The sequence below is a fragment of the Orbicella faveolata genome, unplaced genomic scaffold (assembly GCF_042242905.1).
Source record: "Orbicella faveolata isolate gen_17 unplaced genomic scaffold, um_ofav_v1 contig_25, whole genome shotgun sequence".
Lineage (NCBI taxonomy): Eukaryota > Metazoa > Cnidaria > Anthozoa > Scleractinia > Merulinidae > Orbicella > Orbicella faveolata.
Window position 1 is genome coordinate 30418697 of NW_028301553.1, and position 118896 is coordinate 30537592.

The following is a 118896-nucleotide window of genomic DNA, read 5'->3' on the forward strand; positions in this document are numbered from 1 at the left end:
ATTACATGCCACATCGCGCGGTCATCAAGGACAGTGCTGAGACTACTAAGCTCTGCGTGGTATAAGACTGCTCTGCGCGGGGCGGGAAAGGATTACCTTCTCTAAACTATTGCCTTGAACCTGGACCAGCCCTTCAGAACAAACACTGGGACATCTTAGTCCGAGGGCGTTTCCAATCCTTTGCTCTCGCTGGAGACGTGCGCAAGACCCTTTTACAAGTGCGGATCAGAGAAGGAGAGCGTGACACACTTCGATTTTACTGGTTAAGGGACTTACACTCCACTGAGATCCAAACTCTGAGGTTCCCGAAGGCGCTTTTTGGCCTTGTACCCTCTCCGTTTCTGCTAGGAGGGGTGGTGGAACAACACCTGGAGAGCTGGAGAGATAGACTTCCAGAAAGCGTGGCCGAGATTCTACGAAGTCTCTAAGTGGATGACCTTATTTCTGGGGGGCACACAGTATCGAAGGCTAAGGAGTTAAAGGACGACGCAATATCTATATTCGCATACAGTGGTGGCACTCTAACGCACCCGAGCTGGAACGCGACTCTCAAGAACAACCTGCAGAGAGCGAGGGTACTTACGCCAAGCTCCAACCGGGCTCTGCCTCGGTGGAGGGGAGCAAACTACTCGGACTTGGTTGGGACAAAGCTGAAGACACCCTAAGTGTTTCGTTTCCTAAAGAGAACGCCGAGCTGACAAAGAGGGGAATTAGCTCGAATCTACTACCCCCTCGATCTCGTTTCTCCCACTTCATTGCAAGGAAAGCTTCTTTATCAAGAGGCTTATGAGCCTAAGCAAGCTTGGGACGCTCCACTACATGACAAGCTTGCAACAAAGTGGAGAAAATGGGAAAGCAATCTTCCCTCCAAAGTCTCGACCAGAAGAACATTAGCACTCCATCGCGAGTCCATCGAAGCAGTGTAGTTCCACAGTTTCGGTGACGGTAGCGGTCATGGAGTCTCCGCCGCCTTGTACTCTGTAGTGCGACAGGCATCTGGTACAAGGCAAGGGCTTGTAGCAGCGAAAGCACGTCTAGCCAAGCAATGGTTCACGATCCCAAGGCTTGAACTTGTAGCGGGGAATATGGCAGTCAACTTAGTGGACAACGTACGTAGAGCCTTGACTGGCTTCTTCGTGACATCGGTTTGCTGTTGGCTTGGTAGTACTGTCGCGCTAAACTGGATTCGAGGCAGTGGAGAATATCGCCAGTTCGTAGCAAGTCGAGTTCGGAAAATCGGAGAACACGCTGTCAACGAGTGGAGGCACGTGCCGACCGCTCAGAATCTGGCAGATCTCGAGAGTCGCGGTGGGTCGCCACTGTGGTGGCACGGACCGCCCTAGCTTGAAGATCGAGACGCGAGGCCGGAAAATCCAGTGACAGCTGCCTGAGCATATTCTGATGCTGAATCCAAAGTCGTAAAAGAAGTGCTAGCTGCTACCACGATTGAAGTAAAGACAGACAGGTTTGACCAGCAACTAGGCCACCATGACTTCCAAACAAACCCTACGCGAATTCACGTGGATTGCAAGGTTCGTACCCAACTGCCGCCGAAATGTTCCCAAATTTGAAGGACCAATCACAGCAGCAGAGCAGGAGTCGCGAACTGATTGGTGGATCCGGAGAGTCCAAGCTCGTGCTATGAGCTCCCCTGAGTTCGCTGCTGATAAAATGCAACTAAATCTACAGACTAACATGTGAGGGAATCTTGGAGTGTCGTGGGAGGATTCAAGGTCGCTACCCAGTCTACTTGCCAGATGACTGCCCGTTCACCGAGAAGTTCGTACCACGATCACAACGTCGCACTCTAGACGGGGGCGTGGCTCTTACAATGGCCGACATCCGGGAGCTTCATTGGGTACCGCACTTTCCCCAAGTCGTGAAGAAGACCATCAAGAGCTGAGATGGGGGTATTTAGCTGAGAAGGATTTTATCCAAAATACCGACCGTCTAAAAAAACCGTACTGATGACTTTTCCCTGACTACAAATAGATTTTCAATGAACACCAAAGGCAAATCCTTTGGTAATGAAGTTTGTTTCCTTGATACTACCTGATGTGCTATTTTTTGTAAAAGCAAAAAGGTCTTTTTAAATAAACTAAAATGATTGAAGGAACAAAGAAAATACTAACATTTAATTTGTATGGTACTACACATATAAATTATGTATTTACACATACATGTGCTTCTTAAATTTGTAAACCTCACTTATGTGCATTTAGTCAACATCGGATAGCCCGTCTTTAAGGGGATATTCAGTGGGTCTCATTGCATACTTTTATGTATCCATTATTGCTTGCTTGTACTAGTGACTGTTATTGGCTGTGGAAAGCTTTCTTAACTTACATAAAAATCTGTTATACATTAATCCAGCACGCAAAAGCATGGACAATAAGGCTTCACTGTGGAAGCTATTTTATGCTTCATTTAGGCTTAACTTATTGCAGTTTGCATAACGGCAAAAATTGGGTGGAAAGTGAATGTCATAGCAACGAGAAGTGGCATTCTCTGTTAGCATGCATAAGGTATGAGAAGGAAATCACTATTATGGGGTAAACTTCAAAGGACTTTAAAACACGTACAGTATATATAATTGTGTAGATGCACAACAGCTTGGCTTGAAGGAAATTGCTTGTACTGTAGGTCACATTTTATCTATAGGTCAGAGGTTTCAATAACTTATAGGAGTAGTAAATAGGCGCCTGTGACCCCGAAAGGGGCCATAGGGCCCTTACGGGGTAAAGGAGCATGGTCCCCCAGAAAAAAAAAAAATGGAAATGTAGAAGCTCGGAAATGCAATTTTGATTTTTTTTTTTTTTTTCATCAGGCAATTTGAACAGCTTGCCTAACTGATGATCATCGGGTATGGACAAATACACAAAAATACACTGTGTTATCCACTCTTAAAAAGCGGGAGTAAGTTAAGACATGCATAGTGTAAGAGAAATCAGTCCATAATGCCAATGAGATCTTTTTATGTTATACTGGATCAGGGTTGCATGCGGTAGAACATTAATTCTAAATGCATGTTGCAGAGTGTTCTTAAAAGGTTTTACTTTTCTTTGGATCTTGAGCATAATGTAGTCTGCTAGACTGAACAGTCATGTAATTATTCAGACTGAAAATTTAAAACAAAAAATGAATGTGAAGGCCAAGAATACAGTTAAGAAACCAGAATGAAAATAAGAGCCTAAATATTGAAATACAGGTAAACATTAATGCAAAAAAAAGCAACATTGGCCAGGCTGAAAGACTCAACTCTTGAGTCCAGGAGGAGAATAGCTGCCATGATCCCTCAAACAGTACTGTTAGATGTTCTTATTGTTCGGAGAAAGAATATTGGCAAGCCCGAAATTACATTTTTGTAAAGTTCAGTGTTTTAATGTAAATCTCCAATTTGCCTGAAATCTTCACAAGCTTAGCTATTACACTGCTAGCCTGCGTAACAATCTTTTCCGTTTCCTTTCAGGCAAACAGGAGTCGCGCGAGGGCACGGGGACAGAGGTAACAGAAAAATTAGTGGCAGGGGGGAGGGGCAGGGAAATAATTCACAATTCGCTAATTCAAACCAATTGATCTTGCTTCTGCTATCTGGTCTTCCAAGCTTCGAAGAGGACAGATAACTAAAATACAGGCCGAGTCTTTCGACATATACTCTTTGACACGAACGAAGAATTGAAATATGGCACTTTTGCCAAAACCAGTTGGTAAAACCGCCAGAACGTCTTTTCCGTTGAAGAGGTTCTTAACGGCAGCCACTTGCTCTGGTTTTAGATTAATTGATTTCCCGCTCTGCGAGAAAACTTAAACAGTTTCCAGAAGAACAAATTCGAAAGAATTATCTTCGACTACAGCCATATTTGGTCTGATCTGAGCTCTACAATTGTCGTGATCGATCTATTGCGCTGGATCTATTGACAAGCTGTTGACATTGATCGTTTTGATTGACGCGCGATTGACCAATCGTTATGCCTAATTGCCTCCCGTTCGTGGACGAACGGCGTTCGGTAAATGTATGGGCTCAGCAGCAGGCTTTTCCTTTCCTCCCCACCCCCTCACCCTGTTTCTAACTTTTTGAGCTCGCCCCATCCGTTCGCGCGACTTCCCCTTGGCTCTCGCTTTCTCCCGCTTAGAGGAAACGGAAAAGACTGCTACGCAGGCTATTACACTGCAATTCTGACTTGATTCTTCAACCTGCTTAACAGAATTTCAAGACTCTCTTAAGGCAGCAAGTAGGGTTAGGGTATGGCAGTATTAGCAATGATGAGATATTTTTGCAAGCTGCTCACACAAAAGCCTTGTTTTGATAGGTTTTTACGAAAGAAGGAAATTCATAATAATTTTTAAGTGTTGCAAGCCATGATTGCAGACCTGAAGACAGTCCTTTTATTTCGTATGCTCGAGCATGTTAACACTGTGTCTTTACCTTCTCATTAACATGTATTATTGCGGTTTGCAGGGATGATGCAAACATTAAAGGATTGGTGTTTATGCTGAAATGGCATATGCATGCATGGTTGGGGTGCATGAGGAATTTGGGCTTATGTCATGAGCATGAAGCCACCTTGAATGTTATTCTTTATTACACACAACAACTACAGTGTAGACAGTCATAGGTAAGATGAACAACCCAGTAGTAATGAAATTTCAGAAATGCAGGAGAATGGCATGATTGCACACAAAGACTTTTCTCCTTATAAGTCATAAGCTAAGGCTTATTAAAGGACTTATTAGGTCTTGTAAAAGTAAACAAAAAGTAGCAGTAAAAACCTACACATGTTATGTGAAAGCCAGAATACACTAGGGCTTACAGATGTATCTGTGTTAGCCATGGTATACTAACTTGTATTACTTGATAACTGTTTCCATTATTGCATTGTAAGTCTTCACTACAATCAACCGCTGAACTTAATCCTCCCAAACTAGTTAGTTATTTTGTGTTATTAATTTTCAAAATCCTTATTCTACGCGTCTCGAAGAATCGTTGAAACGGGCACCAAAACCTCGAATAGCCTACCGGGAATGAACTAGGCCTTGGCGGATTGTGCTAGCATAATTTTTGGCATAATTGGAGCAAAAAAGCATAATCTTTTAAACGAGCACTGCCACGGCATAATTAGCAAATTTTAGCAGTTTTTGGAGCATAAATTCATAAAATTTAGTAAATATGGTGTATTTTCTACATGAATAAATTAAAGTTAGGTAGTATGTTCTTGCAATGCGTGTTTTAGCTACGCTAACAGTAGTATTGACTTTGCACTGACATGCTTAGTTACTGGGCCTCTTTTGGCGAATTCTGGCGAATTTAGCGATCAGCAGAACAGCGTTCTTGCAGGCCAGCGTAATTTTGCAGTACAATAAGCGCTGATGTTGACTTGTGTATACTATTCTTATCCCTGTTTATTCAAGAAATTATTGGTGCTGAAAGAATTCACAGCTGTCAAGACAAGTTGATTTACTTAGTGGCTTGATACTTTCAACGTTATAGTTCGCTATAGTTTGAGTTAGTTTAGATCAAGAGAGTACTATATTCTTTTGGTTCAATCAGTATATATAAGTGTGATCGTTAAGTTGTTGAAGGCATTTTACATTTTGTGAGCATAATTTCGGAAATCAGGAGCATAGTTTGGATGGTAATTCTGGCATAATTTTGGCATAATTTGGCAAAATTTCGAGCACTGCTAGTAGCATAATATGCCACTTTTAGGAGCACAATCCGCCAAGGCCTAGAATGAACTCGTTCGTGCATGCTCACGTCTCACCCAACTCCCTCTCGGTTAAACAGCCAATGATTATGGCGCCAGAAATAAAAGGGAAATCAGCCCAGTCGCCGGGATGTTACTAAAAGTGGGAACGGGAAACGGAGAACGGGGAATAGGGAACGGAGAACAGGGAACAGGGAACAGGGAACAAGGAACCGGCAACCGGCAACCGTAAACGGGAGTCTGGGAACCAGTGTAAAGCGGTAATCCGCAAAATAATTCAAAATTGCGGACGGGAACGGTCTCGGAACCAGTTTTGAGCACTCGATAGCATGGACTAGGGCTTGCCACAAGTTGCTTGGCAACGTTTTGGCAACTTTTCGTATTTCGAACAACTCTTTTTTTTTGTTGTTTCGAGCAAGTTTTTGCATTCTGAACAATTTCTAGTTTTCCGAGATATCGAAGCAGCTATTAGTGCTTTAACTAGCCATGCTTCCATATTTTACAATGTTTCAGTAGACAATTTATGAATTTCTTTAATTTTTTTTACATTTTTTTTTTAAAGTTTTAAAAAATATATAAAAAAATTTTAAAAAATTTTTTGAAAATTCTGATATTGATGCGTAGTATTTACTCATACGTATTGTGAACAAATTTATTTAGCGGCGCTGGTTACAACACAAAATTGCACAGAAATGCTTAGAAATGTTACTTTTGTTGTACAGATTGCATGTTTTTGCATCAGACCAAATAAAAGCAGAGAGGAACAAAAAAAAGATTTTGCTTTTTAGCAACTTTTGAGCAACTTTCGTTACAAAAAAGCAACTTATGACTTTTTTTGGAGCGACTAAATTTTGTTGCTAACTACGATGTTCTGAATTGTACCACTCAATCATCAAATCTGCATGACTTGGCTTGAATTTCTTTGTAATTCTCAATAAAATTATGACCAGATTCAATGCAACATACGCTACATATCCTCCTTAGTTAAACATTGCTATTTCGGTATTATAGTATTAAATTTTATCAGCCATTAACTTCACTGGTCTAAAGTTTAAAACTAAAATCTAACTATGAGACAACCATCACAGAAGACGATGTCATCTGAGTAGACCTACAACTCTTCATCACTATGTAAAACACCTTGTGTGTAGCACTCGAATTTCCTTCCACATTTTGGACACATTTATTTATTTGTAATTTATCCTTGGCCATATTTTTGCTTTAATTCCTCGGGAATGGCTAGTTGAGTATTCTAAGAAGTCAATAGTTCCAAGCTATAGTTATGAAGTTCAACATTAGGACCAGACAAGGCCATATCTCCAGTGGCTTGCGCGTCGTTTTGACAATTAGCTGCATGGATAGATGACATTAACTCCCGTTTCACCTATGTTTGATACTATCGCCACCGAGGACGTTTACCATTATGTCAGTTTCTCTAAGCCAATACCCTTCGAAGAAAAAAATAACAGCTGTGGAGTATTTCTTGTAAAATGATAAAACATGCTTGTTGCTTTGTAATTTTTATATATGTTTTCACCTTCCTCTGATATAAATCCATGCCATTTCTTATTTTTGGTCGGATCATTTGCGGTCCAATATGGGGATCATTTCCGGTCCGGGATCGTTTGCGGTTCAATTTCGGGATCACTTGCAAACCCCTTTAAACAACAGCATGTATATGAATAGTTAAGAGTGGTTTTCTGAGAGTGTCGAGAATGGCAAGACAGTCACGAAAAATCGATTTTTCTGTTATTTCGCCAAAACATACCTTTGGGTGAACTTATTCAAGGAAAAATGGTCAAAATATCTACACTTTAGGAAATCTTGGTTATTGTTTCTTTCACCCGAAAAGTTATAGCTCTGGGAATTAAAACGTTCCCCTTCAGTGAAATAAAATGTCACGGCATGTAAGCGAGTTCAATTTTATGCAAATCACAAGGTTATTCTTTGGAAGTCAACGGTGTAAAACAGGAAACAACAACTCACCGTTAGTTACCTTCCTTCTGCTGCTATAGAAACGATTTTAACTTCCCAGCGTCCTTGTGAGCTGTTCTGTAAAATATTTCCAGTAAAACAGCGAGTATAAACGGTCATAAAATTCGACAAGGTCGTCAATGTTTATATCTGAGATGAGACACTGAGTGCCACACACAGTCCTGGCTGTTTTCATCGTCTTTAGTTACTCAGTCGAGAGTTCTTTAAAACCATGATAGAATATACGCTTCAAACCGAAGCAAATCAGTTTCTCATATCCATATACTTCATTTCGACTCATAAGTAAATAAATCGGACCCCGTACCCTGAATAAACAACTCGAATGACCGGGTAGCCCAAAAACACTGACCCCCTGTCCGCGGACTACCTATGGACCGGTCCACGGACTACCCCTACGGACCCCCTCTACGGACCACCCCCCCCCCCCCCAAAAATAGAATAAAAATAGGAAACAAATATTTCACTTACGGGCTGTCTAATAGATTACTCGTGTCGGCAAAATTTCGTAGTAGTCCGTGCACCGGTCCATGGGTAGTCCACGGACCCGGTCTATAGTAGGGGTCCGCGGACTGGGGGTCAATATTTTCAGGTTACCTGAAAAAAAGCAATAACCAAGGTTTCCTAAAGTGTAGATACAAAACTTCAAGAAACTTATTACACGATTTGAAAGTATAAGAATGAAATAATATTTGTGCCAAGTTTTGTTTGCATAGCATTGTTTTTACGCCCCCGCTGTTTTCGTAAAGAAGCGTGAAATTCTGAACATTTTAAGCCGCGAAAACCGCCATTCAGTATGCAAATTTCGAACTTTCTTAAATTTTGGCCGTAAAATAAATTGTTGGAACTGTAAACTATTTTTCCTTGAATAAGTTCACCCAAAGGTATGTTTTGGCGAAATAAAAAAAAAATCGATTTTTCGTGACTGTCTTGCGATTCTCGACACTGAGAAAATCACTTTTAACGGCCCTCTAAAATTAAATGAAGTCAGTTTTAGATTTGTCTGTCATCTTTCAGTTTTGAAATGAATCAGTTTCGGAGATGTTTGCCATTCGAAAGAGAGATGGAAAGGTATATAATGCGATGTGAAGAGACACGCAAACTTATCTGTTGATAGCTTAGAGGACTGCGTAGTCTCGTCTCTTCGAGTCATTTTCAATGGCGAAGAAATGGCTGTTTACAGGGCTTCTTATGCTTGCTTTGTACATGTCAACGAATGAATTAGGTAAGCTCAAACGTAACAAATTTAAAGACACTATGTAAATTTTCACTCTTTACAACAGGAATCTTCGAACAGAATTTGAGTAGTATGTCTAGGGTCAAAAAGATACCGGCAAATCTGAACAGCCTTTTTGCGGAATATCAGCGCTGATACACACAAACACCCTTAGATTGGCCAGTATCTTTTTGACCCCAGACATACTACCCTGTGCTGCTCGTGGAATTTTGTATTTGAACGAATGCCTTAAATGCGGTAAAATGTTACACAAAACGTCAGTGCAAACAAAAAAAAGATACCCAAAACAAAACAAAAAAGAAATGGAAATTTCATGATATACCTGCATGTATAAACATGGGACGCAGGCGGAAAATAGTTGTTGAATAAAGCGGTAAAAAACCGAAACGGTGGGAGCAATTGCGTACTTCAGATAGGTTCATGACGGTTGGTTATTCATCGTGTAAACCGACCTATGCCGATATACCAAACGATATTGTTGACGTCATGAAACGAGTGGAGCCACAACAGGTTGCCAATATTTTCTTCTCAAAAGAAATGTAAACACAGGCCCTGTGCTGCTCGCGAGGAGCAACAGAAAATTATATCTGCCACAAATATAAGAATGGAGAAACGCCAGACCAACGAAACCTTATTTAAAGAAGCGGGTAGCTCGTGTATTAACTTCCTATAGACCGCAGTCGTAAGGAGTTAATTGAGCAGAGTCTCAAAAAAGAGAAGAAGAGGCAGACAGACTATTTTATATCAAGCAAGGTAGTGTCGCCGCGGTCAAGAAATATCGATTAAGCACAGTTTAGCTTGCTGGATTGGTTGAGCTGGTGGTAGTGCTTTCTATTAGAACAAGTGTCAAACACTTGGTATAACACGATGGACCGCGGACAAACTTAGGACGTAGTTGACACGCCACCACAAGACAGGCGCTTTTAGCCAGCTCTTGAAGACTTTGAAGAACGTGAAACAATCGGCAAATGGCGCGACATTCAGCAGGGTATGTACAAGGTGCTTGTAGTCCAAGACCAAGGGTACAACAAACACGAGCCGTCGGTCGTGTTGAAACTTGAACACGAGAACGGCCCGATCATTTTCGTGTGGTAGCCGTCTTCGCTGGCGTATGCGATGCAAAAAAAAAAAAAAAAAAAAAAAACGGAGCGCCGAGTACATCCTGAATCTTGGAATGAAAAGATCGAAAGAAGCAAGCAATAATTATTTTGATTTTAAATTAGCATAAACAATAACCAAAAAATCATTTTTTTTTTTCAGCCAAGTAAGCGTGTTTGTTCGATGAAACGGCCAGCAGCTTGCTGAATTTTTTCTCAAAAAATAAATTGAAAGCGCTGAAATAATGCTGCCGGCGCCGCGATAACACACAACAGGGTGGATATGCAAATTCGTGTTAGTTTTAATTTTGTTCGACCGAGCATGATAAACGCAGAACTTTCGATAGATCAACGTCATGTTTAAATATAGTATATGACAATGGACTACAAAAGGTACATTATGTCACGGTGCCTATAAAAGTTTCGACAAGCAGTGGTTACGCCGTTTATCAACATAATGGCGTTAGAGTGGGGTAACTCGTTCGGTTTTGAATTTTCTGAAATAGAAAAGACAGAACATCTACTCAGACATCAGCTATCTCTGAAGAGCATGCAACTATTCCGACACAACACATCAAATACCACAAAACGAATAGCGGTTGAGGGGAATAAGAGATAAAAAATATCTTACTTCTGAATTTAAAGTTGGTTTGCCAAAATTTGACTGAGTTTCATCATTGCATCTGATGTATTTGTTGGCGCCATGCTGGGTGTTGTCTTTGACTGCCGTTCCAGCATTTTTGGCCTCCTTTTTCGTAGTATTTGTTGAATTTTATCGGACCCCTTTTCCACCCTGCTTCACCAAGTTTTTTGCCCTTTTCTCAGCCGCCCCTTTTGCGGCTGTTTCGCCACCTTGATCGCGCCTTTTTTGGAAGCTTTCCGTATGGCCATAAGGGTGTCTCGGACCACACCCGACCCTTTGTGCTTGTAGCGATAGCGGCCAGCGCGTTCGTCAAAGAATTTTTCCTATTCGCAAGGTTGATTTATCTTCGAAAACATCAAGGAGAAATTTATTGTTCCTCGATCGCCCGTCTGTGACCCAAATCCTGATGGATCCGATCTGAGCTGATTTGATCACAGGACGCCAGTCGAGTCGATATGGTTCGAGATGAATGTTTTTGCTTTCATGTTACCTGGAGATGACTTGTTTCTTTATTATGGAAAAAGGGTTTTATTTTAATCATGACTTGATGTTGCTGAAAGGTTCGAAACAACTGAAATTTAAAAACGAAAAAATGAAAAAGATGGTATTAGCGTCTTGCTGCTTTTCGTTGTATCAAAAACGTTTTCCTTTAGAAAATGAAAATATCGAACTGCAATTTGCACATGATGACCTAGGGTGTATTTTCGTAAACATCTTTGTAAATGTCTGTTAAATCGTAGACATCAACTTTAATGGACACGCCGCGACGTTAAGGAGGCTCGCATCAGTTTTTTTGACCTTGGGGTGTACCAGTTAAAATCAAAATTTTCTAGAGAATTGATTACAACGTCTTTACTTTTCGACCTATGAACAAAATATTTCTCGAAGCTTTACAACGAAATGTTAAACTATAACGCTTTTCTTATCTGTTCAAGAAATTATCATGGTAGCAAAGCATTTTCAATTGACATTGAGCCTCCTACGTGGCTGTGATGTAATATATTTAAGAACGAAAACGACTACATTAATGCAAATTACGAGCTATGTGAATTGTCCGTAATTTCAATTAGCCATTTCCAGATTTAATTTGACCTTTTCAAAATCAGCGGCAACGCGTTACCGTCGCTATGGTAATAGGTGCTGCTTGGAAAACTATGAGAAAACAAACTACGTCATAAGTCGAAAAGATGTTGTGGTGTCAGGGAAATCAAAGATTGTCTTTTAAAGGTAATTTCGATTTCAACAGTACACCCCAGAGCAGAAACAGCTGCTGCGACCCTCTTTAATTTCGCGATTAATTTGGCCGACGGCTCAGCATTGTCAGCTCGGGTGTAACCAACGTGTAACAGCCCGGTGGAGGTACGTGGGTTAATTTTTGCTGGATATTTGCCGCTGGCCTCTCAGAGCCCCTTCCCCATTATAGTCTTTTCTGTGGCCAATTATAGACTTCATCTTGGTCACTTTGGGCAAATATGAAATTTTCGCGATCCCAACTTAGTTACTTTCTATTTAAGTATGTACCTTTTATTGAATAAAGGACATTTTACTTTTCACCTACAGTACAAACATTTTGGTATATTTGCTAACCGTGAACAAATATGAACAACTGCCTTACCCCGAAAATCAGAAAATGTGCGACCTCATTCTAGTAACTCTATTGAAAATGCGACCCCATGATAGTCAATCCAGTTGTGAAAATGCGACCCCATCCAGCGGCACATTCCCATTAGCCTCTTATACGGAAGTACCGCTCGGGGTATCAGCTAAAATCTACCGAGGAGATCAATTCATGTGACAGTCTGTTCAATTGGCTAGTTCAATTTAAGCCTGCCCGTCAGTCAGTCAGTCAGTCTGTCAATCAGTCAGTCAGTGAGTCAGCTAGTCAATTAGTCGATCAGTGACTCAGTCAATCAATGAGCCCGTCAGTCAGTGAGTCAGTCAGTCACTGAATTAATCAATCAATCAGTCAATCGATCAATCAGATAATCCATCCATCCATCTCTCTGTCATTCAGTTAGTCAGTCAGTCAGTCGGTCGGTCGGTCAGTAAGTCAGTCAATCGGTCAGTCCGTCCGTTCGTGCTCCACCCATCCAAGCTTCAGTCCTTGTTAGGCTATTCACAGAGGGTCTAGAAGGGGGGAAAGGGGGTCCTTATCCCGCATTCCCGCTCCTTTTTCACAAGAATCACGCACCCCGCACTTTCTTCATCACTATCCCTAATCCCGTTTTTCTTTCCCAGAAAAATACATTAAAAAGTCTAATTTCCACAAAAGCTAATAAATGTAAGATGTAGATTGCCCTTTCGATTGATATTTTGAATTTACGCGTGTTTTTAAAGACTTCTGCTAAAAAGAAATAGTTTTTTGTACCTCAGTATGATGAAAGAGCATGCTATGACGATATCACCATATGATATGGCTGTAAGATAAAATGAGACCAAAACTCAACTGTAGCAGAGCTGTTGAAAAATCCCCATAAATGTGAACCTGTGAGGAGACTGAAGAGCTTGAGCAACTGAGTCAATTGAGTATCGAGTAAATAACTGCTATGCTATTACAGTACGTGCACTTTTCTGGCATCTGGTTGGAACAAAATACTCGCTGGCATTTTCAATTGGATTACTATTAACCAGGCACACGCTATAGTTTGATTTGAAAGCAGACACCACTTAGCGCTCGCGTGGTTGATTCTCTTTGGCCGCTGGAACGTTTTTTTTTTCGAGTCGTGACAATTTCCCAAATTCCCGACAGACAGGCGAAAAAAATCTCGCATCCCGTAACCAAATTTTAGCGAGTCCCGCTTCCCGGGAAGCAGTCAAATCCCGGGTCCCGTCAAGCTATTTAACGTTTTCCCGATTCCCACACCATATTTTGGTCAAATCCCGGATCCCGAGAATACCCTTCCAGACCCTCTTCACAATACTGTGCAGGGTGTTTCAAAAGTTCGTGGACATTTTAAAAGTCTATACATCATCCAGATTTTTCATTGTTCTCTCCATTTTCTTACAGACATCAACAAATCTTATTGTTTATTGATTATCAGAACTATTATATGAGAAAAACAGAAAGAATCGTTTCCTTAAATATTTCCTCACGAAAAGGGGCAAATATGTGTCCTGTTTGTTTCTGTACTTTCCCTCCACCTTTGTCTGTTTTCTGTTCCTACTAGATTTTCATCGTTTTGATATAATTTGCATTATGAACTCTAAAAAAAGCAGTGTATTTAAGAACACAGGCAGCAATTTTACGATCACCTGGAGTATCTGTGCGAGGAACGGCTAAAATATTCCAAAAAAGCAGGAGCTTGGTAGCAAAGTGGTCAAGTTCTCAAGAGTCTTACGACAAGCCAAGAAGTGGTAGACCAACAGTCCTTGACAGACTAGCAAAGAAAATTAAAGAAAAAGCAAAGTATGAAAAGGGCATTTCTACCGAAAAAATCAGCAAACAACTGAAGAACAAAGATCTGCTTGGATCAACAACAACCGTATGGAGATATATGTCCAAAAAAGGATGCAAACCTTTGAGAAAAAAATAAAACGACCACTACTGAGCAACAAACAACGGAAAAACTCGCTTAGCATTCGCTCGCAAATATCGTTGCAGCAGCTGCAGGAGATGAATGGAAAAAGTTATTCTTTAGCGATGAGTGCCCTAAATACCTTTTCCATGTCCCCCAACCCTAAAAACGATGTGGTATGAGGCACACAGGAAAGCCAGGTTCCGCCATCGTACCCAGTTAAAGGAAGCGCCAAATGGATAGCTTGTGGTGGCAATACTTACTTCCTTACATTTTATTCCGCAAGGCCAAACTGTAACGGCAGAGTATTATATTACAAAAATCCTTGAGAAAGAAGTGAAGCCTCTTTTCTTCTGACGATGTGCAACAGAATAGCCGATAAAACGAAAGCTTTTCACGAACAAAAGCAACGTGACCTTCGTAAAAGATGGCGCACCAGCTCATACGGCGAAAGCAAACCAGCAGTGGTGCAAGAGGAACCTCCCGAGTTTTACTCTAAAAGATGAGTGGCCAGCAAGTTCACCTGATCTTAACCCCATCGAGAACCTATGGAGCATCATTGACGAAGCTGCATATAGACATCCGATCCCTAAGACGATGGAAGGACTAAAATCAAGGTTACGGCAAGCCTGGCGAAACTTATCACTAGCAAGCTAAGGGCGCTAGCTCGTTCTATGCCACAACTTTTCAAAAACCTTTTTTATACGATAACTGTGTAATTTCTAGCTCGCCGATTGGCTCATTTTTATCATCAATGAGAGTACCGAAAGATAAAATTTTAATTTATGCAAACTTTCAACAGTTCAACCTTCAGCCGTCTAGCTGTCAACTTTTTAACCAATGGGATTTTATTAACTTTCCTAAGTAGCGAATCAAAAAGCGAGAAGAGCTATTGACAATATTCGCGTCACTTTGAATAAAATTTACTTGGCTTTGTCTACGGTAAGTTTACGGCATCTTTAACCTTCATTTATTCCCGACGTTTGACCACTTTGGGGTCTTGTTATTGTAAAAATCAAATAGACGTCAGTTTTTTATGCGTCTGTCCTCTTATTGAAGATAAATTTGGTCATAACATTGTCAAAGTTTACTGCAGAATCATTCGCCTGAGACTCGTGGTTCCACAGTCACTTTGACAACGTTATAACGCAATTTATCATCAATTAGAGGACAGATGCATAAAAAACTGAAGTCAATTTGTTAAATACACAACAATGGGGAACACTCTCGGAAATTGATAAAGGAAACAATGTACATAAAACTTTCAGTAACATGGGAATCCTCTAACTATCATTTATTTGTATAGAAAAGTGTCCACGAATTTTTGAAACACCCTGTAGGGTAGCTCTGCCTGAAAGCAGCAAAAGTGAATGGGAGCAACTAGAGCTACATTACTGTTCATGACCGTCACTGAATGGTCGTTGCCATAGCGACGAGCCGCTTCTAGTAACACCCATTTGTTTGGTTATTCGTCGTCGTCTGTCATTCGCCCCAACCCCTGGTTCTCGCTCGGCCAAGGAGTTTCGCAAAGTTTTTTTCCGAATCGCCTAATAGGGTATCCTCATGAAAACATCATAGTTCAGATTACGCAAATTTTTCGTTTTCCTTGAATCTGTCAAACAAATCGGACCCCCCGTCATTCAATGTACATGTGACCAAATTTTAACACTCTTAAGGCGGGGGTACAAATGAATTTAAGTGAAATTTTAGGAAGTTTAAAGAGGGATTAAAAGGATAAAAAGGGGTTTGTAACACCACCAGGCAGTTGATTGCCCCCAAAAGGGAACCCCGGGTTGGTGGGCAACTGTTTGGTGTACGTCTACCAATTTCTAACTTCAAATTCTAATTTTAAAACAACATCAAATCTTAAAATTTCCTATTTCCATAAATTTTACTAATCTTTTGAGAAAAACTATTTATCCCCAAATATACCCAAAAATCACCAAAAAATTTACAAAACAGCCCAAAACGTAGCTATGTGAAATGAGCAGAGAGTTTTTTCACTACTTGAAACGTGAACGAGATATTTGCATTCAAGCCATAATACCCAGCAAAGATATGGCCTTCATGTTAACCCCCGTCTTAATTGTTGAGGGCGCGCATCATCTAAACCTTTTGAACATTCAAGCTAACTAAAAGCCTCTTGTACAGAATTGATCACTCAAGTTACAATCGACTTGAACTACATTGTAAGCATTAACGCGGTCCGAATGGCCATAAAGGTGAATTTCTAATTCATAGCGAGTTTCTTGTTACATTAAAGTTGACTCACGATTTCTTTTTTCCTTTTGATTAAAATGCTCTAGATGCACAAGAGCTTAATTTACCGACAGTTTATGTGTCGCCCCTTGGACATGACACCAACAACTGTGGCGCCAGAGATCAACCTTGTCAGTCCATTGTTAAGGCCGTTCACCAAGTGGACTGTGGCGGAAAAATCTACCTCGAAGGGACTGGTACAAAAAGAACCTTCTACAACTGCAGCGTTTCTGAAAGTCATCAAGGTATTTATATCAACAAAAGCTTGAGCATAAAGGGCTCAATATCTCATGTTTTCTGTGATGGAGGAATTCATTTCAAGAAAGCAAATGGCCCACAGAGGATGGAGTTCGAGTTATCAGGGATCGTTTTTTGGCAAACGCCCTTAACTTTTCATGACTGCAGTTTAGTAAAAATTGTTAACTGCTCGTTCCATCATTCGCCTTCAGCTTTGAGTATTCAGATCGGGAGCATTAGAACTTTTCAACTTGAAGTCCAAGGCTTTTCGTATTTCCACGAAAATTTGCAATGTGTCGAAGTTCTTCTGGTTAACAACTCAGTAAACGGAAACCAAGTGCTTAATATTAACGTCAGTGATACATATTTCTCAGAAAATGGTGGCCCAGGTACTCACAAAGGGGGTGTGAGGATTGCCACCAGCAAAAAGTACCCAGAAAAATCAGTAGCGGTACAGATTATTGTATCATGCACCAGTGTCAGCTATGTCGGAAGTCGTGGACCTTTTATGGATCTTTTTGTTCCTAATGGGGTGACAAATGAGGAGTACAAAAATGTGGAGCTAAAATGCAATAGAGTCGAGAGAGAGCGTTTGTATTTCTCAAATGTGAGAGAAGCACACGTAAAGTTCATGGCTTTTCAGTGCATTAACAATCGTTCTCCTTGCATTGGGATTCGGTCTGGCAAAGCAGATGTGGAAATCCAGAATTCCTCTTTCAACAAGCAGAAAGGAAAATCTAAAGGAGCAGGCTTGTTCCTTGAGGCCAGTATCAGTGCGTTTTTAAAGATTTTCAATTCAACATTCAAAAACAACAGAGCTTTGGCTGGTGGATCGCTGTTTGCAAACACCCCACGAGGGTTATTAACAATTAGTCTCACCAACGTTTTATTCAGTTACAGTGGTGCAAGAAAATTCGGATGCGCAATAGCAATAGGAATACCCCCCGTAAAAAAACACCATAGATTGTATGACGGGTCATTTCCAAATGAACTAGATCTCACCCTGAGAAATGTAACAGTTCAAAACTGGCACGGGGACGGATCAAAATGCACTGCTATCGAAGTTTTATTGAGAGGAGGAAAAGTGACACTATACAATTCCAGTTTCTATAAGAGGTTAAAAACATCAGTGGACGGCGCTTTACGTTTGAAGACTTCGGGAGGCAAAACGAACGTAACAATTTCGAGGTGCTCACTGATAGACCACGCTCCAAATAAAAGGAAAGCAATTGCTTTCTGTATAGTGGCATCAAACGGTAATGCAGGAAGCGTAACAGTAACAAACAGCCTGATGATCAGCAACGGAACAAAACAAAACGCATTCTTCGTAAGTCCCAAATACCGAATTAAGCTGGTCAACGTTACAGTCACTTCCTTTCGCTATGGTTTCCAAGTGGTATCAACGTCCCCCAAAAATGACTCATTTTCGGTCAAAGTCTACTTTGATAATTGCACATTTGCAAATAATCAGTATGACCTTATGTTAACTCTTCTCGATCCAACCTCAGTTGAAGTTATCATCAAAAACACTCTCTTTACATGCAATGAAACAATCCAGAAAAGCTATGCTATTCTTCTAAATATCGCGCCATTGAAAAACATTAATTCCTCAAACGCAGTAATCAGACTCGAGAATGACACATTTGAGTCCAAGCCCTCCAGTAATTTTGCCCTTTTCTTCGAAGGGAAGAAGAACTTGACAATACGACGCTCCAAATTCATTAACTGCACTTATCCCTATCCTGAGGTTCAGAAATGGAACATTACAGATAAGAAGTCGGTTGTTGGTTTTTACGAGACTGCTACAGGAGGTATTTCGATTTTAACCAACCCTGACAAACCTCTGGAAATGGGTTGTCTTCGATGGGATACTAAGATGAACACTCACCCGCTCTGGCAGTACGAAAGTCACGTGACATTTGAAGACACCGTCTTTGAAAATAACGTCGGACTGATTACTGGAGGAGTGCACCTAAGTAACGGATTTACCAAATTTCAAAGATGTACTTTTCAAGATAATTTTGGCATCAAACAGACTGGGCATGTTTATTCCGCTTATGGCACTGGTCAGGTAGAGTTTGAAAACTGTTCTTTCTTGAGAACAAAAAAAAGGAGGTCGTATAAGAAATCCACCTTCTTGTATTCCGAAAGTGGAGGACCTTTAAATCTTAAAAACACTTCTATGAAATCGCTAGTCCCGGAGAAAAACAATTTCCCGGTGCTAGCCACCTCCAGTGGGGGATACGTTGATATAGATGAGAAATCGGAGATTCACTGCAGCGAAGGAAGCAAGCTTCTGTTGGAAAACGCAACACATATTGTCTATACGGAGAAAGACAACATATCTTGCCGAATAAATGTCACTGTTTTAAAGTATTCTTGTCGGTCTTGCATACCAGGTTATTACAGCCTCCAAAAGGGGATTTCTCGAGGTTTGCTTGTTAATTCTACAGTTGACTGCATACCTTGTCCATTTGGTGGAAATTGCACTGAAACTAACATAGCTGCGAAACCAAATTTCTGGGGCTATCCATTACCTGGCCATCCACCATCACTGCAATTTATTAGCTGCCCGGAACATTACTGCCAAAGTCCGTTGCCCCATTCAAAAGACTACAACCGATGTCGTGGCAACAGAGATGGTACTTTGTGTGGAAAATGCGCAAAGGGATTCACAGAAACACTGTTTTCAGCTGATTGCACCAAAATAGCGAAATGTAACCAACACTGGCTGTGGATTGCAACGATGATATTCACAACTGGATTGGCGCTCTATCTTTTGATAAAACCACCCATTCTTGGTTTTCTTGCAGATCAGATCTTATGGTACAAAAGAAAGGACGGCCAGTTAGAAGATGATTCGGGCGAACTTGGTGACCGCCACCACTCCGATAGTGGCTACATTAAAATTACATTCTATTTCTATCAAGTCGCCGAGATTCTCATTGATGGCACAACAAAGAGCTTTTTTGAAAAGGTACCTTTCGCCTATCTCGTGGTGTCCGCTTTCAATTTCCAGATTAGAACAGTAAATGACAGAATCGGGTGTCCCTTTTCTGGGCTAACAGCAGTGACAAAGGAGTTGTTTTTTTCTGCAACCGTCCCTGTGACAATGGCCGACGTTTTATTGATTTATTGTGTGCATAGCTTCATCAACATCTGCAGGCGAAAAGAAAAACCAAAACTAAGTCACTATGTGGCGGTTCTTGTTGAAGTTCTACTACTGGGTTACGAACGGCTGGCGGAAACATCCTTGAAGCTTATGCATTGCGTGTCTATTGGATCAAAACAATGCCTATTTATTGACGGAAATGTACAATGCTTCCAATGGTGGCAGTACATTTTTCTCGCTTACATTGTAGTGTTTTTGATGCCCTTTATCTTAGTTCTTTACTTTGGCTCCTTCAAACTTTATAAGTCATCCATAAGCGCAAATGAGTTCCTTGCGGCTTGCATTTTTCCATTGCCATTTATCCTGTGCTGGTCTCTCAAAGAAATTCGAAAACGAAGAGTGAGCGATTCTACGAATGCACAGGAAGAGAGCGACGACGTTTTGGAAGTTCTTCATGGTCCATTTCGCCCACCAAGCTCTAATGACGGAGGAACATTGTACTGGGAAAGTGTTCTGATTGGACGACGGTTTGTCCTTCTCGCATGCCATACGTTTATTCACAATGCAATGTTGCGTATGGTTTGCATGACTTTCGCTTGCCTCCTGATGACCCTTCATCACATGTTGAAGAATCCATATCGAGACCCACTGGCTAACAAAGCAGAGACTTTGTCCCTTTCTGCTTTGACAATGATTGCAGCAATCGACCTACCAAGGGCAACCTTGCTTTTTATTGGCTTAGACATGGGGCCGGCGAAATCTTACCTGGATTACCTAGAGTGGATTAAAGTAGGAGCCTTGGCTTTTATTCCGGTGTTAGTTTCGCTCTTGGTCACTTTTGCATTTCTCTCCCAGATAGCAAGATTCGTAGCCTTCCTCATCAAACACATACGACGTTGGTGGCAACTCTGTACGTCTGCTTCGTTCACGGACGAAAGGAGACTTCTGCTGGATGTCGGCGAACTTGATGGTGATTCAGAACCTTAACATTATTTACGCCTTGTTTATCAGTTTTGTCTTTTTGGTTTAGGTGTGTGGAATCTGTTATGTTCCCCTACTTCTTCCCTCCTTTCCCCAAGAGTTGTGAGTACCAGGGCTTGTATGCTTTGTACAGTTAATTTCTTTAAAACTAAATGGTTGCTATTATCCTGTACACAATAGGAAGACCGTTATAAAATTAATGTTAAGAGAAATCTCAGGGTGGTCAATGTTGTCTAACATGGAAAGATTTAACTGGACCGTTTGAAAATTTGATAATTTGTAAGACTTGCACAAAAAAAGGATTGGAGTTTGACTTGTTGGTAAAGATTGTAATTCCAGCAGACATCTTTGAACTTTACAGAATTTTTGATGAAAAAGGATTGGTAAGGATTGTAATTCTTGTAGACATCCTTGAAAAGTTACAGAATTTCTGGTGAAAAAGGATTGGAGTGTGTCTTGATGGTAAGGATCGTAATAACTGTAAAAATCCTTGTCACCCAAAAACCATAGAAATCCGCCCTTTTGAGATATAAGCCTGGAAATTTCCTTTCTAACTTTTTTGTGGTTTTTCTATCACTCATAAAATTGTATGTTTTATTGATTTGAAACACAACTAAAATGTTAAGAACAAGCTCTAAGAATTTCACACCACGCTATTCTGGTGGAATCGCAAAATAGGCACCCACATAATTAATGTTCAACAAGAGTGACAGAGGTTATGCTCTTGAAGAGCAAATTTACATTTTGATAATCAGAGTTAACGAGTTTTTTTCTTTTTTTTTCATCGCGGTGTTTTCTGAAAGATATAGAAAACATGTTTTCCGTGTATCTATCGAGTTATAGAAATACTCGTGAAAGTTTGGGAGAACTCGAAAAAGCTGTGGACACACTTGCCTGCGGCTCGTGTTCCCACGGCATTTCTCGTTCTCCCAAACTTCCACTCGTATTTCTATAACTCGATAGAAACACGGTACATGTTTTCTATTTCTTAAATACAATACACTGATACAATATAATATAATACAATACAATAATATACAATACAATACAATATATACAATGAATACAATGCAATGCAATGCAACGCAACGCAACGCAATGCAGTGCAATACAGTACAGTACAAGATATGGTGCGAATGAATGTAAGTTTATCTTTTTCGGACAAAAGTTCAAACAAAGTAGGAGGATCAGTTCGGTTGAAATGTTTATTCGAAATAAGGTTTGCTAGTTGGAAATTACAAGTAATTTTAAAACAGTCCTTTATTCGTCTCTTGATGGGCCTGATGTAGTGATTACAGATCATTTATTTTATATCACGTGCAGAACAGCTTTTATATCACGGGTTATACAGAAGTTGTTTTTGTCGGTTTCAATTTCATTTTCAATTGAGTACCCTTTTATTTCTTCTTCACCTAAAACATTGTCCGCAACTGTACTTTAAGAGAGTTGATACAATTTTTTATTTGCCTTACTGCTGTACTTTCCTGTACTTTTCCTTGGATGTGGTTTTATTAGAAAGCAACTATGTAATTCACAAATGGCACTTACTGTTCCGAGCCAAAAAAAAAAAAAGAGAGAGGAATAAAAATAAAAGTGGGTCAATTTTGGGGTCGCCAAAATGATAATACATGAATTGCTGGGTTTCATGTGACTTTGTCATATTGCGAAATTAAAAAAATAGAAATACCTATCTCTCTGAGTTTTTAATTGTAATTAAATAACACCCTCAGCTCTAAGAACTTGATGTTTTACAGAGTTGTAGCTCGACAGGGTTCATAAAATAGCGGCAGGAGAAGGCTGTCGCGTAGGTCAAAAGATCTCTTATATTTTGGGTATTTGCTAACTGAACATTCCTTGAATTAGACCAAGTATTAATTTCAAAGTATCCCGAGCTCTAGAGTAACGGACCATCCTTAAGGCATTTCTCTTTTGTTTTGTATTCTTTTAATTTGCCATTAAATTGAGAAAAACAAACAACCATTAAAAAAAAAACAATTAATCATTTTCAAAAGAGTTGGGAAAGAAAATGTCAACTACAAACCTGCAATCAAAGAAAGGGCATCTCAGACAGCTGAGAAACCGTGGGGCTTTCTCTCTTTTCACCAAACTGTGAAAACGTGTGGTTCCACATTGTCCTCTTCTTTTGACGAAGGGGCCGGGAAGTACTAAGAGCGCTGAACACAAGCAGTTTTACATGACGATGCCGAAGGCCGTCCAAGAATCATTCCGGTGGTGCAAACGCCAGTGCGAGCCATGAAAAAGAGGCCAGAATGTACAAGACCGGAGACCATAATGATGGCTGTATAAGGCTTTGAAAGTCTATCTTGACAACGTAATTCCAAATTGCACAGCATTATTGCAGTACCATCGAATGCGAAGGCAGAAGACGATGTTTGGTGCGAAGCAAGGCTTCTTGGGGTCAACAGTCCCGCAAATACGACGAAAAGAATCAGCGAAGCAGCCGGGCTGTCGAAAATATATACAAACCACAACATTAGAGCGACAGCAGTCAAATAATGTCGTAGTCGTCATATAATGTCCATTTCACCGAAATGAGCAATCCCTCGCTCATTACAACTCGCGTCCTTCTTTTTCCCAGCTACACAACTGCAGTGATGTGTTCAGGGCACTTTCCGCGGAAAGCAGACCTGTCATCCTTCGGGTCAGCAGATTGACAAAAAATCTACAAGTTATCATCAGCAGGCAAGTCCGTCGCAGGCAGCAACGGCAGTCCGATCTTCAAAGAATGAGCAATTCATAATGTGCAAGTTGTTTTCAGCTCCTCGGAAACCCGGTCACTCTTTTTCTTTACGTAAGAGTTTTTCTTTGGCAGTTCGAGCTCAATTTTGTCGTCTTCCAAACTTCAATGACAACTCGAACTTTGTTACGTTGTCAGTTGGATAGCCTACGTGAAGCCGTGCCCACCCCCGAGGAAAAACGGGAGGGAGGGAACGTCTACGAAGAGCTGGCGCGAATCGTGTTATGTGACGTCACGCTTTTGCATGGAAATATATAATGGTTTCTTATTGGATAAAGACCGCCAGCAATACTTTCGAGAATACTGATTGGCTAAAATAGATTTGTGCCAAGCCGCAAAATGTCTCATTCTCACATCTGTACGAGTTGCGTTAGTGGCAACTACAAACGTACAGAGCAGTTTCAAATACCGGCATCTGATGAGATCCACATGGAGGATCGAAACCATGGTCTTACCTGAACTAAGCCAAACAATGGCAGATAAAACACGCAAAACAGTCGACAGACTTGTACGTAAACAGCTACATTTGAATCATGTGGTTCCAGAATGACCAACAACAAATATGATATCCGTGATAAGGATCTACCTACTGTTCTTGCAAACAGCTCTAATCACAGCCGGGCCCGACGTTACAATATAGAATGCAAGTATAAAGCAACATGTTCACGGTATGTTTCATGTTTTGTCCCCCAAAAGCAAATTCGTGGAGACTTGAGAGTATATCTTGCAAAAGAATGAGCCTAAACAATGCAAAAACACATGGCAAATTACAGAGGTGTCAAACTCTACTGAGCGACATGCAGATAACAGCGGAAACCATGCAGACCTATGACCTACAAAAATTTGCCATAGCACGATCTAACGGCTAACTTCCTCCTTATTACACAACATGAAGTGCCCTTCATAAACACGAGTGAAGCGACAAAAAAGGTCGAGTGACCGAACAGAAAACGGCAAATGTACAAATGTCACGAACCGTCGAAGTCTTGTAGGATAGTCAACCTCTTCGAACTTAAATTCGCGCCTTCTAGAGAATTTTTCGGCTGGAAAACAAGGCCAAACTTGTGGCGTAGTTGATTCTCATAGATTTTTGTAATTCTTCCAGGTTCTGCTGCAAATTATTTCTCTTCTTGAGGAGACCATGACACTGCCTACAAACGTACACTGATGCAGCGTATACATGGAACTCCAAATTTGCGAGCGCGACGTATACATCAAAGATTGTCTTCTTCTTGTTTTGGACCAAAAACCGCTCGGACTCGTTTTCAATCTCTTTAAAACACAATATACATTTGAAAAGGGACATTGACTTGCAAATAAGCTCGAAAGAATAAATATTTACGAGGCATTTGTCTGCGCGAGGACACGAGTACAGACGGAAAATATAATTTATTTACATAACTTACATAAATTACTGTGACGTCACATAACACGATTCGTGCCAGCTCTTCGTAGACGTTCCCTCCCTCCCGTTTTCCTCGGGGGGTGGGTACGGCTACACGTAGGCTATCAGTTGGAATACACAAAACGAACTGGGAATAACTCAGCAGGTTTCGAAGTGTCAACATGTCCGTTTCCCGCGCTTGGGCGTAATTTCACTTTCACGTAAGCTTGTTGAAAAACTGTTCCAATAAAAGTGAAATATTGATCATGAAATTATGAATTTACCTGAAAATGACGCGGGCATACTCAGAAAAAGATCCGTGTGCTCCAAACAGGAGGCGAACCTATGACCTTCCGATTACTCAGGATGCTCTACCGCTGAGCTACAGGAGACTCGTGTTTTTCTAGGTCAATACCCTTCGAAAAACAAAAAAAACAAAGCTGTGGAATGATAAAACATGCTTGTTATTTTGTAATTTTTATATATGTTTTCACCTTCCTCTGATATAAATCCATGTCATTCCTTATTTTTGGTCGGGATCATTTCCGTCCGGGATCGTTTGCGGTTCAATTTGGGGATCATTTGCTGTCCGGGATCATTTGCGGTCCTGGGATCATTTGCAAACCCCTCTAGACAATAGCATGAATACTTAACGGCCCTCTAAAATTAAATGATGTCAGTTTTAGATTTAAGTCTGTCATCTTTCAGTTTAGAAATTAATCAGTTTCGGAGATGTTTCTCATTCGAATGAGAGATAGAAAGGTATATGCGATGTGAAGAGACACGCAAACATATCTGTTGATAGCTTAGAGGATTGTGCGGTCTCGTCTCTTCGAGTCATTTTCAATGGCGAAGAAATGGCTTTTTAAAGGGCTTCTTATGCTTGCTTTGTACATGTCAACGAAGGAATTAGGTAAGCTCAAACATTGTAACAAATTTAAAGACACTACGTAAATTTTAACTTTTTACAACAGGCATCTTCGCACAGAATTTGAGTAATATGTCTGAGGTCAAAAAGATAGCGGCAAATCTGAACAGCCTTTTTGCGGAATATCAGCACTTCGGAAGCCCTCAGCGCTGATACACACAAACACCCTTAGATCGGTCAGTATCTTTTTGACCCCAGACATACTACCCTGTGCTGCTCGTGGAATTTTTTATTTGAACGAATGCCTTAAATGCGGTAAAATGTTACACAGTCAGTGCAAGCAAAAAAAAGAGGATACCCAAAACAAACACACAAAAAAAAAAGAAATGGAAAATTCATGGTATAAACATGGGACGCGGGCGGAAAGGAGTTGTTGAACAAAGCGGTAAAAAACCGAAACGGTGGGAGCAAACGGCGTGCTTCAGATAGGTTCATGAAGGTTGGCTATTCATCGTGTAAACCGACGTATACCGATATACCAAACGATATTGCTGACGCCATGAGACGAGTGGAGCCACAAGAGGTTGCCAATATTTTCTTCTCAAAAGAAATGTAAACACAGGCCCTGTGCTGCTCCCGAGGAACAACAGAAAATTATTTCTGCCACAAATATAAGAATGGAGAAATGGCAGACCAACGAAACCTTATTTAAAGAAGCGAGCAGCTCGTGTATTAACTTCCCATAGACCGCAGTCCGGCGTAAGAAGTTAATTGAGCAGTCTCATGATCAAAAAAGAGAAGAAGAGGCGGACAGACTCTCATATTAAGCAAGGTAGTGTCGCCGCGGTCAAGAAATATCGATAAAGCACAGCTTAGCTTGCTGAATTGGTTGAGCTGGCGGCGGTGCTTTCTATTTGAACAAGTGACAAACCCTTGGTATAACACGATGGAGCGCGGACAAACTTAGGACGTAGTTGACACGCCACCACAAGACAGGCGTTTTTAGCCAGCTGTTGAAGACTTTGAAGAAAGTGAAACAATCAGCAAATGGCGCGACATTCAGCAGGGTTTGTACAAGGTGCTTGAAGTCCAAGACCAAGCGTACAACAAATACGGACCGTCGGTCCTGTTGAAACTTGAACACGAGAACGCGGCCCAATGATTTTCGTGTGGTCGCCGTCTTCGCTGGCGTATGCGATGAAAAAGAAAAAAAGGAGCGCCGAGTACATCCTGAACCTTGGAATGAAAAGATCGAAAGAAACAGGCAATAATTATTTTGATTTTAAATTAGCATAAACAATAACCGAAATAACTTTTTTTTTTTCAGCCAAGTAAGCGTGTTTGTTCGATGAAACGGCCAGCAGCTTGCTGAATTTTTCTCAAAAAATAAATTGAAAGCGCTGAAATAATGCTGCCCGCGCCGCGATAATACACAACAGGGTGGATATGCAAATTCGTGTTAGTTTTAATTTTGTTCGACCGAGCATGATAAACGCAGAACTTTCGAGAGATCAACGTCATGTTTAAATATAGTATATGACAATGGACTACAAAAGGTACATTATGTCACGGTGCCTATAAAAGTTTCGATAAGCAGTGGTTACCCCGTTTATCAACATAATGGCGTTAGAGTGGGATAACTCGTTCGATTTTGAATTTTCTGGAATAGAAAAGACAGAACATCTACTCAGACATCAGCTATCTCTGAAGAGCATGCAACTATTCCGACACAACACATCAAATACCCCAAAACGAATAGCGGTTGAGGGGAATAAGAAATAAAAAATATTTTACTTCTGAATTTAAAGTTGGTTTGCCAAAATTTGACTGAGTTTCATCATTGCATCTGATGTATTTGTCGGCGCCATGCTGGGTGTTGTCTTTGAGTGCTGTTCCAGCGTTTTTGGCCTCCTTTTTCGTAGTGTCGAATTTTATCGGACCCCTTTTCCACCCTGCTTCACCAAGTTTTTTGCCCTTTTCTCAGCCGCCCCTTTTGCGGCTGTTTTCGCCACCTTGATCGCGCCTTTTTTGAAAGCTTTCCGTATGGCCATAAGGGTGTCTCGGACCACACCCGACCCTTTGTGCTTGTAGCGATAGCGGCCAGCGCGTTCGTCAAAGAATTTTTCCCATTCGCAAGGGTGACTCATCTTCGAAAACATCAAGAAGAAATTTATTGTTCCTCGATCGCCCGTCTGTGACCCAAATCCTGACGGATCCGATCTGAGCTGATTTGTTCACAGGACGCCACTCGAGTCGATATGGTTTGAGATGAATGTTTTTGCTTTCATGTCACCTGGAGATGACTTGTTTCTTTATTATGGAAAAAGGGTTTTATTTTAATCATGACTTGATGTTGCTGAAAGGTTCGAAACAACTGAAATTTAAAAACGAAAAAATGAAAAAGATGGTATTAGCGTCTTGCTGCTTTTCGTTGTATCAAAAACGTTTTCCTTTAGAAAATGAAAATATCGAACTGCAATTTGCACATGATGACCTAGGGTGTATTCTCGTAAACATCTTTGTAAATGTCTGTTAAATCGTAGACATCAATTTTAATGGGCACGCCGCGACGTTAAGGAGGCTCGCATCAGTTTTTTTGACCTTGGGGTGTACCAGTTAAAATCAAAGTTTTCTAGAGAATTGATTACAACGTCTTTACTTTTCGACCTATGAACAAAATATTTCTCGAAGCTTTACAACGAAATGTTAAACTATAACGCTTTTCTTATCTGTTCAAGAAATTATCATGGTAGCAAAGCATTTTCAATTGACATTGAGCCTCCTACGTGGCTGTGATGTAATATATTTAAGAACGAAAACGACTACATTAATGCAAATTACGAGCTATGTGAATTGTCCGTAATTTCAATTAGCCATTTCCAGATTTAATTTGACCTTTTTCAAAATCAGCGGCAACGCGTTACCGTCGCTATGGTAATAGGTGCTGCTTGGAAAACTATGAGAAAACAAACTACGTCATAAGTCGAAAAGATGTTGTGGTGTCAGGGAAATCAAAGATTGTCTTTTAAAGGTAATTTCGATTTCAACAGTACACCCCAGAGCAGAAACCGCTGCTGCGACCCTCTTTAATTTCGCGATTAATTTGGCCGACGACTCAGCATTGTCAGCTCGGGTGTAACCAACGTGTAACAGCCCCGGGGGAAGTACGTGGGTTAATTTTTGCTGGATATTTGCCGCTGGCCTCTCAGAGCCCCTTCCCCATTATAGTCTTTTCTGTGGCCAATTATAGACTTCATCTTGGTCACTTTAGGCAAATATGTAATTTTCGCGATCCCAACTTAGTTACTTTCTATTTAAGTATGTACCTTTTATTGAATAAAGAACATTTTACTTTTCACCTACAGTACAAACATTTTGGTACATTTGCTAACCGTGAACAAATATGAACAACTGCCTTACCCCGAAAATCAGAAAATGTGCGACCTCATTCTAGTAACTCTATTGAAAATGTGACCCCATGATAGTCAATCCAGTTGTGAAAATGCGACCCCATCCAGCGGCACATTCCCATTAGCCTCTTATACGGAAGTACCGCTCGGGGTATCAGCTAAAATCTACCGAGGAGATTAATTCATGTGACAGTCTGTTCAATTGGCTAGTTCAATTTAAGCCTGCCTGTCAGTCAGTCAGTCAGTCTGTCAATCAGTCAGTCAGTGAATTAATCAATCAATTAGTCAATCAATCAATCAGATAATCCATCCATCCATCTCTCTGTCATTCAGTTAGTCAGTCAGTCAGTCGGCTGGTCGGTCGGTCAGTAAGTCAGTCAATCAGTCAGTCCATCCATTCGTGCCTCACCCATCCAAGTTTCAGTCCTTGTTAGGCTATTCACAGAGGGTCTGGAAGGGGAGAAAGGGGGTCCTTATCCCGCATTCCCGCTCCTTTTTCACAAGAATCACGCACCCCGCACTTTCTTCATCACTATCCCTAATCCCGTTTTTCTTTCCCAGAAAAATACATTAAAAAGTCTAATTTCCACAAAAGCTAATAAATGTAAGATGTAGATTGCCCTTTCGATTGATATTTTGAATTTACACGTGTTTTTAAAGACTTCTGCTAAAAAGAAATAGTTTTTTGTACCTCAGTATGATGAAAGAGCATGCTATGACGATACCACGATATGATATGGCTGTACGATAAAATGAGACCAAAACTCTAACTATAGCAGAGCTGTTGAAAAATCCCTATAAATGTGAACCTGTGAAGAGACTGAAGAGCTTGAGCAACTGAGTCAATTGAGCATCGAGTAAATAACTGCTATGCTATTACAGTACGTGCACTTTTCTGGCATCTGGTTGAACAAAATACTCGCTGGCATTTTCAATTGGATTACTATTAACCAAGCACACGCTATAGTTTGATTTGAAAGCAGACACCACTTAGCGCTCGCGTGGTTGATTCTCTTTGGCCGCTGGAACGTTTATTTGGGTCGTGACAATTTCTCAAATTCCTGACAGACAGGCGAAAAAAATCTCGCATCCCGTGACCAAATTTTAGCGAGTCCCGCTTCCCGGGAAGCAGTCAAATCCCGGGTCCCGTCAAGCTATTTAACGTTTCCCCGACTCCCGCACCATATTTTGGCCAAATCCCGGATCCCGAGAATACCCTTCCAGACCCTCTTCACAATACTGTGCAGGGTGTTTCAAAAGTTCGTGGACATTTTAAAAGTCTATACATCATCCAGATTTTTCATTGTTCTCTCCATTTTCTTACAGACATTAAGAAATCTTATTGTTTATTGATTATCAGAACTATTATAGAAGAAAAATAAAAAGAATCGTTGAATTAAGTACTTCCTCACCAAAAGGTGCAAATATATGCCGTGTTTGTTTCTGTACTTTCCCGCCATCTTTGTCTGTTTTTTGTTCCTACTAGATTTTCATCGTTTTGAGATAATTTGCATTATGAACCCTAAAAAAAGCAGTGTATTTAAGAACACAGGCAGCAATTTTACGATCATTTGGAGTATCTACGCGAGGAACGGCTAAACTATTCCAAAAAAGCAGGAGCTTGGTAGCAAAATGGTCAAGTTCTCAAGAGTCTCACGACAAGCCAAGAAGTGGTAGACCAACAGTCCTTGACAGACTAGCAAAGAAAATTAAAGAAAAAGCAAAGTATAAAAAGGGCAGTTCTATCAAAAAAAATCAGCAAACAACTGAAGAACAAAGATCTGCTTGGAACAACAACAACCGTGTGGAGATATATGTCCAGAAAAGGATGCAAACCTTGAGAGAAAAAAAAAAAACGACCACTTCTGAGCAACAAACAGCGGAAACCTCGCTTAGCATTCGCTCGCAAATAACTTTGCAGCAGTTGCAGGAGATGAATGGAAAAAGTTTCTCTTTAGCGATAAGTGCCCTAATACCTTTTCCATCTCCCCAACCCTACAAACGATATGGTATGAGGCGCACAGGAAAGCCAGGTTTCGCCATCGTACCAAGTTAAAGGAAGCGCCAAATGGATAGCTTGTGGTGGCAATACTTACTTCCTTACATTTTATTCCGCAAGGCCAAACTGTAACGGCAGAGTATTATATTACAAAAATCCTTGAGAAAGAAGTGAAGCCTCTTTTCCTCTGACGACGTGCAACAGAATAGCCTGTAAAACGAAAGCTTTTCACGAACAAAAGCAGCGCGACCTTCGTAAAAGATGGCGCACCAGCTCATACGGCGAAAGCAAACCAGCAGTGGTGCAAGAGGAACCTCCCGAGTTTTACTCTAAAAGATGAGTGGCCAGCAAGTTCACCTAGTCTTAACCCCATCGAGAACCTATGGAGCATCATTGACGAAGCTGCATATAGACATCCGATCCCTAAGACGATGGAAGGACTAAAATCAAGGTTACGGCAAGCCTGGCGAAACTTATCACTAGCAAGCTAAGGGCGGTAGCTCGTTCTATGCCACAAAAACCTTTTTTATACGATAACTGTGTAATTTCTAGCTCGCCGATTGGCTCATTTTTATCATCAATGAGAGTACAGACGGATAAAATTTTAATTTATGCAAACTTTCAACAGTTCAACCTTCAGCCGTCAAGCTGTCAACTTTTTAACCAATGGGATTTTATTAACTTTCCTAAGTAGCGAATCAAAAAGCGAGAAGAGCTATTGACAATATTCGCGTCACTTTGAATAAAATTTACTTGGCTTTGTCTACGGTAAGTTTACGGCATCTTTAACCTTCATTTATTCCCGACGTTTGACCACTTTGGGGTCTTGTTATTGTAAAAAACAAATTGACGTCAGTTTTTTATGCGTCTGTCCTCTTATTGAAGATAAATTTGGTCATAACATTGTCAAAGTTTACTGCAGAATCATTCGCCTGAGACTCGTGGTTCCACAGTCACTTTGACAACGTTATAACGCAATTTGTCATCAATTAGAGGACAGATGCATAAAAAACTGAAGTCAATTTGTTAAATACACAATATTCGTTAAATACACTCTCGGAAATTGATAAAGGAAACAATGTACATAAAACTTTCAGTAACATGGGAATCCTCTAACTATCATTTATTTGTATAGAAAAGTGTCCACGAATTTTTGAAACACCCTGTAGGGTAGCTCTGCCTGAAAGCAGCAAAAGTGAATGGGAGCAACTAGAGCTACATTACTGTTCATGACCGTCACTGAATGGTCGTTGCCATAGCGACGAGCCGCTTCTAGTAACACCCATTTGTTTGGTTATTCGTCGTCGTCTGTCATTCGCCCCAAGCCCCTGGTTCTCGCTCGGCCAAGGAGTTTCGCAAAGTTTTTTTTCCGAATCGCCTAATAGGGTATCCTCATGAAAACATCATAGTTCAGATCAGACAAATTTTTCGTTTTCCTTGAATCTGTCAAACAAATCGGACCCCCCGTCATTTGGTGTTGACAAGGCTACTGACGCGATCATTCAATGTACGTGTGACCAAATTTTAACACTCTTAAGGCGGGGGGTGCAAATGAATTTAAGTGAAATTTTAGGAAGTTTAAAGAGGGATTAAAAGGATAAAAAGGGGTTTGTAACACCACCAGACAGTTGATTGCCCCCAAAAGGGAACCCCGGGTTGGTGGGCAACTGTTTGGTGTACGTCTACCAATTTCTAACTTCAAATTCTAATTTTAAAACAACATCAAATCTTCAAAATTTCCTATTTCCATAAATTTTACTAATCCTTTGAGGAAAACAATTTATCCCCAAATATACCCCAAAATCACCAAAAAATTTACAAAACAGCCCAAAACGTAGCTATGTGGAATGAGCAGAGAGATTTTTCACTGCTTGACACGTGAACGAGATATTTGCATTCAAGCCATAATACCCAGCAAAAATATGGCCTTCATGTTAACCCCCGCCTTAATTGTTGGGGGCGCGCATCATCTAAACCTTTTGAACATTTAAGCTAACTAAAAGCCTCTTGTACAGAATTGATCACTCAAGTTACAATTGAACTACATTGTAAGCATTAACGAGGTCCGAATGGCCATAAAGGTGAATTTCTAATTCATAGCGAGTTTCTTGTTACATTAAAGTTGACTCACGATTTCTTTTTTCCTTTTGATTAAAATGCTCTAGATGCACAAGAGCTTAATTTACCGACAGTTTATGTGTCGCCCCTTGGACATGACACCAACAACTGTGGCGCCAGAGATCAACCTTGTCAGTCCATTGTTAAGGCCGTTCACCAAGTGGACTGTGGCGGAAAAATCTACCTCGAAGGGACTGGTACAAAAAGAACCTTCTACAACTGCAGCGTTTCTGAAAGCCATCAAGGTATTTATATCAACAAAAGCTTGAGCATAAAGGGCTCAATATCTCATGTTTTCTGTGATGGAGGAATTCATTTCAAGAAACCACATTGCCCACAGCGGATGGAGTTCGAGTTATCAGGGATCGTTTTTTGGCAAACGCCCTTAACTTTTCATGACTGCAGTTTAGTAAAAATTGTTAACTGCTCGTTCCATCATTCGCCTTCAGCTTTGAGTATTCAGATCGGGAGCATTAGAACTTTTCAACTTGAAGTCCAAGGCTTTTCGTATTTCCACGAAAATTTGCAATGTGTCGAAGTTCTTCTGGTTAACAACTCAGTAAACGGAAACCAAGTGCTTAATATTAACGTCAGTGATACATATTTCTCAGAAAATGGTGGCCCAGGTACTCACAAAGGGGGTGTGAGGATTGCAACCAGCAAAAAGTACCCAGAAAAATCAGTAGCGGTACAGATTATTGTATCATGCACCAGCGTCAGCTATGTCGGAAATCATGGACCTTTTATGGAACTTTTTGTTCCTAATGGGGTGACAAATGAGGAGTACAAAAATGTGGAACTAAAATGCAATAGAGTCGAGAGAGAGCGTTTGTATTTCTCAAATGTGAGAGAAGCACACGTAAAGTTCATGGCTTTTCAGTGCATTAACAATCGTTCTCCTTGCATTGGGATTCAGTCTGGCAAAGCAGATGTGGAAATCCAGAATTCCTCTTTCAACAAGCAGAAAGGAAAATCTAAAGGAGCAGGCTTGTTCCTTGAGGCCAGTATCAGTGCGTTTTTAAAGATTTTCAATTCAACATTCAAAAACAACAGAGCTTTGGCTGGTGGATCGCTGTTTGCAAACACCCCACGAGGGTTATTAACAATTAGTCTCACCAACGTTTTATTCAGTTACAGTGGTGCAAGAAAATTCGGATGCGCAATAGCAATAGGAGTACCCCCCGTAAGAAAACACCATAGATTGTATAACGGGTCATTTCCAAATGAACTAGATCTCACCCTGAGAAATGTAACAGTTCAAAACTGGCACGGGGACGGATCAAAATGCACTGCTATCGAAGTTTTATTGAGAGGAGGAAAAGTGACACTATACAATTCCAGTTTCTATAAGAGGTTAAAAACATCAGTGGACGGCTCTTTAAGTTTGAAGACTTTGGGAGGCAAAACGAACGTAACAATTTCGAGGTGCTCACTGATAGACCATGCTCCAAATAAAAGGAAAGCAATTGCTTTCCGTATAGTGGCATCAAACGGTAATGCGGGAAGCGTAACAGTAACAAACAGCCTGATGATCAGCAACGGAACAAAACAAAACGCATTCTTCGTAAGTCCCAAATACCGAATTAAGCTGGTCAACGTTACAGTCACTTCCTTTCGCTATGGTTTCCAAGTGGTATCAACGCCTCCGAAAAATGACTCATTTTCGGTCAAAGTCTACGTTGATAATTGCACATTTGTAAAAAATCATTATGACCTTATGTTAACTCTTCTCGATCCAACCTCAGTTGAAGTTATCATCAAAAACACTCTCTTTACATGCAATGAAACAATCCAGAAAAGCTATGCTATTCGTCTGAATATCGCGCCATTAAAAAACATTAATTCCTCAAACGCAGTAATCAGACTCGAGAATGACACATTTGACTCCAAGCCCTCCAGTAATTTTGCCCTTTTCTTCGAAGGGAAGAAGAACTTGACAATACGACGCTCCAGATTCATCAACTGTACTTACCCCTATCCTGAGGTTCAGAAATGGATCATTCCAGGAAATAAGTCGGGTGATGGTTTTTACGAGACTGCTACAGGAGGCATTTCAATTTTAACCAAGCCAGACAAACCTCTGAAAATGGGTTGTCTTCGATCGGATACCAAGGTGAACACTCACCCGCTCTGGCAGTACGAAACTCACGTGACATTTGAAGACACCGTCTTTGAAAATAATGTCGGGTTGATTGCTGGAGGAGTGCACCTAAGTAACGGATTTACCAAATTTCAAAGATGTACTTTTCAAGATAATTTTGGCATCAAACAGACTGGGCATGTTTATTCCGCTTATGGCACTGGTCGGGTAGAGTTTGAAAACTGTTCTTTCTTGAGAACAAAAGAAAACACGTCGTATAAGAAATCCACCTTCTTGTATTCCGAAAGTGGAGGACCTTTAAATCTTACAAACACTTCTATGATATCGCTAGTCCCGGAGAAAAACAATTTCCCGGTGCTAGCCACCTCCAGTGGGGGATACGTTGATATAGATGAGAAATCGGAGATTCACTGCAGCGAAGGAAGCAAGCTTCTGTTGGACAACGCAACACATATTGTCTATATGGAGAAAAACAACATGTCTTGCCGAATAAATCTCACTGTTTTAAAGTATTCTTGTCGGTCTTGCATACCAGGTTATTACAGCCTCCAAAAGGGGATTTCTCGAGGTTTGCATGTTAATTCTACAGTTGACTGCGCACCTTGTCCATTTGGTGGAAATTGCACTAAAACTAACATAGCTGCGAGACCAAATTTCTGGGGCTATCCATCACCTGGCCATCCACCATCACTGCAATTTATTAGCTGCCCGGAACATTACTGTCAAAGTCCGTTACCCCATTCAAAAGACTACAACCGATGTCGTGGCAACAGAGATGGTACTTTGTGTGGAAAATGCGCAAAGGGATTCACAGAAACACTGTTTTCAGCTGATTGCACCAACACAGCGAAATGTAACCAACACTGGCTGTGGATTGCAACGATGATATTCACAACTGGATTGGTGCTCTATCTTTTGATAAAACCACCCATTCTTGGTTTTCTTACAGATCAGATCTTATGGTACAAAAGAAAGGACAGCCAGTTAGAAGATGATTCGGGCGAGGTTGGTGACCACCACCACTCCGATAGTGGCTACATTAAAATTACATTCTATTTCTATCAAGTCGCCGAGATTCTCATTGATGACACAACAAAGAGCCTTCTTGAAAAGGTACCTTTCGCCTATCTCGTGGTGTCCGCTTTCAATTTCCAGATTAGAACAGTAAATGACAGAATCGGGTGTCCCTTTTCTGGGCTAACAGCAGTGACAAAGGAGTTGTTTCTTTCTGCAACCGTCTCTGTGACAATGGCCGACGTTTTATTGATTTATTGTGTGCATAGCTTCATCAACATCTGCAGGCGAAAAGGAAAACCAAAATTAAGTCACTATGTGGCGGTTCTTGTTGAAGTTCTACTACTGGGTTACGAACGGCTGGCGGAAACATCCTTGAAGCTTATGCATTGCGTGTCTATTGGATCAAAACAATGCCTATTTATTGACGGAAATGTACAATGCTTCCAATGGTGGCAGTACATTTTTCTCGCTTACATTGTAGTGTTTTTGATGCCCTTTATCTTAGTTCTTTACTTTGGCTCCTTCAAACTTTATAAGTCATCCATAAGCGCAAATGAGTTCCTTGCGGCTTGCATTTTTCCATTGCCATTTATCCTGTGCTGGTCTCTCAAAGAAATTCGAAAACGAAGAGTGAGCGATTTTACGAATGCACAGGAAGAGAGCGACGACGTTTTGGAAGTTCTTCATGGTCCATTTCGCCCACCAAGCACTAATGACGGAGGAACACTGTACTGGGAAAGTATTCTGATTGGACGACGGTTTGTCCTTCTCGCATGCCATACGTTTATTCACAATGCAATGTTGCGTATGGTTTGCATGACTTTCGCTTGCCTCCTGATGACCCTTCATCACATGTTGAAGAATCCATATCGAGACCCACTGGCTAATAAAGCAGAGACTTTGTCCCTTTCTGCTTTGACAATGATTGCAGCAATCAACCTACCAAGGGCAACCTTGCTTTTTATTGGCTTAGATCTGGGGCCGGCGAAATCTTACCTGGATCACCTGGAGTGGATTGAAGTAGGAGCCTTGGCTTTTATTCCAGTGTTAGTGTTGCTCTTGGTCACTTTTGCATTTCTCTCCCAGATAGCAAGATTCGTAGCCTTCCTCATCAAACATATACGACATTGGTGGCAACTCTGTACGTCTGCTTCGTTCATGGACGAAAGGAGACTTCTGCTGGATGTAGGCGAACTTTATGGTGATTCTGAACCTTAACATTATTTACGCCTAGTTTATCAGTTTTGCCTTTTTGGTTTAGGTGGGTGGAATCTGCTAGGTTTCGCTACTTCCTCCCTCCTTTCTCCAAGTGTTTTGAGTACCAGGGCTTGTATGCTTTGTATAGTTAATCCCTTTAAAACTAAATGGTTGCTATTATCCTGTACGCAATAGGAAGACCGTTATAAAATTAATGTTAAGAGAAATCTCAGGGTGGTCAACGTTATCTAAAATGGAAAGATTTTGCTGGACAGTTTGAAAATTTGATAACTTGTAGGACTTGCACAAAAAAGGATTGGAGTTTGACTTGATGGTAAAAATTGTAATTCCAGCAGAATTCCTCTAAGCTTTACAGAATTTTTGATGAAAAAGGATTGGAGTTTGACATGGTAAGGATTGTAATTCCTGTAGAAATCCTTGAAAAGTTACAGAATTTCTGGTGAAAAAGGATTGGAGTGTGTCTTGATGGTAAGGATTGTAATAACTGTAAAAATCCTTGTCACCCCAAAAACCATAGAAATCCGCCCTTTTGAGATATAAGCCTGGAAATTTCCTTCCTAACTTTTTACGTGGTTGTTGTATCACCCATAAAATTGCATGTTTTATTGATTTGAAACACAACTAAAATGTTAAGAACAAGCACTAAGAATTTCACACCACGCTATTCTGGTGGAATCACAAATTAAATAGGCACCCACATAATTAATGTTCAACAACAATGACAGAGGTTATGCCCTCGAGGAGCAAATTTACATTTTGATAATCAAAGTTAACAACTTTTTTTTTTTCTTTTTTTCATCGCGGTGTTTTCTAAAAGAACTAGAAAACATGTTTTCCGTGTTTCTATCGAGTTATAGAGATACTCGTGAAAGTTTGGGAGAACTCGAAAAAGCTGTGGACACACTTGCCTGCGGCTCGTGTTTCCACGGCATTTCTCGTTCTCCCAAACTTCCACGCGTGTTTCTATAACTCGATAGAAACACGGTACATGTTTTCTATTTCTTACATACAATACACTGATACAATACAATACAATACAATACAATACAATACAATACAATACAATACAATACAATACAATACAATACAATACAATACAATACTATACTATACTATACTATACAATACAATGCAGTACAAGATATGGTACGAATGAATGCCTGAACGTTACGGTATCTTTCTCGGACAAAAGTTCAAACAAAGTAGGAGGATCAGTTCGGTTGAAATGTTTATACGAAATAAAGTTCGCTAATTGGAAATTAAAAGTAATTTTAAAAAAGTCCTTTATTCGTCTCACGTTTAATCTAACAATCTAACAATTTATAAAGCTCAAAACTGCAAAACGCAGATAACATGAATCAATGAAGCCGACATGTCATTCAAATAATCTTTAATACTCAGCCCACAGGTTTTCATTCTTTTCTTCATAGCTTGTGTATTTCCATGCTTATCTCATTATCCTCTTCAATCAATCAATCAATCCTTTATTTGTTAGAGCAGGTTTATAATTACAAGATTGAATGAACAATATTGAATCGGCAGCCAAAAGGCTGATGTGGACCTGCTTATAATAGTAAAATAACTAAAATAAAAATAAAACAATGATTAGAATTAAAATACCTTATTAACTTAATAATAAATAAAATCATCTGTCTTGTTTGAAATCAAAATGGCTTCTTTATTAAAAGTTGTGGCGTTTGGCTGTTGTGTTGTTTGGCTGCATTGTTCACAATAGCGACGAAAGACATTTAAATGATCTTAGCCTGCAGTACAGGCGGATTAGCGGGCTCTAGTGCCATACACGAGCGCGCGCGAAGCGCGAGGCGAGAAAAATCCGCCCGTAGTCACACCATTGTTTATGCTCTGCCGTCCCCTGGAAATGATTGGCATGAAAGAATGAGAGAGAACAAAGCAATTCAATTTACTGCCGCGAAAAAAATGTCTCAAATAACCAATTAACAAATGTATACATGACGCAAAACAGTCAACAGACGTGAACATCTAAATTTAGCTAAATTTAAATCATGTTGTGCCGAAACGAACAAAGGAGGTATAAACCTAAACATCGAGCTCAGGAGACGAAAAGCTCGAACAAATTCAGGATGGAAGAAACATAACTTTGACGACACAGAACGGATCTCCAAGACTACAGCAGTCTCTGGCGACGCCGGACAAAGCTAAATACGATCCGTGGTGAAAAGCCATATAGCTTAATTTAACACAGTTTTAATCTAACAACCGGGCACGGCATCACAATGTAGAATGCAAGTAATCAACATTGATGCTCACCGACTTTGTCCCTCCAGAGGGAATGATTAAAGAGATACATTTCTGCAATAGAAATGAAGCAAGACAAACCGCACTACTTTGCACATGGCAAATTACAGAGCTGTCAAACTCTACAAAGCGATAGATAACAGCTGAAACTATGCAGAGCTCTGACGTCTACTTAACAGTACAACGGCTCTTCTCCACTTTTAGCAAAATCATCCTGATAATACAACATTAAGTGCCCTTCAAAAACAAGTGAAGAGCAAAATAAAAGGTTGAGAAGCTGGAATTTATAAGAGAACGGCAAATGTAGAAATGTCACGAGCCGTAGCAGTCCGTGTAGGCCTGTCACTCGAGTTAAACACATTTTGTTTTTTTCTCGCGTCTGACGTCACGTGGCTTAAAGCAACCAATCAACAAAAACCGTTCACCAGGCGAACGGTTGGAAGAGCATAAACAATAGTGTGACTACAGGCGGATTTTCTCGCCTCGCGCTTCGCGCGCGCTCGTGTATCGCGCTAGAGCCCGCTAATCCACCTGTACTGCAGGCTAAAATGATCTTGTTGTTATGTCTTTGCGGCCATGGTGTGAGCTAAGCCATAGTCATAGAGGGGACAGGTTACGAAGCCCGACAAACATTAAAGGAGCAAACAAAGATTTCAAGATTTATGTTGGAAGGTCCGCGACCGTGCACAACCTTTTGTTTTGCGCTCATACACTATGCATGAATAATGTAACCAAAACGTTTCTATTGGTTAGATCCTCTGTACAGAGTAAACAACTATCGTGTTTTGTGCGCGATCAAGGCCAGAAAAGCGAACAAAAACATAAAACAAAGAACCTTGTGAGGTTTCATAACCATTTCCTTTCATTATCTGTGGCCAAGCCTAGAAAGGAATTACATTTATAATTTGGTTTACAGAGAGTAACATTTTGGTATATTACTAACAACCATTACAGCTCGACTATGTTATTTTTGTTTCACATTTTGGTGAGCTAACTATTTAGTACAAACAACACAGGTCAGTTCATATCCATGAATGTACGGCTTGCATGGTAAGGTCGCGTGCCCACAGTTACCCTGTACTACGTATAACAAAGCCCCATCTGTGTCTCTGTGGCTCCCGGGCAAGACCTCGGCATCTACGTCGACGCACACAAATTCACTAGGATGGGCATGGTCGTAGTGAGAGGTCATCAGATACCCATAATACTCTCTGGTCCAACCTGAAGGACACTTGTTGGTTCCAGGAATCATCACTTGGGACCCACGTGATCTGACGTAGCACACAGCACACGGTGCGTCATGCTGATGAAGACTGCCTGTGGTGAAGCCCGCGAATGATGTTTGGTATTCAGTACCGTACATTTCTGCTGTACCCTGCCACCCACTCTGGAACTTGTCATAAATGGGATTGTCGGTGAGACAGACGTAGTTAGTGCCACCGCCAGTGTGAGTGTAGTATCCACCACCCATTGCGCCTGCATCGAAGGCAAAAGACATGCATCAAATAGTAGCGGAGCTCTGTTGGCCCGAAGGGCTGCCAAGCGGAGCACCATACTCATATAGGAAAGAAAAGGGAACCCATGAATTGATTTTCTCTTGATAATCATGGCAAGTGGTATTGCTCGTGAGTTCGTAGGTACGGAGGCGACGACGGAGTCGCGCAAGATTGCGGTCATACTCTAACTAATAGATTGACAGAGAGATGCAGCCTTGGTTTATAGCGTCCACCTTTGATATTGGTATCCATACTATGGTCAATTGACACCTGTCAAAACAAGGTATCCGCTGACCAGTATTACGTGACCATATCGTGGGTTTAAGTTAAAAGATCATCAAGTTCTCGTGTTTTTTGAAGTTGATCAATGACCAAGTGCTGGTTTTCGATCGGATCGCAGGCTCATGGCAGGTTAACATGTAGTCAGGGTCGGGCTGTTCGAAAGCCGGTTAACGCTAACCGAGGATTAAAAGTTAACCGAAGAATACATTTTTGCCTATTTTTTTTTCACTGATTTTGTTTTGTGTAGTCATACATACTCAAAACAGAAGGCCAAACAATTTACAGAGAACCTCGCCGCAAAGTTACAAAACTCGAATCAAAATTCTAGCTTATTCTGGGTTAGCTTTATCAGGCTCTGAACAACCCAGGCCAGGGGCTCCGCCTTTAGGCCTGGCTAAACCTACATATTAAACCGGCCCGAGCAGCAGAGAACAGAGGAATGATTGACCGTCTGTGGAAAAGATGGAAGCAGAAAGTGATGAGTGAGTGCGTGACAACCTGAGAGATGGGCCTAAGAACCTGGTCAAAGGTTGCCAATGAAACAGTTCAATTGAGAAATGATTCATCTCCTCCTCCCCTCTCTAGGGGGATGGTTTAAAAGACCTCGTTAGGCAATCTCGGTGAAATTCATAGGCTTCAGTAACACGAAAGACATTTGACAAGAGAGGCTTGAGGAGGTACAATGGGAACTGGATTTTCCTATGTTTTTACTGGTAAAATGCGGTCGATTCAGGCCGATCACGCCGAATAAATAATTGAGCAAAAACTAAGTTGCAAAATAGGATGCAAAACCTCTGGGCCCGTTCCCCCGTTCACTTCAGGGCCCTCTTTAATTTATTTAGATACACGCCTTTTCTGTCGATACCTATGTACACTGTAATGGCATCTCCTGAGCAGTTCGTACGTCCCCAGCGGTTGTAACTCACACCTGACAGCCCCGGTCCTTCTGGTCCCATTGTTCCTTGAAGTCCAGCAGGTCCCTGGGGCCCAGGACCTCCTACTCGACCAACATCACCTATAAATTTAACAAAAAGCAACAAAATGCGTTGTTGATTTCACAAACATCCGGAAGTGAAACCGGGAACTTTTTGAAAGCAATAAACAATCAATCGTAAAATATCCATGTCAGAGGACTCTTCTCAGACTCTTGACCGAATAAAGATTAAGGGTGGATAGACGCTACGGACTGAGTGAACCAGAAAAGTTTTCCAACATTCACGTTGGCTAGCTTCAAATACCTTTTGGTCCCGCAATTCCTCGAGGTCCCGAGGGACCTTCTCTTCCATCTCTACCGTCCCGTCCTGAAAATTTATAAATATATTGACTTGCTACTTTCTTTGCAATTTCAACTGAGAAATCAAATAACGTTACATAGTATGTGGTGACTACTATAGTAACAACAGGAAAAGAATCAAGCTAAACTGAACAGGCAACAAACCAATGCAAACTCACTGGCATGAATCTAGGCAAGCGATATTCTAAAATCTTCAATCCAGCTAACAGATCTGGTGTACACGATGCATCTGCACTTTGAGAACCAGCTGATAAGTTATACGATGAGACTGGGTTGGTCGCTTAGCAACACAGAGTAGTGTGTAGTAGTATTTTGGACGAGCAAACAAACTACTGAGACATAAAACTACTTAAACGCAACACTGAAGTCGTACAGGATTCTCCTGCTCTAGATCAAGTCACTTTTGCTACCACTGCACAAAGCCTCGTTAATTGAGAGTTATTCGGTCAAATGAACAAGGAAAAAAACAAACAAATCAAAAGGCAAGCCGACTCTAAATAGAGGTAAATGGAAGATGTGTATTACCAGCAGGTCCGGGAGGTCCTGGCATTCCATCTCTTCCGTCTCGACCTAAACAAAATTTCATCCAATCAAAAAGTCTTTCAGTTGACCTTTAGCATTCAAAACCAAATTTAAGGTCTACAAGACAGACAGCGTTATCATCGGTGGAATCGGAGATCGATCTATTCCTAAGGGTATGGCTATAGAGAACTAATATGATTGGCAGATTTTACTGAATGTGAATCAGTAAATGACTATTTACAAGTGTCTTTTAGTGCATTCTGTCCCCTTTCTTTAAGATATTTTGACAATGTTATGACGAAATTCGTGATCAATAACAGGACAGACGCATGAAAAACTGAAGTTAATTTGTTAAGAGAATAATTGCCTACTGACCTCGAAGCGTGGACCTGCTTTCCAGTGCGATAATTCTCTTGGTAAGGTCAGCCAAAGTCATTGTTGGATTAGCATTCCGCTTATATCTTACGTGCACAGCGCTGGAGGATTCTTTAGCGTCATTCTTGAACCGGACTTGTTTGAGTTCTTCAGAAATTTCACTGAGCTTGCTTTCAAGTAAAGACATTCGCCTTTGCATGGACACCAGTGACACAAACAGTACGGCAATGCAAGAGAGCATGCTCAATATTGCCCATGAAATACACAAAGCGACGAAATCGCTCCGAGGTCAAACATTTCGTAGGTTTCCGCTGCTTACTTATTTCTTCTTCCATTTGAGTAAGTGAATTCAAAATTCTACCTGTGAGGTATCAAACTGAGTGTCAACTTTTGAATCCGACTGAAGGGAGGCTTCGTCTACTTGGAAGGTGGACCTTTTGTGCAGACTATAGATACATAGCACGTAATATCACGATTGATATCACGATTCATGTCACGTGTAGAGTGGCCTTGACATCACTTATACCGTAGTAATTTTAGTGATTTCGATTTCATTTACAGTTAGTTTCTGTTCTTCTTCACCTAAAACATTGTGCGCTATTGCATGTCTAGAGTGCTAGCTAGTACGAAGGAACCAAAGTATTATTTTTATGTTTCTTATTACTGTAATTATCTGTACTATTCCAAACATGTGGCTATATTACCAGAACTAAACTACGTGATTCACAAATGGCACTAAACTGCACCGAGCCAAAAGAAAAAGATTTAAAGTGGGTCAATTTTTGCGTTGCCAAAATGGTACTATACGAATTGCAGGTTTTCATGGGACGTTGTAATATTTCAAAATAATAAAAAGAAAGAAAAAGAAATACCTATCCCTCTGAGTGCTAAATCAGAGAAGACACTCTAGGAACGTAATGTTTTACAAAGTTGTACCTTGACAGGATTCTTAAAATGGCGGTCCGAGAATGCTGTCACGTAAAGGTCAAGAGATGCCTCATCTTTTGAGTTTTTGCCAACTCAACAGTCCTTATGTTAAACTAAGTATTAATTTCAATGTATCCAGAGTTCCAGAGTTCCAGAGAGTCAGTGACAGATGTTTCTATTACTTTAGAGTCACCATTTTGGTTTCCTCCGATGGACTCCAACATGGCGTCTACAAATACACAGTTCTATAAATTTGGATGGAAGATTTTCTCGAATAACACGGATTATATATGAAACCCCCACAGACTTAAACCTCGGCAAGGAAGTTTATATATTAATCACAAACCATATCATGTCCGGTCACATTCTTGACTTAATCATCAATGGTTACGAAATACGTTTTTATTTAACTGTAACGTGCCAGAACACACCAACGGCTGATGTTGGTCATTTAACAAGTTGCAACTGGTTATGTAACTCAAGTGACAATTTTTTTTTTACAGGAGAAACTTAGGCGCTGGCTGATGGTTGTTTTTCTCTTTGAAATAGCAAAGTGAGTCGAAGATCAAAGGAATGCCTTCAAAAACCGCAGCTTTTCAAACAGGACACTGCTTTGAGGAAAAATACGAGAAACTGGCTTTACCGTGCTCAGTCAACGCACAGCACTGTCAAATTCAGAGCCCGCAGTCGCATTTTTGAGCTCCCCAGTGATAGGAAACAGACAGAACGTCCTGTTGCATTTTAAGACTGAATAACATTGCCAATTCTTGATGGAAGACGGCAAAACGAAAACTCTGGTTTGAGGTTAGATGTAGAGACAGTAATCCAAAATTCTTTTGGCTACCAGCTCATGATCGCGTTGGTGTTCAATGAGAAGACTGTTTTGCGCTCTATAGCCTGCGAACAGGCTCCCGGCGAATTCTTCAATTTCGCGCTCGTCCGCTCCCTTCGCTCGCCAATTTTTTTTACCTTCTTCGCCAGGAGCCTGTTCGCAGGTTATGAGTTCAAGCCTTGCCAGCGTAGACAGTCTTGATTCGAGTACATATTCGAGTGTTCTCTCTTCATGCTAGGAAAGCCTGGTGCTGGGAAAGCTTAGCACTGTTTTAGCATGCAACGGGCAGTGATCTCCAAACCTTCTCAAGAACGCTCTCTTGAAGTATGACCCAGGGAAACTGAGTGAGTCACATCAAGCATTAACTATCTTCTAATAAACTAAACATACGGGCCAAAGAAATCTTGTGCGATATTCCTATGCTTAGGATGTTTATTTGTGTGTAATAGTTGAAAGTTACACAGAGGCTGTCAGTCTCTAAGATCTAGAAAAAAAAGGCGAAACATTGCATTCAAAGATATCACGGCTATCTTGGCATACAGCAGGATATCCAGGCTTTGAAAGTGACATTTGCAATTTGGTTTACAGAGAGCAGTATTTTTATTAATTGCTTACTACCTTTCACCGCTCGAGCAAATTATAGTCGCGTTACATTTTTCAGTGAGTTAACTATTTAGTACAAACGACACAGGTCAGTTCATAGCCATGAATGTACGGCTTGCAAGGTAAGGCATGGTCACAATTACCCTCTACGACGTACAACAAAGCGCCATTTGTGTCTTTGTGACTTCCTGGCACAACCTCGGCATCAACATCAACGCACACAAATTCACTAGGATGGGCATGGTTATAGTGAGAGGTCATCAAATACCCATAATACTCTCTGGTCCAACCTGATGGGCATTTGTTGGTTCCAGGAATCATCACTTGGGAACCACGTGATCTGACATGGCAGACAACACACGGTGCATCGTGTTGACTAAGATCGCCTCTTGAAAAGCCCGTGAATGATGTTTGGTACTCGGTACCGTATATTGTTGCTCCATTCTGCCATCCACTCTGGTATTTGTCATAAATAGGTTTGTTGGTGAGACAGACGTAGTTGGTGCCACCGCCTATATGAGTGTAGTATCCACCGCCCATTGAGCCTACAAGCAAAGACATAGGAACAAGATCATATGCTGATCCGAGCAACAGAGTGCACGTACAGGAACTAATGACTGACTGAGAGAAAGTTAGAAGCACAAATTGATGAGGAATCCAAAGGGATGGATCTGAGGACTTGGCCATAGACCGCCGTTGAGACAAACCAATTTTGAAAGAGTCAACCCCCCCCCCCCCTCCACTCCTTTGTTGTGAGAAGATTTGCCATATCACCTCTTAGACTTGCATGGCATAGCGTTTTGTCAGTGTTCAATTATTTACTCAGGTCAAAGCGCTTTCTCTCCTTACCTGTGTACACTGTAATGGCATCTCCTGAGCAGTTCGTTCGTCCCCAGCGGTTGTAACTCACACCTGACAACCCCGGTCCTTCTGGTCCCACTGTTCCTTGGGGCCCGGCAGGTCCCTGGGGCCCAGGATTTCCCGGTCGACCAACGGGACCTGTAGTTTAACGAAAAATCAACACGGTGTCGTTTTAATATTATATAGCAAACTGGTTCAAGACAAAAAGGTGAAATTTGATTGGTTCCTGAGCGTTCCAAGTTTTAGAATATGGACTGCAAAAATGGCTCACTGACGAGTTAGTTTCGGGGAACTGCTTTTTAAATAAAAACATTGCGTAAAAGAATATAGTTTGTTGTAGTTATTATTATTATTATTATTATTATTATTATTATTATTATTATTATTATTATTATTATTTTCACATTTGGCGCACAATTCTTGTTCACATAATAACTTTCACGAAAGCAACTCACGCGGTGCGCGTCTACCGAGAACGGATCGTTAGGCCACAGTAATTTTTAAGCAGAGACTTTCTAATGAATACGTTCGGTCTGGCAGTTGAACAATATTGGTCTCGTAATTTTTTGCAAGTTTCTGGATCGAGCTGCAGGCTTTGCAACTAAATTGGCAAAATAGAACTTGACCAATACATTGCCCAGTCGGGTTCTCAAGCTAAATCAATAGCAAATATTGATTATTTTGCTTGCAACTCAAACATCCTCGAAGCGGAGGCAGGGGTTTTGGATGGAATGAAAAATCAATCGCAAAAAATAACAACAATAACAACAACAACAAAGCATGCAGCGGACTGTTCAAAGAGTAGGCAAATGCTACAAACTAAGAGAAACGAGAAGAGCAAGCTTTAGATACCTTTTGATCCAGTAATGCCTCGAGGTCCCGCGGGACCTTCCCTTCCGTCTCTACCGTCCCGTCCTGAAAATTTCAACATCCTCTCTGTAATTTCAAACTGACGAACACATTTGACAATTTGTAACAATAGCGATAGATTCAAGCCAATTGAGAGGCAACAAGATACCGAATCTTACACTGTAATGACTGACTCCCATCTAGAAAAGCGTAAATTGCAGATATTCTAACAAGCCAAGAGGCTAAAACCATTAATTATGATTATTTACTTAATTTCTTTTGATATAGTACTAGTATGCACTGACTATATTTATATTTCAAGAGGCGGCTGATAATTATATATGGTAATCATACCATGTAGCCGAGAGTGGTCGCTTAGCTTCAGGTTGTAGTGTGTCCGACAGGCACTGTTTGATAGCTTAGATACCTGAGAGGAAACTTAGGACTGGGATCAGTCCCCTCCCCTTAACCCTCCCACCCCTCCCCACTCCTAAACGTAGTAGTATTTCCGACGTGCAAAGCAAACGACTGAAGCAAATACATCTAAACGCAACGCTTTTTTTTTTATATCTCCCAACTCAAATACGTGTCACGTGTCACGTGTCGTGGGTCAAAACCCACTAACTCCGTAAGGAGACAACGACTTGAACTTTGGACTTTAGACTCGTGATCAAGTGGTGACAACAAATTTGTGTAACAGCCGGCATCAAGCAAACGATTTTTCGCAGCTTTTATTTTTATTTTTATTTTTATTTTTATTTTTATTTTTATTTTTGAGTTGGAAGGTATGACTGGCCAAAAGGGAAACTGTGAGTTGCTTGGTTTATTGAGAATTCAACATTGGGGTGACGTACAGGATTCTCCTGCTGTGAGTGCATGTACCTGGGTAGAGTCACATCACCTTTGTACAGCTATATACAATATTCAAAGTTGCGTCAATACAAACAAATGTAAAAGCAAAGAAACAAAAACAAACCAAAAAAGAAGGCTATTCTGAATAGAGGTAAACAAAAGTTTGTTCATTACCAGCAGGTCCGGGGGGCCCTGGCATGCCATCTCTTCCGTCTCGGCCTAAACGAAATTCCATACAATCAATATTTACAGCTCTATCATCGGAGGTCGAGCTATCCCTTTAATTTTGACTTAATTATGTACACAAAAATAATAAAACAAAACATAGAAACAAAAACTGAAAAAATGTTTTCTTACCTCGGAACGAGGACCTGCTTTCTAGTGCGATAATCCTCTTTGTAAGGTCAGCCAAAGTTGTTGTGGGGTTTGCATTTCACCCATGTCTTACGTGTACAGCGCTGGGCGATTCTTTAGCCTCATTCTTGGACCGGAGTTGTTTCATTTCTTCAGAAATCTCACTGAGCGTGTTTTCTACTAAAACCATTCGCCTTTGCACGGAGACCAGTGAAATAAACAGAACTACGATGCAAGAAATCATGCACGCAATTGCAACGAAGTACACGAAGCGACGAAATCGCTCCGACGGCAAGCGACTCGCACGTTTTCGTTCCTTACTTAATTCTCGCTCTATTTAACCTCAGTAGAATTCAAACCCCTAAATCAAAATTAGGCAAAATTGGACTCCGACGGCAGAGATGTTCCGTGTTCGCGGAGAAGTCAGCCCCTGAAAGACCCTTCACTTATTACGTGCAACTATCGAGAAAGGCCTTTATATATCGTAGTTGTTTCAGTTGGATTCGATTTCATTTTACAGTAAGTGTCTTATCGTTCTGATTGTATTGTATGTCTGAAGCCGGATAATATGACGTAAACCGAACGTAAAGGAAATAACTCGATTTTCATTTCCCTTTTTTGGAGGGGATGCATGTACCCTTCCTAACAGTCACTCTAGCCTGCGTTGCACGGGCTGAAGGATGCTACTAACATGTAAACAGCCAAATATACATGTAGCAACTTACCCTAAAATAAGGTCGTTGTTGTTGTTGTTTTTATAAATATGATGATGTTTATGAAACGTGACAGAGCACACGGACGAGAGATATCGCCGATCAGCAAAAGAAAATTGCCACAGGTCACGGGGCTCACGTAACAAGCTTTCGGTAATTATGCTGACTCATAGTTCTTTTCGTTTGGAAAGACAAAGTAAGTCAAAGGTCAAATGAAACGAGGAAGCTTTCTAAGCGAGACACAAAGTTTCGAGGTAAAATGAGAGAAACCAGCTTTACGTGTTTCATTCAGCAGATCAAAGCCTACAGTATTAGTCGGGTTTTTTTTTTTTTTTTTCAGCATTCAACGTGAAATGTCTTTCACAATATGAACAATAGCGCTCGATGAGCAACATGTAAATAAAGCTGGAAATTAAAGAAGACAGCTTCGCATTTCAAAGGCTGGTTTTTCACTAGCTTATAAGCAAGAAGGCGGCCTTAGGAAGATGCTGTACGTGTCAATTATCGGCTTATGCTGCTTGTGTTAGGGAATTCTCCTAAAAACAGCCGCTAATGATTATCAACAGGTTTTTACGCCTGCCCATTCGATTGGCTGGAATATATTATTGGACATGCCTACGTGCTATTAGGTTTAGCTAAGGTTTTGAGCTACAGCTGAAAGAGGCGAAATTTCACATTTTTCTTAGTTTGGGAAAAATCTATCTTGGGGGTCCATAAAGGAGCAAAAAACATTAAGGCCAATAGCCAGCCATATTAATATCGACCAAACAGGTATGGTCAATCTAAAGGATTTATTAGGGCACCATTTTCTTGCGGGATAGAGCGGGCAGTCCCGAGCGAGAATAATAGCTCCATCTTGCCGGATCGCGCGAGTAGGCGATCAAAACGCTAGACTTCGCTCCTACCGTAGGCTCGCGGAGCAAGCCATATATAATAAGTAAACTTCGGTTCCTAATTGAGATTTGCCAGTTTTGTCGCAAATTGATCGTCGCCTTGGAAAAAATCGAATAGGCCATTTCCGAGTTGCCACATTGCGTTTATGTTAAAACGAGTCTTCGGGCGAAAATGCGTCCCATCTGTAAGTTTTGCGCGAGGTCGACTCGTTTTGAAACAGAGGCAAAATGCAACTCGGAAATGGCCTTTTAAATAAAGGCGAATATGTATACACACTCAGTGTTTACATATCAGTACAGTTCACCGTACAATAGTCGTTCGTTGATCAAGGAAACAAGATGCCGTTTGCAGGTCATTGAATCGATTCTGCCCAGTGATAACACCGTGAGCAATGTTACATTTATAAAGCGATCAGATGACATCGTGAAAATACACGGGGATGCTTATCCTCACAAGTGTAAATAACATAAATGAATACATACCGTTGGCCGCGCGGAATGGTTTTTCATGGCTGCTACTAAACATGCCTTAAGGCTCCTCAAATTTGGTTGGTATCCTGGGAGGGGGGGGGGGGGGGGAATTCCTACATGAAAAGGTCGGGAATGCCCGTCGGAAAATTTGAATTAAACTCTTAAAGGCGACCTATTTGGGCATAGCTCAAGCTTTATTTGATCCCTAAAAGATACCACTTAAAACGGAATAGGCTGGATCACCAGCTGCTGATCAGGAAAGGGGCTTGTGCCAATAGACCGGACTCAGGCTTAAAAAACGACAAACACTGAGCATTTCTTTTTTAATTATTATTTCTTCAAATGCATCCTAAGAGATACTGTGGCAGCTGAAAATATTGGCGTTATGTCATCGACACCCTAAGTGAGACCAAAATCCTTGATTTACACCCCTAAGCGAGATGACGAGAATCACCGACCTTTTCATTTGGGAGTTTCCTCCTAGGGATTGGCATGTCATACCTGTAGCTTTCATAACGTCTTAACACAGAAGACAACGGGTTGAATATTATTAAAATAAATACTGTGATAATGCAACTCAGTATCTACCAATGGGAAAGAATTCATACGTTTCCAAATTTGCTATTACGCGAAGTGCAAAGGTTACTCTAAACGGCAGGTTCATGAAGTTTGCTTTTCACTGTAGCGTTCAATAACATTGCGCCTTCATAGGCCTGTGCTAAAATCACTTAGAATATTTCATCTCTGAATAAACCGTTTAAAATCACTGTCGCATGTAGTTACAGTTATTTGGAAGCCTTTTAGGGCTAGCAAAAAGAATTTTACGAAATAAAACGTAACGTAGCTTTTAATAACGCTTGAAAAAACACAAGAGATTGAAAACAGTTCAAAAGTAAACAGGAAGGGATTGTTTTAGTGCAAAGTTAAGCGCTTCAGTGGAGTGGAATCTAAACTAATTATATATTAACAAAATGGGCAAGAAAGGCCAAACGGTTTTAATTATCATTTGTGAACACCTTTGTCGAAAAACTGGTGCTTTTGTTGAAAAAAGAAATTACTTGTTACTAAAAGCCAATTGGTCCCTTGAATTTAACTGTCATTACGGAAATAAAGCAGGGTTGTTTCAATTTTAATGCTTTTCAGTAATTTGGCGATGTGTCTGTGACCGCGAATCGAGGTATAGAAGCGTGTAAGATTAAACCCCTTCACTAATTTAAAACAAATTACGAAATTTTCAAACCAAACATTACAGAGAAGAGTGAAGTGGCGAACACATATTTTTAACATGGAAACAGTATTACACGTTTGGCCAGAACCGAGTAGAAAAAAATAGCAGCACTGTTTATCCTCTCGGAGTGAGAAATGGCCGCCGTGCTTTTCAAGTACACCTTCGCTAAGGCAAAATCTTCAAGCAAGGATCATAGCTCTAATTACCAGAGGAGATCAGTCGAAGCATTTTTGACAGGTAATGGCTGGCATTCCGCTGGGAATCAAGTGTTTCATTCTGACCCCTCGTTTGGCACTGCTAAAGAACAGGTGCTTTCTCAAGCTAAAGCACTCCAAGACATCGAAGAACTGATAAAGTGGAAACCATCGCTAAAGGAAAGTTTTAAGGACACCCTGATAATGGTGGGCCAGGTTTACGATATCGACTCCTTGTTGAACACGCCCGAGGTTGTCAATGACAAGAAACGCGCAGCAAAAAGTCAGAATGGCAAGAAATCACTGCTGCTCGATTTGAAATCCCCTCGAGAATACTCGGCCACAAAGAAGCCCGTTTCTCCACACTGTTGTAAGCCCGAGTTCGATAGCACTAACATAACGGCAAAACCCACAAAACTCGGTCAGTCAAGCGTCGCTCCAGAAAGCCCGAAGCTCAAGGTGTCCCGTCCCACGAGTACTCGCCCGATGGGTTCAGCGTCGAAAGTGTCAAGTCGGCCAATTGTAAACTACCCCAAAGCACCTGTCAAAACCGCAAAGAACACCACGGCCACAGGTATGTTGATCTCCGGTCGCTGCTCAAGCGATATCAACTCCAATCTGTTATCCGCACTAGCACACCGGGCCGACACGGCGTGCGACGAGGACGATATGACACCGCTCTATCTCCCTTGCCTGGAAGGGGAAGACGAAGGGGAAGCTGAAGACAAGCTGGGCGTAAACAGACGCCAGGGACAGGCGTACGGATGTCGCAGGTACGGCAGCTATCACGTAGAGACATTCGTCAAGATGGACAACTGCGCCAGGAAACTCTGCTGCACGAATATCAACGTGGATCCGTCGGAACGTGTCTTGGTCTAAGCACGCTCTATCTCCATCGGAAAGGGAGAATGAAGGCAATATGGGTTCTTTGATTGGTTAATTTTCGGGATCGTGGCGTACAGTACGGCCGCTTTCCAAGTGCTTGGCCTTAAAAGTTTCTCTTCTCTTGAAGGAGAGATACGCATTTCAAAAAACTTGTAAGCTTTCTTTTTTCGTAAGATACGGATCTTACGAAAAAAAAAAAATCGCATCTTAGGGTGCGTTCCTTTGGGGTGATCTGGATCAGGATCAGTGATCCAAGATTATTTAGGTCAGGGTACATCAAAGGAACCCATGAATCCACTCTGGTCACAGATATCCTGATCCAGATCAGCCCTAAGGGACTCACCCTTCCCAGTACGGGTCTTAAATTTTTAAGTCAGTTCTCGTCACGAACTGTAGATTACTTTACGAAACTCGATCAATAAGAAACATTTAATATTCCTTCTCTAAGCTCTTAGACTAGCAGTGGAGTCGGCAGTCGCAGTGGTACTACTGCATGGCAGGAGCAGTAGCGGTAGCAGTGGTAGTGGCGGTGGTAGTTACAGTGGTTGTAGTCGTGGTATTGGCAGAATATACAATAATATACAATTACTGTATACAGCATACAAATTACTTAACGCGGTTATACAAATTGCCGGAACTTAAAGAGAATTAGACTCTTCGTACCTTTATTGTATCATTACTGAGTTATCAAATAAAGACAGTGTAAAACACACAAATCACGCACGATTATTTACTACTGCGTATTTACAAGTCTATATATATAAGATTTTATGAGTCCGTGTGAAATAAATATTGACTTCACAAACGGGCGATCAAATTAGCCAGTCTGAGACACTCTTCGAGATATTGTACAAACCACGAACCCTCACAATCAAGTTAATAAACAGCCGGTTTCTCTTCAGAGTAATTTTTAGTGGAGTATCGATAGTAATTCAAAATTGCTTTCATTGGTTTTGCTTTACTACAAATGTGAGTGGTTTAGAAACCTCGCGATACTTATCTAACCAATGAGATGCAAAACAACCTTTCCCCTTCGACCATCAATCGCGACTTGATCGCTCCCGTTCTGCCGCGCTTGACGCTGGTATAGTGTATTTGTTTCATGTTTTCATTGGTTTGTTGTATTCTGTACGTTAATCGTGATTGGCTATGGCTTAGCATTCGTTTTATTTGGACTTAGTCTGTCAAGCGAGGCTGTAAACAAACCGCAAGGAAAAAATGGCAGGATTACACGTGGCTATATTTTTTCTTTAGCGTCACGCAAGACGGACTGAGCGAAAGTGGAACCGTACTCGTTGTCTATATTCGAACTTCATATTTCAAGCACAAAGGTGATAAGGAGGAAAAATTAAAACCGTGTAGCCATTCGTGCACAGGCTAAAAGAAAGACCACAACATTCAAAACAACTTTTTGCGTACAAAACATCAATCATCACTATATACAGGGAAAGAAGATTTCATAAATATTTGAATATATTCTTTTATGTGATCGTTCAGTCTTTATCGAGGCTGTGAATGATTCTTGGACTCGACACTCCTCTTCTGACGAATATCCCACTAGTTGTTGTATCTAGTCGCTTGTTTTTCTTTTTCTTGCGTCTTAGTGCGGTCTGTTGATTTGTGGTGGAAGATCGTTGAAATTCAGACTGCAATGTCAAAAAACAAATAATTACAAGACGAACAAAATAGGAAACAGGAAAACGTAGCTAGACGCAAAACATGATTCAAAATGCAATGCAAAATAGACGGTCAGAGGAGAGGGTTGTACAAATCTTCTTGGAGGCAACAGTAAGAGTTAACTTCAAGTTGATAATCCAAGAGAGAGGGCAGCAGTACGAGAATACGGGACCTATAGGTAGGTCCGTTACAGCAGGCTCGAGTGCAACGAGGTTTTTACAGGGGAAGACTGAGAGCCGAATCAAATCCCATGAGAGTGGTCACATGAAACAAGAAAAGCACGAAGATAAAAAAAAAAAAAAGAAAGAAATCTCAGAAAACAAAAGCAGAAAACAAATTGTAAATTTCAATTAATCTATAACACATGAAGAAAAAGAAAGAAAAAAGGAGCGTTCCCGTGCGATTTTATTCCCAACAATAAGTTTGAAAGCTCCCATTCTTGTATCTACAATTTGACATTAAGACAACAAGTCGATAATACGCGCCAAGAAAACAAAAATTGACACAGAAATGTCTGCGCACTCTCTAATAAGGGGAAACACTCACCGCTGTAACATGTCTGCTACGCTCATCCTCCAGCTGAAGAGTCAGAGTGTGAATCTGAGCCCGCAGTTTGTCCATTTGGGCTTCAAGTTTCTCTCGTTTTTCTCGCTCATACTCAAGCTGAGCCTCAAGCTCGCGGATAACCCTGAATCAACAAAACTTAAAAGTTAAGACCATTTGTAAGACGCTGGGATGGGTAATATCTTGTGCATTGATAGAGAAAGGGTTCCAAGTTAGGTTAAATCCCAGAGGCTCTAGTTGCATGATGCGCGCTGTTTTCGCCGTTAAGGTTGCGATGTAACTCAAGTATTCCGATAACAACAAGCTGACATCAGCGCTTTTAAATACCGGAATACCTGAAACTCAACAATAACGATTTCATTAAATTGTAGAACGGTAATCAACAAATGACAAGAACTCAATGAGACTTTATAACGGCTAACAATGGCGAAGGATGAAAATGAACACTCGGGGATCACTAGGTTACGAAAATTAATACGCAACAATAGTTTAACCGAACAATTAATTATCTGCAAGTTATTAATGTGTATTGATAGACGAATGCTTTCACTGACCTGGCACTTTCTCTCTCCTCTTCATGTTTCTTCTGATCCTCATCTAACACGCCTCCCAACTGTCTGTAGTTCATTTTAGCCACGTCCAACAGGTGAGCTAGCTCGTCAATCTTACGCTTTGCCCGACCTGGTAACCCAAGGAAAGAAAGAGCTATCAAAGTTTAGTAAAAGTCTAGTAGCGCTCTATCACTGATTGGCCGCGTTACTCACTATCTATTCTGCGGTAGATAGTGAGTAGCCTAGCTGTGTGCGGTTGTTTACAAAATGACGGCCGCTTCCTGGAGTTTTTGATTTACGGTTACTATGATAGTAAATAAGTCGTATTGCTTGAAGAAGAGTTATTTATTTTACAGTAAGTGCATGTGTATAATAATATAAGGAAAAACGAAAAAGAAAAGGGGAAAAAGTGGTAAGACAGATCAGAAAGGAAAGCATAGCCGTCACCCAAAAAACGAAACTGTATACGAGCAGAGAGAAAACAAAGACAAACGCGTTCGACGCTTGATGAATCAAAGAGAAAATGTACTATGGGATGAAGATCAGAGAACATCTCTACATAGCACATAGCAAATGATAGCAAGTACATTAAAAGCACAAGAAACGAGAATAGGGATATTAAAGACACACGGGTTAACACGGTGGAAAGCTTACTTCCTTGTGGGACTATTCAAGTCAGCAAGTCAGCAGGAGTTGATCTACATGTCCCTTCAAATTCTCCCAGAGCTGTTATAGACAATTTATTACGAACGAGGGAGATAATTTCTACGATGAACTATGGGTTTGATTACAGTTTTAAGATGAGAAAAATACAGCAGGAGACCTTAGTATATGTTGACGAAACCAAGTACGTAAAAGTCAAGGCTGATCTTGGCGCTAACATAGTGCAGTTGTTGATACCTTGAGCATCTTCAAGTCGTTTCGACGTCGTTTCCTCGACAAGATCATCCGAGGTTTCCAGAGGAAGAGATGGAGGGTCATTACCTTCCGGATCTCGGTCGTCATAGAGAAGAAATGGAAAAGCTACAGAACAAAGTGGAGAAAGGAAACAATAGCAGAATAGAATGTCTCCAACAAGACACGAAGGCGGCAGAAGACAATTTTGAACGTTATGTGCCTTGACCGAGCAAACCAAGAAACCAAGTCTTAAGTTGACGAGTGCAATTGCAAGAGTTACAAAATTGGTTAAGGCAAAGTAATGTCATCAGCATGGAAAATATAGTAGGACAGAACAGATCAACAGAAGCGTTCGTTGATTGCAGTCATCTTAGCAAAGAGCCACGTTGTTTGTTCCTTTTCGACAAAGTTGGCATACTGCTTACCAAAAATAATGACAGAGAACAAGAGATGCATATGAAAACATGAAAGGATCTAAAAGAGGTGGGGGGGGGGGGGGGGTCGACAAGAAAAACAATGCCTCTACCCTTAGAATAAAAGAGGTACAGGTAAATAACAAGAACGAATGAAAATGGAGATTTTAAAGAGGTGCAGGTCAACTGGTATGGGGTAGCAGTACTTCGGTAGTAACAAAACAAGGAAAAGTGGCGATACTATAAAATACTCCTGGTATCAAGACATTGCTCTGGATTGAAACTGACAGAAAAGGAGAGATAGATTGAAACTACTAATACTGAAGGTCAATCAGCATTCCATGAAAAGAGGAGATAAGAGCAGGTTTTTTTTAGTGAAGGGCGAGGTGAGAGCGGCAGTTCGCGCTCTTGGAAGTCTGTCACGTAGAAACTTTACCCACTTCCACGGAAGAATTTTGATTTAGTTTTAAAAACTGTGAAAGAAGAACCGGGAATTATATTAACACCTCTAGCTTCAGCTTTGGACTGCGGTTCGGAAGGCTTGAAGTCTTCGGCTCCTTCATCTACGAAGTTTTCTTCATCATCTGATGAACAAGAAAAAAAACATAAACCGGTGGTAAATCACACAACTACAAGCTGCAGATTAGAGGAATGTTATTCTATAAGATTGCACACACACACACAAATGGATACACATAACATGGATAAACGTTTAGTCGATTTGCCCGACAGTAAGTAGAAATCATATACAGGCAAACAAACTGTCGGAAGAGAAAAATACTGGCTTGTTCTTGGTGCTAGAAAGGAGATGTGAATGGTAGGAGAAAAGGGAAAATGCCTTGATTAAACAATTTCGTTCATTTAGTGAGTCATTTACCTGAGTCACCGCCCAGAATAGCAATACAGCCCAGCCGACCAAATCTACGAGCAACGTCTTTGGGCGTCTCACCAGCAGAGTTGATAATCCTTACTGTAAATTACAACAAACACAGAAAGTCTTATAAGTGCGAGTACATGAAAGATCATATATTTGAACTGCGAAGAAGATATGAAGACATCAATGATCATCGCAGTTAAATATATACAGCTTAAGCAGCTGTGAAGTCAGGCTTGAACGGGATTCGAACCCATGACCTCTGCGTTCGCGGTGCAGTGCTCTACCAAAGGAGCTATCAAATCAACTGGGAGCTGGTCACGTTAACAATATGACCATTTTTTTTTTCTTTCTTTTTTTTTTTTTTTTATGGTTAAACGACATGCTTTTGCAAGCATGAAATGTTTTCAGTTCTGTTTCCTGTCTCTTGCAGCGCATGTTGTAAGAATTCAACCTCTAATAATTACTTTACAAGGGCTTCGCACGCAAAATGACTCACAGTTTGCTCCATTTTCAACAAGCCACTGTAAAACTTGCACATGGCCATTTCCTGCCGCTGTAACAAAACGGAAAAAAATCAATGCGAATAGTGTAAAGCGTATGAGAACAGCTTATAACCTTATTAAACTTATGTACGCATCAATCTTTGCAGATTAAATTAACGGCTTCCAAAATCCCAAAACATTCTATGGTTTCTACCTGGCCCACGGCAACACTGAAATGCTGTAATTTAATATAATATACGCATATGTACGTTCTTGTTGTACATCAATTTGTGCTTTGCTTTTGCTCTTCGTTTGAATGTATTAAGTTGTTAAACTGGAGGAAAATGCTGTAATCGACATTACCCCTTTGAACGAAATCTATTTACAGCACCTCAAGGCTACTCGATCCATGTACCTTTATGCGAAGGAGTAGATCCGTTGTCGTCTCGCTCATTCACAGAAACCACCCCAGTCTCTATCAACATCTTCAGCTGGGCCAGGTCACCATTGTATGCTGCGACATGTGCCGGGAAAGCCAGGTCTGAAGAAACATAAGCGTGCAAGTAAATAACGTAGAGAAACAGGAGAAATAATTCTGCAAAGCCTGAGAGGCCAATTACGCTGTACTCTTAGTTACTTTGAAGAAAAACAAAAGGCTACAGAATCTGCTTTACATGTTCTATAAAATTTGCAAACGTCAGCACTGTTGATCGAGCTACTTTTCTTGGAACAGATTCCAATGACTCTTTTAAGTATCATTTTCAACAGATCATGCTTGACAACTGGTCAAAAGTTTTAAGTAGCGGCTGGGAAATAATGCATTTTTCAAGTAATGGCTAATAAATAGGCCAGAAATTTTATATGGAAACTGAGAAATCGCCGAAGATTTAGCAGTAAAAAGTATGGATCGAGCACGGTTGAGACAAAAAAACCTGGTTGTTACAGAGAGATAGTCTTAGTTAAGTGTCAACTTACTTTCCTCGTCTTCAGGATGTAGCAGGTCGTATTCTGAAAAATGTAGAAAAAATAAATTAAGGTGTTTATGTGAAGGTGAAGGTGGAGTGAAGTACACTGGACAATAACTAAGTACTTCTTGGTGAACAAATTGACTCACCTACTGCATTCAGGTAATCAATACAATCCTTTTTGTAGAATTGCTGGCAAAGATTCTTAGGTGTGTCACCCTGAATGAAACAGATGAATAAAAAAGACATTATGCAAATAAGAAAAAATGACACCAAAGGCAAGGAAAAGAAAAAACAGGATTTTGTAGTTTGTGCACCTGATCATTTCGAGCATTCAAGGTGTGATCAATACTTGCTCCAGCACAGACAATAAACTTCAGACAAGGAAGATGACCTTCACTCGCTGCCAAGTGAGCTGAACAAAGAAAATAATATTTAGCCAAAATATGACAAAGAACATTAAAATTGTATTAAACTGTTTGCTGTGTTTTTGCTTCTTTAATTTGTGCTTTATTGTTATTACTATTATTATTATTATTATTATTATTATTATTATCGTTATTTTCATGAGTACCATGTGCATCATGTAATGCGTCATCAATTTTGAGGTCAACCATTCAAGACGGAGAAATTATGTGCCCATTTAATTAGAGGGACAAAAGATACATGTCTAAACATAAATGTTAAAATTTCAGAGCCTGAGAATTTTTTCAGGTCATTTTTCCAGTAGTGTTATGGCTGCATTTGAATCTTTCATTCTTTCATAAAGTTTAATTATTAAAGGAAATTCTGCACTGTGAATTTTCTGAGTTTATTAAAGGTTGTTTCTTGGCCATTAGCTCATACATGGTTGCTTTCTGATGGAATATGAATGAACAGTGTACATGCATTATATGCAAACATTGGCAAGTACATTTTAAGGGAATAGAAGACACAAGTATAGCCATTGATTTTGACGACAAATCTTCACCAAAGCTATGCTCCTGAAGGGCTGTAAATAAGGGCTGTAACCCGTAACACCTGCTACAAGTATGTTTGATGGGCCCTTGATGTTACGGGTGATCTTGGCTATAGTTGATACAATTCACTCAAAAGGTAACAAGTTTGTTACGGGTGTGAATATCAAGGCTACAGGTGACTCAGTACTTGATGACAGCCCTAATGCTACAGTGTACAGTTAACACTGTTATTTTTTAACAGAACCTGGTGTGCTTCCAGAGTGATCCACTTCATCCACACTTGCACCCCATCTGGAAAGAAGCTGGTGACAAGTAGAGACATATTATTTTGTTGTTTTGTTTTTTTATAGAGGTGAAATAATGCTAATTCCATTTACCGGTACTTACCAGTACATAACAGAGTTTACAGTGAACACTACATTTTGTTCTTTGAACAGACATTAACTCAAGGTGTTTTAAATTAATATATATATATTTTTTTAATTTTAAAAGAGTAGCTAACTTACCTGAAGACAGCCTAATCGTCCATGGAAGGCTGCACAGTGTACTGGAGTCCAACCCATGTTATCAGTAGCATTAATGTCCTGGAAATGGTAGGAATGAGATTTGAAACAAAACTAGAAAACTAGTAACATATTTTCCAACTTACACCACACACAGGAAAACAACAACAACAACACAACAAGCAAAAAAACCTTGGGAAATGAAAACCGTCGATCACTGTAATTACAATTTAGGTACTGCTCGCACAGCTTGTAGTAGACTGACACTACCCCTATGCAAGCTTGCTAAATTTGTGTTCTAGGTATTATAATTGAGACATTTATAATATGAAATCAACAAATTATAGATTCAATTGGGTTCTTAAATTAACTAACAATTAATTTTAAGTACTAATAACTAAAATAATTTACATAACAGCCACTCACCACTCCATGCCGCAGAATTGACTGCAGACAGTAAGAGTTGCCATGAGCTGCAGCAAGATGGGCTGCAGCACAACCTGTAACATGTAAGTTGAAAAGAAAGCACAGTACAACAACAATAAACATATTTTCTCCTCATGACTTCTGCAACTACCTGAATGGCTGAACTTTACATGTACTGTAGATACCCTGTCTTTTAAATGTATGAATTCATAAGTAATTTATCACTGCAAAGAGAACTGCTCACATGCACAGTTACTGTTTTATATCCGGTAAAGTAAAAAAAAAAAATAACAGACACAATATGACTGCACAGAGCATCCATTTATTTGAACTGCGTACCTCGATTGTCCTTCTCATTGAGGTCAGCACCATTTGCAGCCAAAGCCTTAAAGATAAATATTTCATTAAATACATAAAATTATTTGTCAGTTGTGTTTTTAAAATGTTCACCCACAGTCTTACAAAACTTAGCCTCATTTACAGAACTTAACTGCCACTTACTATAGTTGGTTTACTTACTGTATGTGGCACAAATTCAGAACAATAATACGTACGTCATACATCTAACACAGGCAAACCTGTCTCACATTGTACTATTAACACTGTTTAAAGACTGCATATAGCATAACCTACAATTATTAGAATGTTGTACCTGTAGGCAAGCATCTTGTCCTCTGATGGCTGACAGATGTGATGGTGTCCATCCCTGGGGAGTTTTGTCTGAATGATCAGCTCCATGCCAAAGTAACCAATGTAAACACTAAAAAAAAAAAAAAAAAAAAAAAAAAAAGACCTAAAACAACAACAACAACTCTGCAGACAACTCTCCTTGTCTCTTGTTGTCAGAGAACTTCTCAAGACCTAAAAACAGTATGTATGCAGTTAATCATTTATTATTCAGAAGCCTCTCTCTATATATTTTTGTGCTCCACTCTTTTGAGCATTACATATTTGTCTTTTGGTATTTATGTACATGTTCTATAAATATTCATGCAACGTAGAGATTCCTGCATGCACTCTGAAATATCATGAACAAAACAATTGTGTAATGTGCTATGCTTTGCAGACTGACTTCATTATCACAAATACAATTTATTCAAAATGCATCAACTTAATTTTGCAAATTAGATGGTCTATCAACACAATTAATAAATTCTTTAAAACACTGGAAAAAAATCTGTTAGGTCAATAGTTTCCTTGTGCAGTCTCTTGTAATAAATCATTCATGATGTCAAGCCATTTTGTATTAATTTTCAAGACACATTCTCTTTTCATCTTTTTCTTTTTTTTTTTGAAAAACTCGAATCATAGCTCATTACAAATTAATGTTATCCCCATAAGCTGTAAAGACATACTTAACCACAAAGTGTCAATAAAAATCCATTAGATGTAAGCTCTTACATTAAAATTAATTCTATTATTTCTGAACATAATTGACACAGTGTTTGGTATGAAATTCTCAAACATAAAATTATGTCACAACGACTGTGCAGTATATCATTAAGTGCCCCATATCCAGTGGAATGCACGTGAACTGATAAGAAATCATGTACATTGCACATTCACTGTTTACACTGAGTAATTATGCAATTAGGTTGTATGAACACTCGATACAACAATTTTGAACAATTTTACCGAGCATGCTATAAAATTCGTACCTCTAAACTTCCATGATGAGCTGCCCAGTGTAATGGAGTGAACTTAAACTTAGAATCAACATCGTTGATTCCAGCTCCTCGTTGAACCATGCTTTGAAGCTCCAACACATCGCCATAACGGACAGCTTCGTGAATATTAGCGAGACGAACTTTCTCTGCAAAAATAGTTTCATTGGGTATCAGGAAATTGGTAGTTTAGACGACAGTTCACTGAAATATCACAATTACCTGGCATATTGATATATTTATACACCGATTTTCAAGGATCGAGGAAAAGTATCAACATTCGAACATGGCGGTCTATTACAACAACTCCTGTTGCCATGTCGAACCCCGCTGTCCACAAAAACAGCGAAGCGGCTCAACTTCCTGTAATACTTTACATTTTCGGTTGCGTTGAGCCAATCGCGTTGCAGTATTTCAATTGATTTCCGCGCGAATGATTACGAGGCTTCTGGAACTTCGCATCCAGCTCGTGAGCGACAATATAGACGTGACTTAGCTACAGAAAATGGTGAAGTTGTATTATTATAGAAATCAGCGTTTCAGCAGGCTCAAGGCGCAGTGTGAGAAAGATGAAAGACTATTTGTGGATCCTGAATTTCCGCCAGAGACGAAGTCTTTGTATTTTAGCCGTGCGACACCTCCGGAGCCAGTTGAATGGAAGAGGCCAAAGGTAAGCTAAGCTTGATCACACCGCTCCCATATGATTTTCGTTTTGATTTTGTATTCCTCAGTCGTTTTCATTTCCTAACATATCGATCGCAAAAGGCACAGAAATTATATCATGATGAAACCAAGCGGGATTTCAATTTCACTGCAAGTAATTGTGATTTGAACCATTTTCTTGCGGTTGCTTTAGTGCGATCAGTTCTCCGAAGCCTTTGGACGCTTTATATTCGTTCTTTGTCTCATGTAACAAGCCATTCATCAGCTTAAATCCTTCGTATTTGGACGGCGATAACTGTATTTACGTTAGACATCACTAAGCTTTAGGTTAATGTGCGGGATTTAATCGTTACAATATTGCCTTGTTGTGGCGGAGCTGTTTGAAGGTCAGTGAACACCCTAATTTCATAAAAGCTGTCATTAAGCTTACTGTCTCTCTTTTGGCAAGTCTGATGGCTGCATTCTAGACGGAAAATTTTAAATCGTTTATTTCGCTCATTTGTATCTCATTAGAGTCGACTGTGGGGTCGACCTACTTCTTGCGGAGAAAGGCCCATATCATAAACGTAAACATGTTATGCTATGCGTTAATTAGGTTGTCTTTTTATTTTTGGTTATTAATATTTAATTTTTTTTTTTGAAAGCCGTGCGTGGGTGATGCTCTCTCAAGCTGTTTAAATTCTTGACACCAAATTGGAATTCTTTTGATGTATTTCTAGATGAAATCAATAAATTCTAAATTTTGACAAGTCAAAAATGCAGAGAGGAAAAAACATAAAATAAGTCAGTAAATGCATGATTGTTTCAGACAAGAGTTCTCATCAGTAAGCTTACTTTTCTGCTCATTTTTTTTAAAGTAATAATAATTATGCATATATGTTATTTTCCTCCTTTATCATCAATATTGTATTATCATTGAAACAATGCTGCAATCAACTGATCTTTTACCTTCAGTTGATATTCTATTCTGAAAAGAAAAGTTGGGATAAATACTAATTTGTATTGTGCTCTTGGGAATTTTACTTAACACAATGATTGTAGGAGGACCATAGCCTTTAAGAACTCGTCCAATAACCATCAAGACAAGGCATAAAAATAGCATAGTATAAACAGCAAGTGCAAAGCTGGGAAGCCCCAAGTTGCATTCTCGTCGCTTTCATGTCTGCTCGTCATACAGTGAAATTTAAGGCGTAATATAAGTTCAAATGTCAAAAGTAGCTTCAGGACTTCATTTGTTATTTGCTTTCTTGTTCTGCTCTGCTCTCCTCAACTTTCAACTGCTAAACAAGATGGTGGCAAATTATGCAAACACACATAATGCATCAATGATTATTTCAAGAGGCATGGATTCATGCACGGTAGAATCATAATATTATCAGTGGTGATTTGCAGCCCCTTGATGAATGTGACTGTGAAATAATGATAAATTATTATATGGCTTTGGCTTGTGGCCGATATAACGCGCGCTCTGATTGGTTAATTGTCACTGAATTGTAGGGCATTATTCTCCCGTAATGCCCACGGGCCGATTACGGATTATGCAAATTAGGAAGAGCCCGGTTCTGAAAATTCAAGCGCATTGAAGCGATGAAAGCCGATTAAAATCAGTACGAGAATATCAGTAGCTAAAAGTTTAGAGATATTTCTTTAATAAAATTTATATAGATGACTTACCAGTCGGTAACCTTGGCGGGCACTAGTGAAAAACAATCAAAGTTTGCCTAGTCTTAAGTAAAGCTAAAATCGCTAAGTAAAAAACACCATCGGCAGATCTGCCATGCATCCTGAGCAGAACACCACAAAGAAACTTATAAGTTATCATCTTAGTCACAGTAATTACCGAAGTATTGAACTCCGTCAAAGTTCTCGTCAAATAGATTCCCTCGCTTTGACACTAGCAAGTGTAAATCAGCTTCCAGGATCATCAGATGTAAACAATCGGGCGGTTTCTGTCGGTAGCAGTGTTTCTGATAACTGCAGACGTTCACAAGGCTTGAAATGTTCATCCATAAATCCCAGAATAAAGAAGGCGAAGATATGTTGTCGAAAAACTTCCCCATCAACTTGTGGTACCACGATACTAAAATACGTTTTTGAGGCTGTGACAGTGACTTTTCCGTAAAGAAATGAGTGTTTTTAACGGAATACGTAATACAGTGGTGAAATTCACTGACTGTGTAGTTTTGCCCTAGGTTTGACACGATGAATGAATCGGTAAATGCGCGCATCGCTGGATGTAAATTGGCGACTTCCGCTCAAATGATTTTTCTCTTTATTAATGAGCCATATAATAAACAACTTAATAACCTCGACCGTTCGGTCGTTACGGGAAAATCTCAAACCTCGGCCTACCGTATTGACCTCGCTATCGCTCGGTCAATATGGCAAGGCCTCAATTTGAGATTTTCCCGTAACGACCTCACTCTCGGTTATTAAGTAGTTATTATCGCGCTTCTTTAATGCATATCCATGAATGTGTATGTTCAGTGGCAAAAGGAAGAACCACTCTTATATGAAGGTCCAATTGTCTGAATAAACGAGTTTGTAAATGGCTAACTGCCTGGTTAAGTCAATCTTTTGCCATAATTTTTTGCGTCCTCTCAATTGAAAATAAGAAGAATGAAAATGAAAATTTGGTATTAATATCAATATATTGCATAGTAAAGAAATTTCAGGGAAATCTTATAGTACTGTTAAGTCTAAGATGTTTATAGCCTCTAAGGCATAAATGACACTACATGTCAGACTTAGACTGAAATTGGACTCATTCCTAAGTAAACATAATCATTGAATGATATGCTCAGTAAATGAATTGTATTATTGTAATAATTATTTCCCTGTAGGACATTTGTGCTCCTGATCCTCCAAAGCTGTTTGTGGATGGAATGAGCAGCCATGATGTAACACAGGGGAAGCTTGGTAACTGCTGGTTTGTGGCAGCATGTTCGTCGTTGGCCCTGGAGCCATCTTTGTTGGAGAAGGTTTGTGTTGCTCTATACAATTTATATTTGAGGTTCATGCATTTGTTAGGCCTTGGAAGAGGCGAGATGTACACATGGGGATCAAAATGTGGACTTTTTGTTCTCTCTAATTAAAAACTAAGATTACTTGAAATCATTCTCACAGTGCCTTTCTCTACCAAGGAGTGTAAACTTAGGGCTACTGGACAGTTGTTTGGGACTCCTGGGCATCATTTCATATGTGTACGCGAATGTACACATTTTCGGCTGACGCAAATTACGGGTAAATTTTGGCTCGCTTATATCTGAGCTGCACTGTATGCATAAATGCATACATGTCTATATTAATACACTAAATGTGTAGATCTACAAGTCTTGCAGATTTTTTGTGGTTACATATTCTTATAATATCCTGTTTTGTGTTTGTTTAGGTCATCCCAGAAATGAAGCATCAGGAATGGGACCCAGAGCATGTTGGGAACTATCAGGGAATCTTTAGGTTCCGGTTCTTCCGGCAGGGCCAATGGACTGAAGTCGTCATTGATGATCTGTTGCCGACAATAGGTGGCAAATTGGTGTACGTCCACTCCACTGAGAAGAATGAATTCTGGAGTGCTTTAATTGAAAAGGCATATGCTAAGTAAGATGAATAGCTACATGTATGTTCATATTTTTAGTTTGCCTTTCCTTAGGAGGTGTTTAACAGAATGCTCTCAGCATGCTGGACTCTGAGCTCAGAAGTCTTTAGTTAGGCACTTGACTTTCACAGTGCCATTCTCTGCCAAGGTTTATCAAATATGGCAGGCTATATTTGCATTCTCAATATCAGACTAGAACTAGCCTGCAATGGAGACTCGTGATGGGCAATATCAATATAAAGAGATTCAAATGTCATTTGCATTTGAAAAGACTCCCCGCATTAGCGTCAGTTGCAAACTAGTTTCAGTCCAATAACAAGAATACGGGTATGGCCTAATACTTGAATGCTGGCATTACAGTACTGTTTTTTACACCATTTTTTTTTTTTGGCGGGGGGAGAGGGTTGAAATACCCAGTGCCCACATAATAGTTTAATACTTCATGTACATATAAGCTTGGATACCAACTCTTTGCTTTTACCACCTTTTTCTCTTTTATTAAGTTTTTTAGTGTACGAAATCTGTGTAACGTTATCAATTCTTTCCCAGGTTGGCTGGTTCCTACGAGGCACTAGAGGCAGGTAACACTGGTGATGCCTTGGTAGATTTCACTGGGGGAGTGTGTGAATCGATTAATCTCAAAGATGGAGGCTACAGTCAAGATACAGAAAAGAGGCAAGGCTTATTTAAGAGTATGGAGAGAGCGATGAGGGAAAAGTCGCTGATCAGTGCTTCAATAAGGGTATGTTCTCTGCTTGCTTGTGCAAACAAAATGTACATCTCACAGGTATATAGAGTGCCGGCACCCGGTGTTTGGGAGGTCATTGGTTCAATTCCTGTTGGGGACTCAGATTTTTTCTCAGTCGCACGCTTGTGTCATGTTGATCAGTTTACCTTTCACATCTTATTGTTAGTAATCAGAACTGTATGTGCAGTTGTATGGGTTAATTATTGCTCATGGATAATTGGATATTGGCCAATTTCAAGGACAGGTCTATTAATCAATACACAGAAAAAGGGATTAAAAACAAGGCCAATATCCAACCTGCTTGACATAACAAACTTTGACATTGAAAGGAATTGCTATTAATGTGACACGAAGAATTACATTTTTGTACATGCAAAACAGGGCATAATCCTAAGGGGGGAGATAGCTCCAACTTACCCACTTGGTGAGCCAATCATAGGGCAGGATTTGGTTCATCTTGCATACTCGAAGAGCAAGCTTTTATCAAACAAATAGTAGTACTAACTGTATCTCACATTTTTTACCTTTCTCACTTGTAGATCAAAAACAGGGATGAGATGGAAAAGCGCACACAAACCGGCTTAGTCATGGGACATGCATATGGTGTAACAGCCGTAAAGAAGGTAAATTTGTGTATACATTATTGTACTCCCTGAGGGGCAGTACGTGTACGTTTATTTTTATTTTTCATTGTCACATCATTTGTGTGTTGTGTCCTCCTCCACCCTCCACGCTCCCCAAAATAAATTATTCTGCTTTAAATTCTGTAAATTGTGTAGAAAGTTTTGAGGTTTTGAGGTCTTGACTAAAAGAATCAGTGTACATCCGTACATTTACATTACATGTAATACATGCACGTCAGTTATTTCCACTCTCTCTAGACTGTTACATTTGGCCATAAAAGTTTTAACGATTGCTACACTGTGCATATGATTGAAATTGTTGCATTTTATATTTATTGCTTCTGTCCTTCAGGTCACTATTGGTGACGGTCTCTTCAGTTTGTTCAATCGGCAGCATTTGTACATGATTCGTCTGAGGAATCCCTGGGGACAAAAGGAGTGGAATGGAGCATGGAGTGACGAGTAATTATCAGTAAATCAATTATGCATTGCACTTTTTCCTACACTGCGTTTGTCATGAATGCTCTTGACAGTACAGTCAGAGACCAAAACTGACTGGCTACCAGCTTGCAAGGATGGTTCAATGAATTGTCACTAAAGTATACAGGGGTTCCATTAACATTTTCCCCAGGAGGGCAACTGCTTTTCAAAGGCAGGCAAAACTATTAGAACTGAACTTCTAGACTTCTTGTAGACGGTCAATTTGCCCGGTGTTCAGCCCTTAATGAAACCCCTGAGAGTACATTATTTTCCTGTTAGTCACTTACATATGAGCCAGGAGCTCAGTGTTAAATCACAGAACATGTACATGTATGTGTAAATTGTTCTTAAGTTCCACGGTATCATTGCTAGTTTCTTTGCTTTTGTCGATGTTGTTGTCAGTGGTTTTCCTGCCCTTAAAATGCTTGTTCATGTACAGTGTACGACTAAGTGCAAATCAAAATCAGCTTTTCTCAATCCTGTCTTCTTTGGATTCTCTGTTTGTTAGCTCAAGTCTAATTATGCATTATGTGAAATTAACCTTACTTTTTATTTTCCTGTTTAACAGCTCAGAGGAGTGGAAAAAACTAAAACAAAGTGACAGAGAAAAGCTTGGAATTGTCTTTGAGAATGATGGGGAATTTTGGTAGGTGTAACACTTGCTGCAGTCTGAGTCACGACATTTTAATCATTTTATATACACTGTACAGTAACATTCAAAAGTAATTATTCACCCCCTTGCGAGACAAGGTTCTCATCTCACGAAACAAGTTAGACTCTTGTCTCCATTTGGGAGATGAGACTCTGATATCATGAATTTACACTTTCATCTCTTGAGTTAAGACACTTGTCTCGTGAGAGCTTAAAAAATTGTAAGTACAACTGCTTGAACTTCTTTCAATTGGAGATTTTCAGAATACGATGGCCTCATGGTTAGTGGCTCCACTCCAGAGCCAGCGGTCCAGGTTCGAGCCCTGGTCAAGGACATTGTGTTGTGTTCTTGGGCAAGACACTTTACTCTCACAGTGCCTCTCTTTACCTACGTGTATAAATGGGTACCAGCAAATTTAATGCTGGGAGGTAGCCCCGCAATGGACTAGCATCCCATCCAAGGGGAGAAGAAATACTCCTGGTCACTTCATGCTACTGAAACTGGGATAATCTCCGGCCTGATGAGCCACTTGGCTCATATGCAGACTTTTACCTTACCTTACATATGCAGACCTTTACCTTACGACAGTGTGCCTCACGCTCTGAATTCTTGTTTCTGTAGGATGTCATTTGAAGATTTCTGCTCACATTTTACCAATGCTACCCTGTGCCATGTGATCAACACATCATTCTTTTCATTGTCAAAGAGATGGCGCGTTTTCAAGCACACTTATCGATGGACTCCAGGCTCCAATGCTGGAGGGTGTGTTGAAAATAGAAGCACTTTCCTTAAGAATCCTCAGGTACTGTCAAGCACGCCAATACGGATATGATATATCAATATTATTTATGTATCGCTATTCGTGGTGTAATTATTTCATATGCCAAGGTGATGTTGCATAAGCCTTGTCACAGATCAAGCAGTACGGATGTTGATGCTGTGTTTCTGCCGGACTAGAAATGCAAGGAATTCATACGGCCTTAAGCCCCCTTTTCAGGGTGTTGTTTCACTTTCAACTTTCTGTTTCCATAGCACAGATCTATCGCGCAGGCAGCTCTATTCTCTCATTTCTGATATCAGTTACATACTTTTGTCGCTCCTTTTGATTTGGCTACTACATGATGGTAAAAATATCTCGGACAGGAGACATCCATAACGGTTTGACCTCCTTACTGGCCCTCATGGATTACCCCTTACAGCACATCTGTTGTAATTAGTTAGAATAAAATGAGATTAGTGTGCGTTCGGCGTTACTATAACCTCCCACGCAGACGCTCTTAGGGTTCGTCACGCGTTCCTTCCCCACGAACGCGTGACGAGCCCGAAGAGCGTCTGCGTGGAAGGCTATAGTAACGCCGAACGCACACTAATCTAGCGTTGCTACAGTTTTGTTTGATCCTGGAAAACATCTTTATATTATAATTTCTCTTTCAGTATTCCTTCACTGTCAAAGAGGAGGGTGAGGTTATGATTTCTCTGATGCAAGAAGACACAAGGAAAGAAAAAGAGCGTGGAGTGGAGAATCTGACCATCGGTTATTTTGTTATGAAGGTACATGTTCATTGTGCACTTGCTACGATGAATTAAAAAGTAACGCCACAACGGCAAGCGTTAGAATAAACGCAAAATACAGCACAGTAGAACTTTCCGTTTGCCTTGTTAGGAACACTTCGCTATTGTCTTGACCTTTTGGCGACCTAAGACCATGAGTGTACAATCGACATCAGTGGATTGTCTGTCTGTCTGTCCGTCTGATTCAGTTTGCTTGTCTGCCTGCCAGCCAGAGTGCCTGTCTGTCTGAACGTCTGTCTGTCAGTCCGAATCAGTCAACCTGCCTACCTGTTTGTTTCTTTACCTGTTTGTCTATTTGTTTGTTTGATTCTTTCTTTGTTTATGGTTGCGTGTTTCTCCGTAGGTCGAGGAGAACAGAAAGTACCGTTTGCACACAATGTTTGAAAAGGCTGGCGACTCCATTTTCATCAACGCACGAGAAGTGGTGAACAAGTTCCATTTGAACAAAGGCAGATATGTAGTGATTCCCTCGACATACGAACAAAACAAAGCTGGACAATTTCTGATGAGAATATTCACTGAAAAGTCTTCTAGTGCAATGTAAGAAGTAGACTGAAAGACTGTTTTATTTTCCTCCGCTGTATTCTCGAAATGTCGCTTTGTAACGCACGAACAGGCCATTTCCGGTTCGCGTTTTGCCTCTGTTTCAAAACGATTGCTCGTACAAAACTTTTCTTATGAAGATGAGTTGATATGCATGAAAATGAACTTAGATACGAAAAGCATTTTCATTACAATGGTTCGGCACGAAGACTCATTTTGACATGGAGACAAAGGGCAACTCGGATGTGGCCTAAGGTGCCGATAGGTTCACATTAATTAGTGTGTTTGTGTTATTATTTTAATTAATAATAATAATAATAATAATAATATTCTTTTTAAAAATAAATAAATAAAAAGGAGTGTTTATTGTGACAAAAACTAGAGCTAAACTATAATAATAATAATAATAATAATAATAATAATAAGAGCTATAATAATAATAATAATTTTTAATAACAATAAGCAAACTTTATTGAGCACTTTTCCATACAAACTTGAATCTTACATGTATCTGGTAAAAAATTCAGAAATTCCGTTGTTCCTTAAGTTTTCGGTAATTATAATAGTAATAATAATATCAAAATAATAATAATAATAATTTATTATCATCATCGTCATATCATATATGTCATGATATCATGGTTACTATGTAACATGGTTACTAATAATAATAATAATAATAATAATAATAATAATAATAATAACAATAACAATAATAATAAACTTTATTACCGTGTCTAAAATGTTTAGCTGAGGGGAAGCGTCCCCTTTACTAATTGTGGACACCTACCTAAAAAAATTACAACTATTGCAATGATAAGAAAAATTTATGTGATAAAAAAAGCTATATACATGATTATTATTAAAATTCACAAAGGCGGCAATTGCATCTTTCATTGTTTAAAAAGTTACTGAAGTCGCGTTTCCGAATTATTTTCTTAAATGTATTAAGAGACTGACAGTTTCTTTCATCGGTCATCAGGTGACTCCAGAGCTTTGGCCCCAGGTATCTGATGGAATGTTTTCCGTACGTTACTGTAGCAAAGCGAGGAAAACCGCAAAAGATTCATTTTCGTAAACCAGTCGGATATATCGTGTCCCGTGACCAAAAGTCAGCAACAGAAATGTCTGACGGATTGCATTTGACAGTTTTTTTTACTTCTCAATTAGTTATTTTGTAACGCTTCTTGTTTCTTATATATCTTGTGTGTTTAATTTTCAGGTTTCTGAGCCAGGAGCACTCGGTCGGAAGTAAAATCTGGTGTTGCTTCCCTCAATGTCGTACTCCCGTCTGCGTCATTTCCGTTACTGTCAGGTCAGCGGGCGGACTTCAGAAAACAAGCACGCTATCAATGAGTAAGAACAACCAATTTCTTTGTTGTTGTCCAAAGTTAAACATTTACCGAACTCACTCCGAAGGCCTGTTGTAATGGTAGCTGGTAAAGCGATTAAGAGCTGGTTACATGTACTTCACAAAACAGGGTTCGAGGAGTCCGTACCTTTCTAGACCGTCACTTTCAGATGTTTTTGTTAATAATGAAAATGTCAATTGCGTCACAGAAACTAAGGTTTCGCTTCATCACTTATTTACATTTTTAACCGCTTCCGCAATCCGTCAGACATTTCTGTCGCTGGCTTTTGGTCACGGCACACGATATATCCGAATGGTTTACGAAAATGAATCTTTTGCGGTTTTCCTCGGTCTCCCAAAACGCGCACTTGTTGGGCGTGTAATCAACCAAGCGACGTTAAAACGAAGCCATTTCAAAGAAATACCGAATACCGAGTTGTAATCTCGAAGGTCAGAGGTTGCGACGAAATTTGCAGTCTTCTCCTTATTACAGCACTGAAAATAAGCTGGTATAAATTGTCATGTTCTATTATTTCAGCGCCCGATCCTTACGCCTTGATAAGCTGCGAAGGACGAAAAGTTAGAACCCCTGTAGAGAAGGACTCACTCAATCCAAAGTGGAACACAGGTGCCTTGTTTTACGTCAGGAGACCCCAGAAAACGCGCTTGGTCGTACAGGTAAGTTTGTTAAAAGGTGATCTGTTCGATCTGAGAATGTTAGAAACTCCTGGGCTTGTATTATTATTTTTTTTAGGAGGGAGGGCGGAAGTGGTATGGATGAAGGAGAGGGGGGGCGGGGAAGGGGGAATAGATTAGGAACCCATCATGTAGCAAATGCAGAAACCAGATTCGATCACTGGTGGGTGCCGATGGGTTACTTCCTCCGACCCCCTTCTCACCCCTTCACCAATACCTACCATAAACCTGTAATATGAAAACCACCATGTTGACTATCGTAAATGTGTGCCTCTGTTGCCCCTTGGGTCTGTACTTCAGCCGATGTTTTCCAAGATGGCGAAATTTAATCAAAACGGTTTAATGTTCAACATTGTTCAACATTGACTCCAGAGTGGTTCTGTTTCACTTAGGTATGGGATTCCAACTGGTTCTGGGACTCATTTATGGGCCAAGCCAAGATAGCTATTGATATCAACAACAAAGCCGTGGTCGAGACTCACCAACTGATGGGACGGAGACGGAACCACCAGGTCAAGATGCCGGGATCTGTTACGGTGGAAGTGAAATGCTACCAAGACCTTATGGCCATCTAATAATTTACAATTCTAAATTAATGATCCGTGTGAATTCGTATCGGTAATGGTGCTTAACGTCTTAAGAAAGTGAAAGGATGTTTGGCTAAAAGGTTAGCTGTGATAAACAGGCCTGCCCCCTTCGCATACTCAATATCTTCCCCGTTCAAGGAAGTCTGAAATTCTTGGCGTAAAATTCCAAACTGATGACGTGATGCATCCGGGATCCCTCGAAGAGAGTCTGGTTTACTTAAAAGATCTTGCCAATGAAATGTAACTGGCAATAAAATTGTGTGTAGGAAAATTAATCCTTAAAAAAAGGGCGATCTAGCTCATTAATTAATTTGGTAATTCTCTAGATAGATTTTCAGGATCGTAGAGCAATGAAACAAATAGTATTTTTACAGCTGTCGGCATTTGTAAAATTTTGGAGCATGAAAAATTTCTAGTAACACTTTTCGCGTGTGCTTTCCACTATTTGCTTGTGTAAAGCTCAAGCTGGTAACCATAGACTACGGTGCAGAACGCAGTTATTTATTATACAGTTTGTATATTCTGCTTATAGCTTCCCTTCATTCAGGAATAGAGAACTTTATTATACATATTTCACAGCTAGTAGTTTATTTAAAGGCCAACTTTAAATCCGAAGACCCAGTAAGAGGACACCTTGGGAAACTTGGCCTCTTTTGGTAGTTAACACTGGGCGAGGCAAGAAACGTCTTCAAAACAGGAATAAAGCTCGCCTGACGTGAAATAATCTTTAGGAAGACGAAATTTTACCACCGGTAATATGCCCCTGTGTACGGAACTCCAAACCTGCGTGATCTAGGCAATTTTGGTTGGAGAAATAGGGGTTACAGTTGTACGTAATAGCGCGATCGGAGAACTAACAAGTAGAATTCAAATAAGATGGCGTAGAAATTTACTTGGAAGAAGGAACTCTTGTTGTAGCTGGCCGTGTTGTTTGAGAAAACGACAGAAAACTGAAAGCCTTCATTTTAAACATGTTCCACATTGGTTTCGTTATTGAAACGTCAAACGATTAATTCCCAGTGAGCAACATTTTAACCTGAGTTTAACGAGCTTAAATCGTGGTGTGAATTTATACAGACAATTTGTCTTCGGGAAATATTCTATGAATGCGTTAGAACTGTAGCTATTTCTACTTAATTGACCAGTAAGAGAGAAGTTTACAGTGTATTTTTAAATTGCGGCTTCTATTTTCTGCTTGTGTGAGCTGAAATATTTAGTGTGACTTGAAAAAGGTCGAAAATATTCTTAGATTACAGGAAAGTCTCAACAGTAATGGTTCGATTTTGCAGAACTGGAGGAGGTTATTGGAAAGAAAGGATAACTTAAAATGAAGAGTATTGAAATAATATGTGAAATTGTCTACAACGCAGTCATTTTCAAGAGCAGTTGACATTGTTGTGGAACTTTGTAAAAGTAAGGTGTTAATTCTAGAAATTTAGAGTCATTTGTTACAATTTCCTATACTTTTGTGCAACTATTTTCAGATACAGTGCTTGCAAATTAAATTTTGTAACAGTAAGGGGTTTGTAGGTTTTCCTGGTAATCAATAAAAGTAATTAAACTGTTTTTAGAGCTAATGTTTCGTGTTATCAATGTGAACTGTATGCGAAACAGCATAGAAGGGATATAAAGATACGGACGTTTTGGAGTAATCGAAAAATATTCTTGATCTTTACTGTAAGCTCTAAAAACAAAAACAAAAAAGAATTATGGAAACTGAAAATGATGTTTGGATTTTCAAACAAATCTGCTACGGGGTTGTAAAAGAACCTTGATTTGAAGTTCATCAAACGTCTACACTAGCAAAGTAAACAAATTTGCCTGCAAACCTTAGACGAGGGCTAATCGTAACTGATTATAGCTTTTATGTTGGGCCATCGTCGGAGGCCTAGGGACAGCTAGTCGGGACGATGCGATATTTGCTAGCGACGCGATATTTTGTGGGGAAAGTTTACTTCAAGAGCAGGGTTGTCAATTTTCGCTTGAAAACATCGCATCGTCCCGACTAGCTGCCCCTGGGATGATGGGCAGGCAAAGTCACCAAACTTTAGTGGAAGCGGAAAATAGGCGTGCATTGTTTTGATTAAATCAGTAGCCTCTCTTCCATGTTCTAGACCCAGACTTTTACCGCGTGTCCACCACTATGATGATGTTACTTGATTTCAAAAATCTGCATTTTATGCACGGTCGAAGCTTGCACTTACCAGGCGTGGAATCTCGCCATTGTAAGCGATGGTAAAGCTTCATTACTTCAAAAACCAGCGCTACAGCAAGCTCAAGAAACAATGTGAAAAAGAAGAACGATTGTTCGTGGACACCGAATTCCCTGCGGAAAAGAAATCTTTGTTTTTCAGCCGAGAACTGCCGCAAGCAGTCGAGTGGAAACGACCTCAGGTAAACTTTTAGTTTTGTTTATCAACAGCTGGTAAATTTTCAATCTTTTCAGTGATAGGTAAGTATTGAAATCACGCATTTTCAAAGGTATTGCTTTCGAAAACAGGTATTTGCTTCGAATGCTTCTTAAATAAAGTTATAAACTTTTGATTTCCATTCCGTGTAAGAACTGTTGTCAACGCAACAAAGAAATTATTAACATGTAAATCGCGTGATTGTACTTGGTTAACTTATAATTAAATTAGCATAATTTTACCCTGATCAGGTAGAAAAGAAAAATATATCTAAATTAACGCAGTATTATATAACGTCGTTTATACCACATCCTCCAAGCTACAAATCCTATTTGTAGTTCCTTTTTCGTAATTTTTAACCTTCTGTTGTTTTTGAGTAGTGGTTAGATTTGTGGTTTGTTTTCAGATATGATTTACTTAAACTTATATCTCAGTTGATATAAATGTTGCAATTAAAAATGATATCCAATCATATATAACAGATATGTAACTAAGTGACTTTTAAGTCGCAAAGCCTATTTTGCGCTACATCGATCGGACATAACGAAAACTTACAACGTATTTTACTTAGTTTTCTGTTTATGTTAAATCAATTTTCAAACTGATATTTTGCTACATGCATTCGATCATCCAAATATTTATCTTCCGTTCAGTGTAGTAAACTGTGTAACCATCAAAACAGTTTTTGTCATAAGATTACGTTACATATAGAAAGCAAGAGGGCAAAAGTACCCTGTTGCTTCGGTTGTTTCAAAACTGTGCAAAGATTTCATCCAAGTTTAAACTAATTCATCAATCAGTTTAGTGAGTTTGTTATTTATTCGGTGTAAAACGCGTGACCGAGTACTTAAGTCAATGGTATTTAAATAAATATATTTACAAGCTTCCGTACAGCCACCCGTTCGATAAATCAAATATTGACTTTATGCACTAGGTAACGTGAATGTCGTGAGCTGATCTATCATGTTATTATGATTAAAATGATAAATGAATGATTTGAATAGAGAAAAAAAATGAGTCTGGGGTTTGAATGAACGGTTTGAACACGTTTTGGAATCGCGGGTTACAGAAGTACTTGCCCTGCAAAAACAGAGATACCCTTCTCTTTCAGCAGAAAGACAAGAGAATTTTTGTCTCGCAAGGTGAAAATTAAATAAAGTAACTGACGGACCAAATATATTGTTTTTATATCACTAGGACTGTATTACTGTTTGAGCTTATTGGTTCTTATTTTTCTTTCTAAATGGGCGTTGTATATTTTTGTTTACCAAACGATTCATTTCACAGGCGGTTGCGTGAATTGTTTCAAAAAAGGCGCAAATGTGAATACTGAACGATTAAAAACGAAAAAATTAATCCTAAGTCAAAATAAAAGTCAGCTTCAAGGTGTGCCGCTCAAACAAAGGAAACAAATCCATCCAACAAAAAAGAGGGCTTTTCATTTGATTATAGAAAGTAACTTGTTTGCTTTGCTTTTGTTTGGTTTAAAAATCGATATCTTGTACCATTTTCTCCGGCAACCCATGGGAAGTAAAAGCAAAACCAAACCCCACGCTTAGGCGACATCGGACGGTCTGAATTGTTATTTGAAACTTCTAGCTGAGGAAACACGCTCGTCAGCTTCAGCAACAATTTTGAGTTTTTAAAGTCAAGTAGCTTTCCTATCCTCTTTTTAGTCTTCTTAGGAATTCAATTGTCCAGTAATGTTTCTGAATGTTCTTCAGAAAGAGGCTCGAAATTTCTGAAAGACAAGAAAGAAGAATCCATTATAGGGGGTCGTACACTAATACGTTTCTAAAACCGCCATATTTTGCTCCTCCGAAACTGCAGCCCGCTTTATTTTTCTCCTAAAACCAAAGCCGCCTTACTAGTAGGACGATTCTCATCATAATCGATCTTTTAACGGAGCGTGACAAATTCTTCACTATATTTTAGCTCAACAATCGAGACCACAAAATCTTAAGAACAGTGAGAACAAATTGTTTCTAACTCCATTCAGCAACCAGCAAACAAAACGCAAACACAAAGATTGCTCGAGATGTTTGACTGACCACCACAAAAGCAAGCAATGCAAAAACTGACAACCGCCAGCTGAATTTATAATTTCTTAACCGTAAACCGCCAGGTAAATTTCCCGCAAACCGACTCTCAAAATTAGCTTCAACCGCCAAACCAAATAGACCCTCAGAAAACGTCGCGCGCGCGTGCGCCGATAGTGTATTATAGCTCAGCCAATTAGATTGCAGCATGTACAAGACGGGCAGACACGTGAGACATACAAAAAGAAATGTATCGCGGACATCCTGCGAATTGGTTGAGCTGTCGTCTTGTTGGATTCATTCAATCTGTTTTCCTACAGGATATTTGTGCCCCTGATCCTCCAAGCCTATTCGTCGATGGATCTAGCAGACATGACATTACTCAAGGCTTGCTGGGTAACTGTTGGTTTGTGGCATCTTGTGCAACACTGGCCCTGGAGCCGTCACTCTTAGGGGAGGTATGTGCAAGTGTTGACAAAAGCAGCAAATAAATAAACAAACGAACAAGCAAAACAAAAAGGAAAAGAAAACAAACGGCAACTAACACAAACAAACTAGCTATAACCTGGTTATATTCTCAAAAATCGTCTTTCTCAATCGTTGATGAGTCATAACGTAGTGGAAAAGTTGCATCAGGAAATGTATGTGAAATTCAAGCATATGATACACTGATTTTGTGTTTACTATCAAGAGGCCGGTTTTTAGAGAGAACCTCCCAGTTTTAATAGTCGAATCCATGCGCAGATTACAATTGATTGAAAAAAAAAGCTGATACTACGGCAGAAGGGCTGGTTTATTGAGGTCATATTTCGACTTACAAGGGAAGTCTTTCTCAAATCATGCACAAGGACACAAAATGTCTCAAATTTGAATTTTGAATTGAAATTTAAGGGACTGTCATAGTAAATTATTTTTATCCTCCCATTAGGTTATTCCCGACATGAAGAAGCAGGAGTGGGACCCGAATGACGTGGGAAATTACCAGGGAATATTCAGGTTTCGGTTTTGGCGCCAGGGTGAGCGGACGGAAGTTGTAATCGATGATCTACTGCCTACAATTAATGGTCAGTTGGTCTTCATCCACTCCAAGGAGAAGAACGAATTTTGGGGATCGTTAGTTGAGAAGGCATACGCAAAGTACGTTAATGACTAATGCTTCATTATTAATTCATCGTAAATAATTCTTAATCAATCGTGTAAAATTGGTAATGAATTGCGCCTTAACCTTACCGTTTTGAACTTCTAGATTGTAATGATTTATCACTTAATATTTGATGTTCCAAGGTTTCTTCCTTCCTTTCTTTGTGCCTTTCTTCGTTTGTCGGTCTCTCCATCTACAAGTCTGTCTATCTTGCTGTCTGTGTTTCTGCCTTCTGTCTTCTGCCTGTCTGTCTGTATGTCCGTCCGTCTTCTGTCCCCCGGTCTGTCTGTCTCTGTTTGTCTGTTTGTCTGTCTGTCTGTCTGTCTATTGTTTTTTTTTTTTGTTTTTCTTTTCCTATCTTTCTTTTCGCCTAATTCCTTTTTTTGATAATTTAAGCTAATGTCCAACTCTAAGAAACCTTCATTTAGACTTAATTAATGTTAAGTCTAGCACTAACGGCATACACTGTAAAATGTAATGTTCTTTTGTTTCCATTTCTCTCTGCATCACTCTGCATGATATTTTATTTGCTTTCACCTGACCAGCACGGACAATAACTAAACAAAGGAGTGGTAGTGAGACAACTTTTCGATGAGAGTAAATGTGGGATCAAATACAATGTGTGAATGAGAGTCATATTCGAAACTTTGAATAATGACAATCAGAATATCACTAACCATTATGCCTATGCATCTAGAAAGCTCCTTATTCACTCATGTCATCTTCACATGCAAGACTGCTTAACAAAAGGGTAAATAAAATTCGTTAATTTACTTCAGGTTAAATGGAAGTTTCGAGGCATTGGAGGCAGGAAATATCGCGGATGCCCTGGTGGATTTCACAGGCGGTGTGTGCGAGTCAGTCAACCTAAAGGATGCTGGCTTCAATGATGATGAAGAAAGAAGACTGGCTTTTTTCAACAGCATACGAAAAGCAATGAGTGACAGATCGCTAGTCGGTGCTTCTATCACGGTAAATGTTGCTTTATTTGTCGTACAATTCGTCAGGTTTAAATTTAGGATTGTTTTCTTGCTCGTATAAGCTCGCTAACAATTGTGTGTTTGTTAGTTCAGTTACTGTGCGTCTGTTCTTTTATAACTGCTTTAATTAAGATATCTTGGCTCCACATCACCACAAGTCTATGTATGTCTGTCTGTCTGTCTTGTCTGTCTGTCTGTCTTTTCTGTCTGTCTGACTCGCTGTTTTATTCCTGAGGCCAAAAAAAATGAAGACATGGAGAGACGGACCGAAACTGGCTTGGTAATGGGACATGCTTATAGCGTGACTTCAATGAAGAAGGTATGCTAGCATGTTGCTTTGTTTCATTCCGCGAATAATGACCACGATTTTTAATAACAAATCGTTAACATGATTTGTTTATTTTTTTTTCAGATCACCACTGGCGAGGGCTTGTTCAACTTGTTTAACCGTGAGCATCTATACTTGATTCGACTGAGAAATCCCTGGGGACAGAAAGAGTGGAACGGTGCTTGGAGTGATGGGTAATTTCTCAACATTTTACTGAAGTGTGAACAAAAACAGAAAAACTGAAAGTAAAGACTGAAATTCTTGCCTTAAATATGACGATCCGAGAAGACCTTCCCAATAATGTGGGTACAGTAGAAGCAGGTAAAAACTGATGAGACGAGGAACATAAAACGAATTTGTCGCTTGTTTGTTTTCTTCCGTAGTTCAGCAGAATGGGAAAAGCTAGATGCAGATGGAAGAAAAAAGCTTGGACTAGATTTTGATGACGATGGAGAGTTCTGGTTAGTTCATTGTGGGCGTATTTATAGAAAACTAACGACTAAAGAAAAATCAGACATTCAAGAGGGTCTGGATGGGCGGGAGCAATTGGCAGTTATCAGATAGAACTTTCTCTATTTGCCAGATGTCAGTTTACGCTTTGGCCATCTAAAACCTCTCCTATTTGAACAGAAATGATATATACGGTTGATCATATAGTTAAGGAAGTTATGAATTGGCAACGAATTATTTAACATTCCATCTCTTACAATTGCTTAGGATGGCGTTTGAAGACTTCTGTCGTTACTTTTCCAAAGCCACCATATGTCACTTGATGAATACATCAGTGTTCTCGATTTCAAAACGCTGGCATCTTTTTAAACACAACAACGAGTGGAAGCTGGGTTTCTCTGCTGGTGGATGTGTTACTAACCAAGACAGCTTTTTTAGGAACCCACAGGTAATGGAAATCACTTAGTGAATAACTTTCGTTCCTTTCTCCCTCCCTCCCCCAACGCCCCCCCCCCCCCCCCCTTCAAAAAAAAAAAAAAAAAAAAAAAACCTCTGTCTTCCATATCTGTATTATTTTCTTGGGCGATGGCATTGTTAAATATTTCCTCCTGATAACTGAAACCTTCAAAGGAGATTCAAAAAGGTCCGAGTTATCGGGAGTTCGAGTTGTCGGGAGTTAAGAACAGATGACCGGAAATGAAGAAAAAAAACGATGTTTACTGTCAGTGTTTCTATTCACACAGAGTACATTTTTATCAAATTTAATTATACTGAATGCTCTTGCAGGCTGCCGAGGGTAAAATTACAATAAATGTATGACGGAAATCTAGGGGAAATTGACTTTGGTTCGAGTTATCGAGGGTTCGAGTTATGGGGAGTACACCGTGATGAAATAACTCGTTAAGAACCGGGTTAAGAGTAGTAAAGCGGCCGACCCCTATGCCAGCCTACCTGCATTACTAGGTATAGCGTTCTTAGACGTAGACTCACCGGGTCTCTAACGCCTACCCCACCATTATTGGTGCCTTCCTACCCAAATGGACTAATCTGTTTCTTGCTAGTATGCTTTCAGCATCAAAGACAAGGATGATGGAGAAGTCATGATTGCTCTGATGCAAGAGGACACGCGCATCGATAGAGATGAAGGTGGAAAGAATCTAACTATTGGATATTTCATCATGAAGGTACCGTGTTAAAAAACGGTTTATCGGTGTTTTCTGATTGGCGCTTCTTTTTAGCTTCGTTACTTTATTTACGAAAAAAATAATAAATTCAATAAACGCAAGAACATTAATTGACAGTAAAGGTCTGCTCACACCTGAGGCTAGAGGGCAAGTTAATAGACATGAAGCGGGAACGAACCCCAGTGTTGCAGGGACAGTGCGCAATGTAGGGCGTACGGAGCGGATATTGGTTTATTTCTGTGTTGAGCGGGGACAGTTTGCATAAGCAGGTACACGATGCGACATTGAAACATGAGGTCATTTTGCTCCCGCCTTTAATATGACGCACACATTTACACCAGCTGAATTTCATGCGGCGTGTTGCGGAGACAAACTTTTTTCCCGCAACAGAACTTTGCAATTGTTGCATGGCATTTCACACGAGGAAAAGTCTCGCTGCAACATGTCCCCGCAACACGTACCATAGTATGCGCGGACCTTTCATGTGATTTCTGGTCTTGGCGCTGGACCTAGTCTATTTTACGTAATGCTGACCGTGTTTTAGTTTAGCGGTAACTGATTATCTAATGCTCATGTTTTAAAGGTGGAAGAGAATCGTACTTACCGCTTGCATTCAATGATGGAAAAAGCTGGCGACTCGATCTTCATAAACATGCGTGAGGTGGTGAACAGATATCAGCTGAAACAAGGAAGATATATTGTCATACCATCAACCTACGATCCGAACGAGGCGGGAAATTTCATGATTAGAATCTTCACAGAGAAGTCTTCGAATGCAAGGTACCTGTATATATCGGCTGAGTTAACAACTAAGTTCCATTTTAAGAGTCACCAAGAACAGTTCTGTTCAGAACCCTCACCGGACGAGTCACATTAGCGTGCTTTGGAAATGAAAGCCCGCTTCATTTGTTTGTCCCACCCTCCCCCCTGCTCCTTATTTTGTCACACCCGCTCGTAGTTTCGTCCTCTTTGCGTGCTTTTGGAAATAAACGATAACCACGCAGGCTGCCACCACACTAAGTAAACTACTTCTATTCCAGTTATGCTTTGAGGCTTCAGTCTTAGTCTCTCTTTAAGCGAGCAAACGCCTTTACTCCTGAATGAAACTTAAACAATTTTTTTTCTTTTTTCCCCCTTTGTCATAAGTGTTCTGGAAAAGCACCATCCCACTGGCAGTAAAATCTTTTGCTGCATTCCAAGATTCCGCACCCCCGTGTGTGTCTTGTCTGTGTTGGTGAAGTCAGCGGTTGAACTTCAACAGAAGTCTGTGTTATTAGGTTAGTACTCTATTTTACTTAATAAAATATTATCTGCTGGAAACTCCAGGAAAAGAGAGGGTTGGTGCTGACGGCTGCTAATTTCTTCCATACCAGTCTTAACGCTCAAAATGTTTGCCTTTGAGAAGGGACTGGTACTGACAAGGGAATTGACAGCACAAGGGTTGAGGTGAGGGAGGCGCTGGTAATGCCTTCCTCACCAGACTTCTCACTCAATTGTTCGCCTTGGGGTTTCTTACGTAAATGTAGATTATGCTGCAAAGAAACCTCGACACTTTGCAAATTTGTATTTAATATATTGTGTATAACATATTGTATTTGTAACATATTTTTGTTGGTACTTATTTGCTTATCGATCTCACAATTAAATGGTAATTTTCAAATGTACATCAATTCTGGATTGTCACATTCAGCCCTCTTAAGATCCGATGGATTTTTTATTCTTGTGTTCTTTTTTTAGCCTACAATAGCATTTCACACTAGCGACCTAACGACATAAGGTCGCTTATGTCAGGAAAAGATCAGGGTTTTTTCCTGCTGTTATGTTACTTTTGTCATTATGTCAGGATGTTCACACTGGAAACAGAACGACATAACATACCTTCTTATGCCGTCATGTCGCTAGTGTGAACCAACGTTTCCTCCATGTTCTGTATCAGGTGTGGATCCTTATGCTCTGATCATGTGTGAAGGAAAGACAGTTAGAACTCCTACACTCCAAAACACACGGAACCCAGAATGGAATTCTGGAGCGCTGTTTTATGTCCGTAGGCCCAAGAAAACCCACTTGATAGTGCAGGTAAGAGCTTTGCAGCAGCGAGAAGGATAGTAAAGGCCACGCTTAAAGAAATTTGGGTTAGGTTTTAAACCAAACGCTGTCAAATACAATAAAGTGTTATGATCACAGTAGAGCCAAGACTAAATATATTAAGTTCATTTGCTTATTGCGGCTGATACATTTTTGGAGTTTTTTATTTTGTTTGTTTGTTTGTTTGTTGCACCCGAGACTCACTTTGCGAGAGATGGGAGGGTTGGAAGAATTAATCTGAACATTTCGGTATTTATTCTTCCTTTCAGATATGGGACAGCAATGTCTTTTGTGATACCTTCCTGGGTCAAGCGAAAATGACCATCGACATCAACAACAGAACTGTGGTCCTACAACATCAACTGAGGGGCAGAAGGCGACAGCACAATGAAACGATGCCTGGCGCCGTTACATTGGAGATTGGTTGTTATCACGATCTCATAGCGGTCTAGTCAAGACCTCTTTGCTTTGTAATGAAGAATAGCGACAGAGATTGCAGCGGGTAGATGTGCGACAGATATTCCGTTTCCCTCCGCAATAATGTGGGTGTCACTTATCGATACGCAATCCGAAAGTGTGCTTATTAGCTTGCTTGGCAAAATCCGCGGCGAAAACGTGAGTCGAAAGTTTCAATAACACTATGATGAAAAATAGACAGGACGTTTGCTCGTTTGGCAACAACGATGGACGACCATGATGTTAAAATAGTTCACTGACCAAATGTTCATTTACCTCCTTACAACAGACAAACTATGAGGTATGCTTATTGTGGCTGATTTGCAAGTTATCGTCCCGATCGCCTCGAAGGTTTCGAAGCATTTTGATATGACTGGAGCGATTTCGATTTCCATATATGTGCCTTGATCATCTCAAAAAGTTAGACTGCTCTGTAACTGCCATGAGCCTTTAAACAAAAAAGCAGCCGTACGAAAAGTAGTGACTTACAGAATACGGCAATACGTTTTGAGATGTATTTCTATCAATCTAATCGCGGACGCCTGCGAGCAGTTTCTCATAAGGCGATTATGATTTGTTTGGATTGAATTTCAATCTGACAGGCGATCTTGTCTAGTGTCGTATCGAACGTCCTGTAGTCGACAATCCCGATTGCTCGAACCTATTCTGAACGAATGGGGATATCAATCGACTACATGGAAACCAGCTTTAAACAATTGTTACAGGGATATCATAAAAAATACAGAGTGTAAAAAAAAACACCAATTATAAAATACGTAGAGATAATACCATAGCTAAAATGCCATGTACTACCTATTTGGGAATACGATCAATTTAACACACTCTATTTTAGTACATATATATTTTTCTCATTTGTACTTATAGTGACATAATTTTCTAGTTTATCCTATATTTTTAAATTTTGAGTATGTTAATTTCATCAGTGAGTACTATAAGAGCCATCCTCTATAAATAAAGCTTCTACTTACTTCATTACTTAGTATTTTCATTTGGTGCATGAAACGTTTTGGAGAAGTCATGAGTGCTATCTATAGTTGTAAACCCAACTTATATACAAGAAATGTCTTCTGTAATTCCCTCTTCTCTCTCCCCAAAAATTAAATCTTCTTCTCTGACAGCAAGCATCTCGAAAAGATACTAATAGAATACGAATGTAAGTATTGTAATTAAAAAGATTCTTCTAAATGTTAAAAAAATAATTCCGAACGGATTGTGACATTTGTCCAACTTTCGAGCAAAAAAAAAAACAAAACATAGTTATAAAACTTTTTTTTCTCCAAACGCTTAGAAAAACAATTTTTGAAATAGCTTCTATATATACGTAGCTAACACTCTAAAAACTTTATAATTTGAATCCCAACTGTGAGAGTCGGTATAGGTTTGCAGCAAACACTAACTGGTTGATTAGCCGCTGCCCGTGCTTAATCGAGGAATTGAAACGATAAAGGTCGATATCATTTAGAAGTGAAAACAACACACAAAATCGTGCACGTGTACGGAAAAAATCATTTAATTTATTTCATTTAATCTGAAAAGTGTGTCTTGTCCAAGCTAACGAGATTAAACGTGGTTACATTTGTTAAGGTAGTCATATACCCAGAAATATGTCGTTGTCCTTAGCTTTTTACGTAGTAACAGGAGCCCATCACCCGGAGCCACCATACGCACTATAACGTAGAGTCAACCCTTTCCCGTACCATTCTACTTTTAGAACTGTAATTAGCGCGAGAGAGTCTCTTGGTTATACGGATAGAAAATGCAAAATAGAGGGCAAAAGTGGGATCTTAATCTGCTTTGTAACAAACAGTGATCTTAGCTGGGGTATCACTGGGTATTGACAGGGGTCGTGTAAAAGCTCCCACAAGAGCTGTTTCTAAAAATAGAAAGATACGGAAAAGGGTTGACTCACAGGGTTAGTATGGGAGATGGAGGCTCTGGGTAATGGGCTCCTGGTAGTAATCAGCCTTGCTTCATTGTTATTTCTATTTTTGGCTGATTAGATCTTTTACAGATCCTACGTATACCAGCAACACCCTTGTATCATTGCATTTTCCATTAAACCATTCTTCGGAAACATGAACATTCAACATCGGTAAGCATTTTAAAAAGGTATTTTGAAACGATTTTGTTCTAATTACGCCTTGATTTACGTTTATATTAAGAAATCTGCACACTTTTAGCTATATTTTACCATTACAACGTCCATTGCAACAGTTGTCTACAGTCAAAAAGTGTTTACAAAATGAGTTCAGCTCAGTACATTTAAATTATACTTTACAGCAGTATTTGAATTTTATATTCATGTGTCTTAACAAACTCCGATTTATATTATCAAAGAAATATGAGGACATTTTATAATTGTATAGATCGTTTTCGCGTGACGTCATCACTTTCTAAAATCCAAAACTAAAGAGCCACCAAAGTTTTTATCCTCATCAGGCATAATGGGCAGTATATTTATATCTGTTTACAATTTTAAAGCTCAATAGCGAGCTTCGTTTGGAAACCAGAGCATTTTTAATTTCAGGGTTATGGAGGTGCGATAGAGTTTGTTGAAAAATGTAAACTTATCTCATGATTTTGAGCCGTTTTAGAAGTTAAAGCATTAAGAATTCTGACAAAAGAGATCAAGCTTGGCTTTTATGGCACGTCAAAATACGTTTACTATGGGAATGTCAAAAGGCACCGAGGAACAGTTGACACATCAAAATTTCCGTTTGAGACGAATGAACATATATTAAAGGGGTAACGATTCCCTTTGAAAAAACGCCAAAAACCCTCAATGGAGATGGCATCCAATCCGAAAAAAGACGCCTGGTTTGAAAGCAGGAAGTTGTCCTTAAAACGTCAGATATATGATAAATAACTATTATGCGTGTCTACAGCCTGCTGTCTCTGTTTTGAACGTCCTTGGTTGTGTCATTTTCTTGTAATGTACAAGCATCAGCCACTTCTTCCACATTTGTGTACAGGCTCGATTCATACTTTGACATGTCCAGGTCAACGTAATGCTAAACAAAAAATGAAATAAAGAAATTATTGCAGTATGACTCAAAACTGTTACAAGAGTATTTACTTCAAAACTCTCTTCATGTGCCAGACAACGAAAGAGAGGGGCTAGCTGTCGCAGACTGAAATCTTATGCCTCGCCTTGTAATCTAAAAAGCTTAAGCATTAAGTCTCAGTGAAGATCCCCAAGAGCTTAAAAGGGATGTGCCCCTGGGGTGGGGGGAAGGGAGATTCAATTGCGTAAAACTGGGCTAACAATCCGTCAGTGGGAGATGGCATGTACTCCCCCCCCCCCTCCCCCCAGCTCCTGCTTCCGAGTGTTAATATAACGTTAGACTATTACTTTTGAATTCCGGGGGTTTTTAGCAGCAGACTTCTTCATTTCAAAAATGTACTGATCCGATGAGAGTAAATTATCGTGATGCTAGTTTTTTGCGTGCTTGTTTAGGAAGCTACCGTGCACCTGTATGAAGCAGGTTCAACGCGTAACGCGCGAAGCATTACCTCGTCTTCCACGAATCTGGTTGTTATTTCGTGGAGATGATCAAACGTCGGACGGGTGCTCGGATCTTCATTCCAGCAATCCATCATTATTTGGTATCTGTGTATTAAATATATTTTGGAACGCAAATACTTGTGGTAGATCTTGAATATTTATGTGATGACAAAAGTCGCAACATCATGCATGAAAGCTTGGTCTTTACTACGAATTATGCACAAGCACAAGCATAAGCTTAACGGTAGAGGAGACACCCATGGCACAAGCCCATAGGAACGTAGGCAAGCGCACAATGGATAATTTTATTTTTGGCTGCAATCTCCTCAATACAGGCACAGACATAGATATCTTACTTGGTCGCACACTTAGCTATGGTAACGGTGAGTCATACAGGCTTCAGTGATAAGCAGAGTCTACAAGACGCACCAGCTTGTTTACACATAATAACAAGGTACATCGAGGTGGCGGATTCTCGCTTATGCTTATGCTTACAGCAGCGCGCGTTCTCACTTTACACAATCATAACCAGTGACAAGCGCAATAAGAATAAAACATTGTTGCTCTGCTCGGGCTGGGGGCAACTTCGCTAACGTAAGCTTATGCTTGTGTTTGTTTGTGCTTATGTTGTAGTGAAAACTCACCAGGCCGGCTTAAAACAAGAATGTCTAAAGTACTAAAATCTTTTGCAAGAAATAGCATGAATATAGAATCCCTCCTCTGTGATGGGCGTATCAGGGACTACTTCTTGCAGCATTTAAGAATTGTCAGCTGGAACCATTCAAAACAATTAAAAGTTGACATTTAGAATAGAATATTTTCACTTACAGCTCCTCACTGACATGTTCTGGTTGAGGCATACGGTATTTGTTCATTTTTAATTCATACACCACTTTCCACTCATTCCATCCTGGATATGGCACGCCCCCTGCAAAAGCGAAAAGTAGAAATACAGTTGTACTTGTTATTCACGCGCATTTATTTGTGTGAACGTCTGGAGAGTGGCAGCAAACTTTTGGGGGGGGGGGGGGGGTGGGGAACAGAATAGCCGGGAGAAGGGAGAAATAGCCTCCCTCAAAAAAAGTTGGGAGGAGCGCGAAATAGGGGAATAAGTAGTTCGGAGATAGAAAAAGAAATGCTGGGAGTAGGGAAAACTGAATGGACCTGGATAGGGAAATAAGTTAATGGAATATTTAAAGTAGGGAGAGGGAAAAGTTGGCTCAAACAGAAGGGAGAAGGAAGGTTTACTCCCCTGCTCCCACCACTTCAAACTGAGCCTTCCGCCTTCAAAAATGAAGTTAAGAACGAACAGTAGAAAAGTCTGGTAAATTAATGTTGCTTGTTCCGATAACGTCTGGAATATGCATTGGGAATGAAATAAATTAGAATGCTAAGCTGACTCTCGTTCAAGAAGAGATACCAGAGTTGAAGATTCGTTAATCCAAAGGTAGAACGAACTTAGTGATTTTTAACGCTTGAACTAAGAAATTATCATAGTCTCTTGTTGAAACCTGATTCGTTTACTGGAATTAATTGAGAGAAACGTTTGAGAGATACAATTTCAAAAGAAGAATCCAATAACACTGAACGAGACAAAGCAAATCTACAAACGAAAATAAATAATTAAATATAGGAATAAACGAACGAGCAAGCAAGCAAGCAAGTAGGAAATGCTAAGTCGTTTTAACCTACAATAGAAAGAAAGTTCACCAATAAGTAGCGAGTAAGTGATGATAAATGTAAAACTAACGTACCTAATGTAAATATCTCATACAAAACAACTCCATAAGACCACCTGTTGGTGCAATTAGATAGAACAGATCGTCAGTCATAAGGAAAAACAACAATAACAAGAGAACGAAGGCAACGGTTTTCTGCTAATGGCTTTTGTTGAACAACGATCATGTCAATTACAGGCCAAAAACGGTTGCGCAAATAACCACTTTCAGAAACAATCTGAACTCAAAATGATAGCCCGCTACTGAGGAATCAGGAGGGGGCTGGGAGGGGTTGTGGGGGTAGGGAAGAGAATACATGTCTCGTTGATCCCTGGATATTGGGCATTTTCTCCCTTGTTTGTCATAAAAATATTCATTTTTCCCTAAAATAATTCGCAAAAATTCCTGTTAATAGTAGAGACATCCCTTGTTCCCTTGAATTGATACAAAAGATATCTCTTGTTCCCGTAAAATATACGATCCTGTTCTTTTGTTCCCTGAAACCCCTGGAAGGCCCTCTAAAACGAGGACGGGAAAATTAACCTAAGCCAGGAAACGCGATTGATTTTGTCGTTGCTCCCGATAGGTTGAAAAAGGTATTTGTTTCCTTTTTTCCTGGTTAGGTATACCACGTTTCGTGATCTTATTTAATCTGAGTGGTAGATAGCAAGGGAAATATCATCGAAAATGCAAGTTTATGAAAAGAATTATCCGAGTAGCAAACTTTTCCCGTTGCTTCCATTTTACAAGATAAAGAAGTTCATGTCACTTACAGCGTAAAAAGCAAACGTTTATAGCACATCTGCATTGTATGTAGATATCGACAGCTTTGGGTTTGTAATCCGCGCAGGTTGAAGGTCTGGTATTCATGGCTTGAATTTGAATAGCTAAATGATTCCGAGATCTCTTTTGTCCTAGACCACGCAAGTGGTCAGATTTATGACCCTTGAGCACGATAAAATGAATCTCTTGCCCTCGGGATATTTTACCATGTTGGACAGTTTGTTTCATACACGCGACAAACGATTTGTTTTTATATCTTAAGCAGGTCAGGCATATCATTTTTGTGGCCTGATGATGTTAAATAATGTCCGGGTCAAACACCGTACTTCACATGAGCCGAACCCAATTCAACCAATTAGGCTCATGTGAATTTCGGCGTTTGACCCACTAAGTTCGACTGATTTTATTTGGCCAGCCGTGAATAACGCCTGAAGACCGACTTTGGGTCAAACGGCGATCTTCACATGAGCCTAACCAAACGCATAATCAAAGGTCTAAAGGCGCCATTTTGACTTTACCTTGAAAAACCACTGACCAACAAGACCGCTTTTGTTATTTGTTTGGTGCATGCAGCAGTTCGGTTCTACTTCTGACTCAAACAGGGGTATTTTTAATTATTTGACTCGACCCAAACTGTCATTAGGTTCGGCTCATGTGAGGTACGGCGTTTGACTCGGGCTTAAGGTATCTGAATTTCGTCTGCAAATGTTCTTGCGAAGTTTCATGTATGTAGGAGATCACTTTAAGAATGAGCTATGATTTATTAGCTTGACTTACACATCACTTTTCTCTGACACTCTTACGTCCTTTTCTTCTGATTCAGTAAACAAATGTTCAGGAGCCGTCCATTTGATTGGCAGGCGGCCCTGTAACATGATGAACAAAAGGGTATCAGGGTCATGTCTATCTTACACTCTGATTACGGATGGAAAGGTCTTGACTTGCGCTCTTGCTTTGGTAGTTTTGTTATAGACAAGAGAGAAATTCCCCATTCCCTGCAGCTAGTACTGACAATTTTCTTAAGAAATCTTGACAAAATAGACCTTTTTAGCTTGGGCAGCTTGTTTCCTATTACAGACCACGTTGCATTTTCTAGAGACCTGTTCTTTTATCCATCTAAAAATGACTCACTCATCCAGACGCGACTATTTGAAAATTTTAAAGCTAGAATTCTCGAGAGTATCATCATATGGTATGAAATGGGGTAACAAACCACCCAAGATAAAAATGTCTGTGCTAGTTGAGGGGGAACCTTTGACGGTCCCGCTCGGATGCTTTATTTAGGCAGACGAAAATTCGAACAAGTGGATTTTTGCTCGAATTTTGAACGCCCGCGAATCTAAGTCGCGCAAACTTTCGATTCGTTCGAAAGTTTTGCCCAGGAGAGCGAAATTATGATAACTATAGCCTTTCAAAATTTCGGTGAAATTTAGTCCAAACCGAAATTTTCTTTATCTTCGTCGAAAAAACCTGATCATAAGAAACTCCGCATTTCGCCAAAATTCATTTCAGGACTTTTTTGACAGTAAGGTAGTAGTAGATAATGAACCTACTGGCCATCCTGCAGGCTAGACGATAGCTTGGGAAACCTTTGATGAGGAATTAATCTTCCCATGCACAGTTTCAAACCTTGCCTTTCAGTGTTAAGCCTGTGGTGCCTTGTTAAAATTCCATATATAAAGTTCTCAAATTCGATTGAGTTCTTTCTCCTGTTAGTTGCTACATTTTATTTGAACATATTTATCTTTTCTATTCCACTCAAATCGACTAGCCCTTGGTATTTTCAGAAGGGGCTATATGTCCTTGTACGTCTGCAGTTTGAAACGTATCGTTGGAGTCAGAATTATTTTTCATACCTTGTTGCTATTCCCTTCCGTCAGTGATTTTCATTCATTTGCCAAGTAAACCATATGTCCTCAAGGGTAAATTAAATCTCAGACAGCTTCATCTCTATAACGTGAATTCCACCTTCTTATAGTATTGGTCCGCATTTCGGTTAGTTGAAATGCACACGCATTTGTCGATAATTTTAAAACTTACCTTTCTGATAGAAATGCAGTAAAGATACTGATATTTGTCTCTTATCAGCGCCAATCCAAAGTCTGTAATTTTACAAGTCTTGTCTACGCCCACGAGTATATTTCGGGCCGCCAAATCACGATGAAGGATCTAAAAAAGGGAAACATATAAACTAAAGTTAAATAAATCACGGCATTACACGGACAACACGGGCTTAACATAACTCTAATATGACGTATCACAAATACATACATCATAAGAATGTGAAGGGATTGCTGCCTCAGGCTAGCTGTTAGCCACGTTTCTGCAAATTAAAATGGGATTTCTTGATACACCGTCTTCGCCGTTCTCCACGTATTTTTCAAACTCATCAATAATTCATCAAGTTTAAACAGAAGAAATCTTGACCACGACGATGTTTGGATATCTGATCTTAATTAGCATAGATTTTTACGATTTTACTTCTCCGTCTTCTCCTTAGCTTTAGCTTCGATTGAGAAGATATATCAAATACTCAAGAACCTGTGACCACATTTCCAAACACGTCGAAGTTCGCTGCGCATCGTATCTTTAACTCTTTTCTCGGTATTTGGAAATGTGGTCCAACACGGTCTTTCGTGTTTGATTTACTCACGATATGAATGAATCCCAATACTGTAAGTTGTATCTCGCGTGGAAATTAAGTGGCCATTTTCTGATCATCTAAAAATATCAATACTCTCAATATATATGACACAAGGAAAAATAGTAATACGTGCAGCACGTTTTTCATGCAAATACCAAACAAAACGTCAAATTTTTAACTACCAATTCATTGGCAGTGTTAGTTGTGGAAATAGCTGCTAATGATGTTGTTGTTGTTGTTTTAGTACATGTTGAGGCTGTCTGTGGTTGTTGAGGTAGATGTTGTTCGTTGATGGCGTTCTTGTTGTTGTTCTGAATTTTGCTGCTGTTGTTGTTTTTATTGCAACTGATGGAATTTTTTCAGATTTATTAATAATTTATCGAGTTAAAACAAAAGTTACCATAACCATAACCATGTTTGGATATCTGAATATTTAGTTAGCGCAGATTTTATGCGATTTGATTTCTCCTGTTTCTCCTTGGTTTTGTTTTTGATTGAGAAGCATCAAACACGCAAAACAGTGTTTCACCACCTTTCTAAACACGTCGAGATTCGCCAAAAATACTCCGCCGCCCGTCGTTTTTGAAATTCTCTTCCCGATCTGTTCATGTGATAAAACAAGTTCCACCTTATTGCATATGTTACTTCAAGCATGAACACTACACTCTGCCATTTTTACGATTGGCACCTTTGTTTCTGCCACGCTATTTAAATTTATTAGTTTAAACTCCTTGTGTAAGAGATGAACATGAATCACCTACCTTCTTGGATGCAAGAAAACTCATGCCGGCCGAAATCTGCTGTGCAAAAGAAAGCAGGTCGTATGACGTCACTTCCTGTTGACAACACTCGGGGGAACTGTAATACTTGTCTTCGAGACCTCGGCTTTTTCTTAGGTATCCTAGCAAATCCCCGTATGGTGCATATTCCAAAATCAACATCATAGGAGCTAGAAATAAGTTAAGCTAATTAGGTCAAAAAACAAGGCATTCCTGCTGTGACGCAAGTGAGAAAAAATGTCTAGGATGACACTATATTCTACTTTAATTAACCGATTTAGGTTGGTTGATTTTCTTTTCTTTTCTTTTTTTTTTTTTTTTTCCTTATTGCCGTGGGTTTTTTTCATAAACTTTCTCAACCACCAGAATTCGCTAAACTGGCCGCTGAACTGGCCGACATTAAATGGGTAACTTTCCGATAAAATCATTTCCCTCTATTTTTGGTTATCCCATAATAATAATAATAATAATAATAATAATAATAGAGATAATAAAAATAGAGACATTTTATTCATTATGCAGCTTACGTAGAATTAAGGGTTTTCACCATAGTCAACGGGTTACGCTCACGCGCCCCGTCATAATTACTGCACATAGCAATTAATGCATCTGATTTTACTGCTGATATAATAACTTCACTAATGTGTCGAGATTGTGTAGCCGAGGTATAACCTAATGGAGGACACCTAGCTAAAAAGAAATTACAAAACCTAAGAGTAACTTAAAATTTAGTCTATTTACGAGTAAAACAACAAATGGAGTTTTACACTAGGAGAGGAAAAACACAACTAATCAAATAACCAACCGCACACGTTGCTCAGCGTAAGACAACTCAAGAAACGTTCTATACAGTTTTTTTTCTCGCAAGACGTGAAAAGATTGTGAAACATGCAAATTACGCGAAGCGTTTCGCATAAGCACCTTCTTACTAACTACTGGAATTTGGTTGAAAAAGTTTGTGGTAATTAGGTTTTCATTATTATATCTGACCTTCTGGGGTTAACGGCAAGTCGGTTTTTGTGCACTATGTGCATGCGCTGCCTCAAATATCTTTGTCTCGGAGGATCTGCTACTTCAATTGTTTTCATTTTCGTCTTCTATTTTTATTTACTACGTTTTGTTAGTTTTAATTTCTTTCTCTTCGATTTATAATTGTCCCACAGTATGGTACAATCAATGTATCAAAAGGGAAAAAAATGCTATGTATTCAGTTTTGCAAATAGTATAATGCAGTTGTCTTAGTACCGTAAAGAATGTAAGTATCTGTATTAGTATCGAAAATAATGTAAAGTTGCTGTATGAATATTTTAGTACGACGAAAACAATGTAAGTATCTTTATAAATATTGCAAGTAATGTAAAGTAGCTGTGTTGTATTGTAATCTGTGTATTCTAAGTAGATGTATTGTAATGTTAGCTACGTAAGTATCAGTGGTGTAAGTAATGTCACTGGCTGTATTGCACACTAATAAAAGCTTATTATTAAAAGTCGGTTTTGTACTTATCCTATCTTACCGGATGTAGACACACAGGCCAGAAAGTTGACGATATTTGGATGTCTGTCTCCCTCCAATGACTTTCCCAGCTCAATCTCTTGCGCTAAGGATTCTTTTTCCGGGTCGCTGCTGTTATCTGTTCACGAAACGATATTACATTGTAATTACAGTGAAACCTGTATTAAGCGGACCCCATATTAAGCGGACACCCTCTATTAAGCGGACACTAGCTTGCCTGAGTCCCTAAATTTTCCTCTCACATTTACTGTAAAATAAACCTGCATTCAGCGGACACCTCTGTTAAGCGAACGCGGACACCAATATTAAGTCAGTATGTTGCACAAAACCTGCAATAAGCGGATATATACTTCAAGGGCATTTTACCTCTAAAAGTTCAAATGTGACTCCCTTAACATTGTTCAGCGATGTCGTTTTAAAGCTAAGTGATTATTCCAGATTGACGCATTGACTGACTGGATATTGTGCTATGAGCAGTTTTTGGAATTACACTGTGTTACACTGTGTTACAAAAGGGTTAATAACTCACTGTTATTGCACAACATATTAGAACCTGTTAAGAGCGGACACCTGGTATTAAGCGGACACTAACAAGAGCCCTCAAGGGTGTCCGCTTAATATAGGTTTCACTCTATACATAAAATAAATTAGAAGCTAGAGATTCAGTTGATAGTTAGTAATTTTGGGAACAAGAAATATGATGATTTATCTCAAAGAAACCAAGAGATTATTTCTCTGAGCAAAAGATATCTGCAGTATTAGCCAGAACTTTGAGAAGAAATCTCTCAGGATTATGGGAACGTGTATTTATCCATTCTATTCATGGTTTTTACACAGTATGTTAAGTTAGATTTTCCCGACCAAGCTGACATTTTTTTTTTTTTTTTTGTCAGTTATTTTATAACCAGACATTCACAGTTTGTCCTTTGGAGGTTTGATCTATAAAAAAACAACAACATAAAAAACAAACAAATAAAAAAACAAAACAACAAAGTGGATCGTAGTTGAGTTCAAAGAATTGCACAAAATCACCGAAATTTCGAGGATCAAATTATTAGAAAATTAGCACTAGCGCCACTTCCCTGCAGCAAGTAAAATCGTGATTAACAAGGACTTACGTTTGAGTTTTTTTACAGCAACTGTTGTTTCCCCAGAGAGCCCTCTTAGTCCATAAGCCACAGCTTTCCACACTTCACCAAATGCGCCGCTCCCCAGGATGGTGTGGAGATCAATTTGTTTTCGTGAAATTTCCCATCGCGACGGTGTTAACGAAAGGTAACGCGTGTCAGATTTGCTTTTAGAAAGAAACAATCAAGGAAAGAAATAGTGATAAGCTTGTTTGCAATATTTCCCTCATTAGCTCTTCAGTGTTTGCCGTGTTGTAATATCTGATACGTGTTCAGCGCGGGCAGCGACTCTCTACTTCTAACCGTACTAACTTTTGGTCTTTATTGCGTTAGCTTGATGCTTCGATCCGTTAATTAACGTTAATAGACCGTATTCGTATTCTCGGTATTGGACTGGAACTAGCTTGCAATGGAGGCTCATCCGGGGAATATCACTAGAAAGAGAGAAGTGATTTGCATTTGAAGAGGATCCCCGTATTAGCCTCAGTTGCAAGCTAGTTCCAGTCCCATATCTGGAATAAGAATGTGGCCTATTGAAATAACTATACTAACAAACAAGAGCGCTAGGTTGTAAGAGAGTCAATCCCCCCATATAAGACTATATTCCTAAAGTAAGCCCTCCCAAGTTATTTTTAGATCCCTCCCGCCTTAATAAGAAATTTCACGAGGGTCTAGAAATAAATAGCCAATCCTGTCAATTTTACGCTCGTGGACAGCCCAAGCAGCTTTCCGGGAACGATTATGCTCTGCGAAAACGTTTTCTTATTGCGCGTTGTAACATCCTCTATTTTCCAATTGCCCATAATTCACTCTGCTTGCCCCCCAAATTTTGCATAAACTATTGTTGTGAAATGCTCTTGGGAATATGCAGACCTCCCAAGAGTATTTCACAACAATAGTTTATGCAAAATTTGGGGGGCAAACAGAGTGAATTATGGGCAATTGAAAAATAGAGAATTGTCCGCGGGAAAGCTTGATACCATTTAAAAATAACTTGAGAAGGATTACATTGAGATTAAGGCCTAAAACGGAGGCTAACTGTCTTATCTTTCGACTTCTCTTGTAATAACTTGAACAAAATGAGTTGCTTTACTTGGTCTGGGTTGATTTCTAACATTTGCTTTAACTGAATTCCCAGCGTCAGGGAAATGAAACCCCGTCCACGCCACGCCGGAGGAATTTGAAAACGGAGTTTTATTTCTACGGTTAGGCCTTCCGTTCACATTTATCCGTCACGAAAATGGAGCTTTTTGGAAAGGTTCTTCAAAGCGGAGGATTTTGAAAACGCCGGCCGGCCTTAGCGGCCTCCACGGCCTCCACGGCCTCGACGGTGTTTTAGTTTGGACGTGAAACATTTTAAAAATGAAGCTTTTCAAAAATGATGACCATGCGATCATCATGATAGTCCTCTGCGCTGCCCGAGCTTTACTCAAACACAAATCCGAAATGACCGGAGATTGTTGCTTTTTCAAATTTCTCCGGCGTAGTGTGGACGGAAAACATCTGAGGTGTTTCAGAGTGAAACCTTCGTTTTCAAATTCTCCCGGGGTAGTGTGGATGGGGCCTGAAACACATTCAATTGATCCAATACGATTACGACACTAAGGATATTTTAGTGGTTGCTTCCCGGCTAAGGCGAAAGCTTACCTTTCAAGACCCAAATTTTCTTCATTTCCACGAGTATCGTCTTTCTGTAATGCTAGGATAAAAATATCTAAACGTATAACCAATTCATTTCCTTATCAGATCTGTTATGGTTACTTGGCCTTTAACCATGCAGTATCAAATTAACCTGAATCACTTTTTATTAGTCCTCTTACTTTTAGAGAGCCCTATGTCCCGGGGCCTATGTCCGTTTTTAGTACCGAAGTCCTTGATTAACAATTTATTTCTCTCCGATAATAAAATAGCCTTTCAATTATATGGGTCTGTTTCCGTGCTCCAAGATTTCCGTCTTCATGTTTTTGTTAGAGACTCGCCATTGTTGGGCGTGTGCCCTGGTCTTCTACCCAAAAGGATGTGTGCGTACATACTAGCCCTTTATGTCACTTATTGCTCACGAAATAAAATGATTTCATGGTTTGAATTACGTTTGGTAAAGTATTAAAGTCAAAACTCAGACCAAACTAAATAGAGAAATTCTTATACCCTTTTCCCCAACTAGTCGTAAAAGATCAGAGTCCTGTCTAGATAGAGTTAATAGGAATTATCTTGGGACTGGAGTTTCATTAAGACACGTTGTTTAGTCACAATGTCAATGGTTCTTCGCTCGTACCTGAAACACGCCTCCTGTGGTGAACAAAGCAGACCATGATACTTAGGAAGAGGATACCAGAAATGACGCTCAAACTGATCACTGCAGCAGCATTGGTTCTTTCACTTTCATGGGCTATTGCAGTTGGGAAAAGAAAGACGTTACAATTAAAGAAAATCAGGCTTATGTTCAGTTTGATTCAGCTCTTTATCTGATACAAGCTGCTTTGCTACCAGTCTTTCCAACAAGCTAATAAGTGGACCCAATAAGCGTTAGTCAAAGAAGAAATACAGGTCGTAATAATGGTAGGTAATAGTAACTTTAAGTCAAAGAACGTGGGGAGTGAAACATGCAAATCTTCCATACCAGAGGCACATAAATAGAAGAATTCCAAAGGCCCAGAAAGGCCCTACTTGAGAGGCTTTTCAACCTTCTGTAGCTAAGAAGGGGGTTAAAATGGGTTATCAAACAGAAATTGGAGGCGAAGTGTGCTTTAGTTCACTAGACTAGAACGGTCGCAAGTTGTTTGTTGCTCTCACTTCGCCAACTGCAGTTAACGGTTTTGGTTTAGCATCTGACAAAAGGGAGGTGAAGGAGAGCGACGTAATAGAGAAAGCTTTGGATGGCCTAATCTTGTAAGAGAAATATTTATCAACATTTACCTCTCACTTGCAACTTGTACCAGGCATCTACTGGCCCATAATCGGAGAAATTAGCAATGCATCTGTAAATCCCTCTGTCTTTAGTAGATACTTTTTTGATTACATAGTAGAAATGATGGTCTTTTAAATCATTCGAATGCTCATCAGAGCGGGAGAAATTAGCGGTCTCCAGGGTTTGCTTGGTCTCTTCTCGAATCCACTTTGCAGCAATGAAAACCCCTGTGTCTTGAATCTTGCATTGTAAATTCACTCTATCGTCAACGGCAAATGTAAAGTTGTCTGTTGCAATGTTAACATGCGGTCTATCTTTGTCTGGGTCTAGGTATAAACCAAATAAACATTAGACATCTTTATATTGAGCACCAGTTCCCTAGGTGTACAATAGACCATATTCGTATTCTCGGTATTGGACTGGAACTAGCTTGCAATAGAGGCTCATGCGGGGAAATATCATTAAAAAGAGATTAATGTCATTTGCATTTGAAAAGATTCCTCACATTAACCTCATTTGCAAGCTAGTTCCAGTCTAATACTGAGAATACGGATATGGTCTATTAGGGAAGCAGGTCAGTGGCGAGTCCTAGGTTCATTCAATAGTGAGGGTCTTCCTGCGATATTCGGAAAGGGCCCGCACTATAATGCAGTATACGAGATGTGCCGCCCAAACAAAAGAGGTACATTTCTCAGGTGGGACGCTTACAAAAAGGCAGTGATTTCATCATAGTTATGTAAAAGGACTTTCCAAAATATATTTAGCCGACGAACCCTACATCAAGTACTTTCCGGGATCACCCAGTTCCCATAGGTATAGGTGAGCTAGGGATGCAGTGTGCCTACTGTAAGTATATGGAAGGGGAACGTTTTTTATATCGAAGGTATATGAAAGAGCTGGATTTTTGGTCAAACCTGATATTTTCAAAGGTAAGGGTTTAGGCCACAGGACTAACTCTCCCTGACATTTCGTGTTGCGAATTCAACATCATGTAGCAGTTAGCAGATGCCTAACATTTCGTAAGTAATCCAAGTTAAAACTGATAATATCCCGTAGACTACCGCTTATAAGCCCTGGGCTTAAACAACCTTTTAAGGGCTTTTAGATGGGCTTACAAACGGAGGGGCTTATAAGAGGGGCGAGGACTTGTAGGCGACAGTTTACGGTAGTCAGAAATTGAGAGTGAGGTTGCAATGATCACTAGGCTATGAGCAGGGTGTCATAAAACAAAGAGGTATTCTCAGTCTCATGACTGATTGATAGCTAGTTATTCAGGAGACAAGAGAGAAGGATATCGATAACCTGTCCTAAACAGCCCTTATTTTCTACGGTCAATGATCTAAAGTCAAAATAATTATTTGACCTCGCCAAATGGTTACCATTTTTACCTGGGGTAGTGTAGCTCAACTGACAGAAGTCGCCGTGTTTTCCTTCGGGACACACGCACCCATAGCCACCAGATGTAGAAATACAAAGTTTTCCATGATTGCATGAATTATTTAAACATTCGCTACTTACATCTGATTGAAAATTATACAGTGATATATGTGAGACACACCAAAAGTGTAATGGAATTAATTTTGCAGAAGATTATTCAACTTAAAGGTTACCTCAAATAGGGGTGATAATATATACATAATATATATTATTAGAAAGTCCAGGCTACTTTTTAAATTCCAAATGGAAAGGTAAAGATGTAGAGAAATCTCAGGAGGACAAGGCGCAGTCGAAAGAACCAGTCATCTTGAGCGGTGTAAAGAAGCGTTCAGGAAAGAAAAAGAAACGTGAGAACTAAAGCTGCAGCTCGCATATGTAAGTTATGAAAAACCAAGAAAAGAATAAAGGAGATGTACATGGATACCAGATCGAGTAGTAAAAAGAATTACACAACAAGAGAAGAAGTATTTAGGGTAAAAAAAAAAATTAGCATGTAATGCTGAGAGAGATGGCACAAATCACGGGGAACGGGGAACTGCATTGAGTAATGAAGGTACACAGACATGCAGGCGAGAAGGACAAAACAAGTTCTGTTGCAGTACAAGATAAAATCATAAGACTGATAAACAAGCAGAATAAAAGACTAAAGATCCGGAAATAAACCATGTGCTCCTTACTTGCAATTTGTACGATGCATTTTGGCTACCATGACCATCTAAATTGACAACGCAATTGTAATACCCTGCGTCATCAGTAGGTACTTTGTAGATCACGTGGGAGAAGTGATGGTAAGAAAATTTCGAATTCTCATTTTAGGAGAAATTGGGGACCTCAGCTCAAGGGTCTGCTTGGTGTCTTCTCGTATCCACTTTGCAGGAGCGAACAACCGTGTGTTTTTAATCTTGCATAATAATTTTACTTCCTCGCCAACGGTAAATGACATATTTCCTGTTCAGATGTAAAAATCTGGTGGCTCTTGGCTTGGGTGGAAACGAAATAAACATTAGTCAGTTCTATATCAATCGCTAGTTTCCACCGTTTTACAATTACGGAAACTTCTATTGACGAGCTGTAGGTTCTTTGAATACTTGAAGGTCTTTCCAGGATTGCACAAAAAGGGTATATTTTTCAGGATGGATATTTTTTAGGGCAGTCAATTCCCAGCGCAGCCAAGAGAAGCTGTCAATTCCATGAGCTACGCCGGGTGGGTGAGAGTGGAGGAAAGGAAGGGGGACAACCAGAGCTGCAGCTCGATAGCACAGGCCAAGAAAGAGTCAAGTAAAGAAAAAAGAGAGGTACACGGGGAAAACTAGAACGGAAGGGATTTCATCTGGAGGAATAAGGTGGTAGGAAAGGTGACAAATCAGCAGAAAACAGGAGATATTACATTGAATAGTGAGGACCTTGGCAGGTGAGAAGAGAAGAACAAGTAAGGAACAGTGTAATAGACTGGAGATCAGGAAATAATATATAGATTTAGGCCAGCCTAAAAGTGTAGCTCCTGGGCCGGGTTGTTCAGAGCCCGATTAAGCTAACCCAGGGAAAGGTAGAATTTTGATTTCATGTAACTTTGCAGTGAGATTTTGTATATATATATATATATATATATATATATATATGTATATATAAAAAGTTAAGATGCTTCGAGCCAACAGGGATGCCACGCGCCAGAAGGATCCAAAAGGATTCGTAGTCCAAACCTCGAGTAATGAAATTTGTAGGCAATTGTAGAAAACGAGGACGGACAACTTCGAGCGAAAAAAATATATATATACAGTAAAAAATCTAAGAAATCTAAAAAAAAAAAGTTTAAAAATTTAATAAAAATAAACGTTTCGGTCAAAGACCTTCATCAGTTGCAGTGCAAGTGAATAATAAATTACAATAACCTTAAATAAGTTTACAGTATAAAAAATGACATAATATTACAAAGATGATTACATAACAGGGCGTGGTAACACATGAAAACGAAAAAATTAACCAATGATAAACAATCGGTGATTACTAAGCGAGATACTATGACAATGCGGTACAAAACTCAAAAGACACAAACCAAATAAGAATAAATAATCGAATATAATACAAATAAGATTAATATCAAAAAAGTAACGCGATTCGTCGAGTCAGCCGAAAGTGTGAAGGGACCCGCGTGTAAAATATTCAATGCTCAAAAAAGGCGGTCCCAAAATCCCCAAACAAAGCCCTTGAAACTATGCCGCGGCAAGGCACAACAGGCGCCCTAAACAGGGCCCTTAAACAACAATAATGTAATAAATTCCCCGATGGGGGCCCCTGAGAAAACCTAGCGCTAACAAAGCTAACAAGATCCAAGGTCAGGGCCTTTGAACACCTGAACTAAGATAACCGCCAAATTTGCAAGTTATTTTTGCGCTAATTGTAGTTTATTCTTTTTTTCGAGTGGAATTCCTGACGTTTGTTCAAGCCAAAAGGTGCCAGAGAGAACAACTGTGCACTCCAATATGCCTCTTTAGTGATTAAAAGCTTTTCGATGTTACTTGTATTGTTTGCATTTATCTGCACTTGATCAATACACTGGAAAGAAAAGTCGTTTAAGTCGTGCGGTGTTCTGTTGAAATGCACCGCTACCTCACAAGTCTTTTTCTTGGTCAGCATAGCAGACTTGTGGTTGCGAAATCTAACTCTAAAATCTGTTGTTGTAGAGCCAATGTATTGTAAGTTACATTTCTTACACGAAGCCAAATAAATGACATTTTTTGAATCACAGGAAAGTTTCAATCGTATCTTATAGCTCTTGCCTGTTTGAAAACTTTGGAAAGAATTTGATTCAACAAAGTAGTTGCGACAGAGATCACATCTTATTCTTTTGCATTTAAAGCAACCCTTAACCTCAACAACCTCTTCAACCTTAGTGTTAGAGCCATAACGAGATGGCGCTAACAACTCCTTAAGGTTTTTAGATCTTCGAAAAGAGGCTATGATGGAATTTGGCGGAAAAAATTCTTTTAATTTGGGGTTGGATTCCAAAATACCTAGGTGTTTTCTGATGATGCGACCAACATCAGGTAAATTTGGATTAAATGTTGTTACAAATGGAAACAATTTCTTCTCAGCTTTGGCACGAGTTCTAAGTAAGTCAGTTCTAGATGTAGTTAAGGCTTTAGAAAATTGATCTTCCACTAATTTTGTGGGATAACCCTGATTGACTAGATAACCCTTGTATTCAGTTGTTCTCTCGGCAAGAAATACTTGTTCAGAGCAGTTTCTCTGTAACCTAGTTGCTATGCCATAAGGGATAGCCTTGAAAACGTGTTTGGGGTGAGCACTTGATGGTGGAAGATACAAGTGGCTATCAGTTGGCTTTGAATAAACGTCTGTCTGGATGAAACCCCCGATGAGATGTAAAGTTAAATCTAGCACGTGAAGCTCGCGTTCAGAAAAAACTAATTCAAATTTAATGGTAGGATATAGGGAATTTATAAAGTCAGTAAACTCATGCAGTGCAGGAAGGCCTTGTTGCCAGAGATCAAAAACATCGTCACGGTATCGCAACCATAAAGTCGGCTTTATGGGGCCAGAAAATTTAGCTTGATAATCTATTTCCCCCATGGCAAGATCCGCGTAGCTACAGGCGTTCTTTGGGCCCATGGCTGTGCCATGAATTTGTAGGAAAAAGTTTTCCTTAAAAACCGAGTGATTGCTACGTACTGCAGTAAAGAAGGCACTGAATGCCAGAGAAAACCAGCTTCCATCCACTAATTGCATTTTAGAAGCAGTAGAAATTTGTTTGAAGAGCAATCACTCGGTTTTTAAGGAAAACTTTTTCCTACAAATTCATGGCACAGCCATGGGCCCAAAGAACGCCTGTAGCTACGCGGATCTTGCCATGGGGGAAATAGATTATCAAGCTAAATTTTCTGGCCCCATAAAGCCGACTTTATGGTGGCGATACCGTGACGATGTTTTTGATCTCTGGCAACAAGGCCTTCCTGCACTGCATGAGTTTACTGACTTTATAAATTCCCTATATCCTACCATTAAATTTGAATTAGTTTTTTCTGAACGCGAGCTTCACGTGCTAGATTTAACTTTACATCTCATCGGGGGTTTCATCCAGACAGACGTTTATTCAAAGCCAACTGATAGCCACTTGTATCTTCCACCATCAAGTGCTCACCCCAAACACGTTTTCAAGGCTATCCCTTATGGCATAGCAACTAGGTTACAGAGAAACTGCTCTGAACAAGTATTTCTTGCCGAGAGAACAACTGAATACAAGGGTTATCTAGTCAATCAGGGTTATCCCACAAAATTAGTGGAAGATCAATTTTCTAAAGCCTTAACTACATCTAGAACTGACTTACTTAGAACTCGTGCCAAAGCTGAGAAGAAATTGTTTCCATTTGTAACAACATTTAATCCAAATTTACCTGATGTTGGTCGCATCATCAGAAAACACCTAGGTATTTTGGAATCCAACCCCAAATTAAAAGAATTTTTTCCGCCAAATTCCATCATAGCCTCTTTTCGAAGATCTAAAAACCTTAAGGAGTTGTTAGCGCCATCTCGTTATGGCTCTAACACTAAGGTTGAAGAGGTTGTTGAGGTTAAGGGTTGCTTTAAATGCAAAAGAATAAGATGTGATCTCTGTCGCAACTACTTTGTTGAATCAAATTCTTTCCAAAGTTTTCAAACAGGCAAGAGCTATAAGATACGATTGAAACTTTCCTGTGATTCAAAAAATGTCATTTATTTGGCTTCGTGTAAGAAATGTAACTTACAATACATTGGCTCTACAACAACAGATTTTAGAGTTAGATTTCGCAACCACAAGTCTGCTATGCTGACCAAGAAAAAGACTTGTGAGGTAGCGGTGCATTTCAACAGAACACCGCACGACTTAAACGACTTTTCTTTCCAGTGTATTGATCAAGTGCAGATAAATGCAAACAATACAAGTAACATCGAAAAGCTTTTAATCACTAAAGAGGCATATTGGAGTGCACAGTTGTTCTCTCTGGCACCTTTTGGCTTGAACAAACGTCAGGAATTCCACTCGAAAAAAAGAATAAACTACAATTAGCGCAAAAATAACTTGCAAATTTGGCGGTTATCTTAGTTCAGGTGTTCAAAGGCCCTGACCTTGGATCTTGTTAGCTTTGTTAGCGCTAGGTTTTCTCAGGGGCCCCCATCGGGGAATTTATTACATTATTGTTGTTTAAGGGCCCTGTTTAGGGCGCCTGTTGTGCCTTGCCGCGGCATAGTTTCAAGGGCTTTGTTTGGGGATTTTGGGACCGCCTTTTTTGAGCATTGAATATTTTACACGCGGGTCCCTTCACACTTTCGGCTGACTCGACGAATCGCGTTACTTTTTTGATATTAATCTTATTTGTATTATATTCGATTATTTATTCTTATTTGGTTTGTGTCTTTTGAGTTTTGTACCGCATTGTCATAGTATCTCGCTTAGTAATCACCGATTGTTTATCATTGGTTAATTTTTTCGTTTTCATGTGTTACCACGCCCTGTTATGTAATCATCTTTGTAATATTATGTCATTTTTTATACTGTAAACTTATTTAAGGTTATTGTAATTTATTATTCACTTGCACTGCAACTGATGAAGGTCTTTGACCGAAACGTTTATTTTTATTAAATTTTTAAACTTTTTTTTTTTAGATTTCTTAGATTTTTTACTGTATATATATATTTTTTTCGCTCGAAGTTGTCCGTCCTCGTTTTCCACAATTGCCTATATATATATATATATATATATATATATATATATATATATATATATATATATGAGTAATAACGAAGAGGCAAGATTTGCTGTTACTCCGAGTTTCGTGCTTACGCACTCATCAGACAGTATTTAATGATAAGCATTCCTATCAACTAGATATATATACACGGTATTAAACAATAGGCTAATTGCTGGACTAGTTGCATTACAATAAGTGATAGTTATACTGGAAAACAATAGGTGTGAAGACAGAAATTACGGGGACGAGTATAAACTGCGTGGGTGCAGTACAATATAAAGAAAGTGTCAAGCGTTCTTCAAGTAGAATTTGTTCTCGTGCCGGCATTTAGAAATAAGTTCTGATCTTTTGTTTAGTAGATTGTCGTTGCTATGTTTGATAATCATTAGTTTTTCTGTGAGGCAGAGGTCGCATCGTTTGGAAATGTTGTTGTAGGGTCTTGCACGGCTAATAATTGACCATTTGATGTTGAAGTCTTGTTTTTTGTCGTGTAGTTGCCAGATGTATTTAGAAAGCTCGGTGCTGTTGATGTGTTTTCTGTGCTTAAATGTGGATTTGTGCTGCGAGAATCTCTGTTTGAATGTTCCTTCTGTCAGTCCAATGTAGTTCTTGGTTGTGTTGTTAGTTGTAACTTGTGCGTTGTAGATTACACTGGAAGTCAGGCATTTGTTGTCTAGCGGGCATTGGTCTTTTTTGCGGCAGTTGCATTGTTCTCCGGTGATTGCGTTGGCGTTGTTGTCGGCGTTTGTTATTTTCATGTTGTGTTTGTTGATTACTGTTTTCATGTTGTCCATGCAACTGTAGCTGACTTTGACGTTGTTTTTGTTGAAGAGGCTGTGGTATTTATGTTGGTTCGGAAAGTGCTTAGATATGAGCTTCAGGAATGTTCTACCGATGTTTGTCTTTACGTTTTTACTAAATGGAGGGTTGTACCATATAATGTTTCTTTGTCTGCTGCGTCGGGGGCGTGTTGGTTGATTGTCTTCGTTGTAAATTAGTGTTTCAGAGTATCCGCTGGCTTTCAAAGCAGTTTCGTAGATTGGTTTGGCCTTGTTGAATTCGTGTTCGTTGCATGAGTTGGCGGAAATACGGCGATTGATGGATGCTGGAAGTTGCTTTATTATGTTAGGTGGGTGGTTAGACTTTGTGTTGATGTACTGCGGCTCGTCGTTAGGCTTTCTGTAGGGGCAGTAGGTACCTTTTGTAAGATCGAAGGTGACGTCCAGGTAGTTAACAATTTTCATGTTAGTCTGTATGGTAATGTTAAGTCCATATGTCTTGAAGCGTCTTGTTATGTCCTTCCTTGTACGGTCTGCTTGAGGTCCGGAGATGTTTTTGAAGATGGCAAGTCCGTCGTCTCTGTAAAGCCCGATGTTGTCTATCCCGTATGTGTTACACAGGTCGTCGAGAATGAATAAGCCTACGAGCTCGCATACTTCGGCTCCGTCGAAGCTGCCCATAGTAACGTCAAAAGAACTGTTGTTTTTCTTGATCCAGGCGGTGTTACTGTCAAAGAGAAGGGATTTTCTTGAATGCATAATAATATAACACGACTGTGAGACAGAAGACTGGCCTTAACCAATGGAAAAACTCATCATCCGTCATCAACTGGTTCTCCTCCATACAACACAAAGATCAACATACCTTCGCCGTATTTGACATTGAGAACTTCTACCCTTCCATTACTGAGAAACTTCTTACAGACGCAATCAACTTCGCCAAACAATTCACTTCCATTACGGACCGCGACATCGATATTATTATGCATTCAAGAAAATCCCTTCTCTTTGACAGTAACACCGCCTGGATCAAGAAAAACAACAGTTCTTTTGACGTTACTATGGGCAGCTTCGACGGAGCCGAAGTATGCGAGCTCGTAGGCTTATTCATTCTCGACGACCTGTGTAACACATACGGGATAGACAACATCGGGCTTTACAGAGACGACGGACTTGCCATCTTCAAAAACATCTCCGGACCTCAAGCAGACCGTACAAGGAAGGACATAACAAGACGCTTCAAGACATATGGACTTAACATTACCATACAGACTAACATGAAAATTGTTAACTACCTGGACGTCACCTTCGATCTTACAAAAGGTACCTACTGCCCCTACAGAAAGCCTAACGACGAGCCGCAGTACATCAACACAAAGTCTAACCACCCACCTAACATAATAAAGCAACTTCCAGCATCCATCAATCGCCGTATTTCCGCCAACTCATGCAACGAACACGAATTCAACAAGGCCAAACCAATCTACGAAACTGCTTTGAAAGCCAGCGGATACTCTGAAACACTAATTTACAACGAAGACAATCAACCAACACGCCCCCGACGCAGCAGACAAAGAAACATTATATGGTACAACCCTCCATTTAGTAAAAACGTAAAGACAAACATCGGTAGAACATTCCTGAAGCTCATATCTAAGCACTTTCCGAACCAACATAAATACCACAGCCTCTTCAACAAAAACAACGTCAAAGTCAGCTACAGTTGCATGGACAACATGAAAACAGTAATCAACAAACACAACATGAAAATAACAAACGCCGACAACAACGCCAACGCAATCACCGGAGAACAATGCAACTGCCGCAAAAAAGACCAATGCCCGCTAGACAACAAATGCCTGACTTCCAGTGTAATCTACAACGCACAAGTTACAACTAACAACACAACCAAGAACTACATTGGACTGACAGAAGGAACATTCAAACAGAGATTCTCGCAGCACAAATCCACATTTAAGCACAGAAAACACATCAACAGCACCGAGCTTTCTAAATACATCTGGCAACTACACGACAAAAAACAAGACTTCAACATCAAATGGTCAATTATTAGCCGTGCAAGACCCTACAACAACATTTCCAAACGATGCGACCTCTGCCTCACAGAAAAACTAATGATTATCAAACATAGCAACGACAATCTACTAAACAAAAGATCAGAACTTATTTCTAAATGCCGGCACGAGAACAAATTCTACTTGAAGAACGCTTGACACTTTCTTTATATTGTACTGCACCCACGCAGTTTATACTCGTCCCCGTAATTTCTGTCTTCACACCTATTGTTTTCCAGTATAACTATCACTTATTGTAATGCAACTAGTCCAGCAATTAGCCTATTGTTTAATACCGTGTATATATATCTAGTTGATAGGAATGCTTATCATTAAATACTGTCTGATGAGTGCGTAAGCACGAAACTCGGAGTAACAGCAAATCTTGCCTCTTCGTTATTACTCATATACTCAGCTCTACACTATATGTGTATTGAGCACTATTTTAATGGGATCTGCTACTTCCTCATATGGTTATATATATATATATATATATATATATATATATATATATATATATATTGTTTGGCCTTCTGTTTTGAGTTTAATAATCACCATATAAACAAAACAAAGCAGCAAGAAGAAGAACAAGTTATAATTCGGTTAACTTTTAATCCTGGGTTAATCCGGCTTCCGAACAATTCTGCCCTGTTTTCGACAAGTTAACCTGACATGCGCCCGCGATCCAATCGGAAACCAGCACTTGGTCAGCGGTCAACTTCAAAAAACACGTGACCTCCATGAGCTGTAAACTTGAGCCTGCGATATGGTCACGTGATACTGGTCAGCGGATACCTTGATTTGACAGGTGTCAATTGATCATAACATGGATGTCCAAAATCGCAGAAGTACACGGTAAACCAAGGCTGCATGTCTCTGTCAACCTATTATTTGGATATGGCCACCATATTGCGCGACTCCGTCGTCGTCGTTGTCGCCGTCGCCGTCGTGCGCACGCGTCCACGAGCAATACCGTTAGCCATGATAACCATGAGAAAATCAACTCATGGGTTTTCTTTTCTTTCTTAAATGAGTATGGGGCTCCGCTTGGCGGCCCTTCGGGCCGCCGGAGCTCCGCTAACACTTCCATAGAGAGGGAACAAAAGAAAACCAAGAAAAGGCCCACTTCATGGGCCCAGAAAGTCGTCACGACATAAAACGAGGCAAACTGTCAGATAATTTCTGACATTGAAGCGCCACGATAGACTAAAGTGAAAACTCCTGCAAAATTAAAGAAAAAAGGGAAAAACCAGCTGGAAATGAAATCGTAGTGGGAGATCTCCGCTAAGCAAATTTAGAAGAGAGAACGAATGGAGAAGCTGGAACCAAGAAGGGCTACCTCTGCAGTGGATAAAACTGATTGAGAATGGCATTGACAACATCAGTCTTGGAGAAGTAACAAACATGCAGACTTTCGAGAGAAAATAATTACCGTCGATCAGATCTATGCATTAATTGCCCTTTGCAATTTAGTAAAGCAAGTCAACGAATGAAACGCTACTCTGTACTTCTATTTATTATATGGCTAGCTCCGTGAGCGGGCAAGATGAATCAAATCCTGCGCTGTGATTGGCTACCCGAACGGGCAAGATGGAGCTATCTCGCCCGCTCGGGACTACCCGCCGCGTCCCGCAAGAAAAATTTCCCCGAAAGCCATATAATAAATCCTTTCTTGACCAAGCTTGTTCGGTCAAGATGGCTGAATATCGACCTCGTTCTTTTTTTGGGAGTTAATGGACCTCGACTCCGTCTCGGTCCATAAACACGCAAAAAAAGAACTTGGTCAATATCCAGCCATCTTGACCTCATAGTTGGTCAATAACCCATATATATTTTGCTAGACTTGAAAAAAACGTTTGATTCTGTACATGGAAAGAGCCGTTTATGGAAGGCATGTCAGGAGTATCTCGGCAGAGCTGAAGGCAATGTACAACAACTTCGAATGCGACATTATGAGGTCACAGGGGAAGAGAAGGACTGGACAACCGAACACAACATGGACGAAAAACGAAACAACAAATAGCAGCAGACGGAAAAAGAATGGCAAAGATTTATGTGTCTTGTGGCATGACGAGATATGGGTGAACACATACATGTACTAGGGGTGGCGAACGATCATTTTAGTCGAACTTCACGGGTCTGGCAGTCTCGTTTTTTAGCGGTTATGTGTGTCTTTTTATACGAAGCAGGCTCGGAGTCTCGATTTTTCGCAAGGCTAAGGGTTTCAAAGTCCCAATTCGTTGTTTATCGTTTCGAACTTCTCGTCACTTTATAGTGAATTTCAATGAAGCAAGTTACAATTTCCGAGAAAAAGTTAATCCTAACTTCTCGATCCCGGCTAAATTATCTGAATTCCACAAAATGGCTACAAAACCTACCGCAATGCCCATTCTGGCGCCAGAAAAACATTTATTTTGTTCTGGGATATCATAACGTAGTGTGTTGTAACCGAACTTCCAGTTCTAGACAGTTCGAAGAAGCTGGCTAAAAGCCTGCGCAAGATCTTTCTAGCTCTCAACTAAATCTGGGGCTCGAATTTTAAGATTCTGAATAAAAGTCTAGCGCTCGCACGTGAAACCCTTTGAAGTCTCGATCTGGCAATTTAAAATTAAAGTCAAAATGTCTCGGGCTTAAAGAGAAAAACGCTTGTATCACGGTCTCGCAAAGTCTCGCATTTACCATTCGCCTTCGCCACACCTGCTACTGAAATTCGCGTTTGGAGAACTTTATCTTTCGCGGACAACAAAAAATATCTCAGAGAATCGTCTGCCCCGTCTTCTCCCTGTTCCCTAAATCCCCCAGCGTCGTTTGATATTGTGTTGTAGGAAAACAATGAAGTCATCAATTAACTGATGCTAGTTGAGGAGTATTTGTTAGAATGAGTTGAACTGATATCCTTACAAACTTATTCATTTCAATATAGCAAATTACCAAATTAAAGCCGGTCTTGATAAATGACCTGTGAGAGATGAGAACGCATTACCTTTACCATTGCTATCGATAGAGGAGTTTCCAGATTTAGGGCCATCCTTCGTAGCATTACAATGTTGTCCACCCTCACACGAAATATTTGCACAGTTGCCTACAACATGAGAAGTGTGGTTAGTCACAAGACTTATTAATTATAAGTGAGTTTAACTATAAAGAAAATATTGTGTGAATAATAGCAACGGATTTCATTCTTCCCCGGGTCCACGTCAAATTTGTTTTTCGTCGTTGCGCAAACCGCCGCCAGTCAATAGAAGTAAACGTCAATAGAAGTATAAGTTAAGTTGTGATGTACATGTAGTCTTCAAAAAGCTTACAAATATGGCATTAAGCGTTCTTTTTAAAGTTGTTGCCTACGTATATAAAGCGTGATATGCAGAATTTTGAACTTTATTCTTGTTTTTAATGTGTATAAAAACTTTTTTCTCAAAAGATAAATTCCATAGTACATATCCAGCGCAGTAAAATACATGTACGAATCCTATGGAATACAGTAAAATACCTTAATTATTTGACATATTGCTCAAAAAACACTGGAGCAACTTCTAAATGGCTATCATATCTGGTGCATATCGCATAAATGGCAAATTGATCTCTCACTGAAAGGGTATAAGTTAAGTTGTGATGTACATGTAGTCTTAATTATTACCTTTGCAAACAGCAACTGTTTCGTTCGAAACATTGCAGCTATTTGATGTCTGTTTTTCGAAAAAGTCAAATGTGTTGTTATATTCTTGATTGGAGACACAGGAATCATTTCCAACAAGTTTATCTCCCTGAAGAACAGCTTCGGCCTCCGAAAATCCCTGAATGCGGCAGACTGAATGAGTCATGTTAACGGCCCAGGCTGAATGGCAAAATGGCGTCCAATTGCCAGATATGTTGATCTCAAGTTTGACTTTGGACGAGAATTTGGGATGAGGCGAAATGCGTACTTTGTAAGCTACAATGGTAGATATAGTAGGTAATAAATAAATTTAATCTGCTAAATGTGTATCTTATAATTATATAGCTCATGGGAACGACAAAACAAAAAGCTTTTTTTGTTTTTCGGGAACTCAACAGTTTAAGAAGAAAAATCACAGTGATAAATGCGATTACGAATTTTGAACAATACTCTTAATTAAAATTTTGGCCACATTAACTTCACTTGAACAAACTCTGAGTGCGTACGCATGTGCAACAACCACGGGCGCGTGTACCAAAAGCGCTCTTATCTGCAGAGGCAAAAAGTCGCGACCTTCGGGTGAGTCCAACACGGGAAATTCCGCGATTTTCCGACTTCTTTTCAAATCTGACAAATCTGTCTGCGGAATACGAAAAGAGTACTCTGTGGAGGTGGGAGGAACATGGGGTAAATCGCCCTTCTGCCTACTTTTTGTGCCAATTTTTCCCTCATCGGATCCCTGCTTTAAACATTCCTTGAAATTATTTACCCATCCAGTTCTACCTACTTCCAACATTTCCATTTCTCTCTCCTCCCTACTTATTCCCCTATTTCTACTTCTCCATTTTTTTTCTTTTGGGGTGGAGGGGGGGGGGGGATGTGCATTTCCCCCTCCTCCCTACACTTTTCTTCCACCTCTGCGCATGCTTAGAACCTCGTGGCCGCGCAGTCGCCTTGCCAGTGGTCGCAGTTCTTGGTGCTGACCAGAAGTATTGTGGTCGGCTTGGGACGAGAATGACAAAATATAGTATAGCGCATTGAATGCACGTTTGCGCAGAATGTCATCTAAATTATATTTGCGTGAGGTAACTCTATAGCCTGAACGATCAGTTGTCATAAAAAAGACGTTGACTAATAGGCCATATCCGAGTTACTGTTACCTCTGTTTCAAAACGAGTCTTGGTGCACAATCTTTCATCTGGAAATAAGTTTTTCTTGCACGTTCATTGTCTTGCAAATCAAACTCATTTCCAAATAAAAGCTTGTGCACCAGGATTCGTTCTAAAACAGAGACAACTCGGCAATGGCTTATTAATGAATTAAATTAAAATGAATTAAAGGTTCAACAGATATAATTTGCCGTCTATTTTTTTGCGATAGGACTTTTAAAAAATGTCCGCCTACCTTTGCATTTCAGTTCCTGACTTGTTGAACACTGTCGAATCTCCAGTTTGTCTTCCCCACAATGTTGTCGACACTCTCGCATTTGCATCTCAACACTACATCTACCAGAACATTGTGTCCAGTTTGTCCACTGTGGAGGTAGTGATTCAGACACACCTGTATTAAAGGGATATTTACAGTTGAAATATATTGAGTTTCTCACGATATAACAAACCGGCTAAATCGGTTATACTAATTACAAAGAGAGATAATTCACCCCTTCTAAGAATTTTAACGTGAAAAGTTAGAAACTTATTTAAACACATCTTTATATCATGCTGCCATTTTATATCCTATTGGAAACCGAGAAGAAGAGGGGAATAAAATTCTTTCCGCTAAATTTAACCCCTTAAAAAATCGAAGTAAAAGCTGCCAAAATGTAGCAACAATTTAGTATGACAAATAGATTTAGTTAATAGGTCTAGAACATCTAAAATATGTACGCGAACATTGGTTTTCGTGCGGTGGAACCTAGGTCAAACACATTAGCACTCGCTGCAAATATAGCTTCAGTAGTCAGACGATTCATAACACAGAAATCCCTCACGTGTAGTCATTCAAAACGTTCTTTGTTTTGTTTTTCAGTTAGTCGGGATTCAGTTAGTTAATGATTTTCTTTAATAACAGTCAATTGAATCCAAAAAGGAAAGAAATAGACCACTAAGATGGAAAAAAAATAATAATAATAATGAAAGCTGCAATTGGTATCATAATAATGTTTATTTCATCTACCAGAGGCACCCAATTTGATTGGATGATTACGGGGTAGACATCAATTCATGGTACGATTTTCGCTCGTTCGTTTCGAGACTCTGCGTGTCTTAGGATACGAACGAAGCCCGACAAGAAATATTTTTGCTGAACTGAGAAAAGAAAAAGGGAAAACTTGATAGCTTATAAAATATATGTGGTTTCTTGACGAAGAATTGAAGGAAACTCAAACTAACTGAAATAGCGGATAAATAAGTAGTAACGATTTTACAAGCTGTATATAGATATGACGTAATGGAAGAGCAATGTGCTTTTTTTTTTGCAATACTTATTGCAAAAGAGCCATTCGTTGAGCCAGTATGAGTGAGTCTTGTATGTGTCAACAAACTGACACAGGTTTTAAACCTCATTAATTGGATTGACGGTTTTTTGTTTTTTTACTGAGAACTTTTTATCAGCTAGACAGCAGGGTAGCTGATGTTAGATGAAGACTTAAGAATTGAGAAGACCTCAAATGTGCCACAACTAAGAGAAAATGGCCACAACATATCGACTGATCTATGGGAAATATTTAGAAACTAAGGCGTATTCTGTTTGAAATGAAATGAAATCGTGTTTTACATCTGTTGAAGACCAGTGTCTCTGAAAATCTCCCGAAAAAAGACAGATTTAGCAAAAAAAAAAAAAAAGAAAGAAAGGAAAAGAAAAAAACATAGTTGAAAGGAAAGAGACATATCGAGGCATTTTCGGACCCTTACCGTAGATACTGTTCTAATTAATCAAACTTCAGGCAACGTTTTCTTATCTAAATGCAAATGTTGCTATATTGTCAGAATTGGGAAACCTGTAGTGACTTTATTATTCGTTATGTAAATAGAATATTGAACACAACAGACAAAAATGCATTTGATTTAGTTCTTACATAAATAACAAGAACACAGATAAAGTAGTTTTGGGTATAAAGGGTTTGGGATATGAAAAATACAGCCTTTTGCCAAGCTGGGTTAGGAAAAGAAAGAAGAGGCTATTACTTTTTCCCCGACAAGTAGAGGGTACAATGAAAGCAATCCGTTATGAAAAAAAAAAAAGAAAAGAAAAAAACAGAAAAATTATATAAGAGGAAAGAAAAAACAAACTAAGACCAACAAGTCATAATTAAATAACAACATACAAATTCGCGTAAGATATGTTGCTGTTTTTTCGTCTTTTTGCAATAAGTACTTGAATTGGTATTGCAATAATCTTTCAACGTTTTCAGTCCTTATTTTTAGATGCAGCGGCAAAAGGCTACCTCGAAGGTTTTAAGCTCCCTTTAGTACTAAGAATAATGTCTTCTAATTTTTGTTTGCTTTTATCGTTTTTGGTACCCTGAACAAGACAAATCTAGCAACAATGCAGCTGCTGTTAGTTAAAAATTGAAAGAAAATATCTTTAAACGTGCCGAAAGACCTCAGTCCATTGGAAAGTATTTAGAAACTACTACTTATTTGAAAGGTCACGAATTTTTACCTGTTGGGCCTGAAGAAACCCAGTTTACAAGTATCCATGGAAGCAAGAAAAGGTAGCAAGGCATTTTCTGCGACTCTTGCTGTATCTTGGTGTTTTGATCTATCAACCTTAAGACCAAAGACCCTTTTTCCTATATGTATGCAAATTTGGTTAAATTTATAGTCAGGTATGGAAAACCTGAGAAGACTCCATTGTCTTGTTGTACAAACAGAAAATTGAAAATAATAGATAAAAATGGAGTTGATGTAGTTCTTATCTAAACAATGAGAGGACGGATGGACTAGTTTTAATGAATTATTTAAGAATTGTTCTGCAATCCCCTAAGGCGGATCTTGTCCAGTACTTTCAATTTCCTTTCCAATTTCTTAACTCTTATTAATGAAGTGCTTCTATGATATGAATGTATACCCCGCCTATTGTTCG

At 39.7% G+C, this 118896-nt stretch overlaps 7 protein-coding genes and 1 pseudogene across 8 annotated transcripts; 4 read left to right on the top strand and 4 right to left on the bottom strand.

Annotated features, from left to right (window-relative positions):
- The first annotated feature begins 8805 nt into the window (after positions 1–8805).
- On the top strand, positions 8806–21242 carry LOC149109838 (uncharacterized). The gene is made up of 2 exons (XM_089294883.1): positions 8806–8922; positions 16496–21242. Exons 1-2 carry the CDS (start codon positions 8856–8858, stop codon positions 20782–20784), a joined length of 4356 nt encoding a protein of 1451 aa, XP_089151009.1. The 5' UTR covers positions 8806–8855; the 3' UTR covers positions 20785–21242.
- Positions 21243–25422: 4180 nt separating this feature from the next.
- On the top strand, positions 25423–38751 carry LOC149109839 (uncharacterized). The gene is made up of 2 exons (XM_089293550.1): positions 25423–25833; positions 33363–38751. Exons 1-2 carry the CDS (start codon positions 25767–25769, stop codon positions 37649–37651), a joined length of 4356 nt encoding a protein of 1451 aa, XP_089149676.1. The 5' UTR covers positions 25423–25766; the 3' UTR covers positions 37652–38751.
- Positions 38752–39024: 273 nt separating this feature from the next.
- LOC110052184 (uncharacterized) lies at positions 39025–45945 on the bottom strand (annotated as a pseudogene). Its single transcript, XR_016208409.1, has 5 exons — positions 43898–45945; positions 43526–43570; positions 42945–43007; positions 42572–42721; positions 39025–41404 (listed from the first exon to the last, which is right to left on the bottom strand). The product of XR_016208409.1 is annotated as an uncharacterized LOC110052184 (transcript).
- A 113-nt stretch (positions 45946–46058) lies between these two features.
- LOC110059165 (uncharacterized) lies at positions 46059–49745 on the bottom strand. Its single transcript, XM_089293552.1, has 5 exons — positions 49179–49745; positions 48996–49040; positions 47973–48035; positions 47109–47258; positions 46059–46804 (listed from the first exon to the last, which is right to left on the bottom strand). Exons 2-5 carry the CDS (start codon positions 49018–49020, stop codon positions 46326–46328), a joined length of 717 nt encoding a protein of 238 aa, XP_089149678.1. The 5' UTR covers positions 49021–49040; positions 49179–49745; the 3' UTR covers positions 46059–46325.
- A 4462-nt stretch (positions 49746–54207) lies between these two features.
- On the bottom strand, positions 54208–63867 carry LOC110059201 (ankyrin repeat domain-containing protein 42-like). Its single transcript, XM_089294994.1, has 17 exons — positions 63760–63867; positions 63532–63686; positions 62526–62633; positions 62213–62258; positions 61874–61947; positions 61451–61528; positions 61189–61246; positions 60303–60400; positions 60135–60204; positions 59996–60028; positions 59436–59561; positions 59035–59091; positions 58539–58631; positions 58168–58245; positions 56355–56481; positions 55783–55924; positions 54208–55205 (listed from the first exon to the last, which is right to left on the bottom strand). The coding sequence occupies exons 1-17, from the start codon at positions 63764–63766 to the stop codon at positions 55053–55055; spliced, it is 1503 nt and encodes a 500-aa protein (XP_089151120.1). The 5' UTR covers positions 63767–63867; the 3' UTR covers positions 54208–55052.
- A 107-nt stretch (positions 63868–63974) lies between these two features.
- On the top strand, positions 63975–76627 carry LOC110059258 (calpain-5-like). The gene is made up of 13 exons (XM_089294992.1): positions 63975–64207; positions 67044–67181; positions 67592–67800; positions 68348–68540; positions 69086–69169; positions 69522–69631; positions 70218–70295; positions 70923–71103; positions 71736–71852; positions 72217–72413; positions 73639–73772; positions 74306–74445; positions 74856–76627. The coding sequence occupies exons 1-13, from the start codon at positions 64043–64045 to the stop codon at positions 75036–75038; spliced, it is 1929 nt and encodes a 642-aa protein (XP_089151118.1). The 5' UTR covers positions 63975–64042; the 3' UTR covers positions 75039–76627.
- A 558-nt stretch (positions 76628–77185) lies between these two features.
- Positions 77186–87114, top strand: LOC110059257 (calpain-5-like). The gene is made up of 13 exons (XM_089294993.1): positions 77186–77444; positions 79818–79955; positions 80426–80634; positions 81418–81610; positions 81854–81937; positions 82031–82140; positions 82330–82407; positions 82664–82844; positions 83458–83580; positions 84164–84360; positions 84727–84857; positions 85517–85656; positions 85935–87114. Exons 1-13 carry the CDS (start codon positions 77283–77285, stop codon positions 86115–86117), a joined length of 1929 nt encoding a protein of 642 aa, XP_089151119.1. The 5' UTR covers positions 77186–77282; the 3' UTR covers positions 86118–87114.
- Positions 87115–87395: 281 nt separating this feature from the next.
- LOC110059259 (fibroblast growth factor receptor 3-like) lies at positions 87396–118646 on the bottom strand. The gene is made up of 16 exons (XM_089294991.1): positions 118474–118646; positions 116215–116370; positions 114793–115086; positions 114139–114237; positions 101128–101445; positions 100487–100600; positions 99859–99910; positions 98203–98378; positions 97086–97202; positions 95554–95741; positions 94189–94317; positions 92926–93014; positions 91402–91442; positions 90476–90575; positions 89656–89752; positions 87396–89153 (listed from the first exon to the last, which is right to left on the bottom strand). Exons 1-16 carry the CDS (start codon positions 118535–118537, stop codon positions 89022–89024), a joined length of 2166 nt encoding a protein of 721 aa, XP_089151117.1. The 5' UTR covers positions 118538–118646; the 3' UTR covers positions 87396–89021.
- Between the last annotated feature and the right edge of the window lie 250 nt (positions 118647–118896).

Coding starts and splice junctions, on each gene's coding strand:
- LOC149109838 (XM_089294883.1), top strand. CDS start 8,856: ATGGCGAAGAAATGGCTGTTTACAGGGCTTCTTATGCTTGCTTTGTAC. Junction 8,923..16,495: donor CATGTCAACGAATGAATTAG/GTAAGCTCAAAC, acceptor AAAATGCTCTAG/ATGCACAAGAGCTTAATTTA.
- LOC149109839 (XM_089293550.1), top strand. CDS start 25,767: ATGGCGAAGAAATGGCTTTTTAAAGGGCTTCTTATGCTTGCTTTGTAC. Junction 25,834..33,362: donor CATGTCAACGAAGGAATTAG/GTAAGCTCAAAC, acceptor AAAATGCTCTAG/ATGCACAAGAGCTTAATTTA.
- LOC110059165 (XM_089293552.1), bottom strand. CDS start 49,020: ATGCCAGGGCCCCCCGGACCTGCTG. Junction 48,036..48,995: donor AGGGCCCCCCGGACCTGCTG/GTAATGAACAAA, acceptor TGAAATTTTCAG/GACGGGACGGTAGAGACGGA. Junction 47,259..47,972: donor AGGCATTACTGGATCAAAAG/GTATCTAAAGCT, acceptor GTTAAACTACAG/GTCCCGTTGGTCGACCGGGA.
- LOC110059201 (XM_089294994.1), bottom strand. Junction 61,247..61,450: donor GACGATTAGGCTGTCTTCAG/GTAAGTTAGCTA, acceptor ACTTGTCACCAG/CTTCTTTCCAGATGGGGTGC. Junction 60,029..60,134: donor TGATTACCTGAATGCAGTAG/GTGAGTCAATTT, acceptor TACATTTTTCAG/AATACGACCTGCTACATCCT.
- LOC110059258 (XM_089294992.1), top strand. CDS start 64,043: ATGGTGAAGTTGTATTATTATAGAAATCAGCGTTTCAGCAGGCTCAAG. Junction 71,104..71,735: donor CTTTCCTTAAGAATCCTCAG/GTACTGTCAAGC, acceptor TTTCTCTTTCAG/TATTCCTTCACTGTCAAAGA. Junction 71,853..72,216: donor TCGGTTATTTTGTTATGAAG/GTACATGTTCAT, acceptor GTTTCTCCGTAG/GTCGAGGAGAACAGAAAGTA.
- LOC110059257 (XM_089294993.1), top strand. CDS start 77,283: ATGGTAAAGCTTCATTACTTCAAAAACCAGCGCTACAGCAAGCTCAAG. Junction 81,938..82,030: donor GCGTGACTTCAATGAAGAAG/GTATGCTAGCAT, acceptor TTTTTTTTTCAG/ATCACCACTGGCGAGGGCTT. Junction 84,361..84,726: donor GAGAAGTCTTCGAATGCAAG/GTACCTGTATAT, acceptor CTTTGTCATAAG/TGTTCTGGAAAAGCACCATC.
- LOC110059259 (XM_089294991.1), bottom strand. CDS start 118,537: ATGCCTTGCTACCTTTTCTTGCTTCCATGGATACTTGTAAACTGGGTT. Junction 97,203..98,202: donor TGCTGTAAAAAAACTCAAAC/GTAAGTCCTTGT, acceptor TTTCGTGAACAG/ATAACAGCAGCGACCCGGAA. Junction 94,318..95,553: donor GTTTTCTTGCATCCAAGAAG/GTAGGTGATTCA, acceptor TCCCTTTTTTAG/ATCCTTCATCGTGATTTGGC.